Consider the following 144,179-nt stretch of genomic DNA (forward strand, 5'->3'; position numbering starts at 1 on the left):
CCCCAGGATGTGTCCTAATCAAACAAAAACATAAAATGCAGATATCACGCTCATAGAAGAAATGGTAGACATATCAGTACTCTTAGTGCCAAGTCGTCTTACACAATCTGCATTTCCTAATGTGGGACATATCTGTCCGAAATGTGGGATACTGAAAAGGCCTAAATCACCTTCATTCATGTATTAAAAACTTCTCAGATCAGTAACACTCAAGGCTAAATGTGCAACCCCGTGTTCAGTAATTTTACCACTAATGATGTTGCTGCTGTTACAAAACCTAGGCTTGGGTGTGGATATTACATGGAAAATCAAACAACATCAAATAAACAATAGACTAAAATAGTTTTGATGCATTTATTAGAAAGACATTAAGTAGCCTATATTATCTGTCATGCAGAGAAAGCAGAATTAAATGCACATCTATACATTCATGAACTTGCTGTGAATTGCAAAGTTAAAATGTTCAACCATTAAATTGTTTTCTTTTGTATTTCACTAAACAGGGAACACATGCAACTGTAACAGCCATATACACTATATTACCAAAAGTATTCGGTCACTCATCCAAATGATCAGAATCAGGTGTCCTAATCACTTGGCCTGGCCATAGGTGTATAAAATCAAGCACTTAGGCATGCAGACTGTTTTTACAAACATTTGTGAAAGAATGGGCCGCTCTCAGGAGCTCAGTGAATTCCAGCGTGGAACTGTTATAGGATGCCACCTGTGCAACAAATCCAGTCGTGAAATTTCCTCGCTCCTAAATATTCCACAGTCAACTGTCAGCTTTATCATAACAAAATGGAAGAGTTTGGGAGCAACAGCAACTCAGCCACGAAGTGATAGGCCACGTAAACTGGCGGAGAGGGGTCAGCGGATGCTGAAGCGCATAGTGCAAAGAGGTCGTCGACTTTCTTCACAGTCAATTGCTACAGAGCTCCAAACTTCATGTGACCTTCAGATTAGCCCAAGTACAGTACGCAGAGAGCTTCATGGAATGGGTTTCCATGGCCGAGCAGCTGCATCCAAGCCACACATCACCAAGTGCAATGCAAAGCGTCGGATGCAGTGGTGTAAAGCACGCCGCCACTGGACTCTAGAGCAGTGGAGACGCGTTCTCTGGAGTGATGAATCACGCTTTTCCATCTGGCAATCTGATGGACGAGTCTGGGTTTGGAGGTTGCCAGGAGAACGGTACATTTCGGACTGCATTGTGCCGAGTGTGAAATTTGGTGGAGGAGGAATTATGGTGTGGGGTTGTTTTTCAGGAGTTGGGCTTGGCCCCTTAGTTCCAGTGAAAGGAACTTTGAATGCTTCAGGATACCAAAACATTTTGGACAATTCCATGCTCCCAACCTTGTGGGAACAGTTTGGAGCGGGCCCCTTCCTCTTCCAACATGACTGTGCACCAGTGCACAAAGCAAGGTCCATAAAGACATGGATGACAGAGTCTGGTGTGGATGAACTTGACTGGCCTGCACAGAGTCCTGACCTGAACCCGATAGAACACCTTTGGGATGAATTAGAGCGGAGACTGAGAGCCAGGCCTTCTCGACCAACATCAGTGTGTGACCTCACCAATGCGCTTTTGGAAGAATGGTCAAAAATTCCTATAAACACACTCCTCAACCTTGTGGACAGCCTTCCCAGAAGAGTTGAAGCTGTAATAGCTGCAAAAGGTGGACCGACATCATATTGAACCCTATGGGTTAGGAATGGGATGGCACTTAAGTTCATATGTGAGTCAAGGCAGGTGACCTAATACTTTTGGTAATATAGTGTAGCACTGTGACTCCTGTGTAAAGTTAAACCTTAAAAAAGTCAACTCTGCTGATTACACAAAAATGCCTTATATTTAGATCATACTGTATGATCCATGAAATCATAAGTTAATGATCATACAGGACTGTAGAGACATGGACTTTTTTTTTTTTTTTAGCAAACCAAAATGTTTTGATGGAAATTTGTCATTTTATTCACCAGTTAGGAGACCTGTTCAATGTATCTCAATGGAGCTGTGAGGCAAAGCTGTCCACTAGCCTCTTAATCTACGCTACCAGTGTTGCAATGGGAGCGTAGATGCAGATACTATCCAGCATTTTTGTCATGCAGGTCTGTACAGTTACGTAGAACAAAGTTGATAAAAGTACAAATTTCTCAAAGCTTCTGTTTGCTAAAAATGATGTATACTATTGGGCATTCATGTGTTTAATTTAATAAATTTACAAAATTGTATTACATGTGTTTTGTGTGTTTGATAGCATTGATAGCACTTAACTTAGATAAATTAGGTGATGGAAATAGCTGATTCGAGTTGAGCTTTGCTGATGTATTAGGGTTTAGAATGTACTTATGTTAATGTGATTTTTTTCCCCCAGTTTTTTCTTTTTAATAAATTTGAAAAATTATCACAAATCTGGTTTTTGCTTTGTCATAATGGGGTATGGAGTGTAGACTGATGTGGAAAAAAAAAATAATTTAAAGCATTTTAGCATAAGGCTGCAACATAACAAAATGTGAAAAAAAAATTAAGGATACTTCCTGAATGTAGGTATGAAAGTTCACATCTTACCAGCCAGTATTGCTTGTTAAGGTAGGAGAAAAGGTACCAGAAACTGGATATTAAAAAAAAATCTAATCTTGGGAGCTCTGCCATGTTCAATACTTTATCTTTTCTCTCTCTGAGTTTCATTTTTTATGTTTACAGTGCCTTGCAAAAGTATTCACACCCATTATATCAGTAAACAACGATATAAATTTCTGTTATGTAATTTGACTCAGCATGGCAGTGAGCTGTCTGGTGTGCTGCTTTTACTTTCTTTAATCACTTTTCACTTTAAAGTGGACTACTCTTATATTAATCTAATCTTATATTAATGACCTACATTTTATATTATGTACAAATCAACTTAATTTCCAGAGTAAAGTTGGTCTATTGAGCCTTACTGGTTTATGTCAGCAGGCAGTGGCTTTTTGGTGCTAGCTACCTGCTTTACCTCACTGGCAGTTCTATATATAAACTCCTTGTACAGATAGGATTAAAAGGTAATACAGTAAGTCATGTTTTTATTGCAGACAAGGGTTTCATCTCGAATTATTCTATTCATGTTTCGGGGAGGCTGAGTGAGCTAGCATGTTGTTCAGTTCCGCTAAACAGGCTTTGCTAAATGCATTTCTCAATTATCTGGATACAACTTCCTAACTTTACCTGACACTGACCCTCTGAATGAGTTAGGCATGATAGGCATGAGTTTTTCACAGCCCTGTAGTTTGTGTGCTTTTATGTGAATTTTAGCACTGAAGCTTGTTGGTTGAACTACAGCATTAGGTAACTGAAGCATGTTGTCCTGACAGTTTTCAGCTCTAGAGGGAAATAGTTAACAGTTGAATTTTTTTTTTTTTGGCTTCTCTTTCCAGCTTTTTACTTTTTTGTATAGCACCACACCTCTAGTTGTGTTAATATACTTTCAGCTTTCAGTCAGCCCATTAGTTTAGCTTACTAACTGAGGTCCCTAGCACTGCAGCTCAGTTTATGTTTTGCTAAATGAGACACCTAGATTATAAGGTTCCGCATCAGGTATTTGTCTGAGATGACAGTGTTGCTGTGCAGATTTTCTGAGTCTCTTGTCTTCTTAGATTTTCTTTGTGTTTTAGCTCTGTGGCTAACCCTTGTATATATTTCTGTGTTCTTAACATTTTAAGCTTGAGTTTGTTAGTTATAAGTGGAACTCGGATTTTTGTCTCATATATATTCACTAGAAGTAAGTGGAATCATCTTAAGTGTGAATTTTTGTTAATTGTGAGAGGCAGTCGTTAAGTGAGTTGTACGTAAAATGCTGTTAGTATTACATCCTTAGATGTTTCCTGACTCTGTGTGAAGATGATTACATGGACAATTTTGAGTGTGAAAATTGCATATACAGATATTGTTTTTAGAACTTGAAGAATTAAAGTTAAGAAACAGCTTACCACACACAAATTGCAGGTGAAATTTCTGACTGGAAACTTAGTGAGAATGATCTTCTTTATAGCTCTGTTTTAAAGTGTGGTCTGACTGCAGAATCTAATGTTGTGACCCCCTGCAGATGTAGAACTGTATCTATTGCTGTAACCCCTGCTCCAGCACCAGCTGTGGGAGCTTTGAAGGATACTTCAGTGCAGGCAGCAGAGGTTGGATTAATGATAAAAATTCTAGGGGATGTGCCTTTAGAGGTACACCCCCTCCATCTGTACCTGACTTTTGTGAACGAAAGAGTTTAGCAACACTTAATGTAGGTGATGACAGAATGGATGAGCCTGGTAACAGGAGCTTAATGAGGAGGTTACTGGTTCTGACATAAACTATAGTTTGGTGTTGGTTATTGCTGATTCTATTGTTAGGGTTAGTGGTACGTAGGTTTTACGTGTTCCTGATGCTCATGCTCAGGATATAAATACACAGTTGTCTTCATTGTTAAAGAAGAAAGTGATTCATTCAGTTGGTGTTCATGTGGGCATACTGTGCTTAAGGAGACTGAAGTTTTAAATTTATAGAACCTTGGCAAAATTCTTATGGGTTCAAAGCTGATTGTCCCTGGCCCATTGCCCCACCATAGAAGGTGAGTGAAATTGTTTAGTTGAGTCTCTGCATTGAATACATGGCTGAAGATCTTAAGATCTTCACATTCATGATTGCAAATGTGCAGGTAAAGCGTATTGTCATGATTACATTTTATCACAATTCTACTGTTATTTCTGTTGTGGACCCACAAAATAATTTTCTTATTCAAACTAGGATAACAAGATGAGACAACATGTAATTAAAATCTAATTAAAAAGGTAGGGTTAACCCAGCAAATCTCTTAGAAATATCTGTCTAAATAAGCAGATACCATTAATTTATGGTTGGATTTACACAGGATCACTGAGTACAAAGACGACAGTTGTCTTCAGTCTAAGATAAACATGGCCACATGATTATATTGTTTTTATCCTGGTATATGTGGGTGCAGTGAAGGTGCTGCTTCTATTTATTATGTGGCATTTGGAATTATAGAAAAACACTACCAGTTTACTTTTGAACTCTTGATTCTTAATGTTGCTGGTTTTGCTACTTGCCGAAAACAAAATTCATTTATATCTGCTACAATACATAGGCCTCCAAACACTTTTGAGGTGTTTCACTTGGAATTGAGTGCCAAATTCTTTTGAGCACCTTTAAAACAAAATGAAAAAGACAACGAAATGTAATTTAACATGCCATTTAGTGTAAGGCAAAGGTATTGTGTTGTACAATTAACCCTTACTATATGTTTACTTCATAACATATAGTGTTCAGTAGTTCATCTTAAGTAACCACTTTATCCTGGGTCATAGTAGATCCAAGGTCTGTCCCCGGAGTGCTGGGCATGAAGCAGTGACACACCCTGAGTGGGATGCCAGTCCATCACAGGGCACCATGCACACACATTCATACGCTCACATCTAGGGCAATTTTGCATAGCAGGTCCACCTACTGGCATGTTTTTGGAAGGTCAGAGGTCTGGAAAACCAAGAGGAAACCCACACAGACACAGGGAGAACATGCGAAACTCCATGCAGATTGTAGCCCGAGCTCATGATCGAACCGGAGACCCTGGACCTGGAGGCAGCACCGCATGCTAAACACCGCATCACCATGCCGCCCGAAATACCTAGTATGTCCTATCATAGTTCAGATATGAGCAAATAAAAAAAAAAAAGTTTATGTGTGTGTATATATATATATATATATATATATATATATATATATATATACGTGGGCAGATGCTTCACTATGCTACACATCTGTACGGGAATTGAACGACCCCGCCCTCCACGAGTTTCCTGCTGCCTTGCAGGTCGGCCTTGGTTGGTCAAAGTCTATGGGAGTAAACCCAGAAAAACATCCGGTACGGGGCAGATGCTTCGCTGTGCTGCGCATCTGTACGGGAAATGAACGACCCCGCCCTCCACGAGTTTCCTGCTGTCTTGCAGGTCGGCCTTGGTTGGTCAAAGGCTATGGGAGTAAACCCAGAAGAAAATCCGGTACGGAGACCCATAGGCAGTTGGACGAGTTTTGCGATCCCTTCTGGCACCTCCTGCAGCTGCGCTGGTACCGGCTGTATTGGCTTGCCTTTCTGCCGGATTCTACCAGCAATGTCGAGAGGGGGATCCTGGCACTGGGCACTCCAGGATCTCCATACCACTTGCCCAGGCCTGCACCTGGAGAGTTCACTCCAGCTTCGCTGTCTCAGCGAAGACTCAACACGGAGAGCAGCAGTCAACAGTCGGGCAGTCAACAGTACTACCCTGCCACAACTTGCTTGCTTCATTGGGTGCATGAAGCTTAGACAAAATCGACAGGCTTGTTGTAAAATTAAACACCAGGCAAACACCAAAAGAAAAAGAAATCACCAGCCCTGAGGCTGGCAACCTGGAACGTTAGAACAATGTGCCCTGGCCTCTCTGACGACCTCCAGCAAGTTGACGATGCCAGGAAAACCGCCATCATCGATCGTGAGCTGGCCAAGCGGAATATCGACATCGCCGCCCTCCAGGAGACACGACTCGCTTCCAGTGGCAGTCTTCAGGAGAAGGACAACAAGTTCTTCTGGCAAGGCCTGGAGTCAGACAAGAGCCGACTCTACGGGGTTGGCTTCACAGTCCGCAATTCCCTCCTGTCATCAGTCGAACCTCCTTCTCAGGGAACCGAGCGCATCCTCTCACTCCGCCTCACTACCTCCTCGGGACCTATTCACATCCTTAGCGTCTACGCCCCCACACTCAGCTCTATAGCAGAGGCAAAAGATGCATTCTATGAAGAGCTCGAGGCAAGGATCAGAGAGATTCCAGCGAAGGAAAACCTGTTCCTGCTCGGAGATTTCAACGCCCGGGTAGGCGCAGACCACACCTCCTGTCCACGTTGCATCGGACACTTTGGTGTCGGCAAGATCAATGACAACGGACAGCGGCTACTTGAGCTTTGCTCCTTCCACGACCTTGCCATTACCAACACTTTCTTTTCCACTAAGCTCCACCACAGAGTGTCTTGGCGACATCCCAGGTCGAAGCACTGGCACCAACTGGATCTCATCATCACCAAGAGACCCATGCTGAACCATCTGCTCTGTACGCGCAGTTACCATAGTGCCGACTGCGACACTGATCATTCCATGGTCGGCAGCATGGTGCGTCTCCACCCCGGACGGATCCACCGCCCCAAGCAGAAGGGCCTGCCTCGCATTGACACTGCCAGAACTTCAAAGCCTGAGCTGCGTGAAAGCTTCGCTGAGCTCATCGACAAGGCCCTGGAAGACTGCCCCACAGACTGTGCCACAGCTCGCTGGGACTTCATTCGCGATGCCGTATACCAGACCGCCTCAGACACTTTTGGGAAGAGAGCCAGGAAGAATGGTTCGAGGCCGGGATTGAAGAGATGAAGCCTGTCATAGCCGACAAGGGTGCTGCGCCCAGCAAGAAAACACTGGCAGCCTACAGAGAGGCCCGCAACAACACCAAGAGGGTCGCCCGCAGATGCGCCAACGACTATTGGTTGAAGCTTTGTAGCGTCATCCAGATCTCCGCGGACTGCGGAGACATTCGTGGCATGTATGAGGGGATGAAGAAAGCCTTTGGACCAAGTGCCACCAAGATCGCACCCCTCAAGTCCACCACCGGCGAAATCATAAAGGACCGTGGCAAACAGATGGAAAGATGGGTCGAGCACTTTGGGGAGCTGTACTCCAGAGAAAATAGCGTCACCGACACAGCTATGGAGCACACCACCCCACTGCCCACCATGGATGAACTCGACTCGCCACCCACCATTGAGGAGCTCACCGAGGCCATCGACTCGCTGTCCTGTGGGAAAGCACCCGGCAGCGTCAGAATACCATCAGAGGTTGTGAAGGCTGCTAAAGAAAGCTCCCTCCTGGGACATCTCCACAAACTTCTGCTTCAGTGCTGGGAAGAGGGAACGATACCCCAAGACATGCGTGATGCAAAGATCGTCACGCTCTACAAGAACAAGGGCGACCGCAGCGATTGTAACAACTATCGTGGGATCTCTCTCCTCAGCATTGTCGGAAAAGTCTTTGCCAGGGTAGTCCTCAACCGCCTGCAGGTACTTGCTGACCGTGTGTATCCCGAGTCACAGTGTGGGTTTCGTGCCAAGCGATCAACCATCGACATGGTGTTCTCCCTCAGGCAGCTGCAAGAAAAGTGCCGTGAACAGCGACGTCCCTTGCTCCTTGCCTTCATCGACCTGACCAAGGCATTTGACTTGGTCAGTCGCTCTGGCCTCTTCGCCCTCCTTCACAAGATTGGATGTCCCCTCAAGCTCCTGAAGATGGTCGAGTCGTTCCACAACAACACATTCGGCACAGTTCAGGATGATGGATCATCATCGGACCCCTTCCCAATCAAGAGCGGTGTGAAACAAGGGTGTGTCCTGGCCCCAACACTTTTCGGGATATTCTTCTCCTTACTCCTGCGATACGCATTTAGTGAGTCCGAAGATGGCATCTTTCTCCACACACGGTGCGACGGGAACCTCTTCAACCTCGCCCGCCTTAGAGCAAAGACCAAGGTGCACAGGATCCTCATCCGGGAGATGCTCTTTGCTGATGACGCTGCTCTTGCTGCTCACACTGAAGGGCAGCTTCAGCGACTCATCACTCGCTTCTCGGAGGCATGCAGAGAGTTCGGCCTCACCATCAGTCTCAAGAAGCCTATCATCATGGGTCAGGATGTCAGTACCATTCCCAAAATCACCATTGGTGATCACACCCTGGAGGTGGAGGACAAGTTCACATACTTCGGCTCCACCATATCTAGTAACCTATCCCTGGACGCTGAGCTCAACGTGAGGATAGGCAAAGCGGCAACCACCATGGCCCGCTTGACGAAGCGTGTGTGGGACAACCCCATGTTGACACTTAACACAAAGATGAAGGTGTACCATGCGTGTGTGCTGAGCACTCTTCTGTACGGCAGTGAGGCTTGGACCCTGTGCATGCACCAGGAGCGAAGACTGAACACCTTCCACATGCGCAACCTCAGACGACTCCTCGGCATCACTTGGCAGGATGGCAGGTCTCCAACACAAGCGTCTTGGCCCAGGCAGGCATGTCAAGCATGCTTGCCATCCTTTCTCAGAGGCGCCTGTGCTGGCTCGGGCACGTATGCAGGATGAACGATGGCCGCATTCCAAAGGACATTCTCTATGGCGAGCTCATCACAGGCACACGGCCATCTGGACGACCCGCCTTGCACTACAAGGATGTCTGCAAGAGGGATCTGAAGTCGTGCAGCATCAACCCAGCAGTTCTCGAATCAGCGACCACCGACCGCTCTAGCTGGCGTGCAAATGTCAAAATCGGGGTCAAGCTGGCCGAGGAGAAGAGAGAGGCCCAGCGTGAGGAAAGAAAGAGCCGCAAACAGCAGAAAACACAGTCTGCTACTGCTTATGCCATAGTCCCAACCGCTGATTACATTTGCAGCAAGTGTGGTAGGAGTTGCAGCTCTCGTATTGGCTTATTCAGCCATAATCGGCGCTGCAGCACCACACCTAAGTAAATACTCAGGTGCAGATTCCATTGTCTCTAGAGATAGAAGGATGCCAAAAAAAAAAAAAAAAAACATAGGCCTCCTGGGTCATACACTGGCTTTCTAAAATCAGCAGAATATTTATTCAATCTCTTGGCAGTCTCAATATCCAATTAATATCCAATCAATATGTAGAATAAAAATGACCCATTTAAGGAGAGCATTCATGTCCACCCTCTGTGTTGGTGTCCACCGAGGGTCATCTCACAAGTTTAATCACAGATCTAATTCTAAATTTTGGCATCAGTATAACCAAGGTACTTACGGTTTCCTTAAATGAAACTATATCAGATCACTTTCTTATTTGTTTTGAATTTCAGTTGAGTACAAATTCTGGCACTGGATGTAGGAAATGTGTACATACAGCCCTCACAACTCATTCAAATAATTAAGGTGTTAAATAGATCTCTAAAATCTCTCTTGAAAAATGTAGACAATTCATCCCTTGGTACAGTGAGCAATTTCTGCAACCTCAAGCAAAAAAGAATGTGAGAATTCATATTTACATATGTATATTTAAAATATATCCACATCACATTTCATAAGTTTCTTTTTCTGTGGTGTATTTAATGAATTTACCCTTTTTGTCTATGTTTTTCCTTTGTATTGAAATTGCTGGAATCCTATGCTTGCAGATGTTAAGAATTCAAAATCCTAAACACAAATTCCAAAAATTCCAAAAATTCAAATCACAAAAATACAGATTTTATGTAAATTAGGTCAAAGGTGAATAATCCTGGATTCCGAGGTAAAAATAGACACATTCTGAGAGGTCAGACAATCACAGTCATTTGCCACACTCATGACATGACTGAGAAGAGAAGAGAAGAGAAGAGAAGAGGAAAGAAGAGAAAAGAAGGGAAGGGCTGTAGAGTGGAGTAAAAAAACAGATGAGAACTCCAAGTATGTTCTTCTCAAATAACTAGTTTTCTACAGTGATGTTAAGCACTCGATGCTTAGTATATGCCCAGTGTAACTACTTATTTAACATTCTAACTAGTTAGATGTGCTAGATATGCTAACGTTAGCTTGCTGTGCGTCAAGACTGATTAAAAGACAAGACTGCTAAATTGCCCACGATAAGATTGCTAATTTCACCCTAGAGCTTAGAGTTTTTACTGTGAGAGCCATAGTTACGGTCCTAGGTGTAAGATGATGATTTTTTGATCTCCATTTAACTAACATCTATAAAATGGCTTTAAGTAAAGGTGAAACATGCTAACCCTACATGGTCCTGAGAAACTAATGCATGCTTTCACAACTTATAGATTGGATTATTGAAGTGTGTTGTTGGCTGGTTGCCCTGCTGCCTCTCTAAGGAAGCTTCAGCTAGTTCAGAATGCAGCAGCCTGTGTCACTTACCAGGAATAGAAAGTCAGAGCACGTTACCCCAGTCTTATTCAAGCTACAATGACTGCCTATTCACTTCAGCAGTGACATTATATTACAATTGTTGTTGTTATTGTTGCTGTTGCTGTTATTGTATGTACAGATTTTATAATGGACCGTGATGGGATGAAATCCTGTTTTCTCTGGTAGTCAATTCTGCGCCTGTTAAACTTGAAATCATGTGGTGTGACCAAAAAATCACGTGACACTGTCTGTGATAGAGTCAATCAAAAATGTATCTTTCTATGATTTTATACTCAATACAGTGGATAAAAATGCTTACACACACCTGTTAAAATTGCAGGTTTTCAAAATGTAATGTTTTAACGTGATATACCAACCAACAAAATTCAAGTGAAAAACTAAGAGAAACATTTTAGGATTGCATGACGCATGTGCATGTGACAAAAAAGCTGACAAAGCATGTACAGGATCTCATTGTTGAAAGGGATTGTTCAGGATAGGGGTACAAAAGAATTTCCAAAACATTATCTGTACCAATGTACTGGTCACTCCCTGCATGTGACTACAATCTCTCGTGTTTTTCACATGTCTGGGCTATGGAGCAGAGTGCCTAGACAGAAGCCCTTTTTCATTTAAAATAAATAAATAAATAAATCCAAGCCTGTCTAAATTTTGCCAAAGCGTTTTGCCAGAGCATTTTTGCAAGGAGGAGTAGAATAAACTTATGAAATCAAGAAGATTGTAGACTCTATCCCTAAAAGATTATGTGCTGTATTACTAGTAAAAGGTGCTTTAATAAATTAGTTAAGGGTGTGCACACTTGTGCAACCAGGTTATTGTAAGATTTTCTTTTTTTCCCCTGAAAAGTTTCTATTTGTTTTCCACTGGAGATTTGTTGGTTTCTATATCCAAGATGGGTTATTAGTTAGTCCTTTATTTACTACCATTAGAGAGGAAAATGACCATGCAATGTTTATGCTTGGTATAGCTGTCCATCAATCATGTGCAATGTTTTTCCCTGCTCATGAGTTACTATTTAAAAAAAACATGATACATGATTTAGTCGATCAGAACAGATAGGCTGAAAAAGACAGGAAAATAAGCATTTGTCACACTTTTTAAGGTTTAAGAAGAGTAGGGGAAGGTGTTCACGGCATACGGATGTGACAGTTGGACAGTGAAGAAGACGGACAGGAAGAAAATTGATGCCTTTGATCTATGGTGCTGGCGAAGAACCCTGGACTGCCCGGAAAAAGAAATACTTGGGTATTGCAGCAGATCAAAACAAAGATGTTGGAAGCTCAAATGACACGGCTTCGACTCTCTTACTTCGGACACATCAGGCGGAAAGGACAGTCAATGGAAAAAGACATCATAATGGGCAAAGTGGAAGGTCAGCGTAGAAGAGGAAGGCCTGCTACGCAGTGGATCGACACAATCACCACAGCCATGGATGCCCTACTTTAAAGTCTTAACCGATTGGTGGAAGACTGGACGCTTTTAAGGACAACTATCCATAGTTAATCGACATCGACTCAACGGCACCTAACAGCAACTAGGGGAAGGTGTAATAATATTATTAGCCTCATAGTCAGGAACTGCTTGCTAAGAAACCTCAGCTGGATTTTGGATTTTTAGGAGATTACGCAGTAATGTGCAGTGAATAGTAAAAAACATAACATTACATTTTCGATAAAATCCTTTTATAAATTGGTTGTCTAATGTCCACATGGCTAACATTTTCTCTGTTATGCTGCTGCTGCTCATAGTATTTAAATGCATGTGAGAGCTGACTGGTGCAAGAGACAAGAACCTCGTCGTTTTTTTCAAAACATTCTAAAGTTATCTTGATACAAAATGAGGGCACCCCCAACTCTAGAGCATGTTAGAGGGGTAAGTGAGCAGGGCTATCGGAGAGTTCAAAACATCTGCATAAATCATTACAGAGTTAAAGAGTTAAGTAAAATTTTTGCTGATATTTTGAGTGATGACTTGTACTAGTGTACTTAGATATTACACTATATAGCCAAAAGTTTGTGGACACCTGACCATCACACCCATATGTGCATTCCACTTTGCTGTTATAATAACCTCCACTCTTCTGGGAAGGTTTTCCACTAGATTTTGGAACATAGCTGTGGGGATTTGCCCATTCAGCCATAATAGCATTAGTGAGGTCAGGCATTGATGTAGGGCGAGGAGGCCCGGCATGCCATCAGCGTTCTAAATTATCCCAAAGGTTCAGTCAGAGTAACCGTCAGTGGATATTATTGCAGTGTAACATAATGTAAAAAGTTTTAATACAGCATACATACAGAACACATAAGCAGTGGTGCAGGGGAGGAGCATGCAAGACACGCACTGTGAGGGGATCCCGGGTGTGGGGATTGGTGGGTGGTGGCGATATGAGTTTGACCAACTAAAATTTAATTATCATGGAGCTGGACCATGAACATATACAAAAAATACACAAAAATCACAGACATTTTTAGGCAATACAGTTTTGCCCCTGTTAATACCCAAACCCAGCTCCACTTATATCATCAAGTTTGCTGACGACACAGTGGTTATGGGCCTCATTTCCAACAACAACAAGGCCGCCTACCTTGATGAAGTGGAGAAACTAGTAGCTTGGTGCCAGGCTAACTGTCTCTCTCTGAATGTCAGTAAAACCAAGGAGCTGGTTGTGGACTGCAGGGAGAGACAGCAGTGGAACTACACCCCACTCGAGATCAGCAGGACCCTGTAGAGAGAAACAGCAGCTTCAGGTACCTTGGAGAACACATTTCTGAGGACCCAACCTAGACTTATCACATCCAAGCTCAGGTGAACAATGCCAGTCAACAGTTGTACCATCTGAGACTGCTAAGGAAATTCAGAGTTTCCCCACCGATCCTGAAAACGTTTAATACTGGGGCTTTAGAAAGTTTACTGACTCAGTGCATCTCAGCGTGGTACGGAAACTGCTCAACTCAGGATCACAAAGCCCGGAGAGAGAGTGGTGCTCTTAACTGAGCACATCTCCGGGTCTGCTCTCCTCTCTCTGCATGACATCTATACCAGGCGATGCAGGACAAGAGCTGCTAAAATCATCAAGGGCTCCACCCACCCCGGTAAATGTCTGTTCAGCCTGCTGCAGCTGGGCAAGTGCTTCTGTTGTCTAATGGCCAAAACTGGGAGGCTCAGGAAGAGCTTCTTCCCTCAGACCATCAGACTCCTCAATACAGTTCACCACTCAAATTCCTTAGGACTCCATAAAGACTCTCCAGTAACTCTGCACTCCATTGAAACTCCACACACTGCACTTTGCACCTTGTATTGTTACTACACGTAACATACTCGCATATTTTGTACACAAAGCATAATTGCATATTTTATACATCCATTTTTTGCACATTCATGTACAAATATTTCTTATTTCTTATTGTTCCTTGTTTATTCATTTTTGATTTTTTATTTAGTTATTTAAATGCACAGTCGAAAGAGGAGTAGGCCAGGTTTTCATTTTACTGCAAGTTATACACTGTATATAATTATGTATGTGACAAATAAAAATCTTGAATCTTGAAGCCATAAGGCCACACATGCTGAATGTCAGCATGATAATAATATTTATTACCTAATTCTAGATAATAACCTAAATTTATAGTACAGTGTATGTGATAATCCAGAAATCATATATTAACATTCTTAAAACCATCAATATTATTTATGGAACATAACGTCACATCAACATATACATTTGTTTCTAATAAAGAAGAATTGTGATGCTTTTACAGAACCACAATATATATATATATATATATATATATATATATATATATATATATATATATATATATATATATATATATATAGTCATTATTTTCAAAGGCCAAAGTCAACTGATTGAAGTGTTTACATTTTCCATTTTTCAGTCTGGTCTGCCCCTCTGGAGAATTGACATGGTGTTGATGAAGTACGTGTGCATAGTGATTTGAGCCTCTATTACATTGATGAGAAAATTATTTTCATAATGAAGAGGAGGCAATTGAACTCCTTTTTTCATTTCTCCAATCTGGCCAAGAATAGCGAATATGAGGATGCTTAATGGTTAAGGGGAGTAAACACTGCACCACTGGGGTGAGAGCAGAAGAATGGGCTCATCCCAGGAAGCCTACATAATTGCTTGTTTTATTAGATTCAGTTCTGAGTCCTGATAAAATGTCTTTTTTCCACCAGCAGAGTGGGTTTAAGTAAGATGGTTATTGGCGGGTTTTTTTTGTGTTTTTTGGTGGTAATACTTGCTATCATAATCCAACATTAAAATCACTAAAAATAGAAAAGGGTCAAAGTTTCTCATAGTGAAAAAGGTTTTTAAGACTACTGCCAGATCTTTTTAAATCAGCTCAATTACATTAGTAATCAATGCAGAATCTTCACTGCTAATAAATTCTTTTCTTGCGTGTTGTTTTTGTAGCTCATTTTTGTCACAGTGTAGTTTTGGGGTGGAAGTCGAGTTAGCCAGCCTTACTATGTGGATTGTGGGTCAGCATACATGTCATTCTAATTCAGTAGAGTTGATTTTTTCCTGCTGTCCCAGTCAAGTCTATGTCCCTTTGCGTTAGCCAGACTAAACAGCTGACAAACTGGCATTTTGTAAGACACAGAAGCTCAGAAATCTGTATGAGGGTACAGGTTTATTCAATATAGGATCATGCATTATTGCATGCTGTATGAAGGTATAGGCTTATACAGTATAGGATAATACATTATTGAGAGCTGTATGAGAGTGTAGGGTTATACAATATCCGATTATTATTGTACATTATTGCACGCTGTAGTTAATTAGCTGTTTAGGTTAAGCTGCCCTCATCCTCCACCAAAATATGTAGGAAAACATAGCAGAACAGCTCAGAAGGGGAAATTTTGCAAACGTAATATTTTAATAGCTGATCAACTATTCGTCCAGCGATAAGTTGAAATTAGTGTATTTATTAATTGTGCATGAGACATTACCTCAGTGGCCATTGGCAATAATATCCTAAATATAGTGAAAACACTACATTAAGAGCACAGTAAAAACATCAGCAGTTTAAGGCAGTAAATTATAAGCGCAGAGACACAAGACACTTGCCTTTAAATCAAAGAAGACTTTATTAAACTATTCTAAGACACAAAGGTCAAACAGAGAAGGGTTTTGAACAGAGAAAGAATGAAATCCTGAGTTTCTAGGACTGTATCTGTTTCTCAGACCACAACCTGAATGAATCATCAACTTATCAATTTAACCTTCATCTCATTTAGAAGGGCTTTAAACTTTGTATTAAAAGCACCAGTTCAGCAAGAATCTGGAGGTACTGTACTTGCATTTAAATTGCTCTAGATGGGGATTCATCAATGGTCTTGTTGCTTTTGATTGGTGTTTCGGAAGACCAATCAGGATGATGAATGGAGTGAAGAGCGAACTGGCTGTGTGAGTGATGAGTCTCATAGGCAGATTGCAGGAAGGGCACTTGATGAGCATGGTGGCAGTTCTTTGGCACTGTCGTGACTGGAGTCGGGAGGCCTCTCAGAAACCGGTCTTTACAGATTTGGCTGAGGCTCAGAGCAAGCGTGATCTCCTCGTAGTGTTGAGTGGCAAGAACTTCTGAAGCTCTTGGTTGACGAGAACTCCCAAGTTGTTGATGGATGCGAACTCCCAAAGGACTTGAGTCGACTCTTGAAGTTGTTAATGGACGAGGACTCCCCTGGAGTAGTTTGTTGAAAAGAGCTCACTGTTGACGAGAACTCCTTTGTGTCCGAGGGTTTTAACCCTTTCCAGCTGGGCTGACCCCAAAGTGCTTGCTCCAATCAGCAGGATCTTGAGGCAGGGTGTAAACTGCATTCTCCTCCTCTGACACTAATTAGTATACTGGGCTCTGAGTTATGTGCTTTCCACAAGGTAAAGTTAGTAAAGTTGTAACGCGGATGTAATATATTGTATTCAAATTTACTTTTTCCCAACCTTTAGGAAATAAAATAATGATCACACACACACTAAACATCTCATACTTCTTGTTATTGATACACTCATTAACACAATGATACCTGTTACCTGTTAAATGATCAAAAGCATCATAATGAACTGGTGGCTATTGGCCACCAGTATAGGATTATACATTATTGCTGTATGAGGGTACAGGCTTATACAGTATAGATCATTACTGTTTCTTCCTCTTACTGAAGGTTGCCACCTTGGTGATATGAGTTACAGCACTGTGTCAATCTGTACAACATACTGCAAAAACATTTATTACCAATAGATTAATACCAATTGTCCAATAGTTAAATCAGTCGTTCTTAAATGTTTTGCAGCAAGGGACCCTTTAATCTGTAAAACGAACTCCACAAACTCCCTCCGTACACATTTATTTAATTCAAATAATAGACTCATAATTCATATGTGTACAATAATATTCTGGCTATTTATAGCCATAGATCTTTTATTATTGAACTTTCAATTCACAATGCATTTTATGTGCATGTTGATGTTATTCATGAGGCTACATGTTTTTGATTTGTTGGGATTTGGATTAAACCCATTCAATTGAGCTGTTAAACAGGGTGACCTGGTTATTGTTTGCAGATCCCACTTTCAGAATCACTGAGGAAACGCATGACCTGACATTTATGGATTTAGACTTAATAGTAATAATGATATTTGTGGCGGAGGGGAATACACCACCGCCTTGTGGGGGAAATATTAAGCACTTAACTAAGGAAGACTGAGTGAGTACCAGGATCTTAGTCCCCCCACCCAATGCTTTAGGTCTCTGTATAACGGGTAGTTATATGTTGGTGCCTATCGTGTTACTATGTGGTGCTACAGATGAGGTGAGGTGGGCTCCAGGATTTACTTTATACACGGTGACCCCTGGAGTGTGTGTGTAGATAACCTATAAGAGCTTAGAAGATAAGAGCTTTTGACTGCAAAACCCACCCTTCCCAGACCTAACAAGACAGGTAAGACGCCCCCACTCCTTAGTATAAGTGACTCAACTTAACATACAGAGTTTCAGTTTAACTAACCAGAAATATTTATTTAGATAAAAAGTATTGGACTTAAGAGACGAATTAAATGAGTTGTAACTTATTTCTGTTATTTTGTTCCTTCACAGGAAGAGTAAAAGTATTTCAAATTCAATCAGTTCAGAATGAAATCAAATATAAACAACAATAAAGAAAATATTAACAATTTGTGGCTGTTTAAGGTTCAACAGAAACAATCAGTGTGTCTCTTTTACCGCACTGGAAAGTTTCACATTCACAGTCAGTTTGATTTAATCAGTTCACTTCAGTTCAGCTCAAAGTTTGAAAAGTTCACTTCAAAAATCCAGGAAAAATAATACTCGGTCCGTTCATGAGCCAGAATGTCCATAGACTTGCAAAAGAAAGTATATGAATCACTCTGCAGAGAAATTCACAGGTCACAGTTCCACGTTTGAGTGTTGTTTTTTTAAAAGCGCCATTCAGTCTTTATACTCGTCGAAAAGAAAAGATTACTTGCTTACCAGCGTTCAGTGGAAAATGAAGAAAATAATGTACGTCACCACATCACTACATCATGGGCAGAGAAAGGCGTCCGGATAGGCAGGGTAATGTTCCTTCACTCTATGATCCCCAACGATTGCCCCCGTGATCCTGAAGACTGCCACTCGATCCTACGAGGCCGCAATCCTGTCTAACGGGGATCAGCCCGAGAACGCGAACAATATACAGTCCCATCCAACAAATCAGCCAACTCTCCTAGCAAAAATAAGCAACGGCATCCACCACGTTTTGAGTTCGTTTGAACTAACAAAAACAAAAATCTGGATGCAAAACACACAAAAAAAAAAAACACAGGAGTATTCAACCCCAACGCTGAATAACTTAATAAACTCTAACAGCCTGTCGCCCAGCTTCACGCACGAGCACGACGGAAAACTTGTTACGCCACTATTAATAACAGGCTTGTTAAGACAAACGGAGACTTGGAAGCAAAGTCATGCGGCTCTAATGCATGTCATCAGTCTAAATGTAATTTTTTAATGTAATAAAAAGTTCGAAAATTGTCACATCCTTCATTAGCTCGCCGCTCCTCCTCTCGCTCTTTTTCTCTCCCGCCCGTGCGATCGTCACACACCTGAGAAAGAATATAGCGGCGCCCGTGTCAAATTTCAAAATAAAAGCTTTTGCGAAATAGAACTTGTAGATCCCCTACATATTAATAAGTCAGTTTGATAAACATATGATTATAAAATGGAAGGATGAGAGAGAAACAGTATAATGATCAGATCACTGCCTATACAAAAGCAGTCATTCTTTAAATAATTTGAGTTGACTATATTCTAATCTCAACTCTTTTAAGACTGAAGTTTTACTCTGAATGTGACAAATATGAATTGGTAAGTCTAATATGCTTACATTGCAATTGTTTGTTATGGAGTTTTCTCAATTGCTATTTTTAATTACATTCTTAAGTAAAACATTTTCACACCCCATCTCTATTTTATTTATTATCATTCATACTGTTGGGGCTTCACAACACTTGTACGGAACAGTGACACCTGATTCACACATTGTCCTTTTACCATACTGAAATAATATTTATCCGATAACTGTATCCAGTCGTGTATTTAGTGAAAATTACTACGTAATCACGTTATAATTCAATGTAGATTCCATGCTAGGTCCATGGCTAATGGCGGCCATAGTTGTTGTGGCGTTTGCTGTTTCTCAGCCTCACTCCCATAGTGCCTTGGGAGTTAGCTTTAGCATTTAGCTTGCAACTTATCCCAGAAAGAGAGCACTCTATTATTTTAAATTGGCAGCTTTTATTTAAAGTTGATCCTTTTTTAAGTTGTCTATTTAAAGTTGACTTCTTTTTTTAAGATGACTTTTTTAGTACCTTGCCCTTCTGGGCTACAATAGTTTACAGATTAAGCCTATTTTATATCAGAAGCAGGCCGCAACTGGTCTATGTTGCGTTTTTTTTTGTTGTTGTTGTTTGTTTGTTTTTGTTTTGGTTTTTTGTTTTTTGTTTTGTTTTTGTTTAGTAAATATAACATGCAGTTGTCTGTACTGATAGATTAAGATACACATGCATTACCCCTGTGATCACAAAGTTTATTAGTGCAATGAAATTTCACTCATACACTGGGTTAACCAAATATCCAGTCATTAACTCCTCAACAGTTCATTACTGATATTCGAATATCAAAATTAGGCAGAAGCCACATCCCTTTTCATAATTTGGAACTTTGGAACTGTCCTTTGTGATGTCAGGTTCAACCAATTCATTTTCATTAAGAGAAATATTAAACCTCCAAACTGTGTCACATAATATTCTAGCCTATGTATGTGTGTGGAAGCGCGTACAGTCGTATGAAAGGCCATAATTCATACTTGATATCTCATATGCTACCAAAATCTGTCACAAATGACAGTTTTGATAGTGTATGAGAGAACATGATGGTGAATGGAAGGGGTTTGATTGTGTATGTATGATGGTGTATGAGAGAGAGTTTGATAGTGTATGTGAGAGTTTGATAGTGTGTGTCATAGGGCCGCATAATTCCTGATGCAATAGGAATCACGATTGTTTGTCTTAGACCTGACATCGCACTTATCACGATATATAGTATGTATATTTATTACATTACTTTAGCGGACCATGGCAGCTACATTTTCTAGTGGATATTTGCAAATGACAGTTCGTCTACATTTCTAATTACAGATATTAGTATAAAATATTAATAATATTAGGGTGCCAAGAGTGCAGTGCATCCTTCTAAAGTTAAAAAGAATCCAGCAAAATTAAAGGCTGGTTGAATAATTAAGCATGGCAATGTTTCCATTCTTCTGCTGATAACAACTCATAGCCCCACTTGTGGCTGAATATCAGTCTTGATAAATACTCGCTAAATGTAGTGTGTCAGCAAGATTTGAGCAAGACTGCGCTTGTAGCTTTGCAACTATTTTATGTAATGGTTGCCCAAATACAATTGCTACAGAATCAACACTGTTCTTGAATTGAACTGCATTGAGAAACTAATCAAGATTGTGATTTTAATATGATTTTTGTGCAGCCCTAGTGCATGAGAGTTTGATAGTGTGTGTCAACGGAAAATATAATATTTTAATTTTTTATAACATCTGTGTGCTAGAGGTCCCTGGAGGACTAGTGGTTAGGCCACAGGAATTCAATTCCCAGACAGGGAACCAACCCCAGCCACTGAGGTTGCATGCAACAGTATGCTCTCAGTGCCAGTCCCAAGCCTGGATAAAATTGGGGAGGGTTGCGTCAGAAAGGGCATCCGGCATAAAAATTGTGCCAAATCAAATACACAGACTAATGATCTGCTGTGACGACCCCTAACGGGATCAGCCAAAAGAGGAACAACATCAACATTATTTCTGTGTGCTAATATCAATGTAATTGACTAATATCAATTTACTGAGAGCTATTTAGCTAATTATTTTACTTAGCATAAGCTACATAACAGTAGCTTATAATGTTCAAGTGATTCTGCCCTTGAGGTAGGAAATCCAAAGTACAGGCATTAATAATACTGTACTGCCGCCCACAGGGTGGGAAATCCCAGTGGAAGGAATATGCACAGCTGATCATGCTGTAGTAATAATGTAGGTTTTTTCATGCTGCCTTATGTCAGTCTACTATAAATAGGATAATGATGTCCGTTCCTGGGACTGTCTATACACATGTTCTGTTCGGTCTCTTACATGAGCCCTATTCAGATTAGATTAATTAAATTAATTAGATTCAGTGTTTAATAGCACCAGAAATTCAAAGCAGATGCAGAACTTGCACATGGTAAAAAGGAGGAAAAAACCCTGAAAAACCTTTCTTGATTTACTCCCAAAAATAGCCCTAAATATTAGTAACATTAGAAGAGGAGTAGGCAATATAGCAATGGATAATACTTACATTTTGTGTTGCTTTCAACAAGAAGAGCATCCTTCTTCCTTTGGGCAAATATGAAATACTGAGCAACTTTCCTGTGGTTGCAAATTGTTGTTCTCGTTGTCTATTTAGTAATCACAGTTGGATGATGTTTTCTGAGACAGAAATAATTTAAAATTTGTTAACAACACAGCATAATGAAATTCACGTTTTTATGGCATCATTGGCACTAAAACTCTCTCCATACAGGTGCATAACTTTGGATCAGATTATGTGCACAGAAAAGAATAGAATAGAATAGAATAGAATAGAATAGAATAGAATAGAATAGAGAAACAGCTTTATTGGACAAGTGTGCTTGCACACACAGGAATTTGATTCCAGCTTACAGGTGCTTCTGGTACTTACAATGAGTGCAACACACAATGGGGTACAACATATAGTAAGGAAAAATATTGAAGTAGACAAAAGTAGGAAAAAAGGAGAAAGATTGAACAATATAAAAAAAAAGACCAATATAAACAATATTAATATATAATGCCCAACAGGAATGTTCAAAAAAACAGATGTGCAAACCAGTAAGTGTCGGTTACAAAGTAACAGTAATATATTTCACAATAGCCCAACAATTGCACTTAAAAGATTAGTGTCCATATTAACTGTTCATGAGGGAGATGGCCTATGGTGGAAAAAAACTGTTCTTGTACCTAGTTTCGGTGCAGAGTGCTCTGTAGCGCCTACAAGAGGGGAGGAGATCAAAGAGGTTATAGCTTGGATGTGTGGGGCCTGTGATTTTTTTTTGTCTGGAGAATGGGAAAGGGTACATCAGTGATCCTCTCAGCACTCCTTACAGTCTGTTGAAGCCTTCTTTTTTCTGATCTGGTGGCTGAACCGTTAAAAAGTAAAGCACCATTGTTCCCCCTTCCATTAATCAAGGTCCCCTTCGAAAGAATTGGCATGGACCTCTTCAGGCTATTAAAAAGATGCATGTGAGGATACCACTTTGTGTTAGTCCTGGTGGAATATGCAGCACGATATCCAGAAACAGTGCCTCTGCACAACATCTCATCACACAGTGTTGCGGAAGCAGTCTTCCATGTTATCTCCAGAGTCGGGATCTCGAAAGAGATCCTGACTGAACAGGGCACTACATTCATGTCACAGACACTTAGTGAATTTTCCCAACTGCCTTTTCCACATCGTTTGTGTTACACCAATTTATCACCCTTCTGTTTGGGTTGTTTGGGGCCCCAGTGACGTTTCAACATCTCATGGATTGACAGCAGCATTTACAACATCTGAAGGCTGTCCTGAGAACCATGAGATAAACAGGATTCACAGCGAACCCAAAGAAGTGTGCAATTGGGTGGGTGGAAGTACAGTACCTGGGCTTCCACTTGGGCCATGGGCAGGTACATCCCCAAACTGATAAGACAGCAGCATTTGCGGCCTGCCCGAGACCCAAGACCAAAAAGGGGGTGAGGTCGCAGGATCATTAGCCAAGACCTGTTTCTCAGCAACTCTTATCTCTTTTGTCATGGTGTTTTTTGTATAATCACTTCTGTAGGCCTCTTTCTTAGCCTGACGAAAATGTCTGAGTTTTCCTGTAAACTATGGTTTGTCATTGTTACATGTTAAGCAGGTTTTGGCGGGTACAGTTAGTTCATTGAGATTGGTAGCTGCAGTTTTAAAAACAATCACTCAGTCAAACACTCAGTCAGTGCAGTCAAAGCAGGCCTATAATTTCCAACTTTGCCTCATTAGTCCAAATCTTAACAGTCTGACTACAGGCTTAGCAGATTAGTTGCTGTTTGTAGGTCAGGAGAAGGTGCACCAGACAGTGATAAGAGTGTCCCACAGTGTGGGACAGAGCGACATGCGTTCTTTAGTATGGTGTAGCAGTGATCCAGTGTGTTACTGTCTCTGGTGTGACATGTAGTGTGCTGGCTGTATTCACAGTGGATATAAAAAGTCTACACATCCCTGTTAAAATGTCAGGTTTTTGTAATGAAAAAATGAAACCAAGATAAATCATATCGGAACTTTTTCCGCCCTCAATGTGAAATTACAGCATGTAAAAATAGGAAAAATAAAAAAAAAGTTACAATAACCCATTGCATAAGTGTGCACATCTTTTTATAATTGGGGATGTGGCTGTGTTCAGAATGACCCAATCATATTCAATTTCATGTTCAAAAGTAAGTACCATACAGATGTCATCAATGAAATTAATCTGATTAACCCCAAATAAAGACTAGCTGTTTCTATAGGATTTTCTTGACCTCTTCTTGGTTTCACCTGACTGCTGAAGCCATGGTCTCCAACAAGTGCAAAAAACTAGTGGACAAGACAAAAAATATACCAGGGAGACTGGCAAGAGCCCTACAGCAACAATAAAGGATGTGCAGGAATATCTGACAATTACTGATTACTCTCTGCAAGTGACACCAATCCTTCATATTTTTCACGTCTGGACTATGGGGTAGGGTGGCTAGATGGAAGCCTTTTCTCACAAAAAACATCCAAGCCAAACTAAGTCAACCCAAATAATGTGGTGAAATGTGTTATGGTCTGATGAGACCAATTCCGAAAGGTATAATAATTCCATAATTCCAAAAGGTATGTTTGGCACAAAAAAGCACATCACCAGAAGAACACCATACACATTGTGAAACATGGTGATAGGGGCACCTTCCTTTAGGGCTGCTTTTCTTGAGCCAGAACTGGGGCTTTTATCAAGGTGGAGGGAATGAAGAATCACTAGAAATACCAGTCGATTTTAAATATTCAGGTGTCTGCTAGTAAGCTGAAGATGAAAAGGAATTTCACCTTTCAGCATGACAGTGACCCAAAGCATACATCCAAATAAAAAAGGAATGGCTTAAAAAAAGAAGATCAATGTGTTTGAATGGCCGAGCCAGAGCCCAGACCTGAATCCAACTAAAAATCTGTGGAGTGACCTGAAGCAGGCTGTGCACAGGAAATGCCCTCACAATTTGATGGATATAGAATGTTTTTGCAAGAAAGATTGGAAAAATAAGTCAAGATGTGCCACACTCAAAAACTCAAAAAGGCCAAGTGGTATAATAAAATCAAAAGGTGCTTCAACAAAGTATTAGTTAAGGCTGTGCACACTTATGCAACTAGGTTATTGTGAGTTTTTTATTTTTTTATTTTTTTCCCTAAAAAAAGTATCTTATTGTTTTTTACTTTATCTTATAGTTTGCAAATTTCACATTAAAGGTGGGAAAAGGTCTGAGATGATTTATCTTAGTTTCATTCTTTTACTTCACACAAACCTGCCATTTTAACAGGGGTGTGTCAACTTTTTATATCCACTGTAGGTGGCTCATGTCTGAGGTTAGTGCTATTAAAATCACAGGCCTGAATCAAAGACCATTCCCAGAATTTTTTACTGTTGGATATCTATACAGGAAAATGCCAGTCTCAAAGCAGCGAATTTGCCCTCACTACAAAAATAAAAACACAGTAAATTAAAAAAAAAGCACAACTTCCTACAGCATATCGCAGTATTCCTATAGCAACATCAAGTCTCATAGAAAAAAATTTACCTTGTATCAACTTCTATATGATGAATATCAATGTCCCTACAAGCAGACAACATCCTATCACAGGCACATAATGTATGTATATTAATGTACAGCATGTCTAAACCTTTACTCTGTGGTCTTTACTCTGTGGTTACCCAATCCCTGTTCGAATTGCACTATGCATACTTTAACGGTTTACACATATGCGCAAAAACATTACGTTACGAAAGAGCATCAAACCCTGTTTTTGTTTTTGTTGTAATTTTAATACACTTACTCTGTCTAAACTAATAACACAAAGAGCTCTAATAATTAATAATAATTATTCTCAGCCCTGGCTGAGAAAATGATCTGAACCCTTTTCATTAGTAGAGCTAGTAGAACCTCTTTCACCTATAAAAATCTCTAGAAAAAAAAGATTTCCTGTAGCTGCTGGTGGTCATATATATGGGAAAATGCCAGGCTCAACACAGGGAATTTGATTCAACTTCCTATTGTGCGCATGTAAATTAACCTACACGATTCTGAAACGTGGGGGCTTAGTGGTTAGCACAGTTGCCTTGCACCTCCTGGGTTGGGGGTTTGACTCCTGCCTCTGCCATGTGTGGAGGCAGGAACCCAGTTTGCATGTTCTCCCCATGATTCAGGGGTTTCCTCTAGGTGCTCTAGTTTCCTCCTCAAGTCCAAACACATGTGTTGTAGGCTTATTGGCTTTTTCAGATTGTCCATAGTGTGTGTGCAATTGTGCCCTGTTATGGTTTGGCACCCTGTCCAAGGTGTCATGTGCCTTGCGCCCCCTGGGATAGGCATTAAGCTACCCCATGACCCTGTGTAGGATAAGTGGTATGGAAGATTAGATTAGATTCAACTTTGTCATTGTGCAGCATACAAGTACAGAGCCAATGAAATGCAGTTTTTCGCATATCCCAGCTTGCTAGGAAGCTGGGGTCAGAGCTCATGGTCAGCCATGATTTAGAGCCCCTGGTTTAGAGCCCCTGGAACAGATGTGGTTAAGGGCCTTACTCAAGTGCTCAACAGCAGCAGCTTGACAGTGCTGGAGCTCGAACCCCCAACCTGCTGATCAGTAACCCAGAGCCTTAACTATTCAACCACCACTGCCCAGTGAATGGATGAATGGTTGAATGGATGGATTCTGCAATATGAACCTGTGTCATAACATAAGGCATAATATTAAAAAGTCTGTTATTATGAATAGTATAGAATATGGTCCTCCATTTTGCTTCCTTGTAAAATACATTTAAGGTGCTTACCACTAGATTTTGGAGCATGGCTGTGGAATTCCCTTCAATTCATTCACAATATTATAGACCTACTGTATTTTCAATCACAGGAGCATTAATGAGGTTAGTCAGCAAGAAGAAGAGATTGTGACCACAGAAATGTTGCTCACCATTTCAAATTTGTTCAACATTCAGGAACAAGCATGCTTGGTAAAATAGATATACAGTACAGTATAATGCCTTTAAAGGTTCATCAGATATTTTACACCTTTTTACACATCCTTCCCATCCTTCATCTGCCTGAAAATGGTAATTTGATGCCCATCCCATCACCCATCCAACCTCACAATTATTTTTAAATATTCAACCTGTAACATTAACTGTGGTTTATGGAGTACACTGTTACCCAAACACACATGTGCAGAATGCGCACACAGATTCTGATAGCAAAAGTAATCGTAAATTAAAGCTGCAAGCAGCATTTTCAGGGGCCAAGCACCCTGACTTGGTGAGCCGCACATTCACAGACAAGCTACAGTTTTTGCCTAAGCAATCACAGGAAAGCAGAGCCACAAGTGGGTGCAAGAGTGATTTGTAGTTTCACTCATGATGTGTATGTTTTGACCATGGACAGTGGTGGAATTCTCTGACTGTATGCCTGATCTCTGACAGATGATGTGTGCCAAATTTGGTGTAGCAAAAAAAACTGTTTTTGACAAAATCAAAAGAGGAAGGAAAATCTAATTAGTCGGAAATTGATGTCGTAAGGCTTTTAAATTTTGGACACACCTTTCAAAAGTTATGACCATAAACATAATTCCAAATTATGCCAAAATTTGACCCAATGGTGGCGCTAGAGTGTTGGCGGCACTTGGAGCAAATTTGGTCAGAATGTTCCTTAAACCCTCCTTAATCAGTGTGCCAAATTTCACAACTTTTTTACGAGACGGTTCTATGGGCTGCCATAGGCACCCTGGCCAGAAGAAGAAGAAGAAAAAGAAGAAGCAGAAGAACAATAATAAGAAATGGTAGAATAATCATAGGGTACCTACTCACCTTCGGTGCTTGGCCCCCTAATAAATGTTTACATAGCTGCTATTGTTTTATTATATGGCTTATTAAAAGGACATTATCCTACCTCATTCAATCAGATAGAAATTTCACTGGCCTCAATCAGTTTACTCTATTCCAGCTGCGGTGTACACATGGATCTTTTCTATTCTGATTGCACTATCAGTAGGATTATTAATGGAATATTAAGCTGCATACAAACATAAACACTGATGCTGGGTAAAAAGGCTTGACTACAGATTTTATCCCAAAGATGGCTTTGTGCAGTCCATATCTTCTACACCAATCTCTGCAAACAGACTGCAGGGAGGAACTGTCATCCTGAAACATGGCCTTGCAATACTGTTGCAATAAATTCAGAAACACTGTCCTTAATAAAGCACTTTAACATAAATTTAAAATAAATATCCACTTACTGTTGCCTATGTAGCATAGCTCACTAGCCACTTTACAAGGTAAGCCTTCACCTGTCCATAAGCATAAATAGCCAAAACATTTGCTAAATGTTTTGACCTTTGGGATCACCTTTGAAACCACCTGGATTTCTGCATTAATTGCTTATAAATGTGATTGGATCTTCATTCAAGATCAAGTCATAATACTACACTCATTCTGTCTAAATCAATAACACAAAGAGTGCTTAATTGAAGTCTTTGATTAATAATTCACAGCCCTGGCTGAAAAAAATTATCTGAACCCTTTTCATTAGTAGAACTAGTTAAACCTTTTTTAACAGTAAAAACCTCCACCAAAGGTTTCCTGTAGCTGCTGATAGGACTTGCAGTGAGGAGGAATTTTAGACCATTAGTTCCTACATCACTAGGGTAAGGGTAAGTTTCATGAACAGTCCTTTTTCAGGTCCACATCTAAAATTGGTTAAGACTGGACTCTGGACTTCTTTTTAAACCATTCTCTTGTTCATCTTCTTGTGTGTTTTGGGTCACTGGCTTGTTTCATCACCAACATTTATTAAGGTGATGAAACACTACTCTGACATCCTCCGCTTAAAATTCTTAATGCAATTTTTAATTAAACATTCCCTCAATGATTGTAAGCCCAGATGTTCACCCACATTTTAAAACCTAGACTAATAGGCTATTATTGTTTAAACAGTGTACAAGTGTTTGTTGTTATGGTAGCACCAATGGGCACAGAAGTACACTACCCATCAGCCCCAGCACGTCACATTTCTCACTAATCACTCTGACCTGTGTCTCGTTATACCATTATATACATATACGTATATATATATATATATATATAAAAGCTTCTGTTGTAATTGTTGTTTGTTGTCATGTGTGCCACAGTATCACTTTGTTTTACATACCCTTACAATGGCTGCAGCAGATTTTTTTTTCAATGTCCAAGAAGAACTCCTGGAGAAGAACTGCTTGATGTGGGAGCAACAGGGGAAGGGAGACTGGGTCAGAGCCAAACTGGAATGGCTCAAAGCCATGGGCCCCTCAGCAAATTTTTTGAGGAGGCTTCTGACCTAGCTAGAACCATCTATGGTCTATCTCTGGCCTCACAGAGGAAGTTGCTCCTCCCTCTGGCTCCATGGAGGACTTCGCTCCCCTCTCTCTGGCTTCATGGAGGATGTCGCTCCGCCCTCTGGCAAAAATAGCAAATTGTATTGAGCTCCTGAACTTGTACCATTCATCAACCTCAGCTGCTTCACTCAGATTCATAATTGGTCTCAACTAGATGATCTGTGGAGCTTTCTGGCAAGCTTTCTAACTAATGTGACTAATTAAACTGGAAACTATCTTTCAAAACATCAGTATCTTTCCCACATCTGTTTATAGTCGACAACAATAGCTACCAAGTAATATTTTATCAGATTTAGTTTAGTTTTTGAGTTTGTTACATTCCAAAAAGTTCAGAAAATTTCAGAATCTACTACAAAGTTGGGAGGCAGTGCTGTTGTGAATTGGGGTCCATTTCATTATAATGCTGTCAGGTGGCAGATATGGACACAAATGCAGGTAAACATTGGCTTTATTTATAAAGATTGCAGGATAATCCAAATTGTGAGACAAAAATGTGGTCAAGAAACAGGCAATGGTCAGGTATCAAACAAACAACTTGAACTAGGCAAGGCAAAGGCAAAAACATGAAAATAAGAACAGGCTCAGAAATTCAGATAGATTATGACACTAAAAAGGCTTGGTATCAACTGGTATGAAACACAGACAATATACTTCGCAGTGAATGGTACTTATGAGAGTCCATATATACTTGTGGTGAAAGTGAGTCCAGGTGTGCATGATCAGTAATCAGGTGAATGTGAATGTGACAGTCTCTGTGGTTGTTGGGTGTTACATTCCATGGCGACCATGCTTGTAGTCTTTGTTGTGTTCTGGGTGTTGTAGTTAGATGCCTCCCCTTGGGTTGTGGATCTGTGTGGTTTAGGTGGCGTGCATGGAACTCTTGGCATAACATGGGATTGAGCACATTCTGGGCAGGAACCCAGCTTCTTTTCTCACGTCCATGGCCCTTCTATTTAAAGGATTTCCTTTACTGTGGAAGCGGGTTCTCTCTCAATGTCAATAGGTCAGGTGGAGTGGTGGGGGGATGTGAAATGCAATAGTTTTCTGCACTCTTATATTATATGGATGTCTTTGGTGGATAGCCAAACTCGGTCACGTGGTTGGTAGTGTGGAGTTTTCCCTCTGTGATGATCTGCAAACTCCTTAGTTACCTGATCTGTGTGTTTGAGCTGTTGGTTGCTTGTTCCCATACCTGCTCAGTCCACTTGAACTGTTTGTCAACTGAGGATGAGTCGGTCGGGTTAGCATTCCATGCAAACAGTGGTGGTTGGTATCCCAGAACACACTGGAAGGGGGTTAACTCAGTTAACTGAGTACCGGAAGGAGTCCTGAGCATACTCTGCCCAGGGAAGAAATTGTGCCCAGTCCTCCTGACTGTCTGCGCAGAATTTGCTTAGGAATCATCCTGTTTCCTGGTTGGCTCTTTCTACTTGGCCATAGGGGAGTAGGGGAAGCAGGTGAAGAGACCTTGAGAAATGGTTGATGACTATGTTGATGACTGTGTTGTTCTGTGATGGCAGGAGATCAGCAATGAAGTCCATGGCTAGTTGTGACCATGGTCTCTGAGGTGTGGGAGGCAGGAGGAGTTTACCAGCGGGTAAGGTACAAGGTACTTTGGCTTGAGCACAGGCGGAGCATGAGGAGATAAATCTGTGAAAATCTTGGAGCATGTGGTGCCACCAGTACTTGCCCTGGAGTAGTTGGTGGGTCCAGTTAATGCTGGGGTGTCCTTTGGCTGGGGAGGCATGAGCCCAAGTGATGAGTTTGTCACAGAGATGAGCTGGCACTCATTTTTTCCCTGCTAGGCTGGATGTGGGGGTTCTGGATGTGGTGTGTCCTTGATCTCTGGATTGATGTCCCACATTATAGCCCCTACAAGGAGTGATTGTGGGAGAATGCACTCTTCAGTGGTATCTTTGGGAGGGGCTGGGTATAGACAAGAGAGGGAGTCTGCCTTGGTATTCTTTGATCCAGGTCAATATGAGATGGTGACTGCAAACCTGGAGAAGAACAGAGCCCAGCATGCCTGGTGTGAGTTTAATCCCTTGTCTTGATGTACTCAAGGTTTTTATGGTCCAACCAGTGTTGCCATTCCTTGAGTGCCAGTTTGACTGTGAGGAGCTCCCGGTTGCCAATGTTGCAATTACGTTTTTCTGGGGACAGCTTCTGGGAAAAGAAGGTCCCTGGATAGAGTTCAGTCTTTTCCCCAAACTGCTGTGAGAGGATGGCTCCCACCCATGTCTCAGAGGCATCTACCTCCACTATGAAAGGCTTTGAAGGATCAAACTGCTTCACAATGCTTCATAAAGCCAGTGCACTGGCTTTGACCTTGCTGAAGCCCTCCTTGAATGTGTGGTACTCATGGGGGAATTTCCACTTGAGTTTCAGGGCTTTCAATGGATGTAGAGGCGATGCAGCTTGAAGAAACTTGGAGACACTTCTCATGACAATACAGCATGTAATCTCTTTCTCCTTCCAGGAAATTTGTGGATCATGGGTCTGCATTCAGGGGAACCCAAGCATCACAGGGACCTTGGTAGTGACTGTGAAAAGGAGGGATATCCATTCCCAGTGCATGGCACTTACATAGAAGGTTATGGGTTCTGTGCAGTGCGTGATGGACCCCCACCCCAGTGGTGCTTCTTTTCAGTACATGGATGTGGAAAGGGTGATCCAGTGGCTCAAGGGGTAGCTGGAGCTTCTTGGCCAGGGTGCCATCTATAGTTTTGCTGTCTAACTTTCCAGTGGCTCCAGAGTCTATCAGAGCTGTAACATGACAGACATTCTCTGAGTGCATGATCTGAATGGACTGGTGCAGAGCCAACAACCTGTTTCTGAACGTGGACAAAACTAAAGAAATGGTTCTTGAATTCAGAAGAGCACAGAGTGACCACTCTCTGCTGGGTGCTTCAGGGTGGCTTGGTCATCCCGGCAGGCCAGCTCGGTGAGGATATCAGTGTTGAGCCCTGAATATACGCTGCCTTGGGAGCCAGTTCATTCCAGCTGCCTCACGGCTAACATGCAGAAGCTCAGAGCGAATTTAACAGCTCTTAGGCTTCCCTGCTTCAGGCTAAGGAGTTTCTCTTCAATCTCCTTGCCCTCAGGAGACTGATCATAGACTCACTGGAAGAGCTGAAGGAAGCCGTTGTATGAAGCCCTGTGCTCACCCCATTGGGACCAGCTGTTGCCCATGCAAGCGCATTTTCAGTCAGTTGATGAACTGGGCGATGTTGGGAAGCTTAGGAACTCCCTATTTGCCTGAGAAGTAGCGTGAACACTGAAGTAGGAAGCCTTTGCATCCTGCGGGATCACCAGCCTACTTCTCCGGTCATGCAATGAGTGCAGAAGCAGATAAGGTGGTTGCTGCCGAAGCTGACAGCAGAGGTGATGCGGTGATGCGGAGCTGTCCTAGTTGTGCACTAAGCATGGCTATCTGCTGTTGCTGCTCTCTGACAAGGCGGCCTTGGGCCATCAATGCCTGACGCCACTCTAAAGCACCTGCTGTATCCAAGTAATTTGTCAAGCGGCAGATTCAGATGCAAATGCAGGCAAAAATTTGAAAATCAGAAAAGGATCAGAAAACCAGATAGACTATGACAATATAAAGGCTTAGTATCAACTGGTGTAAAACATGGAGTATATACTTCTCAGTGAATGGTAGTTATGAGAGTCCTTATATACTTGTGGTGAAATTCAGTCCAGGTGTACATGATTAGTAATGAGGTGAGTGTGAACATGACAGTCTCTGTGGTTATTGGGGTTTACTTGCACCAGCGGTAAATATACGCCGTGGTAGAACAAGTGCATATGTTAAAAGCAAAACACAAAAATAAAATACCCATACAAATACACCTGGTAAGAGATCTATACACTATATGGCCAAAAGTATGTGGACACCTGATTATCACATACATACAGTATATGCTTTTTGAATATCCTATTCCAGATTTAGTTCCCACTTTGCTGTTGTAATAACATTCACTCTTCTTGGTGTGAATGTACTGTAGGACTGAGGAAACAATGAGCCTAAAGCGTGCTCATTTATATGGAGAGTAATGACTCATGGAAAAGGATGCTTTCAGGCCCTTCTCCCCTTCTCCGATTACAGCCATGCCTCCAAGAATCACTTAGGGCTGTGATTTGACAGTAATTGCATTTCAGTGTGGCACAACTTCCACTCACTGATGAAAGCGAAATGCCATGCACTGGGGAATTACATTCACTTCTGACACAATCTTAGCATTTATTTCTTAAAAAAAAAAAAAAAAAAACCATACACTGACTGTTTTCATTAAAGAGATCATGCAATAAAATCAATGCAATGAAAGATTTGCTTTTCAGTGTGGAACACTGTCACAAATGAAACACAGAGAAAAGTACATATTAAGAAAAAATAGTGTTTTGAATTTCACATTATTTCACTGGTATGACTACTTTTCACTCTCTCTCTGGATAGTTGTAATACTAAAATAAATTAGATGTAACAAAGCAAATAATGAAATAATGAAGACAAGTATGTTTATAGCAATATAAGACAAGTACGTTTACAGCGACATAGCAATTAATGTTTTGAATCTTTAGATTACTTTTATTTCAGTTAAAGTTTAAATAAAAATTCTCAGTAATTCACAGCCATTATGAGTGGCTTTTTAGTCTATGCAACAAATGTTGACATTGAAAAAAAAATCAGAATGCTTGCTGTAAATTGTTACCTATTTCTTTTCAATGTGTAACAATTTACAGCAAGCATTCTGATTTTTTTTTCAATGTCAACATTTGTTGCATAGACTAAAAAGCCACTCATAATGACACAAATGACAAAAGAATAGTAGTAGAATTACTTATAAATTCTTTAAACAAATTGAACATCCTTAAGCAGATGTAACTCCAGATATCTTGCAAGTATGCACTTACAGTCAGGTCCATAACTGTTTGGACATTGACACATTGCCTCTTGGATTAAAGCTGAAAGTCTACACATAAATCACATCTTGATTGCTTCATTTCAAATCCATTGTGGTGGCATACAGAGGCAAAATTACATAATTGTGTCACTGTCCAAATACTTATGGAACTGACTGTATATTTCCAAGTCTAAAAAAATGTGAATATGAGCATACTATTAGGAAAATATTGTAGCAAAAAAAATATGTGATAATACAGATACTTTGTTTGTTTATTAATTCATTACTTCATTAATTCATGGCTTGTTTGTTATATGCACTGGAACAAACGTCTGCATGCAGTATCACACTAATTACTTATAATTGAAGATTTTCAAATCATGCAAACCCTGTCATTTTCTAAGCAAAATCTACAGCTTATATGTGACATGAATTACGCAAGTGCATTAATTTATTGGGATGAACAGCTTCTCCTTTTTAAATTTTTCCTTTTGTCAAGGCTTTCAACTCCTAGACTAGAGATGTGCTCTGTCTCTCAGGTCTGTCAGGGTTAGTGCGAAGTACTGCCATATTCTCTTTGTGTCATGCAGTCTTATATTGGAAGTCTCTCAGCAGAGACAGGTGAGGGGGTGTATTTAAACTCCCTTGTTAAATAAGAGGAATAATACGACATACCACATATTATGACATGCCTCATGCAATCATTTTAAGATAGATTGACACTTAATTTAAATGTAAAGATGGAGACCATCTAAAGGTCTTAATGCGTAGTGAATAGGCATCTGCTCAGGCTGGTTGAAATTACGCAGACAATTTCCATTTTTTATGCTCTTCTCTTTAAAAAAATAGTCCTGCAATTTTCCCCTGAATACCAGAAATGAGTATGAAATTCTTGGCAGTTCTTTCATTGGATCAAAATGAGTAATATCTTTTCAGGGATACTGAAGAAGTGAGAAGACCTTGATGTGTTGTGAGATCTTAATTAGTTTTGAAGTATCTGAAGGACAAGTACGTGAGCAAGTTATACAAGTGTTATAGTTACTGGACCTCTATGATATCTTTCTCATTTCTGTGTACATCATACAACTTTGAAATAAGGATTATGGACCACTCGATTAGTAGTGAGGCATACAACTGTATTACAGATCTTAATATACAACAAATATGTAGATAGGATAGATTTAGCTTTTAGACCGGGCAACATGATAAAAGGTACGTCTAATCCAAACATATCTGGAATGATAGAATGAAAATTAGTTAGATGCTACCAAGTAGCATTATAATTTTCATAACACAAGTCGATGCCTATACAATTTTATTCACTGTTAGGCATTTTTGACCGAAATGTTAATTTAAGAGTTTTCAAAAAGGCCACTTCTGTTGTTGGATTAACATCCATGTGCCGTATCAGTTCTACATCAAATAAGAGATTATTCGAATATGGCATGTGTTATAAATGGCATAGCTCATTTTAAAGGGGCTTTTCTATACTTAATATCATAATAACACAACACTGATGATAAATGCAAAAATAATTTTATTAATATTAACTTTTTTGCGATCAAATGTTTTTTATTCAAATCTAACGAATACAACAGAGTACAAACGAGTGCAAACATATTTTAAGTATAACCAAAATAAGACACCCATGCATCAATGATCACTCTCATCTGTTTCCTGTTTCACCTAATATCTTACCTACCTAGTAACACCTAGTATCACTGTTTAAGTTCTGGATTCTGTGTGTCTCATTGCCAAGATTTTTTAGTTGTTGTCATGTGCCATGTTCATGTCTGTATGATCCTTGCCTTGTGTTCATATCTTATGTTTATAGTTCTTGTTTTTCCACTTTGTTTATTTCAGTTGTGCTTCCTGTAATAAAACCGCCTGCATTTGCATCTGCCTTCACTACTAGTACCTGACACAATGAGACAAGTAGTATGATTCATGTTTTGTAGATTACTTTTATTTTGATTAGAGTTTGAATAAACACAAAACACTGGAAATGTGTAATAATTTACAACAAACAAAAGCAACTACAAATACAATAGGAAATCACTATCAATAAATTTGTTGAAATCAGTGTACTAGAAATCGTAAATCACTTTGTTCCTTGATTATTGATCAGAATAATATACAGTTCACTTTCCAAAAAACATATTCTGTTAGACAGGTTATTGTCTAGACACTCTGCATATTACCTCTGCAGCCTTTACTCTCATGCTAAATCCTCTCTTTCTCCTTCAACCTGACTGGCTGCCAGAGGTCGTTGGCAGTGAGTCCAACTCCTTAACATTCCACAGTTTCCACAAATCCTGTTGCCTGAACCCCATCCTGACATGTCACAAAGTTGCAGTTCTAGCTTTAAAGCATATGTTTTGGAAGGCTTCTGTTTGATAAAGGTCTTTATGTAGCTGGAGGAGGTGGCATACTTCTCTCTAGTATGCCTGAATTCCTTAAGACTTGCTGGAAGGGCTCACTAGATCACAGCAGCATAATATATGCAAAGCTCTGGCCTTATGATGGGGGAATTAATGGGTGAAGTTGGTGTAACTGCCTTAAACAAGGGATTAGTCTGTGCTTGATGAATTTGTGCTCAATTATGTGATTATTTATATTGCTCTAGTGGCAAGGGCCAGGTGTCATTAAGAATACAAATCCCTAATAAATATTAAAATTGGAAGGATTGCATGAGGCACTAGCAGAAATAATGCTAGGGGTTGTCTCTAGACCTAGAGGATTTTAGACATTAATTCTGACATTTACAGAGTTGAAAAGGAGGAAAGTTTTGGTCCTCTTTGCTACTGAAACATGTTTTGATCATGCAGTTCTGTTGGAGAAACTGGAATAGTAACCACGGCTGAGATCAACAGCACTGCTCTAAAAACAAACTTCTATATTGTCAAGGTGCTGTACAATTCAGCACACGGTGGGGACCACACGGTGGTTTTAGCATGTGGCGAGGCGGCCCGCCGTCAAACTGCCTCACGCCCAGCGTTCCCAACAACTCTGACCAGGATAAAACGGCTACTGAAAGTGAGTGATGGTGAGACCGTAGTGAAAATATAGTGAAAGTCACTTGTCCCTGGAAAAGCTACATAATTTTTAAAATCCCTCAGGTACTGCCACACTAATGAAAATGTACTTAAGCTTGTAGATAGCTACTCCCCAATACTGGTCATTTGTACATGCAGACGACCACCTAGGACCCTGTTGTGGCAAGGGCACCACCATAAGGCGATTTCTTTCCTCCTCACTGTCCTGTGTCACAATAGTAAACATAATCCCACATATTCTCGGGTGCAGACATGACTATAAAAATCATGATATAACTTACGTTCTAGTTATCTTAATTTTTGATAAGTAATATTAATGTATTGAGTCACTGTACACGTCTAGGCTAGCTAGACACTGACATTCGGGTTAGTATAGACACCACGTTTTTTTTTTGTTTGTAAACAAAAAGTGATGCTTGTGTAACCTGGTTGCAGAAAGACTGGGTTATAATCTGACTGAAGATTCTATCAAGAATTTTATTTATGAATCAGATTGACATTAGCTAAAATGTTATCCAGTGCTATCCAGCTAAAGTAACATCAAATGACCTGGTGAAATTACTGTTGAATGTCTTCCCCAGGCTTTTCCCTGGCTTTTCTGAGTTGATGAAAATTGTTGTGCCTAACATGGAAAAACAGAATTTATCCATGACTTTGCCCTTCTTCAGCACTGAGGACCTAGATTTGGAAGGTTTGAATGACACCCTGGCCCATTTCATCAGGCATTGCAAACCCTATAAGATCCACCTGGCACCAGGCACTCAGTGGTCTTCATTAAACTATGCGTGGATTGGAGGTTGGCGGGTCCCTGACTTAGACTTTGGGCCTCTGCACTCTCGTTCACTTGCCTTAACCAAAGTAATCAGCCCCAGTCCAAACAGGATCACTGAAAAGGTGGAGCCTGTGATTATTTTCATCTCCAGTCTATACCATTCTGATGTTGTTAACCCTGTTGAGACTCTCTGTCTGAAGTTATTTTAATAACTTTAGCTGAATCATGGTGTCTCTCCAGTGTCTCCTGCACCAGCTTGTGGGGCACTGAGCTATATGCATTTGCCAGGTCTACCCACAGCACCATGACATCACTTCTGTTCTTCCTGGTTTCTCTTAGGATCTGTCTAACCATGCCCATGTGTTTCAGGCAACCTGGAAATCCTGGGATACCACCTTTCTGTACTAAATTAAAACTTTTGTTTTGCAAAAATCAGTGGCAAGTAGGTTTTTTCTCAGGTTGTTGGATGAGAGAAGAAAAAACACTGGTGACTGCTACATCAGCAGTGTTCTGAACCTACTTGTCCACTGGACAACTATGAAAAAGAAAGAACTAGCCCAGACACACAAATTGCTTATCCTGGGGTGCCTGGGCTACTGATTTATTAACCACTGCTCTGTGTATGCATCTGGGTTTTTGGATTTTTTTTCCAAATCGTGGAACAAATTGGTAGTGTTTCCAGAAGTTGACAAGTCTTTTGTCTAGTTTTCTTTTCTGCAATGAGAATTTGCAATGGATATATAGGGTATACATTGATATAAAGAATTAGATATGAAATAACTAATTTGAGTTCTATGTAGTTACAGAAATAAGCCATATACTATATATCGTTTACAATTAAGGTTGCCAAGTCAGTGCAAATTCTTGGATTTTGAATAGATTTTTCAAAAAATGTATTTATTTAAATTTTTAAAAGTAATTTATAGAATATTTTGTTTTTTGGTCTTGAGCTGGTTTTTGGTCCAATTTTATTGATCACTGAGCTGCTTTTGTAACACAGACCTGGCAACCCTGGGCACTGAAGCAGCCAAATTTTTATATAAATGCAAGCAAAAAGAGTTTACTCTAAAGACTATTGCTAATGAAATATTGCTAACACATGTTAGCCATGTTATCAGCATGCAAAGGTATGTTTAGTAATTTAAAAAGACACTGAGCTTTTGCCAGTTTTCTGCAATCCTCAGTGGTTTTGGTTCAACTAGATGGGCTGGTGTGAAACTTATGCTAAAGACCTTTGTATGGCAGGAAATTTGAAATGGTCATGACCATTCATTGGTCAGGTTTGCTAATCATAGTCTACTGAGAACACTCTGAGCTGGGAAGCTGTAGAAGGTTAAAGGTGTTAAATTTGAAGATGTTGTGCATTGATGGACACTGCAATGCTCATGATATTTCTTCATCTGTCTTGTAAAATGACAAATACTATTAAGAGCAAGTAGTGTAATATTTTGAGCAAGTAGCTCATTTTGCATGTCATATACAGTGCATTCAAAACTCTTTTGTAGGTGCAACAAAAAGAACCCTTGTTTACATTTTTAAAATATGCACTAAAAGTGTTGATGCACTTTAATGCACTTTTATGAAATGTACATACTCTTTTTCTACCCTGTTATTCAATCCCTAAGGGAAAGGAAAGCAGATAGAGAAAGCAGAAGAGAGAAGCAGGCATGTACTTATCTTTTTCCACACTGTACCTTCTTTTCCTTAGCCTTTCTAGAACAGAAGTGTGTTGCCATGCCAACACAACTTTATTATCTTTCTGCCCTTAACTATTTAGTGGGAAATATGAATGTGCTTCTATTCTGCCATCCACCATATGATTATGTTTACATTAATACAGCAGCCTGTGGACACTATCTGGGGACAAGATAGTACAGAGGTACATTTAAAATGAATTAATTAGTACTTGACATTGTGCTCAGTACTTTATTAGGCCATGCATTGTTGGTCTTTAGATATACACTATAAAAGAAATTCTGTTAGTTTTATGGTCTAAAAAAAACTGGCAGTGGTTGCCAGATCTTTACTGTAAAAATATGGTAGTAATGTTTATTGGAATAAGGTCAAATATTTATTTATCTACCTGTATATTTTACGGTAAAAGGGTTTTGTTTAATTACAGTAATATATAAAAAATTAAGGCACTACCCCAAATTGAAGGCCAAATTTTTGCCTAGTGTTTGCTTTTATTGTATTACTGCTAAATATGCAGAAATGCTGTACATTAAGCACAATTTTTCTGTGTATTTCCTTGCAGATCTCACTGAGAAAGAAATGCATACAAGAGAAATAAGAATGGAGGTTTTAGTTTCTATAGTTCATATTCATATTATAACAAATCATATCATATTCATATTATAACAAATATAATACAAATAATTCAGAATTGTTGATGCTCTTCTTGTGCTTATACCAAGAAGAGCGTTTCATATAAGACATATGAATGACAAGACCACACCTGTACACCTGTACACCTGCAAATTCATGCAGTTATCTAATCAGCCAATCATGTGGCAGAAGTGCCAAAAAAAGAGCTTCAGATAATGTTCACCTCAAAAAAAAAAAAAGTGTTATCTCTGGCACTTTGATCATGGATCATTGTTGGTACCAGAAGGGCTGGTTTGAGTATTTCATAAACTGCTGATCTCCTGGGATTTTCACACACAATAGTCTCTAGAATTCACACAGTATGGTGCAAAAACCAAAAAAAAACACTGAGTAAGCATCAGTTCTTTGGGTTGAAATGCCTTGCTGGTAAAAGACATCAGAGGAAAATGGCGAGATTGGTTCGAGCTGCAAGGAAGAATATAATAACTCAAATAATCACGATTTAAAACTGTGGTGAGCAGAAAAGCAAATTCAAATTTAAATTCAGATTTTATTTGTCACATGTATAACCATACACAGTACGACTTGCAGTGAAATGCTTTTTTACAACTGTTCCAACATAGAACAGAAAATATGGAAAAAAAATATATATATATACTGTATAAAGAAAAATATTAAATATAAGAAAAATATATACATAAAAAATATATGAAGGGATTAAAAACAAAGTGTATAAGAATATGTATATAGATATATGGATGGTGGCAGCAGCAGTCTGACAGTACCAATGTAAAGTGCAGATATGTGCAGTTTTGTGCAGTATGTGCCGTTAGTGCAATGTAATGTGCATAATGTGCAAAGTGAATGATTCTTTGGTGTTGTACTGGTTGAGGGCCCGAATGGTCTGCGTGAAGAAGCTCCTCCTCATCCTCTCTGTATTGGCCTTTAGGGAGCGGAAGTGCTTCCCTGATCGCAACAAAGAGAAGAGTCCATTGTTGGGATGATTGACATCCTTTACTATTTTCCTGGCCTTGTTCCAGCACCACTTGCTGTAGATACAGTGTAGGTCAGGGAGCTCTGTACAGATGGTATGCTCAGCTGATCGCACCACCCTCTGTAGAGCCCTCCTGTCCCGCTGGGTGCTGTTCCCAAACCAGGCTGTGATGCTTCCCATCAGGATGCTCTCGATGGTGCAGGTGTAAATGTTCCTTAGCACCTTAGAGGGCAGTTTAAAGTCTTTTAAGCATCTAAGGTGGTATAGATGCTGCCGGGCCTTCTTCGCCAGGGTGTTAACATGGCAAGACCATGACAGGTCCTGCGTGATGTGAACACCAAAATACCAGAAACTATCCACTCTCTCCACTGGGGTCCCGTTGATTGTGAGGGGTTGGTAGCTCCTCTCCTGCTTTGTGCTGAAGTCCACAATCTTGCTTTGGTCTTGCTGACGTTCAGGAGGTGATTGTTCTCCTGGCACCAATGCTCCAGGCTTGTTATCTCCTCCAAATAGGCCTTCTCGTTGTTGTCAGAGATCAGGCCCACCACAACACTGTCATCAGCAAACTTAACAATGGTGGTAGAGCTGGAAGTGTACAATGAGTACAGCAGGGGGCTCAGAACACAGAAACATTTGCTCACCACATTTGCTTGTGGTCTGTCTGTGAGAAAGTTGGAGATCCACTGACACAGAGACGGGCTCAGTCCCAGGTCCTCCAACTTGGTGGTGAGTTTGGAGGGAATTATAGTGTTAAATGCCGAGCTGTAGTCAACAAAGAGCATTTTCACATAATTACCCTTCCCGGTGTCCAGATGGCTCAGGGCTGTGTGGAGGAGGTATTGTATGGTATCCTCTGTAGAGCGATTGGGACGGTGGGTCCAGTGTATCAGGTAATGAAGAAGTGATGAAGTCTCTGACCAATCTTTTAAAGCACTTCATCACAACTGAGGTCAGGGCTACTGGGCAATAGTCATTGAGACAGGCAGGCTGGGGTTTCTTTGGGACAGGAACAATAATGGACTGCTTCAAGCATGTGGGGATTGTCGACTGGTCCAGGGAGAGGTTGAATATCTCCGTGAACACTGGTGCTAGCTGGTCAGCGCAAGCTTTAAGGACCCGACCTGAGATGCTGTCTGGTGCTGCTGCTTTCCTGGTGTTCACTCTCCTGAAGGCCGTCCGCACATCGTGCTCCGAGATGGTGAAAGTGTTTTCAGCTCTGACACTCTCCGCATTCAGGGTGGCATTGGCACTGTTAGCTCCATTAGCGCCATTAGTTGCAGCCTCGAAAAGAACATAGACAGTGTTCAGCTTGTCTGCCAGAGAAGCATCAGCATTCACCATGGAGGGTGGTGTTTTGTAGTCCGTTATTGTTCTCAATCCTTGCCATAGGCTCCTAGAATCACTCTCAGCATCTCAGAGAGCTGTACAATCATCTCAGAATCCACAAAACTTTGAACCTTGAGCAGAAGACTACACTGGGTTCAAGAACAGGAATTTGAGGCTATCATGGGCACAGGCTCACAGAAACTGGACAGTTGAAGATTAGAAAAAAATCAGCTAGTCTTTTTCTGTTAACTTTGGGTTAAACTTAGCTTTTCCATACCACAAAAGTGATTCTCTTTTCAGCTGGGTGGCTCACCGTAGCAACTTACTCTACAAGGCTAACCTGTTCTGGGGCAAGTTAAGTTGAAAGATTGTGAGGCAGGCTTTTTTTTGCAGAAAATTCATTGTTACTTCATGAATTTATGTTACTGGTAAAAAGCCAAACATTAAACAGTGAATACAATCTTTATTTGACCAATTATTTTTTTTAGTTTCTTTTTTTAAAAGGATAAGAGAGGTTATATTAAGATTATTTGAGAAGCACATGTCAACATGACAATTCTATACCATTTTTCAATAATTAAACTGTTCAATTTACAGATTGATTTACTTAATTTGCAGGTTGTTATACTCCATGTCTCTTTCTAGGGTTTTTTCTACAGCTCTCTTATATTAAAAAATACCCACACCTTGGAGATATTAAAACGCTCAATAACTTAGAATTGTTTAATACTAATTTGTCTCAGAGGTCACCCTGGTATGCCTACAGGTTGAGGTCCTAAGGCGGGAGGAAGTCTGTTACTTTATACCCTTGGATTAAGCAGGAAAAAATATTGCTAGTAGAGAAATCAGAGCATACAAGACTTTGTGTAGACCACTGTGGCAATTTAATGTAAAAGTAGTGACTCTTAGAGCTCTTAGAGCACACAGAGATTGTATCATAATTATTAATTTCTTAATTTACTTAATTTTCAGGAGGTTATACTCCATGTCTCTTTCTAGGATTCTTTTGTACAGCACTCTTACATTAACAAATACCCACACCTTGAAGATGTTAAAATGCTCAATAATTTTGATTTTTTTTAATACTCTAGATTATACCCTGGCTGAAGTAAGCCCTTTAATGGAGGTGCATACCTCTTAAATAGCTGTTCTGATCCAAGAGGCTCCTGTCATTGGTAGAAGTTGAGTACAAGTGGACCAAAAATAACATTTTATTTAAATACATGTGTATGCACCAGCACTGGCACAGTACACATGAGATGTCAATTGTGTGGGCATATGTATAATTGTATTATACATTTGAATTCTTTAAAGTAATTCATTATAATAGTTTGTTCTTCGATTGTAAAATATACCACCTTAATCTGCTTCATCTCCAGCTTTTCCAACAAACATTTGAACCAGTGTGAGATCCGCCCTTCCTTAAAGTGAATGTCCACAGGGCTTGATGAAGAAAGTGTGGCTTAACTTAACTAGTTATTATTCCACATTGTGATATCAGTTAAGCCAGTATGTGAATGTTTGGTTAAGTGAAGCCGGCTATCATACTGAAACCCCAAGTTTTTTGAGCTGGCTTCAGTGTGTCCAGTGTAGTCCCTTGAAACACAAGATCAGCTAATTAAACAGGAATCAGGTGTGACTCCTGCTTAGCTGTAATAAAACTTGTACCCACATTGGCCCATTGCAGATATGATTGCACACACACACACACACACACACACACATATCCGAATGGCTGGAAACCATCAGAATGGGGAAAAGGTGATCTCAGTGACTTTGACCATGGCATGGTTATTGGTGACAGACAGACTGGTTTGAATATTTCAGAAATAGTATAAAAAATCCAGTGAGGTGTTTCCACCCACAGAATTGTCTCTCAATGGATGTTTTTTTTTTTTTTTTTGCACAATTCTGTGTAAACTCTAGACACTGTTTCATGTGAAAATCCAGGGTGATCATCAGTTTGTGAAACCATCCTGTCTGCCACAAACAGTGCCATACCACAGTCACTGAGATCTCATTTTCCCCAATTCTAATTTAAACATTAACTGAAGCTCTTCATCTATATCTGTATGGTTTTATTGTACTGCACTGCTGTCACACGGCCATCTTTGTGTCGTAGCACACAACAAATTTTGGTTATACAGCTGTTTATGGAGACCTCAATATCTAGAGTCAGGATGGTCTTAGCTCCTTGGAACAAAAAACTGATCTCTAGAGCACATTACAAAGTACATGAACATACATAAACATTTTGCACACTCTCGTTCCTCAGACTTAGAACTTTAGCATTCTAGCATTCTGCTGTAAAAATTTTGAGTTTGAGATTCCACTGGGTACAGAGCTAGGGCTAGTAGAAATCTGAGGAAAAGAACAGAAAATGAACAGATGTAATATAAGCATAACAAATAATAAAAATGTATAAAGCATGTACATGTTTTACTAGAAGCTGTGAGATTTCCTCAGTTTCACTGAAATGCTGTGGGAGCATCTGATGACAGTCAACAGGTGACAGTCGGCAGGTGTCGGTTTTCTGAGAACAATGTTCATGAGAACCCGCGGTTTGTCCTCAGTAGACATCTTGAATGATGTTCTTGGTCCAGGTGGGTGGAAGAATTTTACAAAAACAGTTTTCCCACTTTTCCATTCTGATGTCCTCTTCCAAGCCTAACCGCCACTGCCCCTCATAGACACAATCAATATAGTCATTATTTCTTTATTATTTCATCACTTCATGTTCTTCAAACTCTTGTGATACAGATGTAAAGAAGCACCTGATAGTACTCTCTGATACCACCTAAAAATGGTGAAAGTTTCTTGTACCTGGAATTCCCTGACACTCATCAGTCCTTGAGTTTCAGTTCATAAATTTCATTTATATTCCAAGGGATATAGGTGATGAGATCACATCCTACCCTTGAACACAGTAACAAACTAATGTAACATCACATCCTACCCTTGAACACAGTAACTCCTTTTCTTTTGATCTGTAGTCAATTACTGCTTTTATCACAGGAGAAACAACACCATAGCTCTCTTTACGACACTGTTAATTTGTAAAACATCCAACTGATCACAGTAATTCCATATTTGGATAGAATCTATTCAAGCATACCAACTGTACACCTGTACCAACATGACAGATCAGTGTTCTTCAAATCTGGCCATCAAGGTCCACTATCCTGCAGAGTTAAGCTCCATCCCTAATCAAACACACCTGAACAAGCTAACCAAGGTCTTCAGGATTAGTAGAATATTACAGGCAGGTTAGTTTGGAGGTTGGAGCTAAACTTTGCAGATTTGAAGAACCATGTGATAGGTCATGCTTCACTGTTGCTGATATCAAATGTAACAACATTTTAGGCCTCACTGACAAGCATAAGCTATTGTATGTCAATCATAAACATAATTACTGTAACATAGTTTTCATTTTTATTATTTGTTATACTTAAATTATCTGTTCATTTCTCAAAATGCATGAATAAAGTAGGCTTTTCTCCAGATTTCCACTAGCCCTAGCTCTGTAACCTGTAACTCAAAATGTTTACAGCAGAATGCTACTATAGAAGACCTATTTCTGTGAAAATTTCAGGTTTGGTTCCCCACCATAGATATTCAACCTAAAAATGAATGAGGGTAATTTTTTTTTAAAAATTGCACTTTCTTGCCCCCATTAAAAAAAATTTATAAATAAGACAAGTCTCAAACCTGAAATGTTCTGCATGCACACTATACTTACCTAGGTACTCCCTAAAAATTTAAGACTGAGACTTGAACCATTCCCATTATAAATTGACCCTAATAGTGGAACTGTGAGCAATCTTGAGCATTACATTAGGACTTAAGTTCTAAGTCTAAGGAGCAAGAATGTGTAAAATGTTTATCAGAATCAGAAAGAAATCAGAATCAGAAAGAGCCTTTATTGCCAAGTATGCTCACACACACAAGGAATTTGACTTGGTATGAAGCTTCCAGAACACACATACCAATAAGACAGCAAGGCATATAATAATGTTTTATATATATATATATATATATATATATATATATATATATATATATATATATATATACACTGTACAGTAGGCACAATAGGCTTAAATGGAATAGATATATGTATAGATGTGATATAATACAGCTATGTGCAAGGTGAAGGCAATGGCAGAAGCATTAAGGACATGAGGACAGGTAATATAGTTAAAGAATGAATTTACATGTTGCACAAAAAAAATTGTATCCACAGAGAGCTATTACACTAAGAAGGACCTAGAAGTCATTTAACTGTTCATGAGGGAAATGGCTTGTGGGGAAAAAGCTGTTCTTGTGCCTGGTTGTTCTAATCATCAGTGCTCTGAGGCGCCGACCAGAGGGCAACAGTTCAAAGAGATTGTGGCCTGGGTGCGAGGTGTCTGAAAGGATTTTACCTGCACATTTCCTCACTCTGGATGAGTATATACGTACATATACCTTGAAAACCACCTGCCTAATATTAATAATAATAAACAGCTCTGACTCATTGAAGCATGGACTCAACAAGACCTCTGAAGGAATGCTGTGGTATCTGGCGCCAAGACGTTAGTAGCAGATTCTTTAAGTCCTGTAAGTAGCGAGGTGGGGCCTCTATGGATCCGACTTATTTGTCCAGCACATCCCACAGATAGTCGATTGGATTGAGATCTGAGGAATTTGGAGGCCAAGTCAACAGCTTGAACTTTTTGTCATGTTCCTCAAACCATTCCTGAGCAATTTTTGCAGTGTGGCAGGTCGCATTATCCTGCTGGAAGAGGCCACCGCCATTAGGGAATAGCATTGCTATGAAGGGGTGTACTTGGTCTGCAACAATGTGTAGGTAGGTGGTGACAAAGTGACATCCACATGAATGCCAGGACCCAAGGTTTCAACATTTCCCAGAGCATCACATTGCCTCCACCAGCTTGCCTTCTTCCCATAGTGCATCCTGGTGCCATCTCTTCCCCAGTTAAGTGACGCACATGCACCTGGCCAGCCACATGATGTAAAAAATAATGTGATTCGTCACACCAAGTCACCTTCTTCCATTGCTCCATGGTCCAGTTCTGATGCTCACATGCCCATTGTAGGTGCTTTCGGCTGTGGACAGGGGTCAGCATGGGCACTCTGACCGGTTTCCGTCTACACAGCCCCATAAGCGGCAAGCTGTGATGCACCTTTCTATCATAGCGAGCATTATATGTATAATAGGTCTTCTGTGGGATCAAACCAGATAGGCTAGCCTTCACTCCCCACGAGCATCAGTGAGCCTTGGGCACCAATGACCCTGCAGCCGGTTCACCAGATGTCCATCCTTGAACCAGTGTTGGGAAAACCCCACAAGATCTGTTTTGGAGATGCTCTGACTCATTCTTCTAGCCATCACAATTTGGCCCTTTGCAAAGTCACTCAGATCATTACACTTGCCCATTTTTCCTGCTTGCAACAAATCAGCTTCAAGAACTGACTGTTTTTTGAACTGACTAATATATCCCACCCCTTGACAGATGCCACTAATGCCATAGTCAATGTTATTCACGTGACCTGTCAGTGGTTTTAATGTTATGGCTAATCAGTGTATAGTGCAGTACTATGCAAAAACCTTAGGCCCCCTATTTCTTTTAATACAATTTTGTCTCAGACATTTATTGTCTTCTGCATTACTGTATCAATCAAAAGAGCAATTTTTAGATTTACAAATGTTATGTTTTCCAAAAACAAACATAATTTTACAGAAAAAAAAAATTGTATGTCACCAAAGAAAGTATTACATATTACATAATAGACCACTTTACATACAAAAAAAAAAAAAAAACATAATGAAGGCTGTCAGGTATTACCTGCAAGTGTGACAGTCAAAGTCTCCAGAAAAACTGTGGCATATTCTCCAAGATGCTTAAAAAAACTTACCAGCCAATGTTTCTATAAACCTGACAATACAGGTGCTTTTTTTGTTTTGTTTCGTTTTTTAAAGGAAATGTTTATAACATCAAATATTGATTTTGTTTAGTTTAATGCTTTTACTGCTCTTTATAGTACATTTTTAATGTAGAAATATTAATTTTCTTATTTTTCAAGGCAATGTGTTTTTTGAATGCTTTACAGTGTTCCTTTACATGTGCCTAAGGCTTTTGCACAGTACTGCAATAATTCCTGTCTTCAGAAAACCCTATTGAATTATTAAATTTTTAAATTTTTATTTTTTAAAACATTTATTGGCACTGACTTTCCTTTCCAAATTTTCATCATCTCTGTCACTGTGCATGAAGAAATATCTTGCATGGTTTTGCAAGGGGTAATATAATACAGTGTAGCCTGGTATTCACCATTTCTATTTTTTTCCATCATGACATTCAAACATGATGCAACATGTGCATGTGTCTAAGGAAAGAGGGAGGAAGTGCAGGCAGGTGGCTGTGGCCACAGATGTCAGGTTATGAGAAAACCATACTGTAGTAGCTGAAAGCTTAACATGTGACCCCTTGTCAGTAATAAATGGTCTGCTTTTCCTGGCCTAGGCCACACAAATAGTCAGTTAGGAGGCTAGTTTTTATTACTAAAGCTTTTTTAGCCAGCATGAACATCTTATCAGTCAGAAGGCAGCAATCTGGCTCTTATTCATGCTGAGAACTCCTCTCAAAGAGCACAATTACATTCAAAACTCATAAATTAACTACTACCAAATAACCAACCTTTTAATTGTGGTCCAATGTTTCTACTGGATTAAGTGCAGTTAAATAAGCTTTACAATTTAATAATATTGCTTATAGTGTATCGTAGATGTATGAGACCATCCTGGCATCTGTCAGGTGGCAGAGGCTGCTGCAGTTGCAAAAGTGCTTTATCATAAATATAGGACAGGCAGACAGTTCCATAACATTAGGCAAAAATCATGGTCAAAAAACAGGCAACAGTTCAGGCGATCAGCAAAAAGGATAACTAGAACAAAACCAGAATCAAAAACCAGATAGACAAAGTGAGATCAAAAACCAGATGACTATACATGGAAACAAAAAGCTTAGTGCATCAAGTGAATAGACAACACTGAGCAACACTTCACAAAGACCGAGAGTCCAGAGTCTGTTTATACAGGGTGTCTGGGTGACACCAGGTGTGCATGATCAGGTGACTTTCCAGTTTGGTTGAGCTTCTGCCTGTGATAGCCTCATGTCAGTTATTGTCATCCATATCCAAATTCATCTGTTGACTTTCTTTGGCTTCCAGTTTTCCTATCATATTATACTCTGCTTTGCATTATCCATTACCACTTCTCTAGTAACTTGTAGCTAATCTCTTTGTACAGTGCTCCCTACCACCATCATCAAAACATCAATTGAGAGAATATCTTTTGGAAGAATGGTGTTCATCCCTCCAGTACAGATCCAGAGACTTGTAGAATCTATGCCATGGTTCATAGAAGCAGCTCTGGTGGCTTGTGGTGGCACAATATTTCACTGTTGTTTTTTTCCCTTTAATTTGTCACACAGCTGTATATATGCAGCATACAGTAAATTAGGAGTAGAAAAGGACTCTCTCTTCTTCTCTCTCCTGTCTCTTTTCTTTTGCATCTATCTCTATCTCTCATTACTCATTAAATAAGCTGTTCTCTCTTTTTGTCTTACTCTGATTATTTACTCTCTCTCTCTCTGTCTCCCTTTCCTTTTCTTGCTTTTCTACTCTGAAAAAAGATGAAGAGAGGGAAGGTGAAATGAAGTGTGCAGTTGAAACTCAAACATTCAAATGAGGCTCAGTGGTGCGTACAATGTCAGAGCAATTAGAAATCTCTATTTAGAGGTTACATTTTTCCTTGCCTCCCTTCATGTGCTCGCTTAGAGTGGCAACACACTCAGACATCAGGCAATCTTGGGTGTAACTGATATTAGTAGGCTCATTAAACACAATGAATGGAAACAAACAAATTACATTTGTGATGCAGAATACAAATTAGTGGAAGGTAAGAAGGAGAGTGAGATGTTGGGGCAAAAATATTAACTTGGTCATAGGTGAATCTACTCTTCAGGATTAATGGAGAGCAGCTGGCTAATTAAAGTTAAGTCTTATTTGGTGATTTCATCAACAAAGTCTTACAATAATTCAGGGATATAGTACTAAAAAAACAATCCAGCATATTTGTAACACTTGTACAAACTCTACTTGTTATTCGTACTTATCGTAAAATCCCATAGAGCATGTGTATCACATGAATTTGTTTCAATCATTGTGCTTCCACAAAGCTTCTGCTTTTTTTCTCCAGCATAAGTGATTTGTATATCTGTGCTGTCATGAACATAAACATTTAGTGTGCTTACAGAGGCGTGTAGGTCACATGATGTAGCTCTTGGGTTTTCTTTAGATCTCTGAGGATTAAAACGGTCTGACATTGGACTGAATTTGCTGGGACACCCACTCCTGGGAAGACTGGCAACTGTCTTGAAGGATCTCCATTTGTAAACCAGCCTTCTCACTGTAGAATGGTGGAGTTCAAATTGTTTGGAGATGGCCATATAACCCTTCCCCAATTTATGACCAGCAACAGTTGCTTCTCTGGGATCAAGACCTTTCTTTTTTCTTTCTTTCTTTCTTTCTTTCTTCTTTTTTTCTTGGCATGATGTATACACACACCTGATTGCTCCAGAACACCAAATGTCAAAAGTTAGTCACACTTCTTGATGATGAACTAATCTTGTGCATTTCATTAGTGGCTGCTAATTACTCTCTTAATGATTGTGGAAGTAGGAAGGGTCTACTTATTTTTTCCCACCTAGTTTCTGAAGGTTGGTTTACTTTTTGGGGAAAATGTCTACAAACTGAGATTATTTGTTTGTTTATAGAAGTTGTAACACTTGTTATTTAGATTTATGCTAAATAAAACCCTATAATTGAAGAAAGGTGTACTTTCTTTGTGTAGTATGCATGCATGTTTATGGCCCTATTAAGGCTGCTGTAATTTTCTGCATAAACGTGCAGTTTTACAGAAAAAATTCACATTTACCTTACATGTAGCACCTTCTATATGAAGAATATCAGAGTCCTTTCTCAACCACATGATGTATATACATGTAGGCTATATCCAAAGTTTCACTTTGTGCTCAATTTGCAGGACGTGTGCTGTGGACAAAAATAATTAAACCACGCTCATGTCTCCACTAGGCTTTTTGAATAACATTGATATGTAATAAATAATTTACCTAATTTATATTTTATTTTTATTTAGGGATATTCATGACATATGCTTAATGAAATAATCAAATTGTCTGTAGTCATGTGATATTGCAGTTTTGATTGCCTTGCTAATTCCTGTATGATTTAAGCATTTGTCAATTGAGATAAACTGAACATAGATAAAAGTGGTCTGCCTGCCCACTTACACCCTAGAAACCATCCGGAATAACACAGCAACCAGCTAGCATCACCCTGGCAACCACCTGGAATACCACAGCAACCAGCTAACAACATCCTAGAAACCACCTGGCATACCATAGCAACCATCTAGCAACATCCTAGAAACCACCTGGGATTCTCTAACAACTGTCTAGCAACACCCTAGCAACCGTCTGGGATTCCCTAGCAACAGCTTAGGAACACCCAAGCAACCTCCTGCAATACCATAACAAACACCTAGCATCACCCTAGCAAGCACGTGGAATACCATAGCAACCACGTAGTAACACCCTAGCAATATTTTAGCAAGAGCAGTATCTTGCTTAACCCACACAATCACTGTGCATCAACAACAGAATGGTTTAAAAAAAGGGAAAATTAAGGTTTTATAATGACCAAGTCAGAGTCCAGTCTTAATCTATTTTAGATGCTAACCTGAAAAGGACTGCTCACCCTAGTGCTGTAGGAACTAATGGTCTAAAATTCCTCACTGTGCAAGTCCATTCAGCAGCTACAGGAACCCTTTGGTGGAGGCTTTTACTGCTAAAAGAGTTTTAACTAGTTCTATTAATGAAAAGGGTTCAGATCATTTTCTCAGCTAGGGCTGTGAATTATTAATCAAAGACTTCAAGTAAGAGCTCTTTGTGTTATTAGTTTAGACAGAATGAAAGTATTAATATGACTTGACTTGAATGAAGATCTGACAATTTTGAAGATTTCATGAGTAATTAATGCAGAAATCCTGGCGATTCCAAAGGTCAAAACATTTATGTAGGCTCTTCCCTGTTTCAGTATAACAACACCTCCCTGCATAAAATAAAGCTAATTTGCAGAGTTTTGTGTAGAAGAACTTGACTGGACTGCACAAAGCCACCTTTGGGAAGTCTGCTAGTCAGGCCATTTTATCCAACATCAGTGGCTATGTTTACATGCAGCTTAATATTCCATTAATAATCCAACTGATATTTGAGATATACTGATATACTGAGGATAGAAAACATCCATGTGAGACCAGTGAAATTTCTATCTGTTTAATGAGGTGGGTTAATATCCTTTTAATAAGATGTTTTTTAAAAAAATAGCACCCATGTAAACATTTAGGGTGTGGCAGGAACAATAAGGTGAGCCAGTTTGGTCTGGATAGAAATGCTGATCCCTTTCTCTCCCTTTCACACAGAGACTGCAGACAGCAATGAAGACCATGCTCCCAACCAGCACAGAGCCTAGCACCTTCACACCCATGGCCAAAGCCTCACACCAACACTGCTCACCCCTGATCGCCACGCCCAGATCTATGATGACCACAATGCCGCACCATTTCCCCAGCACTCTGCACCTACCTCACCTCCACTTCACTAAAGACTTAAAAAAATATAAAAAAGCACTTGTTTTCCACTACCCCTGCTTCCCATGTGTCTGTGTTCAGCCTGTTGCAGCCTCAAACATTCAGTGAGGATGCAGAACATACACATGATAAAAAAAAAAGATGTAAAACATTTAATGAACCTTTATTTCTTTTATTATTCCCAAACAATGGACTCTAATATTGCTAAGATTAGACTATAAGTAAATGCATTATACTGGCATGAAGGCATTATATCTGTTTTAGCTTGCATACTTGTTTCTGAATAATCGGTAAATATGACCAATCTTTCTATGGTCATAATCACTTATTCTTGTTCAATAACCTCACTAATACTCCTGTGATTGAAAATTTTGCAAGCTTAATATTGTAACAATTAATCAAATATTCTTCCAGCAATAAATTAAGATTAGTGTATTTGTTAATTCTGCATAAGATATTACCTCTGTGGCCACCTGTAATAATATCCTAAATATAGTGAAAACATTATATTAAGAGCATAGTAACAAGATCGGCAGTTTAAGGCAGTAAATTAGAGCACAGAGACACAAGACACTTGCCTTTAAAATCAGACAAGACTTTATTAAACTAAACTAAAACACATGCACACACACATACACACACAAAGGTTAAACAGAGAAGGGTTTTGAGCAGAGAATGATTGAAATCCTGAGTTTCTAGGACTGTATGCTGTTTCTCAGACCATGACCTGAATGAACCATCAACTTATCAATTAACCTTCTTTCCTATTAGAAGGGCTTTAATTTTTGTATTAAAAGCACCAGTTCAGCAAGAATCTGGAGGTACTTGTGTTTACATTGTCTCTTCGGACGGGGATTCCCTCGTTGCGTCGTTGTCTGAGGGCTTTCCTGGCGATTTGGATTCGCCAGCAGTCTGACTTTTGAGTAGCATCTCGGGAGACCAATCAGGACGGTGTATGGAGTGAGGAGCGTAGATTCTCATAGGCGGGGTGCAAAGGAGCAGGTGGTTCATGGTGCAAACGGCTGGAGTTGGAGGATCCACAGGAACCATAGTTGATGTCAGAGTCTCAGTGCGTCGGAGTCTCATCTCCTTGTGATGTTGAGGGGCAAAAACTTCTGGAGCTCTTGGTGAGTCTTAATGGATGACTCAACTCCACTTGACTCTTCTTGACTTGACTCCGATGATTCGATGACTCCCCCCTGGGCTTGAGTCGACTCCCAGTCTACTTGGGTCGACTCCCTGAAGTTGTTAATGGACGAGGACTCCCAGTTTCCTTTGTGTCTGAGGGCTTTAACCCTTTCTTATATCTTATAGATTTTTATTAGATCAAACCTTTAGTCCCAACTATCAATACGTGCATTTAACAACATTCTACTCAAATATCCTAACTCTCAGAAAATCATTTAACAAACAGACAAGTACCAAACAAGACAATAACCAACCATAATAATCATATTCGTAATCAATCAAAATCATGCGTGTTAAATAATCAAATGACTAATGGTGACCTTATGGCTATAAGCATGGTAAGTGTACAATGAAACATGGAAGAATATAGGCAGTTGCAGTTGTCAGTTCCACTGTCTCTGTAGATTATTATATGGAGGGTTCTGTCTGTGGAATGTGAGTATGGTGATGAACTTTGTGTTCTTGGGGGGGAAAGAACAAAGGTCTCATTACAGCTCTCAGCCTGTGTTAACCCTTTCTTGAGGCCTCCCTGGGTGCACCCCCCCCCCCTTCCTTTACGTTACCAGATTTATGGCTAAGGGTCCTTGGGTTTTATCCTGTGGACCAGCCCTCTGGTCTTGGTCAACGGCCTAAATCAATAGGTTCGGCAGGGTTCCTCTTGGCTGAGAGGGTCAGGGATGTTCTTATGTTTTATGGTTCCTGCAGCAAAATAAGTGGAGTTCTTGTGTAAAGTTTGGTCCAGGTTTCTGTGGTTTTGTTGCTGCCTGTTCACTTAGAATCCTACAAAGGATTTAGTCTTGTAAGTTATAACCACAAAACTCAAGTTTTGTAACATGTGACGTTTTATGCATGGGTAAACCGTTCACACATGCATATCGCAAATCAAATAGGGGGTACAGATTGGGTAACCACAGAGAAAACATTTATTATTTTTACTTCAAATTTATATCCTATTAATTGGATATACTGTACATCATGTGCTTGGGACAGGATACTGATATTCATTGTATAGAATTTGCTACAAGTAAGTTGAATGTGAAAATTTTTTTTCAATGAGAATTTATTTTTCTATGATAAGAATTATATAACAGAAACACTAGACAATTTTTAAAAAATGTATTTATTAAATGTGCATATGTACTGGTTATCTCCCTCTGTATATTATTATTGTGGATATTGTTTTTTCAAAACCAAAGTTATCAAATAAACTCTGAAGCTAAATAAATGGCAGCACACTTCCCTGTTTGTACAATATCCTGCATAGCACCCCAGCAATAGTAATTAAGAGCTACCTGATGTATGAATATGTCCATAATAAGCCACCTGAAGAATTGTGTAGATTTATACGTACGTGATAGGAGGTTGTGCTGTTTTTTTTTTTTGTTTTTTTTTTTTAGCTACAGCGATTTTGTCAGGGCAAATTTGCTCCTGGAATTTTATCTGTGTGTATTTGTACAAATTCTGGGAATGGTCTTTTAGTAAAATCTGTACAAATTAGGGTTGTGACCAGGCTGGATTTCATACAGTGTTAATGTTTTGCACATTAATATAAATAAAAGCCATATTACTCGTTTTGGAGTTTGAGCTCATGTGTCATCTTTTGCAATTTGTCAAGGCATTTTGACACTTCAACACTATGAATAGAGGTGGCGATTTGACAACAACATAAGACATCTCACATTATTTTACTTACATTATTTTAGATATCTATTGACCATGACCTTTACTTTCTGTTTTATTTATAAGTAATTATTTAGGTGTTGCCAGAGAATTTTGATAATGTTACGACCCGTAGTATCCTGCGGTATGCCTTGGTTGTGTGTGTCTCCTGTGTGTGTCAATCTGTGCAGGTATGTCAATCCGGAATCCAGTCTGGCCCACCTTGCCCTGCTGCTCCACTCCTGGATTTTGTGGTTGCTGTCTACGATGATGTCATCCAGAGGCGACAGTATTTAAAGCTCCACTCGGCTCAGCTCAGGAGCTCGGCTTAATCCATTGCTCGTTTTGTGTGTTGCCCTTCCTCTTTTGTATGACCTGTGTTTTGCTTGACTGTTGGTTGATTCTGGACTTGGATTGCTCTTTGGTACTTCTGCTGTCTGTAATTAGCTGCTAACTGCTGTATATTTGTAAATATTATTCTCTGCTAGTTTTCACTGGTAGTAGGGGTGCGGCTGCCATTTATTTTGGGAGTGGGTATTATCTATGTTTTTGCTTAGGGAGTTAGGGAAGTAATGCTGTATTTTGTTTTGGTGTTTCTTTGTAGGTCAGGTAGTTCCCTATAACGGTGTCTTTTGTTTATTATTTTGGCCTTGGTCCACCCTGACGCTTCACCCGCTTATTGCATGTACAGCACTTGTACCTATCTAGTATAGTACATCACGTTTTGTATATATCTGGTGTGTCCCGTGTGTGTGTTCCCGACGACACCTCATACTGCTCTCCAGCTAACACTACCCCATGCCACTAATGTCGTATGACCCAACCCTAGACTGGGTCGTAACAATAATTTTGAGAATTGTTTCTTTTCCTTGATGTAATATGATCATCCAAATTATTAATATTAATTTTGTGTATCTGACTCTGAGCAACAGGGTGCCATAACATCGCTCCATCTTTTTTGTAAGTACGTCACCAATTACATGGGATTAGATTTGCAGAATTAATGAGTAAATTAGTCAGTGGTGTGCACTTTCAATTTTTTCTCATGCTATATACAAAATCATTTGAAATGTATATCCGTTAGTACCATCATTTGACACAAAATGAAATTAGAAAAGATTAACATGAGATAATTTGTGTTTCTGTTAAAGTAGCAGAATTCTTTCAAAGCATGGGTGCATACACAGTGACATTCCACACTAATGAATACCTCCTAGTGGAAGGAGAAGAGCACAGTAGGTTGTTTATTACTTTTTGCTGACATTTTTGCAAATGCCACACATCCGGATTGTTTCAGAAATGACTAATTCATGATATGTTAATTTCAGCTTCCATAATATTGTACAAATAACCATTAAATATCATGTGCCTCATAATTAGGGTGTGTTTTTTGACACTAGGACTTTTTTGGGAGGAGGAGCGGGTAACAATTTTACCGTTATTTATTATCAGGTTCATAATCAGTTTGTTTATGAAAATACTGGTAGGGATTCATATCCGAGTATACTAGAATTGTCTATTATGATTGTGGTCAAGACAGCCAGTTCATGGTATGAAATCATGCTTAAAAAAGCATAATACTGTGAAAGAAATCTGATCATTCATTTCATTCATTCATCTTCAGTAACTTGTTTATCCTTTTCAAGGTCACAGTGGATCTGGAGTCTGTCCCAGTAACACTAGACTCAAGGCAGGAATACACCCTGGAACCACGCATACATACTTTCACACACTCCTTCACACCTTGCTGCAAATTAGAGCCACCAATCCACGTAGCGGTATGTGTTTTTGGGAGGTGGAAGGAAGTCCATGCAGACACAGAGATAAAATGTGAAACTCCACACAGACAGTAACCCAAGGTCAGGATCAAACAACGGAACTGGGTGCTGTGAGGAGGCAACACTACCTCCTGCACTGCCATGCTGCCTTAATCTGATGGAATTAAAAAATGGAATGTGTAAAATAGCTAGAGTAAATAAAACAACTGGTGTTGACTAACCACTGGTTCACCTGACCCACATTCAGAGCATGGCTCGTTCATCATATACAAAGAAATATAAAGAACATAATCTCCACCCTGTATATAGCTATTGCTAAGTGTCAATGCTAATAACTACAGTATTCTGTCTCTAAAGTAGACCTACTTCTTTCATGTCAGTGATCAGTCACAGCAATGAGTGAAACAAGCTTCAGATATGGCATCAAAGCATGGTGGGAAGAAAAACATAATGCTCCTTCATGTTGTAATGGCAGGAACAGAAGTGGGCAGATGACTCCACTAATCAGTTCTATGGAAGAAGGGCAAGTGCCTTTACTGCCTTGGGATGCAGAGTACAAGAGCTGGCAGCAGGCATGGGCCAAATGTTAGCAACAGTGAAACAGTGCAATGAAGTGCAGACCATCCTGGTTATAGGAGCCTAGTAGCCTATAGCCACCTCACAAACAGAGACAGACCCTGAGGTACTTACGGTAGCTGTGTCTGACTTTCTAAGCTTGAGGCCCACTTTGGCAGACAGTGCTGATAACCCGCCACCAGAATATCTGATGACCTATCTGATTATCTGATGATTGTAATGCAGGAGTCGGATGTGCTGTAGGGTGATATTAAAGCTGCATATTGAAACTGAAGCTGGATCTTCCACACAACACAGCTGATTGAATACGTAACCCAACTTGAGGTAAAATCACTAAATTGAGTGACTGGGCTATTCCACAATATATTGAAAGCATTAAAGAGTTCTTATATGCAGAATGGCTTTGAAGTAGTGTCCTGAGAAAAGAGCACATTTACTGACTATGATGGCAGATTAATGCCTGCACAGATTAATGCCTGAGTATTAATCTGCATAACATGTAGCCAAATATAAAGGATATGTTATTGACAAGATTTTTGTGAGCTTTGGGGAACACCGTACAGGGGTTCTGATGTCTAAAGACAGGCTACCCCTTTGGACTGTGGATAATTATGAAGTAGCAGCAGAGAGCTCACTGTCTATCTTTACCAGACTTCACCAGACACCAAACTGAATGGTACTTAATTTCCCATACATTGATCAGCCATAACATTAAAACCACCTGCCTAATATTGTGCAGGTCCCCCTTGTGCTGCCAAAATGTGATTCATCAGACCAGGCCACCTTCTTCCGTTGTTCCATGGTCCAGTTCCGATGCTCCCATGCACATGGTAGGCACATTTGGTGGTGGACAAGGGTCAGCATGGGCGCTCTAACCGGTCTGCGGTTACGCAGCCCCATAGCTGTGATGCACTGTGTGTTCTGACACCTTTCTATCATAGCCAGCATTAACTTTTTAAGCAATTTGTGCTCTTCTGTGGGCTCAAACCAGACAGGCTAGTCTACACTCCCCGCATGCATCATCCTGAACTTCCCTTTGGGGATTAATAAAGTTGATCTTATCTTATCAGTGAGCCTTGGGCACCCATAACCCTGTTGCCGGTTCACCAGATGTCCTTCCTTGGACCACTTTTGGTAAGTAGCAACCACTGCATACTGGGAAAACCCCACAATACCTGCTGTTTTGGAGATGTTCAGACCCAGTTGTCTAGCCATCACAATTTGGCCCTTGTCAAAGTCGCTCAGATCCTTACACTTGCCCATTTTTCCTGCTTGCAACACATCAGCTTCAAGAACTGACTGTTCACTTGCTGCTTAATACATCCCACACCTTGACAGGTGCCACTGTAATGAGATAATCAGTGTTATTCACATCACCTGCCAATGGTTTTAATGTTATGGCTGATTGGTATATGTTCTGTGGTTAATCTGAGCTATTCTTATCCTCAAAAGATTACAATATCAGAAGATTTTCATCCTCAATAGCCTAAACAGTAAACACTTTGAGTGATTCTCAGTCTCAATAAAGTATGGTATTTGCACTATTTATGAGTGTTGTTTGGTGAGGTCCTCGCCATCAGGATGTTATAAACCCCTTGATACTTGATACACGATACATGTGTATAGTTCTGTGCATTACTGATGCCCAATGTCACAGGTCCTACAGAGTACAACACACTTGTCCTGATAAAATATTAGTTTTCCGTACCAATCCTAGCTGACACCCTGTTCAGTCCAACAATAAAGCCTGGCTAAATGAAGCAATCACCTCCACTGGACATATGATTTAGTGCACAGTAAGAATCACGTGTATTGCCATCCACCATATAGTTAAAGTAGTCAAGTCTTGCCAATTAACTGCTCCCCAATTTTTCATGCTGAAATGGATGGGCTAGGCACCAAAGAGTTCTTTAGCTAAACTGATTGGCACCTCCTCCATCTGTCATCTGATTGTAGGTAGTAGCAGCAGCTGTTGACCACTACTCTCACTGGGTGTGCCTTATTCAGTTCAATTTGTGTGTGTGTGTGTGTCCTATGTGTGTCAAACAAAAAAAAAGATTTCATTACCTACAGATTTACGTTTAACTACAGATAGCAATAACTACAGGTGCACTTTTAACTACAGATAACAATAACTACAGATTAACGTTTTAAAATGTATTTGCAAATGTAATTTCACTAAGATGATCAAAGTTTAGAATATTTATCAAGTGTGTAATTAATTTGATCCATTTTCAATTGTTACAAATGTGTTAACTCCACCAAGATTCTTTAGCAGTGTTTAGTGTTTATTGCACATTGCAGATAAAACTGGAGTAGTCTTTAGATTTTGTCTCATTGCAAGAGACACCCTCAGTTAGATTATTATTAAGGAAGTCTTGTAAATAATTGATACACAGAATATCAATTTTGTCTACAAAATAATTAATTTTATTTTTCCTTATTAAAAATGTGAAGAAAAGACATACAATTAAAGCTATTAAAACATAAATTGAAAATGTCTACAGGTAAAGACATACTGTATGTTATATAACACAACACCTGACCATCACACCCATGTGTTGGCATTTCCCAAATGTTTGCTACAAAGTTGGAAGCACACAATTGTCTACAATGTCTTTAGCATTAAGATTTCCCTTCACTGAAATTAAGTGACCCAAACCTGTTACAGCATGACAATACCCCAGAGCACAAAGTGAGATCCATAACAACATGTTCTGCCAAGGCTGGTGTGGAAGAGCTTGAGTGGCCTGCACAGAGCCCTGACCTCAACCCCACTGAACACCTTTAGGATGAACTGGTGTGCAACTGCATGCCAGGCCTTCTCATCTGACATCAGTGACTAACCTCACTACCGCTCTTGATGTAAAGCGTAAAGCCTTTCCAGTGTCATGGTTGTGCCGAATATGGCACAGGACTATGATTCCCATCACAACACTCACATTACATGACTGTTTGCACCCGACTCACATGGCCGCAGCGGACTACACTCCCCAGAACACACACTTACTGCCACGCTCACAATTGCCAAGCTTTTGATTGAACACACCTGTGTCCAATCAACCACACACACACTCACCGACCCTTTTAAAGAGACGTTCATTCACAACATGAATGTGAAGTATATGCTCTGTATTGTCTTTGTTCACCTGATGTTACCAAGCCTTATTTCTCTGTTTGCTTATCTGTTTTTGTTTCTGGTCTAGTTTATTTCTTCACGTCTCTGCCTAGCCTGATTTGGTCTGTCTGCCAATTGACTGCTCATTGCCTGTTTATTGGCATTGAACTTGCCTTTCATTTTGGATTTGTTTCCTGTGTTTCATTAAAAACACTGTTTTACCTGCAACTGCATCTGTCTTTGCCTCCATTACATGACAAATATAAGTTCATAACTTATGTAAATTCATAAATAATGCATGCATGTTTTTTTCTACAGATGTTACTGTACTTAATAATTTTAAGCATATTAAGAAAATATATTATTTGGAGGGTAAATCATGGTCACACCATGTGATCATTTTTTAAAACCATGGCAATTTAATGTTGAGAATGTGCACAATTCACCCCATAATTGCCTGTGTTTCTATAAATGTATGTGCAATACAATCCAAAAATTGCCAAATATATTTCCAAAAATATTCATGATTTTTACACTATAAAATATGCCCTTTCAAAATCCTTATCTGTGTAATGTTGATGAAGATGTGCTAAATTCACATAATTGCTTATGTTTATATAAATGTGTGTTTACCACATTCCAAACTTTTCACAACTGCCAAAAATATGTTTGCTTTTTACACTTTAACATTTACCTTTTCAAAACCTTTATTTGTCAATTACCCATATAAATAGTACTCTTTTGATAAAAGTTGTTAGCAAACCTGTATATCATGATACATAAATTGTCCTCAAGTATAATACGATTTTTGTCATATCACCCACGAGAGAGCGAGAGAGAGAGAGAGAGATTTATAATTGTATTATATGGTAGTTTCTGTGACACAAGAATGAAATGAAAATTATATATATATATATATATATATATATATATATATATATATATATATATATATATATGTATATATATTTTGCCTTAATGAAGATATACAGCATGATTGGTAAAAAGCCCCAGGGAATTTCTATAGTGGAAAGCAAAGGCAATCTGCATGTATAAAAGACATGATCACAGTCCAAGGATATGGCAACCTTGGCAGAGTGTCTATTTGCCTGAAAGAAGAGAGACTTATGAAAGTCAAACATCTACTTACAAGCTGAAGGTGTGTGCCAGCTGACATGAAAAATCTGGTTCTTGGCCTGAGGGCAGAGTGGAGTGTTGAGGGTGAAAGCAGCAGGTATTTGGAATATTTCCTAAGTCCCACAGTGCTCAGCATGAGAAGCTATAGCTATATGACTCAGACATTCCTTGTGCCCTCTGGACAGTGGTCGCAGTGGAAAGACATACACTCTCAGAGGCACAAATGTATTTAGAAAAACTCCTAAAAAGTCTAAAGACCAAATCAAAAGTCTAAAGTCATAAATCAAGAAATGTATTCTTTACCCTTGACCTGGGCAGGCTTTATATGACAACATAATACTTCACAGCCAAAATAATGGTTCCGGTAATTGGTAACAAAGCATTACATTATTGTGTGTCAAAGTGGGAACCTTTATCCTGTCAAAGATGGCCCCACAAAATGTTTTCAAGATTCAATTCATCCGTTTACTTTACTTTTGCACTGGAAATAAAGTCAAAAGAGAAATGCAATAAAACTCCATACTGTCATTATTCCATTGCAAAGTATACAGTATATCCAGGTGGCACAGTGGTGCAGTGCACAGCATTGTGACTTCACAGCTCCAGCGTCCCTGTCTCAATCCTGAACTCAGGTTACTGTCTGCATGTCTGTCTACTGTCTGAGTTTCACATGTTCTCGCTGTGTTTGCATAGGTTTTCTACTACTGTCCAAACCAGGCTCTCTGATTTCCTCCCACTGTTCAAAAACATGCAGGTAGGCAGACTGACCAAGTTACATTACCGCTAGGTGTGAATGAGTGAGTAACTGTGTGTGTGCATGGTGTCCTGCATTGGACTGGCATCTCATCCAGTATCAGTTCTCCCACTTTGTGCCAAGTGTTACCGGAATAGACTCCAGCTCCACCATGACCCTGACCAAGATAAAGCAGTTACTGAAGTGAATATGGCTACTAGGAAGGCAGATGTTCATACTATGTGGTCTGTTACTAAATAATATGTAAACAATAGAAAATTCCCAAGGTTAGGGTTTCAAAAATATATTTCTTTTTCTTTTTCACCCTTTCTAACTGCCAGGGCCTGTATTTCAACACCTGGACACCTTCTTGTGCATGTGTGTACATATGTTGAGACTTTTACCACATAACCTTGTGGTGACCATCTGACATTATACAATACCATTGTTAACAGCCAGTGTTCCCTTTATTCTTGTTGCCTCACACACGTGATCTTTTTTCGAGCTGTATAACAGCTTGTGGCTGTATAAGTCACTTGTAGCTGACCTACTTTGATGGGATAACTATCAGTGAATTAAGATTGGAACCAAGTTCTTTAATTCCCTACTTTCTCCTGTGCTAAGGCACTTTGGCGTTAATTAGCTGGTTTTCGCTAAGCAATTCATCTAGCTCATGGTATATGATACCAGAAGTAGCATACCATGATACTTTTTTCTTTGCTGCATATCTGAGAGAGTTATCTAAGAATAGTGCTCTTAGTGGCAAATTGGGGAATTTCCAATTCTCACTATTCACAAGCTCAGCTCTTAAAGGAAAGTAGAGCATGATAATGCAAGATTCAGTCTTTCTGGAAGCCAGAGACAGGCATTAGTTCTCTGTTGATCATTTCAGAAATGCAATTGCTGGAACAGATATTTCATGCACACATTGTGCAATGATACCAATGCCAACACAGGTCTCTAGTATGGCAGATCTGGACCCAAGATTGGGGTCAGATATGACCAAATCTAGAATATGACACAAGTCTACAATCCACAAATGGTCATACACAATTACAGATAACAAACAAAATAAAAAGGCAAAAAAAAGAGCTGGTCATACACAATTACAGATAACAAACAAAATAAAAAGGCAAAAAAAGAGCTGGGAGTCTCTTTCAAGGTGGTTGGATGACCTAGTGTCAGATGTGGCTCAGCCGAAATCGTTCTGGGCTGCATCCATTGACATTTGCATCACTTCCTTGGTGGTTTCACCAGATGAGGCAGTATGCACAGATGCATGCTGCCAAAGCACTTTTCAGTAAGTGAAAAGCATGCTCTTTAGGGTTGAGATCAGGCGACTGACTTGGTCATTGAAAAATATTTCATTTCTATTTCAAATCCATTTTGGTGGTGTATAAAGGCAAAATCACAAAAACTCTGTCATTGTCCAAATACATCCGGACCTGACTGTATGCCCAGGAGAATGGCATCTGCATCCAGGAGGTGTGTGCTGCAGCTACATGTTACCAGATTTGTCATTTTGCTGTAAGATCAACATCACCCACCAATCTCCAAAGGCCAGTGAGTGCCATGATCTTATCCAATTACTCTTCCAGTCAGGGTAAATTGGTTCCTCGTGACATGCTGGTAAAGGTTATCTATGTGTTGAAACACCACCCCTGGCAGTTAGGAGGGGTGAAATGGTGCACCAGATAACTGCCTAGGTTCCCTTAATAACTCGGAACCAATGACAAAATGGTAGGAACTGGGAAGTTTTCCAGGGAATGTTGGGCATTAACATTAGTATTTTATAATGTCATAACATGACCACATGACTTTGTGGTGAATGACATCTTGACATCTTTGCAGACAGGCACAAGAAGCTATCCAGGTGTTGAAACACTGCCCCTTGCAGTTATCTGGTGTTCAAAGAACCACGGTTACACATGTAATCTACCATTTTAGAGGTTGAAGCCTTTTGTATTATGGTCTTTTGAGTGTAGATATTGTATATTTGGAATTACAGACAATGTGTATACCCAGAAATGTACTTGTGATCCATCCGTTTTTCTGAGCCAAAGAAAATTGCAAATCTGGAAGCAAAAAATGCTTCCTCGATCCTTGAGTAGTCATTAATGTTTAAACACATTATGCATTAGGTGAGGAATACAATTAACAAAGTAAACACCTGTCCCTCCATGCAAGAAATTGAAAAAATCCCACAGCTTTCTTCCTTCAAGCTGACAACTGGGAGATGAGTGCACAAAGTTTGAGATTTGCAAGGCCATAATTCTCACCTCTATTTATGTGAATTTCAGCATGTCAGTTCAAAATGGCTTCTTTGAGGTTGAGGCAGTGTTATCCCTAAAACATTTATTGACTCACTTTCCTTCTTATAACAAATCTAATAAAATAAAAAAGAACTCAGAGACAAATGGTAGTTGCACCAATGCATTTCAAACCACAGGCTTCATTTTATTGGCTTGATTGAAAAAATTATAAAACTTTGTCTCTTTGTTGGGCATTAAGGATGATAAGAAATGATTAATCCTTCATGATTTATTGTTAGCCTGTGTTTGTTTTGCCATCTACCAAAGAAAGGGATATTTTTAACTGCATGAGTACTGCCTTTACATACTGTGCAATTCTATAGTAGGTTTGCACTTTATAACTGTTCTATTTCATGTTTTAACTCATGCTGCCTTTTTCAATTATATAAAAATAGTAGCGATATTCTGCATGTGTGACTAGAACCATCTTTGATCTCCTATTTGGAAGAGATATACAGGAAACAAGCATAATATTTGCCTATTATTGGAAATAAATGCTAAAAGTTTTTTCTTCTCTGTTACCTGGTGAAACAAGTGCCATACAGAATGATATTTTAATCATCGCCATTGGTCAAGTGCAGATGTGATCATCTTCAACTAATGTTTGACTGGGATGACCTTGGCATTAGATGAGAGAGTTCACAGGGAGGAAATCATTGTCTTAGATGAAAGTCTTGAGAAAACAGGGATTTTCACATAAACAAAAAAAAATGTAGGAAGGTTATATAAGTTATATCTTAAAAGAAAATGAGGTCAGGATGAATTTAAGACCTACTGCTTAGTGTCTTAATAATGGATTTTAGGTACAATTTCCTGACTCCCATTTACACAAAGATGCAGCAAATTGCAATGTTTCCTAACCATGAACATGGATGGGCAATGTAGAATTGGGTTTACTGTCAGATATCTTGCTCATTTGTTTGGAATTAGGGGTGTGGTGATCTATTGGAATGACAGTATACCATAGTAAAGAAATCTGTTGAGCTATATTATTATAGAAGCAATAATTGCTTCTATAAGCACTTCCTGGTGTGTTGCATTCTTTAAAACATGCTACAGAATAGCCTCCCTTTTTAATATCATAACAGCCCTAACAATACACCATGAAGCATGATTTGTTTTGATTTAGGATGGCAATACCTTGTATATCATGTGTGTTAGTTAAAATTAGGCCTAATTTAATATGTTGGGGGTTGTCATGTATATTGTACATTATTTAAGCAATAACACAAAAGGATGTGATTATACTTTTTTGAGAGAAATAGTGCAAAGCCTGAATGCCCTTTACCAAATTTGAGTTCTCTGAACCAGCCAAAGGCAAATGTGACAGCATTCAAAAATATAAACAATGACAGCATGCAAGCTCTCAAAACATGTCAAACTGATGTCAGACTTATTTTTGTCATGCAGAACCAAGATGGACACTAGGGATGCAGTTGAATATGAATATATTATTCAGATTGAACAGGTAATGTTTCTAAACTGATACAAAAATACGGATATGAGACACACTATTCAGGGTTTGTTTGTTTGTTTGTTTGTTTGTTTGTTTGATTGATTGATTTATGTTTTGGGTTTTTTTTCCTGGTTGAGACTTAAGGTGGTTGAGACTAGAGGTATACATTGAGACTGGGATCTCACAGGATGCAACAAAAAAGTTTTGCGCAAGCAGGAGGTTTTTAGTGTCATACAGGCTTGAACAAGCAGTTAAATATGAAGCTCACAGAACAAAGAAAGACCATTAGAAAGACCATGTTCATTAAAGTTAACTATATGTCAGTATGTAATTTCCGGGGGGATGAGGAAATATACTAAATGAAATTTGCTTCATGATCTGTACAATTATTTAATCATTTAACTGTAAATCTGTTATTTAATCATTTAACTCTACCATCACGTTCTCACCCTACCGTCAAACAATCTTGCAATATGCGTAATATTGCCAAAAAATATACCTTTATGTCCGTGCCACTCCAAAAGATTAAAATAATATGGTAGTAATATGGGTCATAAACATTTTGTACTATAACAGCACATCTGCACTTCATTTTCTCCTCCTACAGTAAACCTCCAGTACTTCAGCTGTCACTTCGATATCCCTGAGCTTATAGCTTATAGGTATAGCTAGCTGGCTTTCAAACAGAAATGGGAACGTGCATGATGTTAATCCTGTTTCTCACCATGGTAGCTGGTAACCAGTAGAATCATATATATCAGAGTATAATCAGAATGTTGACCTTTCATGAACATTACTATAGAGCACTTACTCTTGTTGTTGTTGTTGTTCCTCTTTCGGCTGCTTGCCGGATGCCTTTCCTGATGCAACCCTCCCCAATTTTTATCCAGGCTTGGGCCCGGCACTGAAAGCGCACTGTTGAACGTAACCCTAATGGCTGGGGTTGGTTCTCTGGCCGGGAATCGAACCTGGGCCACAGCGGTGAGAGCACTGTGGCCTAACCACTAGTCCTCCAGGGACCCTATAGAACAATTACTGTAATTGTGCAATAATATGTTTATAAAAGGTATATAATGTATAATCAAATGCACTTTGTTTGTGTTTTGTTAAACATAAGCATTTGGAACTTGAAAATATTTTTCAAGTTTACCCAAATATTTTTTTTTTAATAAAGGGGAAAAAAAAACCTTCTGGTATAGGACACACCCACTCTAGGTTTAAGGTACAGATAAGAATTTTAGGAGCACTGCTAATAGACACTATCTGTGACATACATTTAGAGACCACACTTTGGAGCTTTTGACTTTTGTTTTCCTAGTTTTCCTTTCTTCCTCCCACATTAACCTGAATTTCTGCCAGATGTGTACCTGGGTGAACGATCGGTACATTCCAATAGTGCAAGATGTTATCCACATACGTGTGGACTGTATTTTACATTATCTGTCACTATATATGGTATTGTATTTCTTATTTCCCACCCACATTCCTAATGTTTCCATTCCTGAGCAGATTATACTCTTATCCAGACCCATGTGCTTTGTATGGAAAGAAAACCACAAAAATTCCATTTAAAAAAATCAACCCTCCCTTTCGAGCCTTCTGCTAAATTACCAGTGGAATGACATTTGCCTCTGCAGATCTCTGAATGCAGTCCAGTGCTCTGTCTGACTGAGACTTCCTAGAGGACTGGAACTGCAATCATGGAGAATGACTCTCATTCCAGCAGTCAACAGGCGTTCCGCACAGATGTGAGTCGTATAATTATTCCTAATCCATCTGATTTCACTACTTTAACAGTGTGATAATTAATGTAGTTGTATTAACAATACAATGCAATAACAAACTGTGGGAAAATACAACTTTGCATGTACTAATGATTCTATATTTGAGTTACTCAGAGTCTAAAGGAGTTCACATATTTTCTTTGATCCGGTTCAAAACAACAAAAAGTAATGCAACACTTACAGCATATTAACTGAGACAATTACTATCAAATATTTCCTACACATGGGTTTGTATATCTGACTAGTCACCAAAAGTCAGCCTTAAATAATGTTTAAACTAATTTTAATTATATGCCAGATTAAATAAACTTTAGTATCAATTTGTTTTCCTTCAATGATTAAAACTTTTCTACATTATTTATTAAGTTATCTAATTAAGTATTTTTTGAGAATTCTGTGTGACATTTTATTTTCTTATAGTTTCTTAATATTAAAAAAAAAATTAAATGAAAGTTAACAGTGTTAATAGTGTTAATTTTATATAGTATGCTTAAAAGTCAAAAAGCTCTCTCTCTCTGTCTCTCTCTCTGTCTCTCTCTCTCTCTCTCTCTCTCTCTCTCTCTTTTCCTATAAAGTTTTTGATCTCTTTTTCACTCTTCAGGTTTCTCTCTCTCTCTCTTGCTGGTTTAATAGTCTATTGTTGTGTAGAAAGTTCTGTATGTTTTGGGGCTATTTGAATTTTGATTTTTTTTTTTTCATATTTTAGTCAGCTTTAGTCCTTTGGTCCTTTGCTCAGGTTTCCATGCAGAGAAAAATTCATCTTCAGAGGAATGTTGGCACCTCTGATTATTTGCCCTTCTGTTTCCTTGACTTTCCACTAGGAGTAATTAATACCTTGGGATTTCTACTAGGAAGTCTAATTTAAGGGAATGGGAATATAGGCAAAATGTTATTATAATATATGTGTAAACATTTAGTCTTAAATTTTTAGGCTTTTAATATGAACATTTAGCCAAACCTTCTTATAATTAATGGCCACTTTAATGGTGTATAAGCTTTAGAAAAATAAAATATTACAGACAATAAATTATGGGTGGAAAGGATCTCCTACTCTGTCATCTCTGTCTCTGCCTATGAGATAAAGTATTGTATTTTTACTTACTTAAGAATGTGTTCTCTAACACATTCTTTCAGAATATCAGAGATCCTCCTGTGAGTGAGAAATATGTCTAACTGAAACTTGTTTTGTAATTATGCCAAGGCACCTGCAAATATTCAGCTTTTACCCTTTCTTTCATGGAACTTAATTAGGACAAAAGCACAATTTTAGTAATTCGTGGCCTTGGGCTTAAGGAATTAAGTTCAGTGGGTGAACTTTTTATTTTGGATGATTTTAATAAATGTGACCTTTTCTGCCATTATGGTCAAATTCAAATTATACATTTGCTTATAATTTTGTATTCAACTGTGCTCCATTGTACTATACCCTACATCCAGTACATAATTATGTTCCTGCACTGCCATTTAAGCATCTAAATTTTATTTTACTTCATTATTGTTACTTTTTAGGGCTCAACATGTTATTGTACCTTTTGACTGGTTTTATAGGCTCTAACTCTGGTATATGATTTTGTTTGATTGTTTGTTTGTTTTTTAGGTTGAGCTAGGAAAAAAGAAAAATGCTGGATACTTTAGTTACCACTGTGTTGCCCTAATTCTGGGCTTGGTTTTTCTCATGCTGACCCTTTGCATCTTTAGCCTGCGATACATTTGGAGCACAACCCCTGGAAAGGTAAGGTAGTCTATTATACCAATTTATAGGCAATTAACAGATCATGCATCGGAATGATCTATCCTAGATTCTGTCATGATAAGTGCTTTGTCATAATTAGCAGGTAAAAACACAACACAGAATGTTCATTCGGTTTGTTATTACATAGAGTTCAACACTGAAACTGGAAGTGTGAGATATCCCACTCTACAGGCTGAAGAGCCAGCAGATTGGGTCTATGTAACTCATGATGACTCTTAGTGTTTGTGTGTGTGTGGTGTACTTAATGACATTGGCTGTCAGGTTTCTGGAGACTTAATTCAAAGAGGTTTCAGTCTTACATTAATGGGATCTGCTGGGTGGAGGCCCATCTCCTGTCTCAAGTACAGAGCTGTGTGATGGCACTTTAAAACCCTATAATAGACCAGACTGTCATCCTTGAAATGTTAGCAGGGGAATTAAGGGACAAACAGCAAGGGAGTCATGCAGACAGTGGGCCTCAGTTATCAAACAGGATAGGAACAAATTTATTCAAAAATCAGGAGCATTTACACAAGAAATTTGGTTTTCATAAAAATCCAGTTAGCTTGGGGGAAAAGGTTGCTCCTGAGTTTGCTTCAAATCATATAATTGGCTGCAATTATCTTACACTGTCAATTTTAAAAAGTTCAGTTAATTTCCAGCCCAAATTTGTTGACACCTTTTGTGTCATATTAATGACTTGAATGAAAGCAATATAAAACAAGTCCAATTTAAAAAAATAATAATAATAACACTAGCCATTCAAAATGAAAAAAAAAAAAAGAAACGGAAACTTACCCTGTTTCTATGGTAACTGAATCAGTACAACAGCTGAGCTGAAAGATTTAGAAAAATATGGATATCATTGCATGTTTTTGAGGTCACTTTATAGTTTCATATTCTTGTTTGAAATAAGGATTTGTTTATTTCAGTCATCTACTTTTGTATGTTTTAAGCATATTTCTTCCAGTATCCCCTCAGTCATAACTTCTATGAGGTTTAGCCCTACATGGTTGTAGCTGCACCAGGATTGGATATATTTTAAAAGCTTTAATTAAAAGTGCCATTAGTTCATTCTCATTTACTGAGTCCTAAAATTAATAAAAGCTACACAGCTGTACTGTCATGTTAATAGGTCAAGGTCTACTACTATGCCTAAAACAGCTTCCATAAATGAAAGAATGAATGAATGAATGAATGAAATACCCAGAGGATTCACATAACTGGCTATATACTGTATGTGTACCTGATACCATTCATTTCAGTAAACACAAAGGATGGCAAAAGCAAACCTCTTGAACAATCATCACTGAAATGTATTTTTCCCCATCCATTTACTTTTTTTCTTGGATCTTGGATAAATTTCCTTTAGTTGGCTCACTACTGCACCTGGTAACGATTGTGTTTCGTATAAATTAGGTGCATATGTGTATAAACTGAGATGTGCTATATGCATATGACATGTAAATAATGGACAAGTGAGCGTGAGCTTCCATCCACAAAGTTGAAGCTTATTCAGCACTCAAATCCCTGCTTCTTTTGAAGTTGTACATCTGATCATAAATCAGATATAGATATTTATATTCAGTTTGATCAAAATAGAAAATGATGTCTCTGTGAAAGACAATTTTCAGATTTCCCCACTCCTGAGTATTATACTTCCTTGCCAACTAATTAGTAGCCGATACTTCTATAAAGCTGAAAAGTGTCTGTACAGCAGTAGGTCATGGAAGACTGGTCTCATGTAGGCATCTTCGCATATACAGCCATAGAGAGGTTGTTTTTGTTGTGTTTTATTTTCCTATGACATTATTTGCTGTTATTTTATTACAAGTATTGGGGGAAGATAAATAGTTAATAGAAGCCCCACCTCTACACTAAACACTTGTGTGTGTGTGTGTGTGTGTGTATTTACATGTAATAATTATTGCTTTGGCCTCTGACTTCCACTGGGATTAGTCTATCTCCATATCACCAAAAATACTTTAACTTTATAATGCCATTGGCTGTCTTCTGATGCCTTACAATAAAAGGAAAATATTGTTACTAATGTATAATAACACGGAGGCAATAAGTCTATTTTCAGTGCCATGTATAGTTGATTGCACATTTCTAAAATAGAGCCATTTCTCCAGTTGTTTTTATTTTTTGTGAAACAAGATTTTTCTGCAGTCTTTAGGGAGAATAATTATCGCAATGGAGTGACTGGCCTGTCTGAGCAGCTGCTTTAGGTACTCCCTCTGGGAAACACACTGACTTCAGTTTGAAATCTTCCTTGATTTACCATGTCAGGCTCATTTATCCATTTAGTGGGGGCCTGTTTCCACTCCTCCACACAGGCAGGAAGATGGGACTTACTGCTCTGCCAGACTGGAGTAATGCTTTCTAACCCCCACCTGTGGAGAAGCAATGGAGAAGAAAAGAGAGTGGGAGAACAGGGCATGTGAGCCTTACAGTATATGGCTGTTGCTGGTGTTTGATTGCCACACACCTAGCACCTATAAAACCACCAGCAATCACATCTGAATTTTAGCGATTTCTTCAATTAAGATTTAAGCTTTGAATTTTGAATATTTTTTCTATCCAAGAACACTTTTTTCATTTATTTTGGACAGTGAGCAATACATCCAATGTAACAATGCAAGTTTTCAGCTGGTGCAATAGCATCTATTCTCAAATATCGACAAAGGCAAACGGGAACATTAATGACCTTTAAAAAGAAAAACAAGTTCATTTTGATTGGCAGCAGAAATTGCTCAAAAGCAGACTGAAAGGAATATCCACTGTCAATTTCCTCCCTTTTTACCCATGCACCTGCACAGCAGCCCTCACCCTATACATTGCAATTTAAAGTCTGTTTGAGTTTCACATCTTGTTATATTCTTACATCATACCAATTTTGTGCCAATTTTGTTCAAACCCAGTCTTAGACTCCCATTCTAGGTAGATTTTGGGGTTCAAACTGTATCGCCTACTCAGTAAATGATTTTCATTTTTTATCTTGAATAAATTAATCATTGTGAAAGAGGACAAAATGAGACATGGTTGTCATATGTCATTTTATATATATATATATATCTGAAAGTCATATGCAGTATTAGGGGTGTAACACAATGCCATTATCTGTATCTGTATCTGTTTAGTGCTCAAAATGTTCATATATGTTTTCATATTCTGATTTAAACTGAAAATGGGAAGTTTTTGTTTTTTGTTTTTTTAATGTGTAAACATAATAACTGTGCCCTGCAAAACACTTAAAAAAACAGGGCTGCTAGAACTTACAAGTAATTTTCATTCACAAATTATAATAGCACATTTGCAGGACATAACTTTATTCCACTGCTGAATCAGATGGCCTGTGGTACTTTCTATCTTCTATCTAATGTGACTGAGTAAGCAAGCCAAAAGTTTCAAAGCACTTATGTCTTTCCCAAATCAAGAATCTGTTATTTGCAATTGACAACAATAGCCAAATAATAATAATTTATTATGTTTACTTCAGTTTTGGGGTTACATTACAGAAATTTTGCTGCACCACAAAACTGTTAATGTGTTTCGAATGAAAAGATTGAGAAAAAGAAGAAACATGTATCTACTTTTTTAAGTGTTTGTGTTGTAGTGGGGATGGGAATTTTGATGAAACCCACCAACACTCTGCAAGCTTCTGCAAGCTTCTGCAAGCTGTTCTACATTTAAGTAATAATGTCGTGCATGTGCAACTTTTTGTTTGTTTTATTCACACCTGTTGTGAAGCATGATGGTAGCAGCAGAATGAATTCAGAAGTCTACAGAAACATTCTGTCTGCCACTTTACAGAGAAATGCATTCATTTCTTCATCATGCAGCAAGACAATGACCCAAAACACACTGCCAACACAACAACGGACTTCATCGGGGGAAAAAATTGAAGGTTTTAGACCAATCAATCACGAGACTGTAACCCAACTGAGCATGCATTTCACCTCCCGAAGAGGAGACTGAATAGAGAAACCCCCCAAAACAAACCACAACTGAAAGAAGCTGTGGTACAAACCTGGAAAGGTATCACAAAAGAAGAACGCAACAGCTTGGTAAAGTCATTGAGTCACTGGCTTGCAGTTACTGCTAGCAAGGGATATGCAACCAAGTATTAAGTGTTATTTACATTAAAACTATCTGTTCCAATACTTTTGCTCACCTAAAATTTGGGTGGTCTGCCACCAAAGGTGCCATGTTTATTTATATATAGGGATAGTTACCCTTTTGTAATGATCATGTTATTTCCCATTTTGAGTGGAGGTTTCTTTTGTTTGGACGGAAGAATGGTAGAAATGTGGTTTTACATTAGGTCAGTAAGGCAGTCGAGCTGAAACCGAAAAGTGCATCTCCCATTACTGTCATGTTAATGAACTTGCTTTTTTTTTTTAAGTTGTTAGGTTGCTCTTTTTTAAAGTTGTTAAGTAACCCCGTGAGCATGGTCGCAGTTTCCACGTATAATGATCACATATATACTGCAAACCAGAACACCACTGCACACCACAGTTAACTTGTGCCTCAAAAGCCTAAAGAAAAGATGAAAATTATGTTTCCTCTACCAAAAAAGTTTGGGCTAGTTTCAAGTCTTTTTGAAGGATTTTTGAGTTGAGCTGAGAATTTTGCTGAAACCATGTCCACCCCAGCCCCCCAGCAATCCCCTCCTAATTTTTAAGGTAGCTGTGCTTCAAAAATTTAAATGAAGTAGATTTTGTCTCCTTAAACTAAAAACCTAACATAAACATAAACATAACATAAACTAAAAACCTAACCTGAATACATATATATTCTTCCTTGAATGAAATTAAAAACCCTTTCACCATTTTAAAAATAGACTCTCACAAATAAGATTTCTTTCCTCTCTACTGAGCTATGAGCTAAAGGGTGTTTTCACTCAAATACAAAGTATATTGAATGTGCAAATGACCTTTGCTAGACCTAGATATTTTGAATACTGAGGTTAAATGTGAAATCACTTTCATCATGGAGTAGAGTTCATCTTTCTACTAATAACACAGTCAGTGTCTGCAAGTAGAGTAAACATGGGGTGTTTATTCGTTCTCATTTAGCCTAGGTCTATAATTTTGCACTCTGCTGCAGACAGCAAAATCATGTCAGTTTAGCTCTTAAGAATGTCCTTTAAAAACATTCACTGTCACTAATTGCTATAAACACAGATGTATTCCTCAAATGAGGATTTGAAAACAGCTTTCAAATGCCTGACTGCAAGTATTAACTTATTTTCAGAACATGATTTGAAATAAGTAATTAATAATTGGAAAAGCCATTTCAGGATTACACTGGTGATCTGCTAAAGCAGTAAAATCCAATGAGAATGCAAGAAAATGTATGCATGTATCTGTTGATATTCCACACATTTCCATTCACATCTACAGTCAGAAACCAACTTCATGTAGTCAGGTGCAGGACAAATATTTTGTAGCTTAAAAATGATCTTAATTAATAGAATTGCAAATAGGGATTGAAAAAACACGAGTAATTGTATTTTCCTACATATTTAAACTTTACTTAAGTATTTTTTAATTGAATACTTGAATTCTTCCTTAATTACATTTCCAGGAAAAAAATATCTTACATTTTTATTTAGATCTTCAAAGTACTCATTACAAATTTTGAAAGTCTCTTTGCCTCTCTTTGCCAGCCAATAAGTGTACACTGCATATAGGTCAGATAAGAATCATGTTAATTCAGATTCTTCAGTCTTAAAGTAAATTAAATGATAAATTAAATTAAATGATACTTAATATTTGGTTGCATATATCTTGCTTGCAACAACTGCATCAAGCTGGAAACCCAGTTTGACATCACCAAACTGTTGCATTCTTCTTTTTTGTGTCATGCCAACGCCAGAAATGGCATCCAACTACACTTCCCAGTCCACAGTACAGCCTAGAGTAATGGCAGCTGAGTACTACAACACCCAAACTCTCTCACATTCACACTCACCCGATTACTAATCACACACACCTGGACTCAATCACATCCAAAGCACACTCACAGTTTAAAAGGACATTTGCAAAGTATATGCTCTGTGTCTGTTTATCTGCCACGTTATTGGATTACATCCTTGTTTTGTTTGCTATGTTTATTAAAAGTATTGAGTACCTGCACTTGCATCCTTGCCTGAATCCTAACAGAATACTTCACCTTCAGGTGGACGTAGCAGGCAACAAGTAGTTGCACCAGGCACTAGTGGCTCAGGGACACTTCATCAGATAGCAACAGCTGCAAACTCGCGCAGCTCCAAACCTCCACACACGCGATGCCTACTCCAGTCTGCAATGTTTCCCCACCTGTTTCACCATTCTTTGCTCATCCAGAGAAGTTCGCAGGTTATCAAGCCAGCTTTAGGGGATTTATGTTGCAGTGCTTGCTTTACTTTGCGGGTCAAGAGGGGATTCCAGATAGCACCAGGGTCACTCAGTTCATCAGCCTGCTGACAGGTAAAGCTCTAGATTGGGCAAATGCCATCTTGAACCGTGGGGGGGGGGGGGGGGGGGGGTAATACACATCACTTCCTACGAGTGTTTCTTCCAGCGATTCCAGCAGGTGTTTGACCATCTGCCTGAGGGAAAGGAGCTCATCATCTTCAAGCAAGGTACCCAGAGCGCTGCCGAGTATGCCCTCCACTTCCGTACGCTAGCAGCAGGCAGTGGCTGGAACGAACCAGCTCTCAAGGTTATTTATCGCCAAGGGCTGAACAAGGATCTGCTCACAGAACTGGCCTGCTGTGATTATCAGTTAACCCTTGATGCCCATGTCCATACTGGCTCAACACCCTGATAAAAAAAATGCAGGGATGGAGATGAGTGGAAGGCAGTATTTAGCACCACCTCTGGCCACATCAAATATTGCGTCATGCCATATGGGCTATCTTCGGCACCCGCAGTCTTCACGACGTGCTGCAACAAATGCTGGGAAAGTGTGTCATCGCTTACATCGACAACATCCTGATATACACCCCCGATGAGCCCGCCCATGTCCAGCACATCAACAGGGTGCTAGCCCAACTACTCAAGCACCAGCTCTACATAAAGGGAGAGAAATGCAAATTTCATGTGCACAGGGTAGCCTTTGTGAGCTACGTAACAGGGCCAGAGAGGGTGTTCGTGGACCACCCCCTGTGGCCTGTGCCTACCATTGTCAAAGAGCTACAGTGATTCCTGGGATTTGCCAATTTCTACCAGCGGTTCATACAGGGCTTCAGCAGCATTGCAGCCCCACTGACTGCCCTGTTGAAGAATGGGGCTAAGAAGCTGCAATGGAACCCCATGGCCAATCAAGCCTTTGAACAACTAAAAAATGCCTCCACCACAGCACCCACCCTGAAATACCTTGACCCCACAAAACCACTTATGGTTGAGGTTGACGCGTCAGAAACAGGGGTGGGGGCCATACTCTCACAAAGAACAGAAGACAAACCCAAGCTCCATCCTGTGGCCTTCTCAAAGAAGCTATCACCGGCCGAGATGAATTACAACATCTGAAACCCAGAACTCTTTGCTGTCAAACTTGCTCTGGAGGAGGGGCATCACTGGGTCGAGTGAGGCCTCCACCCATTCACTATATATGCGAACCACAAGAACCTGGAGTATATCAAATCTGCCAAATGACTTAACTCACATCATGCATGCTGGGCAATGTTTTTCTCCAGGTTTAACTTCACTCTGTCCTACTGCCCTGGATCAAAGAACACTAAAGCTGACTCCCTGTCTCGCTTGTACCACGTACCCCCACGTGAGGTGACAGAATAATACATCCTACCTAACACACAAGGTAGACACACTCAAATGGGACATAGACCATTAAATTAGCGAGCTCCAGGGAGTGAGAGTCCCCACCGAGTGCCCTGTGGGAAGAAAATTTGTGCCTTTATCACTATGGGACAAGCTTATCACATAGGTTTATCACAGATAATGTGTTCTAAATGAATACAAATACTATTGTTTCTTTTATTTGTTTTTTAAGAAACCTTGCCAGAAAAGCTCACAGGGTATCTGGTTGAGCCCATAGGTGTGTATCAGGGCTGGGATCGTGCAGTCAACAATGGGATGTTGTTACTTTCATGCATGTGTTAGTGAGTGGTCAGATATGAAGTTTGCAGGATAAAGACCACATTCATTAATATGAACATGCTGTGCTGTGCAATGCATTTACTGCATCCTTAATAACTTCCTGGTCAGGGTCACAGTGCTTTAAATTAGTTTGTTTATATTTTGGGTAATAGAACTAAATTTGTTAGAAAATGCAGTGTATGTCCAAAAGTATGTGGACGCCTAAGCATAGTTTATAAAGACATGGTTTATCAAGGATGGTATTGAAGTACACACATAGCCCTGACATCAAGCCCATTGATCACTTTTGAGATGAACTGGAACGCTGACTGCATTCCATCCTTTTTGCCCAACATCAGACCCTGACTTCACTAATGCTCTTGTGGCAGAGTAAGCACAAATACCCACAGCCATGTTTCAAAATTTAGTGGAAAGACTTCCTTGAAGAGTGGAGGTTATTATAACAGCAAAGGGGGGCTAAATCTATAATGGGATGTTCAACAAGCACATATGGGTGTGATGGTCAGGTGCCCACAAGCTTTTCGCAATGTAGTGTATTGCAGACAAGTACAAACAAAAAATAATAATAACTGTGCCATCGAGATTAAAAAAACAGTCCGGCCCACATCACTAGTTGAGAACAATAATGAACTTGAATGATGTAGCTGAGGTCAAGGAACTGAGAGAATTTATAGACTATGATGATAGTGCTGGCATTTCTACCTCTGTTTTTTCTTCCCAGGGTTTTCCAGTGTGTCCAGGTGCATAGTGGTAGGGTTCATGTTTAATTTAAAAAAATAATAATAATTTATGTTTAGACCATGCCCACCTCGTGTTTAAATCCAAATACAGATACAGATATGGATATTTGGAGCACTAAACAGATACTGACACAGCTAGTGGCATTGTGTTTCAACCCCATTGCACAGGCATACATGAATGCATGTCTAGAGGTACCTTCTTCCCCATTAAATGGCATTAGATGCATGCAATGGCCACCTCCTGGTGTGAAGCAGCAACATAAAGTTCACCATCTACTTTCACCAGGTTTTATTCTGTGTTTAATTCAAGTGATCCTCCCCCTCAGTATAATGCAACAAATTCTCAGTAAAGAGCAGTATCAGCACAGGAAGACAAAGGAAGACACTGAGTAATTCTCAGTTTCGATTAACTATTGTATTTGCAATAGGTTAATTATGCACTGTCTGGCAAAGTGTGCCATCAGGATGCATTACAAACTCTCATGTTGACTTTGATACACAGCCTTCACTAGGTCCAAAGTAAACTATCCTTGTTGTACATGTAACTATAGAATCACAGTTAAATGTAGCATTCCATTTTATATCCTTTTTTTAGATTTTGGTCTTAACCACATTTTGTCCAAGCTGAGATGCTTTTCTGCTCACCACAGTTGGAAAGAGTGATACAATTACACTATATCCTTCCAGGCAGCCGAACCAATCTGGCCATTTTCCTCTGACCCCTCTTGTCACCAAGGTGTTTCCACCAACAGAACTGTCACTCACTGAATGTTTTTCGTTTTTTGCACTGTACTCTTTAAACTCTAGAGACTGTTGTGTGTGAAAATCCCAGGAGATCAGCAGTTTCTGGCTAAAGTCAACAAGATCACACTTTTCCCCCATTCTGTTGTTTTATGTGAACATCAACTGAAGCGCTTGACCTGTATCTGTATGATTTTATGCACTATGCTGCTTCCACATGTTGGATGATTGGATAACTGCATAATTGAGCAAGTATATATATATATATGTATATATATATATATATATATATATATATATATATATATATATATATACATATATATAAAACACGTTCATAACTGTCTATATAAATCTACAGATTTTTTTAGACTTATATATTTATATTTGTTATATGAATATTAAGATTTGCAGCAAACTCTTGGTTAGCTGTAGTTTGCTGAATGCTTTCCTTTTATTGGCTTACTGTCACCTACATAAATTAGATATGTTTCACGTAAATTAGATTTATAATAGGCAAAATTCTGGTGTTTTGAATACACAGGACAAATGATGAAGCGAAAAAGTGATTAGCAAGCGAGAGCTTGTTTCCATGCAGCTGAAGCTGATTCATCATTTGCACTCAGATCACTGCTTGTTTGATACTGTGCAACACTTTAATGCAGCAGATGCAAATTTGTTCACACACCATTCTGTGCAAGTTTCTGAGTGTCTTAAAGAGGGCCATCCACATACGCAAACCTAAGAATATAAAGGAAATGTTCTGCATGGGTGAGTAGTCTAAGATCTCGCTACAAGCCTTGTAAGACATTACACAATGAGGCTTGGTGTTATTTTCTCCAGGGAGATTAGTTCCATCCATTCCATTCACTGTACCACTTATCCTACACAGGGTCGCAACGTAACCTGGAGCCTATCCCTGGGGACTCGGGGCACAAGGCAGGGGACACCCTGGATGGGGTGCCAACCCATCGCACAATTCCATTCAGTTAAACTCGATTGTATTTATTTGGTGAACTTGAATTTTTTTTTTAACAATGGACAAAGCAGCTTTACAGATATCTAGATATAGATTTAGATTTATAGTCATGGGAAAAAGAAAGTGCTTCAATCCTTCAATTCTATGTTTTTATTTATCAAGGCTTATATAATAATTTTGTGGTCCTCACCAACTTCTATAAACAAACAAATAACCTCATATGACAACATGAAAACACAACAGATTTCAGTATGTAGTCAATTTTTTCCCAAACAGAAAACCAATATTCAGAAACCAGGTGGGAAAAAATAAGTACACCCTTCCTACTTCTACAATCATTAACAGAGTAATTAGCAGCCAGGTGTTACTAATGAAATGCACAAGATTAGTTCATCATCAAGAAGTGTGACTACCTCTATAAAAGCAAAACTTTTGGTAGTTTGGTGTTCTGGTGGTGTGTGTCTACATCATGCCAAGAAGGAAGGACATCAGCCATGACTTCAGAGAAGAAATTGTTGCTGCTCCTCCTCAGTCTGGGAAGGGTTATAAGGCCATCTCCAAACTATTTGAAATCTACCATTCTACAGTGAAAAGGATGGTTTACAAATATAGATCCTTCAAGACAGTTGCAAATCTTCCCAGGAGTGGGTGTCCCAGCAAATTCAGTCCAAAGTCAGACGGTTTAATGCTCAGAGATACTGTATAAAGAAAAACGCAAGAGCTACATCAGCTGACCTGCTGGTCACACATTAAATGTTTACGTTCATGACAGCAGAAAAAGAGTGAACAACTCTGACTTTCATGGAAGAGTGTCTACGAAACAGGCCTTTCTCTCCAAAAAGAATATGGAGCACGACTTTGGTTTGCAAAATTGCATCTGTGATTATTTCAGCTTGTTTTGCAGCCAGAGGACCTGGGAAACTTGCAGTCACTCAGACTCCTCTTCATACCAAACTATTCTTGAGACAAATCTGGCTGGGACAAAATTGGGCTGTGCAACAGGACAATGACCCCAAGCACCCAGCAAATCACCATCTGAATGGCTAAAGAAGAAAAACAATTTTTCCCCACCTGGTGTCTGAATGTTGGTTTTTGGGGGTAAAAATGATTACATATTGAAATCGAGGTTATTTGTTTGTTTATAGTCGGTGACAACCACACAATTGTCATTTAGGCCTTGATAAATAAAAACATAGAATTGAAGGAAGCTGTACTTTCTTTTTCCCAATTCTGTAGGTACCTAAAGAGCAAGTGATGATGGTGGCAAGAAAGAAATTCCTTGAGATGTCATGAGGAAGAAACCTTGAGAGCAACAAGACTCAAAAGGAACATCATCAAACATCAAAGTATTTTTGATTTCATTAGAGATTTTAGTTTTAAATCTGTAGTATCCAAGTGTAGTCATCCACTGAATAATGAATGAGACTTGGGTATAAACTGGTACAATCTTTAGGCTATCTAGGTATCCGTGTAGTACCGTCCACAGCAATCTCACTGCAATTCATAAGCTAGCCATGTGGGGCCAACCTCAGTAACAGCAAGTGATTCTCAGGTGAAGGATGCTCCAAGCCTCAACAAGCATTAGGATAAAGCATCAGGATGGATCAGGCAGGCCAAGGAGTCAGGGCCACCACCATCTTATCAAGTAGCAGGAGTAACTTCTAGGGCAAGAGAGAGGGACAGAGAGTTAGAACAGATTATGCTTCTGTCCTACAGTGGTTTAAAAGGATGTACATTGTGCACAAAGTGCAAGCAGGGACTCTGGCAAGACAAGCTATAACAGCACAACTAAAAGGGACAGCCAGAAAGTAAAAGAGGCATGAGGGTGCCCTAGGACAAAAACTCCACTCCACCGTCAACAAACTTGCTCCTGTAGTCTTCAGTATTCTAGTTGCTAAAAAAACCTTTATAGCATTACAGATTATTAGTAGTATTTATAGCTTTACATGCTATTAGTAGTATTAGTAGTATTTTATAATCAATGTGAAATGTTACTGGTAGCCAGTGCAGTGTGAATGGGGTGATATGTTGAAATCTTCTGGTTCAAGTAAGGGCTCTGCCTTATATAGTATATACAATTTTGCTTATTTTTACAAAGTTGTCAATAATTCAGGAGTCACTGTGGGTCATTTATAGTTCAAAGTGGTGTATTTTTATGTAAATTAAAAAGAATAATAATTAGCTATAGCAAAAATTGCTTAGCTACAACTTGTTGAGTCTTACAAAACCCCTGATCTAAAATGGTTGCCCCTAAACTCACTCTATTTTCCAGACTTTCAGTCTGCAGTTTAAGATGGAACTGGATTATTAATGTTTTTACCAGCAAAAGACTATTTTTGTCCTCATTAGTAGCTAATGCCATTCATCTAACCAAATTATCATATGCATCTAGAAGGCTGAAAGCAGTGACCTTCTGCTCTCACAAGCTGTTTCTAAATGCCACTTAGTCACTTGAGGTACTGAGCATACTTGGGAGATTTATGCACGATGTGGCTGAGAACCAATGAGCAATAGTTCTCTTCCTGCAGTAGAGGTGACCTCTCTTGTGGGTATCTTGCTCACTGCTCATTTTTTAAATGGATATTTAGTTCAGTATTTGCTGTTAAATTTTTTGTTTTACTTTCATCTGGACTCTGTAGAGTGTCCCAGAGTACTACCCAGAGGAAACATCTTAGTTGAACACTATGTGTGTCTCCCACTGCCATTTCCATGCGAGAAGATTGATCTGTATTTGCACTCAAACCTATTCAGAAAAACAATCAGTGACAGAATCCACTGCGTCGTGTTTACATCGGTTTCAGTCACTCATACTTCACTGACGTAGCGGAGAATGATAGCAGGTAAAAAGTGAGATTGCAAGCCTTTGAGATAAGAAGTGGTTGGAAAAAAAATTCTCACCACTTCCATTTGTTTATGACATCATTCTTTTTTTCCAGCCCAGACAGCACATTATTAATCCCAACACAACCCATATGCCTAGCAATACTAAGCAGACCCAATTCCCCTCCTGAATATAGCTCTATTCCCCACATAGTACATCAGATCAGTGTGATTTATCACTACAGTGAGTTTGATGAACTTGTTTGATGTGTGAGCAGTCATGTATGTGCTGGGTACAAAAAAATTACCAGTTCATTTAAGAAAATGAAAGCAGACACTGGTCAGCCACAACATAGTGGCCAAACATGGCAAGGCATGGGTGACATTCGGAAATGGGAGAGAAAGTAGACCATTACATTCCCCTGACTTTTAGAAATTTATATCGAGGAAAGTGCATGCTTGGAACTGAGAGTAAATTCTCATTTGAAAAGCATAAATATAGAGCAAAAGAATGGCACATTGAAAACTGTTTTCCCTTGTAAATTCCTCTGTAATTCCCAGCAATTATATAAGTACAGAGAAAATAATCTATAGATGATTACATTAAAGAATACTCAAGAAAAAAATACCTTTTTTTCTAGGTAAGTTTATCTGAGAGAAGTATAATGAGAATGCTCATAAATCATGTTTAGTGATCACAGTTTACAGTTCATCAACCATCTGATGAAGAACATCAAATAGGCTGGTATGATAGGTCTGTGAAAATGTATACTTACTAACTAAATTTATTTCTTTTCATTGTTTTTGCCTTTTAGTGAAAAGATAATTTAGCTCAGCTTATAAACATATATGTTTTTCGTACAAAAAAGCTTTTGATCTTCCTTTGAAGATGTGTTACATATTTATCCTTAATTAAATATACAGCCAAATAAGATATCATTTTTACACTATTTACTTTCTAAATTCACTTTAGAAATCAAAATTATGGTGATATTTTGATTTCTATAATAGGTATGTTTGATGTTTTGCCTCTCATTTTTAATAAGTGAAAACATTGTCTGGATTTGTCATTCAGACACGATTTTTGAAGGCCTCAGTCCATCAAGTTGAATGTAAGAATGTAAGAAGAAATGTAAGAAAACAACCCTGAAAATATTTCAAAAACCAAACTGTAGGCTGACAATTAATTATGAAAAAGATCAAATTCCTAAAGGAGTACAACTCACTTAGCTGACGATACTGTCTATTAAATAGTGACCATCACCTTCCATTTTTCGAAGCCAGCTTCTGTCCGGAAACAGCTGCTTGTCTTCATTGCGTTCATCACCAGATGCTCCACTAAATGAGTCTGGCAGCCCTGAAAGCATTTGCTCCCCATTTATCTTAAATGTAATGTACATGCAGTCTGACAGGTCTTGTCATCAGTGTCCCCATCCATAACTCATTTTATCTCTATCTACCCAGCAATAGCTTGCTTTTTAAGACTTGTGAAATGCACCCCTAAACAGTTGGTGCATATAAAAAGAAATCAAAACAGTGCTGTAAATTAAACGCCTAGCAATGTAAAGCTAGAGGGAAAGCAGACCAAAAAATTGTTTGGGGCCCCCAGCCAAATTCAGTCCACTGGCATTGAATGTTGCCTAAACTGAGAATGTTGTCCACATATGAACTTCATTCACATAGGCTTTGGTAAACCATTGGCATATGGCCTATTAGCTATGCTTATGAACATAAGCAATTTTCACATTTTCTGTTTTGATGTGTAGTAAACATTTAGTAATATATACAAGGAATGATTTGGAATGTAATTAGGAATATCAGGATCTGGAAATCATTGGTTCTCTTGGGGTAGAGTATATTGAAAAACATGTGACAGGCAGCAGGAATAAAGGACATGATAACATGTACACAGTGGCTCACTTGGTGGACTCTGACATGGATTGAACACATGTGAATGCCATCTGCTTTCTCCAACTGATCTGAAGAAGTGATTTCCCAAGAGCTTCTAAATTTCACAACAGTAACATTTCTCAGAGACTAAATGCTCTTTTACTTTTATTGCTTTTAGAAGAGGCTACTGTCTTCTCTTCTGCTGTCACAGCCAGTTCACTACAATGCCTCTCTCTCCAAGTATTCTAACCCTGTTGATTACAAGCAGCTGTTCCTATTCATCTATGCCAAGAAATACACCGCTCTTACTTATTCTCATAGCAACATCTTGCCAACTTCCTGCATGAGTTCTGAGATTTTACTATAATGAAATTGGACCTTGGATTATTAATGCACTCTTGCCTTTGGATTACTCCTTTGTCTTTGTTGTTTTGAATCTAATTGTGTGTGCACCTTTGGCCTGGATATTAGACTTGAACTTATTTTAATTGTCCTTGCATGGAACTTATAAATTACTGCACATAGGTACAGACCACCCTGCAGAGTCAGGCTTGTCTTTCTTTCTGTAAGCACCTGAGAAATGAAGGCCAGGCATTTTAGAGCATCTGAAATTTTCATTATAAAAGTAGAAGCACAGGACAAGCTGTAAAGTTCAAGAGCAGCCACTGTTAGTTTGACTCTTTGAAAATGTATATCACTCAGTGTTGGGTCCTTAGACTATGCCAAAGTGAAGCCTTGGAGATAATTTTTTTTGCTCATTTGTCTACACATCTGAGCAGAAGTTAAGTCATGATCTGCAGGAGTGCAGGGAGCCAATGGTAAGGAACAGTAGGAGACCCTACAGTCTTAGGCTATGAGAAATGGCATGCTGCTTTTGAATCCATAATTTCTAGCATGAAAGAAAAGAATACTTAAAATACAAAAACTATAATCTACAAACTAAATATTACATGACAGTATAGCCTCTTAAAAGATTATGTTTTTCCCTTGTCGAAATTCATGAGAGGATAAGCAATTTAATCGATTGCCATTTACTTCTTTACTAAATACATTCAAACTAAACACATCTGCATTCATTAATACATCCACTAATAGACATAAATTGAATTACAGCATGTTACTAGAAGTTGTTAATGAGCTGAACTCAGTTCTCAGGATGTACCTTACCCTCTTATTTTTCATTATTCTTCTGTAGAAAATGAATCAACATGTACTGACCAATCAGATTCACTTCAGTATTAACAGCAATGTGGTATAAACATGGGTTAAAGCAGCATTAATTAATACAAGCATAAACTGCTTTGTTAAATTACTTCTGTTTTTATTAATTCTGGAGTTTATGGTTTGTTAATGTTAACTAATTCTGTAAGTTACTTAAGGGACTCGTAATGCAAAATGTTCCAGCATTATGTTATATCCAACCACAGTGTAACCGAAATCTAAGTATGCAGTAAGAGAAGAAGTCAGTTACTCCCCCTTTTCACATAATCCTCCACTGCAGTGCGATATAGTTACTGTGCTGAGATATAGTGCCTTGCTCACCTCAAATCCATCCAAGACCTGACAGGCTGACCCTTGTCTCTCTCAGGTTCTCTCTCTGTCTGAGGGACAAATGTTCAAGCATTGTGCTGCTTCTGAATGACAGCTGTTGTGTTGAGCTCTGACATCCTTGCATATCTCAAGGCCCTGAAGGAGAAGCAGGACATCATGCTGTCGTGAGCATAATATTATCTTTCCTTCACTCATCTGGCATAGTGTCTCTATGACCTTTACCGACTGTCACCAGGGAACCCACTGGGTTGGATGTAAAACACCTGGGGCTTTATTGGTGTACTTGTCTGTCATTAATTCACTTCATTCTAGAGTATTCGCTGAAAGCATCTGCATGCTGTGCACACAGCACACCTCGGAGATCAGACATTCTGAAGATGAAAAGAAGTAAACAAGAGACTGTCTGAATGTATCCATATGTTTCCTAGGACCATTAAATTCCTACATTGGTATGCTCACCTCATTCCCAGCCACTAGTCCCCATTTTCACAACAGGGATATTTTTTATACCCTTTTGACACTTTTCCAGAATGCTGTCCCAGATTTGTTTTGAAAGCTCCTTGTTCTTCATGATGCTGTTTGTTTAAATATTTCCTCTAACAAATTCTGGGGCCTTCCAGGAACAGGTGTATTTATAGGGGGTATAAAAAGTCTATACAACCCTGTTAAAATTGCAGGTTCTTGTGATGTAAAAAATGAAACCTAGATAAATCATGTCAGATCCTTTTTTCACCGTTAACCAACAAAATCCAAGCGAACAATAAATAGAAAAAATTAAAGGGGGGAGGATACTTACAGTAACCTGGTTGCACAAGAGTGCTCACCCTTTTATAATAGGACATGCGACTATGCTCAGAGTTAACCAGTTACATTCAAACTCGTGTTCAAAAGTTATCCTCATACGCTTGTCATCAGTGAAGTGATTCTGATTAACCCCAAATAAAGATCAGCTGTTTCTGTAGGGTTTTCTTGACAGTCTTCTCGGTTTCATCCAACTTCTGAAGCCGTGGTCTGGTTCTCTTTAGCTGGGACTGGAGCTCTAATCAACATAGAGGGAATCATGCATAGCTCCAAACACCAATCTATTTTGGCACAAAACCTGCAGGCCTCTTTTATACAGCTGAAGATGAAGAAGAATGTGATGGTCCAACATGATAACGACCCAAATCACAAATCCAAGTCAAAAAAGGAATGGCTTCAGAAGAAGATCAACATTTCATAAGGCCCGGACTGAGCCTGGATCTAAATCAAAAATCTGTGAAATGACCTGAATAGAGATCTTCAGAGATCCCCGCGAGATCCCCTAAAAATTTCATAGATCTGGAGCATTTTTGCAAAGATGTGTTGAATTAAAATGCCAAATCAAGATGTCCCAAGTTGGTAATTGTGTTTTAATGAAGTATAACTTAAGGGGTGTGCACACGTATGTAACCGCAAGTTTTCCCCTTAAAATCTGTTGTTCATTGGAATTTTGTTGGTTGCTAGGTCACATTTGTCATGTCTATACCGGAATCTGCGTCGCACTCCGTTCCCCAGAGTGCACCACGGCCTACAAACATGGCCACCACAGACTATGAATCCCAACAGACACACTCCTTGTCTTGTTCAAACTTGCCCTACGTTTGCTCACGTTTGCATGTCCTTTTTTTTTTTTTTTTTTTTTTTTTTTTTTTTTAAATAACAGCAGTTTTGCAACTGCAGCCATCTCTGCCGCCTGAAAGTATACTTCACCATCAGCATTTAAAAAAAAGGACAGGCAAACAAATCGAGATCATGAGACAAAAATTGTGGTCATCATAGGCAACAGGTTAGGCGATTAGCAAACAGGATAACCAGGGCAAGAATTTAAAAAAAACAGAGAGACAAAACCAGATAAACCTATACTGTAAACGAACACATCAGGTGAATACACGACACTGCACAACTCTTTGCAATGAATGTCCAGAGTCTGTACATATAGTGTGTGTGCATAATCAGTAAAAGGGTGAATGTGAACGTGAGAATGGAGTGTGTCTGTTGGGATTCGTAGTCTGTGGTGGCCATCTTTTAGGCCGTGGTTCACTCTGGGCAATGGAGTTCAAGACAGATTCCAGTGTAGACATGACAACATTAAAGGTGGGAAAAGATCTAGCATGATTTATCTTGGTTTCAGTTTTTACAACTTTTTACAGCAACCCTGCAATTTTAACAGAGATGTGTAGACTTCTTGATTCATTGAATATTTCAAAAGAATAATTTCAACAGTCAAATTATTATTATTATTAACATTTAATTAATAGTTATTATTATTAACATTTAATTAATATTTTTTAGCCATTTGAAGCCAGTTTCAAAGTCCATTTTTGGATTGCAGCAGTGCCAACTTGCTGTCATATTAATCAAATTCCCCTTCATGCAGAGTGCTCCAAGTGGTTATTTAAAATAAAAATAAGCTTATTTTTGCACAGAATGGTTGTGGTTTATTGTATTGCTTGAGTCACTTAAAATTATAATGTAGTTCTATGCATATAGTATATCTTGATTTATTGAATATTAAAAAAAATAATACTTTTAAAACTAATTGTAGCAAATATTGTAAGTAGAGTAGCATAAGTAACAATAAAATGGATAATCACCATGTTTTGTATCATAATGTTTTTATTTATGACATAAGAATTTATTTATTGTTCAGGATAGAAAATTAGTTCACCAATTTTAATAAATAAAGCTTTAATTAAATCTAAATTCTGTTAAATATCATTCCTTTGATTTCTAAAAGTAAATAAGAAATAACTATAAATAGAGTTCACATAGCAGCTGAGGTTGCAAAACGGTTCAGTTTTCTACCTGATTATGCCCTTAAATGGCTTTATTAACAACAGAAGACACTTCCATAGTTATAAATGTATTGCATATTGATTGTACTGTAGACATGAAAGTGTAAGTGAACTAATATATGTGGGCAATGATACTTCTGAATGTTTATAGAGTTTATAATGTTATTAGGTGCAACTAAGTTGTGTTGCTTTTATAGGTAAACTACAAAAGAATTTTCTCTAAATGGGCAGTAAATGGGCTTCTGAGATTAAATAAATTCTTGCATATGGAATGGAGTATAGACTACTAAAAACAAGCCACCAGAGCTGGACCCATTCTCCAAGCAATCCCAAAATGTGGATTCAAATAATCATTGATGACATCATTACAGGAAAACCACCGCCTGTAAGTGCTCTACCTTTGCGGCACATGCTTTGAAGCTTCAGTACTCAACGTCATCACTAGTGTGTATCTAAGTAAGTGTATCTGTGCTCTCTTGGTGTGATGTACACAGCACTGCACGTCCACAGAATGGCTCCAACTCACAGCACACAGAGCTGATAATAACAAACTGGAAGGCTTGGGGTAGTTAGCTAGCTAAAAATCAGAGTGAACAAAAACAGCTCTTCAAATGACCAGTGGACATGGCCAGGCTCAGATGATCAAAATTAGCCAAACCTGTAATCACTGCAAGCTGTAAGCTAGCTAATTAATGTAAACCTACAAGATAAAAGAAATATAAATATAAATTCCTCAGTATGGGTAAGATCAATATTAGAGTTGCATCATTGTATGTATGTAATCCTGGAGATGTTGCCACTTCTAATCTTTATTTTAGATTGGATCCTGTCACTCTCCTTCTTTGTTTGCAAACTCTCCAGAGTTTGGCTTGACAACCAGAGACACCACAGAGGGTAGCTGTGGTTGGCATTTAAGAGTATATTCAATGTTCATCTACCTTGTATAATGTCTCTGGATATGGCATAATGACATACGACTGTGTATAGCTCATGATTCTGAAAACTCACACCAAATACTAGCTGACAACTCTAACTTTGAAAATTATTTTTAGGCTTCCCATGGCAACTTGCAGAACAAAATCACTATGTTTTTGTTCATTTTTTTCTCTAATGTCTCATTAAAGCGGCTTATTAATTCATTTTTTTCTCTAATGTCTCAATAAAGCAGCTTATTCATTACATCCTACAGCTATAGAACCAACAAATTCAATCCAAAGCTTAAATATTTTTGAACATTAACAGATATGACAAACATTTTCTTATTAGATGACCATCTATAGATTTTGTGTATACTTAAATGAAAAAGTGTGGGCTATTCAAATCCAACAGGCAAACAGCATCAGCACCCTTGGCCTAATGAACCTCTGATATTTGAACAGTAAACATGGTGGCACACAAAACAATACATTACTCAAGGTATCCTCATGATGGATATACACATGAGCACTAATGAATAAATCTCTCTTAGCTATTTGCCTTGAACCACTACTCTCTGTTTTTTTCTCTCCAATCTTCCTCATCTCTCAAAGGCAAGCACACTGAAAGCTAATTAAATTTCTTTGTCCTCATTTCTTTACAATATCAAACTCTTTTAACACACAGTCAGGCTGCTATTGAAAAGCCATGATGAAAGAATAATGTGGGGTCAGATAGAGCGCGCAACAACTGTACCAATGCAGTAGAAGGAAAATGTGATAGAGAGACTGAGGAGGCAAATAAAAGAAAAAGAGGATTTAGAAAGCAGGCTTTTGATCCATTGTAAGGCATACACAAGCCCTCAAGCCTAATGTATTAATAATGCTCCTCATAGGACATTTTGCAGATGCAGGTAATAATAAGATTTTTTAGAAATGTTTTCCTCTAAAACAGGACACAAAAATGGCCTAGACATCTGGAGATCTGTGTCCAGTTTCAGGTTGCAAAACCTGGTGAAGTTATTTATTTATTTATTTATTTATTTATTTGTTTATTTATTTTGAGTCTGTTGAAATAGGATGAAAATTGAAATCAAACTTTACAAACTACAAAAGAAGGCACTCACTTTCTCTTATGGTTTTGGTACTCTAAATGTTATGGACAGCCAAAGACATGTCCAAGTGATTGTCCATCTTTACAGTGTATCAGCTACAACATATTTAAACTGACTGCTTTTTTTAGTTTTGTTTGTGTAAATTTGTCTAAGTAGCCCTGAACACCCCAATATTATCCAGGGGTCTCATTTATCAACTGTGCGTAAGTATAAACTGTGTTTACAGTTCTGTGTGTAGAATGTGATTTATCAGGTTATTCTTTCGTGTGAATATGTGCTTACATTTAGAACTACTCCTGACCATGTGTATGCAGAAAAGTGTAATCAATGAGCAGAGCAAAAGGCGCATCTAAAGATTGATTGGAATGGTACAGACAATGACTGATCTTGGTTTGCTCGAAGATTTAGTACACACAGATTTGTTCACAGAACACGTTTCTCAGGAATGCAGGAATCTCTTTGTTGAGAGAGATGAATGGATCATCAGTTCATTTTATTTGCCCAGTGCTAGCAATGTGTACCACTTCTGGAAAGGTCAACAAAACATATGCATTCATGTCACTCACAATGCAACATGTTACATTTCTAAATATTACAGCAGAAAAGACCAAAAATGAGGGAATTTCGTGCCATCAAAAATTTTTACAAGTAAGTTGGGTAGTAGTTTGCACAAATGTAGCTATAAAATCGTTCAGTTTTGAGGAATTGAAGTGTAGTTGAGCTTCTTGAATATTGTGTCCAAGTGGCCATGTGGAAGACACAATTCAAAATTTTGTAGAACAACACATTGGGACTTTGACTTCAGCAATGTGGTATTGGAGATGGCTGACTTATCTCATTTCTTGTTTATTTCTTAGAAAAAACATTCATCAAAGTTCCAAATAAAACATTTTTGTTTTGTTTTTTGTTCGCGCAACAGTGTCAATGAAGTTGTACGCAATAAGCAGTACTGAAAACAGGCTATTGGGTTTTGTAAAGGAAGTTAACCATATATGGCAATTATGGGGTTCATATATGGCAGAGGTGATTCAGTATTTACTGAATCTACTCAGCTGTATATGAAGAAGCAACAATTTTGTTCAGTCATATATATATGGTTAGATTTTTTTCATGATTTACTTTTTTCCAGTTTAAAAAAAACATAGATAATACCTTAAATAATATTCATCGGTCTCACTGGGCTACTGCAGTGCGGGACACTGATTTTGTCAGTTGGACAAATCATGTTTAAGCAGTTTCAGTTGCACATTTATGTTCTTAATAATGGTAGATATACTGTGTAATGCTGTGGGAAATAGTGTTATTCTATACAATGCAGTGATCCAGTTGCCTTTCTTTTCCTTAATGTATAATGAGTGTACTGGTTCCGAAAACTGAGCAGTGGGTTTTCGCAGATCTACAATTATGAGTACAAGGCTCTGCTGGATGGTGTGGAGACCGAGAGCATGATGGAGATCAATCCTGCCAAACAGTTGGAAATCCTCAGAGTGAGCAATGGCAGTGAGGAGGTCCTGGAGGTCCATGATTTTCAAAATGTAAGTGTGGTTGGCGTAATATGTAAAAGTAATATGTTGCTTGTCCAAAAAAAACAACAACAACAATAACAACACGAAAATACGTGGAAGGATCTAATTAGCCTCTGTGGTTAAAGAGGAGATTTTATTCTTTCAGAACCATACATTCAAAAAATATGGTTGTAAAAACAGAAAGCAGCCCAGGCTTTCTGTAACCAGAGGAATCAGAAAGGTTTTGACAAGAAAAGCAGACATAAGCTATGAAAAGCAGCACTGCAATAAGCTATTATATAGGGACCAAACACGGAGGTCTATACAAGATAATAAAACTCCAGAAAAATATTATTGAGATTACTTCTGTGCGAAGCATCCAGACTGTTTAACAGTTCTAGGGCAGCAGAAATCATAAGCTAAACCAAACAACACTTTTTTCAAACAAACCACTACTTTCTTCTATTTTTTCATGCTAAGACTATAAAAAAAAATGTTACATAGTCAGGATGTAGCTGATGGACCCTTTATCTTTACACGTTCATGGGTATGTATAAAAAGGCAATATTGCAGTAGATAAAGTGTGTTACCCTTTGGACCGTGTTGGATTATTTTCCTTTAACACCTGTAATAATGTTAAAATCCACAAAATCACAGGAAGTTATTCTTTTAAATGAACAGTAGTATGCACCTCTGAAAGGTGTAAAAATGTTTATTAATTAAAAAACTACCATTAGACTGTCCTTAGGCAAAAAAATGCATTAAGCACGCATAAGAATAATTGACACTAAGAAAAATCATATTGAAAATGTTCAACATTAAATATTTTACAAATATACATATATTTGCTGAACAAATCTGAAATATAATTCAGGCTGACTGAGCATCCCTTCACTATAATTACTGTGTTCTGGAATGTTTTCTACGTCAATACACTTATAAGTGTTACTTATAATCAGGCTTTCTCAGGCTAGGATGTCATCTGTTTTTGGAAATGATGTGTGTTCTCTCACACCTGATCTGGCAGTGCCACATGAAAGCATGCAAGTGAAATGCAAGCGACTGAAACATCACACCTTAACTTACGGAAAACATATTGTTCCAAATGGAAAGCTGTTTCCTCGTGTCTATATTTAATCACACTAATGAAAAACTTTATCACTGTTCCTTAGGTCAGATGCTTTGCATGTTGTTATCATTGTAAGGAAGTGTCTTTTCTTGATTTTCTGCATGTCCAGACACAGCAATTTGCTCATAGCTTCAGAAAACTAGCCCTTCATCTGTAAAGTAGCATGCAACACTTTTTGGTTATTTGTTAGCACTTTTCTTTCAGTGATGATCTTTATATTCCAGGTATAGTTTCTCATCATGATGTATCAGAAGTACTGGTATATGAGGAGGAAATTCTCCTACTGCAGTATTATTAACATAGTCAACACATCCACACAAGATGCATCCCATGTAATTATACCTGGAAAAAACTGTTCCTGTTCCTAGCCTTGCTAATGCTTATAGGGATATGAAATTTGCATGATTTTCACTTCAATGCATGGTTTCAAAAAATGTTTTCAAAAATGGCTTCAAAAAAATTAATTATTAAAACTTTTATTTACTATATTGTACTATTTTCTAAACAGATAAAAGACATTACAATGCGATAATCTTATATTATGTCACAGTGCCTGAAAGATATAGATCATTGCTTTCCTCTTTTCAGATGAGGAAAAAATGAATGAATTTTATATGACAGGCCATGAGGGGCACTCTGGAAAAAGCTCCTCACTGAGCTGATGCTTGTTTATCTGCAGTAATACTGCCCTGACATGCTTCTGTTGGATAGAAAATTGTTTCTGTAGGTTTGTTATTTACTCTTGTAGGTTTGGGGAACACAAACTCATGTAAAATTCATAGCAATTTTAGCAAGCTAAGGTAAGATTTAAAAAAAAAAAAAAAAAAAAAAGAATGGATGGATGGATGAATTAGAATCAGAACAATATGAAACAGGCAAGTAGATATATAACTTGGATATTATACTATACTATAACTTGCATGCATAAACCAACAAAAGTACAGATATGCTACAAATATATAAAAGCTTATACAGAGAAGATATACTCCAAAAAGGGCAGTGGTGAACAATCTGAAACAGAAAAGAAATACAAGAAATACAAAAAGAATCATTTCATTCAATTCCATTTGAATGAAATGGTATGAAAATACGAAGACGAACCACATGCCTAACACTAATGACTGATCTATTTCCACAATTGTGTTCAAATTTGTATGAATTTGCTATCAAGACACCATAATGGCTTTTCACATTTTTTTGCACAGATTATCCAATTTTAAATGCCTAATATTATATAATTTTATATAATAAAACCATGTCCATATTTCTTAATTTTACTATATCTTGTGAAGGGACTGACAGGTATCCGTTTTGCCAAACATCAAAGATGCTACATCAGGACTCAGACCAGGGAGCTGCCCAAACTGGCTGATGTAGACCTGAAGAAGGCAGAGTTTGAGGTATGTTGAAGCCTGCCAGCTCTGGGTGCATTGGATCTGCTGATGTGCTCCTGGCAAAAAGCATAAATTTTTGCAGTAAGAATAATAATAAGCACCCTGATGGTCTAGTGGCTAAGGATTCTGTGCTCTCACGGCAGCAGCCCAGGTTCTATTCCCAGGCAGGAAACCAACCCAGCCCCTGGGAGTGTACTCTCAGTACTGGTCCCAAGCCTGAATAAAATGGGAGGGTTGCATCAGGACAGGCATCCAGCGTAATACCTGTGCCAAATCAACATGTGGACCAATGATCCACTGTGGCGACCCTTAAGGGGAGCAGCCGAAAGAACAACAACAAGAATAATAATAATATGCAGAAACAGATCCAATAAATGCTAAAATAAATTTAGTCCATATCATCCCCACCCTCTTTTTCTCATCTTTCTTCAAACACACCTCCACTCTTCACCCTTCATCTTGCCTCCAGCATTTTTCAAAAAAGTATAAACTTGGGTCTCCAGTGCACATGAAACCATCAGAAAGTCCACAATCCCATAACCCCTTTGTGGCACACATCAAATGGTGTTTGCCGTCAATCCTGAGCTAATATTAATTTTTAATCATCTCCTCTGAAGGCTCAGTCCAAATAGCCTTAAGGAAAGAGTGAGGTCCTTCAGAAAGGTAAGCCATTAAAATGGTATTTGAAGATGTTTGCTCCGTAAATTTCACTTGACTCAGGGTTGAAGTGATTCATTTCTTTCTTGGGACCTAATGGCTGTCTGTGATGCTCAAACTCTATCAGTCAGACAGCCAATTTATTGGTAGCACTGAAAATAACAGGCAATGTGCTCTGTATTGGAGTCTCTTTCAGATATGGTTTTAGTCTCAGCCATCTCAAGGTTCACATTTACCATTGAGGAATGAAACTCCCTGCACCTTCCTATACTGTAGTGAAGATAAGCAGATCCATTGTCATGTCAAGCCCCAAAATATCCTCTTTGACTCTATGAGCAGAAGGTATTATAGAGAAAAACAGCATGCAATTTCTCTGGCTCATATTTTTAATGGCTAATCCATGTTTACAGATGCTAATTATGAAGCAAGCACCATATGTCGCTGCCATTTTCTTCTTTTCACACATTGTGAAACCTAATTAGACTTCAGTTCAGTCTTATTGAGAGAGTGAGAGACAGGGAGAAAGAGAGAGAGATCATGCGGAATTACAGAAAGCTGTACTGACTATCAGCACACATCCTTCTAAAACTAAACTAGGATCTCTTAATTTAATTTAGGACACAGATTAATATTTTGTTGGAATATGCTTAAGGTGTGAACTTTCTAATGGAATGGTAATCAATGATGACATTAGTTATCATTCCTACCCTGTCTTAATCTTCCAGGACTAAAATAAACTTGGCAAAAACATGGAGGAATCAACTGCCAACGTGCTACCAGGGAGAAAAAGAAAGGGAGACGGAGTGAGTGAGTGAGTGGGAGAGAGAAAGCTACCTGGAGATAGTGTCAGAGAGAGAGAGGTGGTGAAATAGTAAAGTAGGTATGGATTAACACTAGTATTATTAGCTGCTAGTGCAGTCTGTAGGGCAGGCAGCTGCATTCCCCAACCACACTGCAGCTCGGCAAAACAATACAGGCTAAGAAGAATCTGCACACTGTTGATAAGAAAATAAAGCAGCCTCCACATACATCCAGGTGAAAAATATGACTAGTTTTCTGCCAGTATTTTTAGAAATTCCAAATTTTATTCAAGGAAATGATGAAAGAGGTAATCCCAGAGCTTCCCTCCAGTCACTCACAGCCTAAATGCAACTGATGAAATCACAGTCCTGTTTATGGCACAGCCAGTGCAGCAGTGTCTCAGTTTTCTCCCTATCTATTTGCTATTAATTCCATAAGACAATATACTATAATAAATTATAAAACTTTATTCTGAGCATTGACAGTGAGAGTATATTTATCATGAAGTCTGGTTAGACAAGGGTGAGCATGTTTATTACTACTCTTCCCATTAGTGGATATTCAAAATGTAAATGTAAATGAGGCAAATGTAAAATGCACCTAAATCCCAAGAGACAATCACCCCTTGAGTTTATTGGTGTAATTTCTCAAATATAAAATAAAAGTCATGTTGCAGGACCAGCAGTCTAACCTCTATTTACTTATGAGGGTGGTGTGCTTTGCTTGAGCAGTTAAGAGACCCAATTAAGGGGGTGGCTGGAGAGGGTTGGGGGTTGGGGGTTGTGAGTGCCACTGTGCTACTTTTAATTTCAGCTTTAAAACAGCAGCCTCTGCAGCTCTGCACAAGCTGTCCTCCGAGTCATCATTAGTGTAGTGTGATGCTGGGGAGTGTGATGCTAGGAAGTGAGGAGTTAGAGCAGGGGTGATAAGAGTCAAAAAATGATAGAGTGGATGGTGTTTTTAATAAAGAACAACGTCTGTGGCTTCTAAATTGCCACATTGATATGGAGTGTCAATTCACAACAAACAAGATTGGGCACCAAAAAGGACTTCTAATAGAGCCTAAGCAGTGGGATGAAAAAGGACGGAGGGAAGGGAAATGTGACCTAATATAAATGGTACCTCAAACTTTAGCCCCAAGACTCTACATAAAGCTTAACCAATATGCAATCAAGCATTATATTGAAAAGAAATCACCTTGTAAAAACATTTGTCATGTGAGCCTTTCCTCTGTTCTCTTGGCTAATTAAGGAAATGGGGGGTTATTTTTTTTAGATTTGTATTTACTTTTACAGTGGTAAAAGAAAGTAAATATTTTATGGAATTACATTACACAAAGTGCTTCATATATCATCATTAGATAGAATTGACATGCCTTCCTTCATTAGGTACATCATTAAGTGATAATAGTGTTCTTTATGTCTCAACTACAATATCAACAAATTAAATATGTTAATACTGCTCAGTCTGCATAGTGTTAAACTGCATAATGTTTCCCCTGCCAACAAAAGAACATCATTAATATCAATTTAGAAACTTCTTTTACCTTTTCCAACACAACTAGATTGCAAGTACTACCTGGAAAAAGGAGTACTAAAATGTTTCATATTTAAAAAATGGAATAGTGCTGGAAAAAACTGCTATAGTCTTACAGAAGTTAAATGGTATATTACAGGCATTGCTGGTAATTAGTCTATTTAATGTAGGATAAATGAATGAAGCACAGTCCACAGGTGTATCCAGGTTGGGCCTATAGAGAGAGGCTGAGAATAAGTGTAATTTATGACCTGTCTGCAGGTTGGTGAGTCTGGAGAGGTGACTATGCAGGTGGTGGACTCTTATGTGTGGATCCCTGCGAAGCAGCCTATCAGTAACAGAGCATTTTTGCAAAACTCCAAGATCTGGGAAATCTGCCAAGAGCTGCCCATCCACTGGATGCACCTATCTCCGGTTGGAGGTACTTATAGTGGACCAGTAGTGGGCTAGTAGTGTACCAGTCAAGCTCTGTATCCTTTACACCAAACCACTAGAATACCTTGTTATAAGACCTTGTTATAAAGTAAACTTGAAAAGTGAACAGACGTTTGAGGCAGATGCTGTTATCTGGCTTTTTTCCATGTTGTCTCTTTCCACCGTATGATTTTCAGTCATCTGGTACAAACAAAAGCTAGTCATGACTAACAAGATGGATTTCAGACTTCTCATCATCATTATTTAACATTTTTAATTCACAGGGAAGCAGTAAACTCACCTTTTTAGTAGAGAATCAGTACTATCACTATTAAGTCTACCCTAGGAAGATTACTGTTAAACTGTAGCCTACACTAATTTTAGATGCACAGCCCTTTGCCTGTCTCTCTGTGTTCCAGATGCTACGTTCAGTGATGAAGAGGATGTAAAAATGCAGGACACCCTAGAGACACAGGCTCATGCAGTACGTCAAGCTAGGGACATCATGGATGAATTGCCAGTAAACGACTATGTAAGTATGAGCTTTGAGGCACTGTGTGAAGAGACATGCTCAGACCACTGAACTGGATATTCATGATTTCTTTCTTCATATAAATTGGTCATTAACTGGACTTCCCTATTTCAAATTTAAAACAGTCTGTGTAGACCACAGGGCATCAGATTTGCTCTATATATCTGATTTAAACTAGGCCAGTTCACTCCCATAGTGTCTAGCACTTAATGGAAAGGGATATTTAGCCTTCAAAGGCAGCACGGTTCCCTAAAGCCTTTGCATGAGCCTTTCTTGCCTTGCTTTTTTTTCTAATGCAGCAAGAAATGTACAAAGATTGCCTCCCAAGATCATTCATTAATGAACAGATATATTTATTAACCATCCTTTAATTATCTAGGCAAGATGAATCATGCAGCAAAAAAGTTAATTTTTCTCCCTCATAGGCAAAGTAGACATTCAATCATTAAATAACTCTGACTTTTTTAGTCATGATATATACATAAATGCTTTGAAACAGCCCCCTAACTACTGTCTAGCTTCTGTTCTTAGACTAGGGAGAAGATGGAGTTCAGCAAGAAAGAACCTTTAAAACAGGCACATTTATCTATAGAGGACCAGGAATGCCTCACCTGGTTGCCTCATCCAATTGCCTCAGTGTTTGGCTTAATTGAAGTAAGCTCAGAGATGAAACCTCTTTCCCTTTTGAAATACCTCTACTTCTATCAGCTGGGTAATACATACCAGTCCAGGCACTTCCAAGACTAGGCACAGGCAGGTTTGTGGTTGTGTTTGTGGACGGGATGATAACAAAGGCCTTTGTGCACACTGGGTAGGATATGGCTCTATGTTAATGGTGGCTATATTAAGGTCAGTACCAGTGGGAAATCTTTCATTCTGGCCTTCTTTCTAGTACCAGTAGCCTTTAGGTACTGCAGGCAGGATCATTTTCAAGCAGTGGTCCTATAAACATCACACACACATTTTATAAATAATCATCAAAGTTTCTGTGACAGATGGCCCAAGACATATGAGGCTGACCTTTCCCCACTTCTGTCATGCTGATGTGTTTCATGTCAGTGCAGCCCTGGAAACTTTCACATAAGAAACTATCATCCAACAGCTTGGAGGAAATTGCATTATGGTCCTTGACCTAAATTCCCAGAATAAGTCACTGATGATTGAGTGTGAGCCCGATCAGCCCTCAAACTTTTGAGTATATGATAGTGCTCGGTGCAGTGGCAGGTGGAACGCACTGTGACATGACTTTTTTTTTTTCTTGTTTGTAGATTATTGATCAAACACTACTGCCCTAAACCTTTGTCATAGTATTAGAATGATTAGTCTGATAGGTATTCACTTTATGCACTGCTTTATCAAGGGGCAGTTGGCAAAAGCACTACATACCATAGTGTTCTATTTATGGAATCTTCTAAAACGCTTATGTGTGACAGAACTAATTGTTTCATGCATGAAAGCATGCATTATTCAGTAAGCAGGAGCAACAGAGTAGCATGTGTTTAACATTATGATTAGTCCTCACATAGAGAATGGTGCTTAAGGCATGTTTAAGAGTTGCTTATTTTAACTGTGAAATAACGTTAAGATGTGCAAATTCAATAAGTGACAGCAAGTTGTGCCCTGACAGAATAAAACAAATAAGCATTCTGTTCATGTTAAATGCCATTTATTTATATGGTTGTCTGGATCATATAAAATATAAAAGAATTTTGTACTTCTTTGTACTTCTACTTGTGGCAGAACATCTTTGTTAATAACATTTATTCTATATTACTTTTGCTTAATTGTGACAGGTTTTTCCATTGCATTTCACTTCTGATCAGTGCTAGCTCTAAAAACATGAAGTTTCAAACATGAGGTGATTGATTTACGCTTTAAAAAATTTGTATGACCTTTATTCATTTAGCCTTAAAGAACAGCACTATTCATTGTGCGTTAGATCATATTTCATTATATTTCACAGTAATATGTACTCCTCTTATTTCTTGAAAACTTCCAGCTTTCATGCAGCTGGGGGCTTTCTGTGTGTACCCAATAAAATAATCACTGCTGCACTGACAGCGTTTGTGCTCATCCTATAATGAATTATAGCTCTACACTGAGAACCCAGACCTGACAAACATTATGAATCAGTAATTGCTACATGCATTTGTAAGAGTAATAAATCAAACTGAATAGGTATCGCCATGCTTTCTCATACTTTTCTCTATGATCAGAATAATGCAATTTTCAGACTATTCATCATTGTTTAGTGTGTCTTGGCTGTGATACTAATCACAGTGACTCCAGTGTATAGAAAGATGAAGAGATTGCCTGGAGAACATATGATAAGGGTAGCCATAGTTATATTAATGTGCTGGGATTAAAACAATGCTTAGATCAGAGTGACAAATTGCATCATTTGCATTGTATAGCAGAAGAGACATCTGTGCATCCCTCATAGATCAGTGGCTTTGGCTCTACAGCAGTGTTTTTAATCAGACAAATAGCATTATGTTGTCTCAGAAGGGTCTTTGGCTGCTGGAGATTAAAATGCAGTCAGATGAAACAGAGTTGTTGAGTCAAGGGCACTATCTGCTCACACAGTGCTATAGAGTTAAGTGGCACTTCTCTGACTCCATCTTAGTGTAGCTGCTGATCAAAGGCATGGCACTCAACCCTAGCATGCACTCACTAATACAGTGGAGTAGACCAAGGGGCATTAATTCTACCCAATTTACCTTTTGCCCAGCTTTCATTTAGCCTTTCTACAAGTTATCATCCTACCCAGGAGAGCAAAGAATTGGGTCCTTCTTAGGAGATCATCTATTAGCTAATTAGTTTAGTAATGTGCTATCTGCCTTAAGTTAAGGTCAAGGAAATGCACTATGGTATGTGCAGGGTTGAGCCATAAAGGAATACAAGTAACACAGTTAAGTATTCAGAATGCAAGATCTGTAATCAGTGATGTTTTGAAAAAGTGTTTGCATTGTGTAATAGAGAGCGTCAGTAAGTGGCAATTGGTCAACACACAACCATGACCAACTGGCACTCTGGTTTGTGGAAACTCTGTTCTGTTAATTAATGCAGGACGTAAGGATACATTTTGCAATTACAAAAGACAACACCTTAATATATTGTTAATATTTCACAAACAGTAAGTTACCTGATAGTCCTATTTTGGCCAGTAGTATTTTCAGCACCTGTTTAACCATATCCCAACACTATCACAGAAAAGCAGAAAACAAGCATGTGTCAAGTCATTCACACACACACACACACACACACACACACACACACACACCTACTGCACTATGTTGGCACTGCTGCTGTTTGAGTTCAAAGCTTTAAAAAGAATCAAAGCATTATATGCAAATACAGGCTCTGCAGCCATCACCAACAGCAAACCCAGTTAGGATACCTTCTTATTTCAAAGATATTCCTTTCAACAAAAACTGTAAATTTTAATATGTTATAACAAGTCAGGCATGTTATAACAAGTCATGCATGTTGGTACTTTTGCTGGTTCAAACAATCAAAGTGAAGTAATTTGTCTGATTTACTTCAAATTAAGTACATTATCTGATTTAAATTAGGATAGATCAGTTGAGAACAGGCAAAGTACTGATGGTGCAGCAAAAAAAAACTTTGTTCAAACAACTTGAGTCGTTTGGTCTTAAAAAGGTAACAAAATTAACTTGTTATGCACTACATGTAAACAATACATTACTAAATATATTTATGAAAGTGAACTCAGTATTCAGCCAATACTTCTTCAGAGTGTATGTAAGCGAGGTTTATATGCTCAGATAAGCTGCTTGCCACTTATATTGGCACGCCTAAAATCAGATGAGAATAGGGGGCTAGGGATGAAATAAATCATGTAAGCATTTGAATGGCTGGCAGTTTCACAATCCCGCTGTTATAGGTTGAGCAGAGACACTGCAGTATCATAATCCCACCTGTCATAATGGAAAGGTCAAAAGGATCATGCACTATATCCAGCATTCCTTTAAATGCTCTTCTGATCAGACCCACATCTTTTAATATCCTTCTATGTACTCACCCCTATGGGCTCAGCATTTATTTGTTTTTCTATACTGGCTTCACCCTGACAACAGCTCATGGGGTCTGTTTCAGGAAAAGGTCTGGAACTTTGGCATTGTACATTTGATATTTAGGCTAAATGTAAGAAATTTTGGATTTGGAGAGGTCACATTAATAAAAGAGTGTCTGGAAGAATGCATGTCTACTTTTCAGTATGTAAAAATATCTTTATATATATCGGATTTAAAATTAGTGATAGAATTTTTTTTTTATTCAACAAATTTATATTTATTACTGTAATCATCAAGAACAGAGGTAATCTCCTAATATCCTGCCTCTGTTATTTATCAATCATCTGTCGTCCCTTATGTCTAATGTGTGTCCTCTCATTCCTGTCCTATCTCTCCTGCTCTTATCACTCCCTCTATCTCTGAGCAGCTACAGCCACATTATAGGTTTGAAAAAAGAAAAGTTAGAAGTTCCGCATTGAGCAAGGATAATCTATCATCAGAAATGTTGCAGACAGTCAAAGTCAAAACCAGGAAATTGGGAAAATGAGAATACAGAAAACAAGGCTTGGATTTAGCAAAACAAAACCATGACGACAAACTCAAAGAGATACACAGAGGGTTTAAATACTCAAACTAATTTCAGGGTAACACGAAACATGTGGACACAATCAGGGAAACAAACCAACGTCAACAAGAGGGTGGAAACAGGACTAAAACAGAAACCAAAACAAGCACAAGGTACTCGCTGCTATCAGAAATGTGACATGAAGAGGAGAAATAGTCACTAAATAGCTTCAGTTTTTGAAAATTATAACAGTGTCATCTTGATGTTCCTATAAAAACGATGTTGCTTAATTTAGATGGTTTATTATAACATATTTATTTTCATGCCTAATGAATAGTAATAAAGAGCTGCATTATAAAATATTAGTTTTCTAGGGTTTATTTTTTAAGCCGGACCATCTATCTGTCATGTAACTAAACTAATGTTTTCCTAGCCCTTTTGCAGTAGATTTACTAATGCAGTCAAACTATCCCTGCCTTCCAGTGATAAGCGAAGAAGTTACACAGGTTTATACAGCAGTATTTTGTAATCATTTAACTAATCAAAAAAGGGCTCATTAGACAAATATTGAAAAGGCCCCCTAACAAATGCTGTTAAGCCCGAAACATGCCACAGTCTCAGCCATCTATGCAGTACTCATTTGGACTATTGCACTGTTTAGTGAAAGGAAAAGATATGATGATTTTAAATAATAATAATAATAATAATAATAAACAGGAATTATCTGGATGGGGAATGCTGAGACCAGACTTGCCTATTCAGCTGTAACTTAATTAGAACCCGTATACGGGCCTTCAGAGCATCGATTAATCAGTAATACACGTCATGAGAGTAATTTACAAAAATTTTGCTTTGGTAGTTAGTGGTAATAGTTCGCATTTAAATTTTACAGTAGTGAAATGGATCATTGAGAAATGAGGATTGTGAACAGGCAAATTTAAAAATATTTTAAAAATATTAAAAAGAAATTTGGTCCAATCGTTGAAACATCATGAATTTGGTGTGTACATACAGTACATTGCAAAAGTCTTAGGCACCCTAAGTTTTTAAATACACATTTTGTCTTAGATGTTTATTTTATGACTTCTGCATTACTGCATTACTGTAACAAAATGAAATGTTACAAAATGTTTGTATGTCAGTAAATAAAGTAACATATAACACCACTTTCATCTTTAAAAAATTAATAATAAAGTCTGACAGGTTTTAACTGCAAAAACGGAAGCAATCATGACAGTCAAAGTTTCCAGAAGAAGCAGATTCTCCAGGATGCTTAGCTAAATTTACCAGCTAATTTATAAAACTGCACAAAGTGTACATGAGACAACTGATGTCTTTTTTAAATGCAAAGGGTTGTCACACCAAATATTGACTTTGTTTCTTTTATTACTGTTTACTGCTCTTTATAGTATTTTTATGGAGTAATGTTTAATTTCATTCTTTTGGAAGGCATCTTTGCCTTAGAGCATTTATTACATGTGCCTAAGACATACTGTAGTACTGCAAGACAGTACTGTATATTTATATAAAAACATACAATTATGTGAATTTAACACTTTTTTTATCAACTTTAATCTGCCATGGTCTTAAAAATGATCATGTGATGTGACCATGATTCTCCCTCTAAATAATGTATTAGCTTAATAAACTTATTTTCTCAACTCAAAAAAGTACAGTAACATCTTTAGAAAAACATGGATGCATTATTTATGAATTTCTGTAAAGCGTGGACTTATATTTCCGTCTTATATTTGCACTGCCTTACACTTTACAGGCTTGATTTTTAACTTTTCACATTAGTATTCACTTGAGCATACTTAATATTTCAGCCACAGAGCTTAGATATTATTTTATTTTAATGTGGTTAGTGCCATTATTGGTTATGCTAACTGATGAATGGTCACAACAAATAATGAATGGAACACATGGTTAAGAAAAGATCAATACACAATAAATAATGATATAAGAAATTGATATATAATGTAAACACTGTCAAAGTTTATTTCACCCTAATCCATACAGTCCGTATAACTAACCTGCAAATACAGCCTTTTCAATATTCATGGTTGTTACTCACATAACACTTAGACTAGTTTTTAATGTAGTGCAAAATGAATACCAATACCAATCAAAACAGAGGGCATTGAACTTACATCAGTCTTAAAGGCACAGTTTAAAAAAAACAACATACTGTTGAATTCTAAGGGATAGAGAGAAACTTGAAACTGGTTATTTCAAAACGAACTACGATTAATTTTGGTACATAAAACCACACATTATAGCATTGTATGTGGACTTTAGAATTTGGGCTCTTTAAACATGCACACAAATTTCACCTAAGCCTAAGAGTTTCCTAATATTTTCAAGGTCACTCAAACTGAACAGGCACAGAATTGACCAGCAAAGAAAAGCAGGACATCATCACCAAAGTCCATTATAAAATTTGTAATTAAACTATAGATGTACAGATTAAAAAATAATTTGCACTGGTTTCTTGGGGTCATACCACATGACAGCCATATACGGCAACTACAGAGCAGGTGAAAGTAAAAGGTAAAGGTTTTCCATATTTCCAAAGTCTTGCGAAGATGTTTCCAAGGATTCTAGAACAATTTCAAACAAGTCTTCAGCATGGTACTAATAGCTGGATGGTCAAACCACATAATCAATACATTAAAATAATCAATACATTAAAAAGACAGGAAAAATTAAAGTAGGTACATATACATGGGAGGTACTAGATGTCACTGTAAAAATTGCTGTAAATATAAAATTTAATGGCAACCGAAATACTGTAAAATTTACAGTAAACAACTGTAAAGTATATTTACACTAAAGTACTGTCATATCATAATGTTGTATAAAATAACATAACCCAGTACACTTGCTTATCTGGCTGATACAGGATACAACTGAGCTGAAGGTTAAGGGTCTTGCCCAACCATGACAGCTTGGCAGTGCTGGGACTTGAACACACAAACATCTGATCTGTGACACAAAGCCTTAACCACTGAGCCACCACAACAACACTGCCACTTGCATTGATTCAACTACTTCCACCACTGAATTAACTCCATTAGAAGATTATATTGAATCAGTGCAAGTTGTATGAGCTAGTTGTGATGGCTAAGTGGTTAAGGTTTTGTGTCACAGATAAGAAGATCATGTGTTCAAATCCCAGCACCACCAAACTGTCTTGTTTGGGTCCTTGAGCAAGACCCATCGGTTCAGTTGTATACTGTGTCAAGCAAATGTACTGGGTTATGTGTTAATTTCTAATATGTATGATATTACAGAACTTTACTGTAAATATGTTTTACACTTGTTAACTTATAGTTCTTTATTGGCAACGCAGGTTGCCAGTAAATTAAAGTCAAATATACAGTAAAGATTTTTTGTCTGTTTGTTTGTTTTTATACAATGTATGCATTATGTCTTATTATGCATTTTATTTTTTTCTAAAGGCCAAAAATATAGCTGGACAGACTATATATATATATATATATATATATATATATATATATATATATATATATATATATAAATGGTGCTGTTTAGTTGTTTAGCATGAAGACAGACTGCATTGATTGTACTGTATACTGTATTCTATTATTGCATTAAAAGCCGCTGTCAGCTAGCAGACTAAAATAGTTGCACTCGCTGGCAACTCGACCATAGGGGCAGGTGGGACAGAGTCCATCCATAGCCCCCTGCCCTGAGAACCAAAGTAAGTAAGTAAGTAAGTAAATAAATAAATAAATAAATATCTTCCATTTTAGGTTTTTTGTCTTGAGAGTTGAAAACATCTTACAATTTAGAATTTTTTTTGTATGTCCACTGTAGTAGACAGCACAACTTTAATTTGCAAAAACAGTCAGCCTTGACAATACAGAATATATAGGTTTAAGCTAAACAGTTACATTAATTTTAACATTCTTTCATTCTGCAGTTGTTTTACTTTTTATTTTCAATTAAATTAAATTAAGGACATGAATATTCATCTCCAACTATGTTAAAAATGTTACTGGGCATTCTACATGATTATCCTGCAGTTCAACAAATGTTAACGTTACATATAACTTCATAAAGTCCTCTTTCACAATTCCATACATTTTAAATTCTGTTGAAATACTTATGATATCTTTTGGGTGACGAGTGATTTAAAAAAAAATGACATTTGACATACTTGACAGATATGCACCAAAGTTGCATGCTCACTGCTCCGTTTAGCTTGGTAGGGTTATTATTGCACCTAGTGATCCAACTGCAGTGGTGGCTTCTCATTACATCTGCAGAACAGAATTTTTTTCTAGGTAAAATCAATGGTTTGTGTGTTTGTTCTTGGACTCCCTTGCTTATCACCTCACCTCTTACTCTTTACAGAGTGAAATTGGTCTTCAGCTGGACAGCAGCCTGGATGAACAGGGCTACTGCTGCCAATACTGCCGACGCGGGTACCGCTTCTGTCGTCGCTATCATGAGCCACTGCTCGGCTACTGGCCTTACCCTTACTTTTATCAAGGAGGCAGGGTCATCTGTCAAATCGTCATGCCATGTAACTGGTGGATTGCACGGATGCTGGGCAGAGTGTGAGAGAGCAAGAACCTACTAAATATGGTGGTGTGCTGCCTAGGGGAAACTCCACCTTGTGTCTGTATCTTATGTTCTGATCTGATCTTCAAATGTTGCGTAAAAAAATGTTCAAATATTTAAATTCAAAACTTTGCATTAAATCTTTTTTTTTTTTTTTTTTTACTGTTCTCAATGCATGATTTTGATCACTTTTACTGTTATCATTCATGCAACAGACATTCAAAGAATATGTTTTTTTAGCCATAAAAAGTGTGTGGAGAGGAATTAAAAGCTAATGGCTCTTTATTGAGAAATCAATTATGAATGTCAATAGAGTGCTCTATAAATTTGTATCGTCTGCATGGCTTCCACTATGTCTTAAGCCCCTGTTTGGTTTATGCTCTAATCAATAGTAGATTAAAGGCATTGTATAATCTTGTATAGACAATATTGATTTACATATAATTGCAGTACACAGAACTTTATTAAACTAAATCAAGGCACAACTTGCACAGACTGTGGGCCTTTGTTTTTATTGCTCTTTTTCTATCTCCAGTACAAATTTAAATCTCCCTATGACGTCCCACTTGTCAATTTACATATTAATCAAATACCAAGAGCAAAAAGTACAATTACTCCACACTAAACTGTTCTATTGCATGTATTTTTACAGTGAATGCTACAGTCTCTTCAGAACGTATTGGAACAGCAAGGCTAATTCTTTTGTTTTTGCTATGCATTGAAGACATTTGGGTTTGAATATCAAACGATGAATACGGATTTCAGCTTTCATTTCCTGATATTTATATCTACAGGTTGATGTGTTAAACAACTAGAACATGGCAACTTTTGTTTGAACCCACTCATTTTTCAAGTGATCAAAAATATTGGAACATGTGACTGACTTGTTTCTTGTTGCCCAGGTGTGCCCTGTTAGATTGATTGTTTAAACAATTAATAGCTCTGAATGTCTACTCTTGGTTTGAGCCCTGGGTTTCACCTGTGAAGAATGCATTTGTTGTTAAAAAGGATAAACCAACATGAAGACCAGAGAGCTGTCTATGGGAGAAAAAAGCTGAGAAAAGAGCAAAGATCAATCAGAGCCATGCAACCAAGTATTAAGTGTTATTTACTTTAAAACTTCCTGTTCCAATACTTTTACTCACCTAAAAATTGGGTGGACTGCCACCAAAGGTGCCATGTTCTAAGTTGTTTAGCACATCTTGTATTCAGAAAACCACAGTTACAAATGTAACTAGCATACAGTGTGGGAGCATTTAATCAGTGCAGTCCAGATAAAAAGTTAAGCCTATGGGGCAGACTTAGAAGTGAGAATGTTAATGGCAGTGATATGTTGGGGCACTCCACATGGAAGTGTTGCAAAATAGTTGCTTTAAAGGGCCTGTCTAAATGCTCATTAATCAAGAGAACTGCCAATGGACACTGAGCTCTGAGACTGTTTGAGGTGTTATTACACTGAATGGAAAAATGGCACAGAAATTTAAGTTCCCCTGTAAAAGTAGGTCAAGTTATTATTAATGCATATCATATTAATGAGATCAAGTCAACATATCATACATTTTATGCTCATAAATTGTAACTAGGACTGCTAATTGTAACACACAATCAATTAATAAAAATAAATCAATTAATAATCAATTATAATCAATATTTTTTCAAATAATCATTTAGTTAGTTAGTGATAATCATTTAGTTAGTTTAGATTGTTCTAAAAATATACTAAATATCAAAAATATTTATTTAAAAAATATTACCAGTATTTCAATCAACTAATGCTACTACAGAACCCTTAACTCTTAATTCTTAAGGCATAATTAAATAACAGATCACTAATTAGAATACATTACAGTATTACTGATATTTATTAGACAAGCTGGCACAGCATGAGAATATTATCAACTGCTTGTGTCAACCACTTTTTAACCACATTAATTACCACATTAATTGTCAAACTAAAAATAAAGACCAGTATTCACTGAGTGTTTCGCTAACTGAAAGACTCAGATGCTAAATGCATTTTGCTTGCTGTGTTTGTGTCAGACATTAAGGACTTGTAACTTCAATGTTTTCAATGGCTAGAATCAGGGAATCAACTCTTTTTGGTATCGACTCCCAGCACCTTCAGTGTAAACCGAAAACAGGATGGCAACTTGATGATTTCACACACAACATACTGTATATCTAAAAAAAAAGAATATATATATATATATATATATATATATATATATATATATATATATATATAAAATTGATTCCAATAGATTCCCTACTAATAATGCACATTCTGATCCACATAAATGCATTTTAACACTAAACATTAATAATGAATAAAATATGCAGAAGCCAAATCAAAGAAACAGAGTGTAAATTAATTTGGCTTTGTGGCATGAGTTTTTAATTAAAAAATCTTGAATAATCATTTATTTTAGACCATGTTCAGTAAATTTCAACCCATCGAGTTATTTGCAATCTATGCAATAATGAGCTAGTTACACTTTGTAATTTGTAGCAAAGAGACCTTTTATAACTGTTTAATTTCTGTCAATAATGTTACAGGCAAGTCTGCTTTCCTTTTTGCTAGTTAACAGAGATCTTAAGACAGTTCTTAAATGGAAAGTGCTCAAATTTACACCATGAAACAGACTTTACACGCTGACAGTTAAGTGTCAATTGGTGTAACTGGCTGCAGGTTTAAATGCAAGGGTGAGTTTATTATCCACATACTGATATCCAGATACAAATTGCTCCATATTGCAAAATGTAATTAGCCGACATGCTATAAAGTGCATGTGGCTTCTTCAGGATCTATTTCTGCTAGCAGAGCAAAAATAAACAGAACATTATTATTTCTTCTTTATAGGATTGTTGTATAAAAACATCACACATGGTTCGTGCCTACGGCTGAATCATAGCCATGCTGATATTCAGTATAATCGCACTCTTGCTTGTGCAATATTGCTTAATTATCTAACAAAAACCTGATTAAACATAATATTGTTAAAACACACACAAACAACGACTATATGAGATGTACTCCTGAGGCTGAAAATCAAAACTGCAGAAAGTCAGGACTCACCTTGATTTTTAATTCAAAAGGCTCGTTTGTCAGAGTCAATGACATTTGCAAGAACAGGATCTTGTTGCAAGACATTTCCCCACTGCAATATTCATAGTTCAATATTTTCCCATATTAGCAACCTGAAGGATGAGTTGCAGAAGACTGACCATCAGAGTGCATCATACTCCTTGATGTACTGAAAGTATGGTCCAAACTCTAGTTTATGCTCAGAGGCACAAAGGCACTCGCTGTTATGTTATTTTTAAATGGACCGTTATGACAGCATTATCAATTAGGACACATCAGATGTCTTAATCTATCCACACGTGAGTCAGTGCAGTTGTATATATTTCACCATCAAAACAAAATGTTTTCATTTTGCTAATTTAATAGCTTTACTGTTTACTAAATTTTGATGGCAAAACTAACAAACAAGGAATACTTACAACTTAAGACATCACCGCCCAATCATAGTTAGTTGAATTAAGTCCTTAGGACATAAACTGAAATATGAAAACTGTTTTAATCACATTATCTTGATACCAATGCATGTGTTGAATGTATGTGTCATAACAATAACACATACATTCAACTGTACTGTTATCGAATTTCATAGAATGTAACCAAAACTAAATAATACCCAAGAATACCTATGCACAGGATGTCATGAATATAATTTTGTAATCTGGATTAATCCAGATATAATTTTGTTTCAAAGATTTAAAGATTACTTTATTATAAAATACCTGTACACCTGCACATTGATACAGTTATCAGTTATCAGCCAATCATGTGGCAGCAGCGCAATGCAAAAAAAATCATGCAAATACACGTCAAGAGCTTCGGGGAATGTTCACATCAAACATCAGAATGAAGAAAAAGTGTGATCTCTGACTTTGATTGTGGCATGGATGCTGGTATCAGATGGGATGGTTTGAGTATTTCAGAAACTGCTGATCTTCTGGGATTTTCACACACAACAGTCTCTAGAGTTTACACAGAATAGTGCGAAAAACAAACAGTCACTATAGACTGATCATTCTTCCATAATCTCTCTCATTAGTAAGGTGTTTCAGCCTGCAGACCTTCCATTCACAGGATGTTTTTTGTTTATCGCACCTTTCTGTGCAAACACTAGAGACTGTTGTGTGTGGCAATCAGCAGTTTCTGAAATAAAGCTAATAAAGATTATTACTCCATAGTGAAATGTACAGTCTTCTACAGTATACAGCAGTCTAATGTAGACTCTCAGACAATTTCCATATTTACCTGTTTACCAGGATAATGCAATGTGTGAGTTCTAACATCGGGCCTCATTTATCAGTCATTTCTGTGTAAATGTAAATGTAGTCCATAAATAAATTCCTGCCCAAAATATTTCCATAATAGTGATTTCCTTCGCATACACATACATATTTTGATAAATTCCAATCACACAGAAATGATTCAGTTTGTTCAAAACACAAGTTATTTACATTTAATGATGCCCACAAAACTCCACAAAATGCAAAGCTCACAAATGGCTGAAAATGACAACTGAACAGCACAAGAGAGCCTTCTAAGTGCAGAAAGTCTAAAAGCTCCTTTAATTCTCTCAATATACTGTATAGTCTTTACACAGTGGCAGAGGTGAATCCTTCATGACTGGTGCTGTGTGAAAGAGCACTTTGGGTGCTATAAGTGGCACATCAGCATCAGGCAGCAACCCACCAATCAGGCTGAACACAAATCAGCACATACAAATTACAAGCAAATAGAAACGGTAGTGGATGTTTTGAACGAATGGGTATTTCAGTCTGCGTACGTGTGCGCGCGCGTTTGTGTGTGTGCGTGCTGGAATGTGAGTGCGTGCTGGAATGTGAGTGTGCGCGAACAAAGGGCGCGCTCACGCTTGGCTCCAGAACAATGGCAGTGTCCCACCGCCCGCGCGTCCACGCACAGAGGAGGAGTGAATCACATACTGGGAATTTTGAAAAGGAAGGTCTCCACGTGGGCATTGGGTACGGACCTTTAACTAACTGTGATGGATTTATATGGATTTATGTGATTGTGGAATAAGAGCGAGGCGATGCGTTCACACTGTTCTTCAGCAGAATCTCTACAGAATCAAACTAATGCGGTTCAGTGACGAACACTATCGGCTCGGAATGTGATAAACTGAGTTTAATGCGGAGATCAAACAGAAAACTAGCAGCATTCGTTAAGATCGCGTGCAAAAGAGCGACAAAGGATGCGACACTTTGTATAGGCCTAACGGGTTATACTGTAGGTCATAAGAAACAGCCTACAATCAGGTCAAAGTCAGGCTGCAGAATAATACATCATTTTACTAGAAACAGTAGTTAATTAAGCCCAGGTGCTCAGTCTCGCTCGGAGTTGATGTTGCTTGCACTGGGCTGCAGAAATCCACATCATGACGCTCCGACGTGATCCGCGGTCCGAGGAGTGATGCGTCTCAGGGGGGGAAAAAATGTCGAGATCTTGACTTGAAGTGCACAGAAGGATCCGGCCGCTTCGTGCGTTCCTCTCAACCGTTATGGCGGTTGATAAATAAATGAATAAGAAAGGAAAGATGACTGCGTTTCGGTTGAGTGGAATCTAGTCTTGCTTCATATGGGCCCTAAGTGCACACAAAGACTACAGGCTTTTCCAGCAAATTGCTTATGTAGAGGGTGTGTCTTTTTGTCCATTCACAAGGTGCTGGATGGACAGAGAGAGAGAGAGAGAGAGAGAGAGAGAGAAAGAGACTGTCTCTTGGGGGCTTTTATCCCAAGGGATCTCAGGTGGCGTTACCGTTCCCCTTCTTCCCACAGCATGCAGGACGTGGTGTTGCCGCAGCTGTGAGTCCAGCAGCATAGCCAGTTAGCCACTCGGAGCCATAACTGTGTATAGTGCAGAACAGTTCATTTGGTGCTTAATCACATGGAGCATGTATAGGAGTGTATATTCAAAAGACGAATACCCAGCAGAATGAAGTCACAGGTCTTCTAGTCTTCAGATGAATCACTGAGAGAGGAAAAAGAGCAGATAGAAAGAGTGGATAGTGGAGAAAAGTCTGAGAATCATATTTTATTGTTAGCAGTCAGGCTAACGTAGTAGGCTAGCTATGAGCGGCGTCTTTACATGCTAGTAGTGCTTAGCCACAGACCTGAAGTTTGGCTAGATGGCGAGAAGATAGAATGGAGGTATCGAGTTGGCACAGCAGTCCCGGAGGCTCCCTCGATGGAGATATGGGGAAACAGAGAAGCCCGACTCCAGTCCTTTTTAGTGTGTTAGCAGAATCTAGCTCAGTGGTAGACAGCACAGTATGATTGGGAAAACCACTCAACCATGCTAGCGGTATGTTTTGACAGGCCTGTTGCAGTACAGTTTGTACTGTATCTAGCAAGCTAATAAGGGAACCAAATTCAAATTAATAACCACATAACTCCAAAAAAGTATAAAATACTGTGAAGCTTTGAAGAAATGAGAGGAGATTATATATCATTCAAACTATGATATGATAACTAACTATCGTGATATGATAACTGAGAAAAGAAATGGGTCTACTGCAAGTTTCTGAGGACAGGTTACCTGCAGTCCAGCTCTAACCATACTCACAAACTATTATACAGACAGTGCCACAGTACAAACGAGGATAGTGATCAATATCAAACAACTGGTTTCATTAAATTTTCATTAAATTTGTGTGTGAATTGAAATAAATAGACTATTTATACTTATAAACAAAATAATCCATAATTGCAGTATTGCAGTAGGTAAAGCCAATTATATGATTTGAAGCCATACATCGAGGTTCATATTAGTGGCTCTACATAGTTAAAAGTAAATGTACACAATGTGTGTAATTTGTGTGTGTGTGTGTGTGTGTGTGTAAATATTTAAGGTTTTGGAGACTGGTAACACATGCTACACGATTTCCAGTCCAGTGGGCCTAAGGCAGTGATTAGCCTATTATCCTGTTGCACATCTAAATTGCAAAATAAAAGACTTATTGCAAACTTGCATTTAAGTAGGTTAAAAGCAAGGACAGAGGAATTACCACATGAAATGTTTTCATTCACATCCCTAGAATAAAAGACAAAAGAAAAAGAGGAAATGAATAAAATGTACTGTATCATTATTATTATTATTATTATTATTATTATTATTATTATTATTACTAATACTAATAACTTTAACTTTATTTATAAAGCACTTTTCATACATGTGGTAGCTCAAAGTGCTTTATAGTCAAGTGAAATGAATAATGGAATGGAATGCACAGATGAAAATAAAAGAAGTGAAAATAGTATAATACTGAATAAAATGAACTATGTATAAAAATATAAAAAAAAAACAAAAATAAATTGATAAAGAATAATTAAAAATATGGTAATTTGTAAGGTAATTTGGTAAATGAATTTTAAAATAATGAACAAAAAAAAAAAAAAAAAAAAGAAACCATGAATACCAAACACAGGATGTACTTTCAACTGAATGCCAAGTTAAAAAGTGATTTTCTACTGCTTGAGTGTACCGAGTCTGACTGCTTAATGCAAAGTGGTATAAAGTTCCACAGTTTTGAAGTGTAGTAACAAAAGGTCTGTATTTTACTGAGGGAATTCAAGAAGGCTGACATTAGCAGATCTCAGCTCACATGTTGGAGCATAGATAGAAAGGCGTTCAGTGAGGTACACAGGTGCTGAGCTATTTAGAGCTTTAAAAACAAGTAAATGATTTTTTTTTTAAACTGCAAGATGTTTCCAGACATGTATGTAGAACTATCTGAGACACAGCTGTCAAGAAAGCATTGACATTCAGGTGGGATTGTGATTGAGAGTTAATGTCATGTTTTCTAATTATATTTCCTAAAGGCAGCATACGGTATGCAGCATGAAAAGCAGTGGTCTTAAAATGCCTCGTAGAACTCCACAGCTAAGTGATTTTTTTAATGAGTGATAAACTAGAAGCTCTCTACCCATCAAATAAGATCTTTACTAAGGTCTTTACTAGTCTAAAACTATCCCTGAGAGACTCACCCAGTTTTCAAGATGATGGATCAGGATCTTGTAACCCACTGTGTCAAATGCTGCACTGAGATCAAGCAAAACCAGAATAGATATTTCATGTGCATCCTGACTAAGCCTAAGGCCATTCACCACACGGAGCAGTGCTGTCTCTTTACTGTGGGAACTGATTACTATGGAAACCTGACTGGAATTTTTCAAGTAGGTTGTTAGGTACCAGGTATTCATTTAATTGTATAAATACAACCTTCAATTTACAAATATTACTTTAAAAGGTTATATTTGAGATGAATCTAAAATGAATGACCATGGTTGAATCCATGCAACCCTTTTTTAACAGGGGCTTGATAACAAGGCAGTCTCAATAGCATGTGGGATACCTCCAGGTGACGGGGAGGAGTTCAAAAATTGATGTCAAGACAGGGGCGAGCTCAAGTCCCATTTTATCTACAGTATTTTTAAGTGCTCTATGGTCAATAAGGGACAAAGACGTCATAGTTGCTGTGGTGGTTGATCAAGTGGCTTTCTGAGCTATGCTTTGGCTGATCAAAAATATTTTCAAATTTGGGTGGGTGGGTGTGAGGCGGCTTAGCCCCGCTATCCCACTGATACCAGTCGCCCCTGCTTATCTATCATTTAACCACATGAAGAATAACTGGATAACAAAGCCTCAGACTGGTAAGATCTAAAAATTGTAGGCATGGCAGCAGACCCATATTCTGGTTGTAACTCATGCACATTGTATTATGGTTACACCTGCACTCTATATTTTGCAGTGTGAAGGATCCATATGGGAGAAATCCCAATGCCTATGTCTAATACTTCCCTAGTAAATAATGTCGAGACTATCGTAAATAGGATGGCAAAATACTTTTGTTGACATACTTTTGTTTTAGTATGTGTGTCCTGTTTAACATAGCCAAGGCGAATAGCTACTGTTTAATTTAGTAAACATGCTGCTCAGTATGCCGTTGTGGACGTAAGAGAAATAAACCTGTTCATTTGGATAGACATCAAACGCTTCCTTAATCCCTAAATGTGCAGTAAATGGGGCATAACGGCATTTACCCCCCTCGCTAGTGCACTCTGTATCCGACAGGAAGCCATTTGGGATTGTTCCGTGGCGCTGAAGGCTACACTGGCCATGCCGTTAACACAGCCACACCCAGCTGTGAGGCTGAGATGATGGAATCGTCTGTCTACTGTATTAGTGCCTCAAACGTGCATATTAATCTGCCTAGAGTTTAAGGAGTTGTTTGTTTACCATGCTTGCTTGATTATTTAGAGCAGTATACATGTGCTTGTACATGTATGCAGTGCGACGTGTGTGTAAACACTACATTCATACCTACATACTACCCTCCCCTACTGAACAGTATGTTCTCCTGTGCTGCTGCACTCATGGTGCCGTACTGAGATGAAGCACTACTGCCATCATCTGGCACAGCTTGCAAACAACCACGCTGATTGTCTCAGGCTGGTACCGCAAGCGTGTATAGAAAATAATCAATGTCCCGGTAGCATAAGACATTTTGTGGGTTTAGCGCTTCATGCCTTTAAGCATCTAATAAGCTGGCACTGAGTTCTCTTATATTAAAGCTGTATGACTCCAGTCTATAGTCTATATCTGCTGCAGTCTGTGCTCCAGTCCTCCTGTAACCCCGTTACACACACCTACACACACACACACACACACTCTAAATTCGAGATTTTTCTCTCTCTCTCTCTCTCTCTCTCTCTCTCTCTCTCTCTCGCGCTCTCTCGCTCTCCCTCCCTCCTACATTAGAATGTGCCCTGAGCTAATACTCCTGCAGCAGATGTCAAGGCTGGCTTTATTTCTCTGACAAGATACAGCTACAACATGATCCTCTGAGTGTACTCAAATCCTTAAAGTATTCTTAACTGTTCCTCAGGTACCACCTATTTCAGAGTGAATCAAAGAAAAGAAAATAGGTGTATTCAATGACCTCTGCTTTTTCTGGAAGGTCAAGCTTTACATGTTGCAGTTCTTCCTGATGTTATCCTGCTGATCTATTATGGATTAATTAATTGAAATTTGTAACTTTAAATTGAAGTGTCAGTGGCACTTGCAAGTGGAAATTCAAACTTGTATTGTTTTTGTATTTATAAAATGCAAGCAACGCCCCTTGTTGCTATTTTTATCCATCTGTGCTCATGGTTTTACATGCCTCTAGGGCTCTTGTGTGTGATGGCTGTTACTGTTTTATTTTGTCTGCATATTTATTTGTTTTGCCAGTGGAATTGCGAGTGCTTTGTATTCTGCAGATGTGTGTGAATAGGATACTTGAGGGCAGGGAGCTACAACATGGACCAGCTGCCAGATGGCTCCATTATCACACACACACCTGGAATTTGCCTCAGACGGCTTGCCATTCGACTAACACAATGATGTTTCTATCACAAACTGTGCCACCTTCAGAGCTGCGAGTATAAAAATAGGAAACGGTTCGATTAAGATTTCAGGTCATTTGTGAGCACCATGGTTTAATTTAATTTAATTTAATAGCACATGTTCTTAAATTTAAAAAACACTGATGCCCTTTTCCTATCGCCTGCATCAGCTCATTAGTAATTGCTCATGTGGGTTTCAATCACCTACAGCAGAGATGAAGACTGTACATAGACTATACACAAGCTCACACTACTGAACATACACATTTAGTTCTTTACTGATTATAGCTGCCTGTGAAAGGTCTTCTGCTTTCTTCTCAAAGAAAAAACTCACCAGAGCATGCATGAAATCTAAAAAACATACAGAAATTTCAAACAATTGCTCTTGTTAGCTTCCTTTTGCTCAGTAATGTTGTTAACAGATTGTAGTCTTATCTGAAGCCATGTCAACACTCTTTAGTTTCCTATTTGAACAGATGAGATGATTTGGAGCACATATGGCTGGAAAATGAACAGCCTCCAACAAATCCAACTCTCAGCAAGATGTTTGTAAACACTCAGAGTAGGTCTGACCTCACAGGAAGGTTTTGTGTTAATTCACATTACTAGATAAAACATGTAAGGACACACACAGAGGAACAACCTGTTTCTAGTGCACGCAACAATGAGCATATCCCCCCCTGCAGGGTCTGCAGTAGTCTGTGCGGCTGATACTGACAGCTAAGGATTTAATTGCCATAGCTCAAGTGAATAGAAGTTCAAAAGTTTTTGTTGAAGCAAAAAAGAATTTTTATTGTATCTCATTTTTATTGTAAAAAAAATCTAGACTACATTGAAAATATAGAAAACAGGACAGCCCCAAAAGCAGGTGAAATTAAGAAACAGGCAGGGATTTACCCCAGAGAGCTGGCATACATTTACCCCAAAGCCAATTCTTAGGCAGTTGTTTCTATAGTGCACAGTGTATTAGGTAAGATAATTTCATCATCACATTACTGTCAATGATTTTCATATCAGCATCACATAATTTGTAGGCTTGATTGTCAGAGCATTGTTTTTTTTTCCCGAGGCCTTTGCAGATATTGCACTTCAGATCACTCCTGACTGCAACTCCACTAATTTAGCACAAATTGAGTCCAGGATCAATATAGCTACAACATGCACACTATCTACTAGGGGAGATGCAGCTATTACCTGTCTCAGAGATTATTAATGGTAAATTATGCCATACATCTAAAACTACATTAGATGTGAGAATACTACAAATAAATACATTTAATTCATATAACTAGGCACAGACTTAACTCTAAAACACAGTAAAAAAGTAAAAAAAAAAAAAAAAAAAGCAACAAAACAATTTTCAAGAAGGAAGAGAATGGGTGAGCCCATTTACACCTGGTCGTTTCATGCATTGTGTCTGGATTGTGTCCTGATAGGATTTTAATCCCATGTATTTAACCTCGTAGCCAAATGCATCTCTGGTTAGCTTGACTGAAGCCTGATAGTTGTATTTCCTGTTAATATGCAAATCAGCTCATTACATTTTGTACACCAACTACCATTGTTGTCTCTGTTTTTAGTGGTTTTATGAATAAGACAGTTGCAGCATGTGCATCACCTGTTCGGTTGGATTTTGTCTGTCTAATATGGCTAGGAGAGACAGACACATTTACGGTATATATATATATATATCAGATATATAGACTATCAGGATATTATATATATATAATCCTGATAGTCAAGACTTTTGCAATGACGAGGTGTAAACAGGGCCATTTTGTGTTGTCTCATTATGATGGAGTAAGAGTATGTCAGCTTAAGAGTAGAAACTGAAACAAATAAGATCTGTAAAAATAAAGGCTTTAAAAATATCACAGTAGATAACAAGGCAGAGATCAATCTCATAAAGCTCTATATATGTAAAAATGTTACCCTTATATTGAAATACACAAAATATATAAGGGGTGCCAAGTACATGGAATGCTTTGAACTGAAATATACAACTTACAATAAATCTAACATGTAGATTGAAATAACTTTATATATATACTGCATGTTCCCAATATTTATTACAATAAAAAATTAAACCTTTTATACAGAATTTAGAAATTCACAAAATAAATAAATGTGTGGCCATAAACCAAATCTCAATTGTATATCATATATATTTATATACTGTATATCCTGTCTTACATGGCATTTGATTTCTATAAACATTGATTAAGGAATAATGGAGAAATACTCTGCTTCTGAAGCAGATGATTAATGAATTTGTCATTGTACTGTCTCTGTATTCAGTAAATATATAAAGGAATGTCTTATTAAACTTTCTCTTATGACAGGGAATGCCCATTTCCATAGTAAGACAACAAATCCTTAAGGAATGTTTGTAATATGATTTGAAAATAACCTGGTCTCAGCCATGTGGTTTTGTAGGCAGAGACTGTTAGTCCAGAACAACATTTTTCCATTGGCATATTTTTGCACCTAATCTAAGATATAAAAAATAATTTGAACCGTTTGTGCCAGTTACGGAAAGCACTCTTTCACTCTGGTCATCAATAAATCACAGGCAAGCACTTCACCGCTCTTAAGTGAAAATATTCTTGAACCTACTATCTGTTGGGTTCTTTTCGTTCCATAGCAGCTGTCTGTCAACACTTCTCTGTGCTGTTTGGCTCTGTTTTAGGGGGAGTATATTAAAAACTGCAGGTAAGTCCAAGGAGATGAAACATAATAAGAAACTGGCACATGGCAGAACAATCCCTGGTCCAGTGAACGGCTGGTCTCTGATTACAGGATGGCGTAATGGATTGCAGGTGATGCCACAGAGCCAGCCAGTAGAGCTTTATATAACTATCCCTTAATATTCAAATTTAGGCACAGTATCACAATATTGTGAGTAAACAACAGTCCTCAGGTGACTTTCACTGAATTATTTAAGCACAGTCTGTGGTCTCCTGACCTTGGTAAATTTTTAGGTCTCAGAGAGCTCTGTTTTCACCTGGATGAACTGGGAAGTGGGTATTTGCACAGCAACAGGCACTTGTGGACATTCTAGCAACTCTTTGGCTCCGGCAATTTCACTCTTCACCTCCAGCTCTTCCACTGGGGTTAGACCTTCACTGGGGCTGCTTGCCAGCTCTGCCCCTGCCTCTGAGTGTCCGTTAGCAAGCTGGCACATGCCCTGACTAGCAACACCAACAATCACAGTCCTATGGCCAAGCTCAGATGAATCTCCATCAGTCTCCTCCTTGCAGAACGGATTGCCATTGACCAGCGACTGCAAGAACTGTGGCTCCAGGATCTCCTCTTTTACCTGCAGATTCTGAAGCTCACCAGGCTTCAGCACGGTGGCAATGACAGTACCAGGCTGCTGCGCTACCACAGGCTGCCCGTTGGCATTGAGTGTAACCACACGGGTCAGACCATTCAGAGAGTCACTGTTGGCCAGTACAGAGGTTAGGGGCACCGTTTGCAATGTGACTGGTGCTCCTCCTTGCGATCCGGATGTAAGGACCATGGGAACAGTGGCAGGCATGTTAATGGTTCTGTAAAGACAGAGAAAGATAAAGTCAGAGGGAACATTATAGGCATTAAAGTCATTGAGTCACTGAGACATTAGAGACACAGAGATCATCATCTGAAATTTAGAGTAGTGCCAAAAAATTTATTTTTCCAAAAGCAGATTTACGGAAATCTGGATGTAAATCCAGATCCCTATTGAGCAAACCAAGTGCAATAATGGCAAAAAGATAACATGAGGAAGAAACCTTGACTTAAAAGGGATTCCATCCTCTTCTGGGTGACCCCGGGTAGTGGCATTATTACAGTTTTAGTCATATACAGAAAAGCCAAAGAGTACTACACATGGTGATACGATGTACAGTGTTCAATATGATCGTATTATGAATAGGAGTCTTGAGATGTGCAGGAAGTGACAGTTTATCCAGGTATGACTATCAATTTGAGCAGGAATGCCACCATGTCTTCTCACTACATAACGTATTACACCACTTACTATTTAACCCATTCTATTCACCATTTAGCAGTTTTAGGTTTCAGTTTTAAGAGCATAGCACTTGCCACATGCAGATATTAACAGTATTAGGCATATTTACAAAAGGTTTGTAAAAAGATAGAATTTTTCTCTCTCCAGTTAAGTCTCTCAGTTTAGCAATATTTTGCCTTTTTTTTAATTCCACTACACAAATTAAGAGAACCCCAGCTATTTCATGCGCATCTGCTTTACTCACCTCAGCGTGTGTGCAGAAGCAGGAACAGCAGCTCCCTGGTTTGGCTGCAGCACATGTACAGTCTGCAGCAGCTGCTCACTTTGTTTGCATTTGGCATTATGGTAGAGCACACTCGCTCCTGGCTCCTTCTTCACTGCTTTGGTTTGCGTGTGGCCGGACCCTTTGCCCTGGGCGCGCGATGCTCCGCGGCTCATGACACGACTGTGGCAGTTGGAGCGCTGGCCGCCAAAACCAGGGCTGGAGTCTCCACACTGCCCATCATCTTCATCAATGACCACCAGGTCCGTGGGCATCTCCTTAAACTGGTACACAAGCCTCTGACCTTCAACTTTTGCCAGAATGCCCCTCTGGTAGTAATACCTAATAAGATGAAACAACAAAGGAAAGAAAAAGGTCAGGAGACAGGACATTTTTTCACATTTGCTTTTAACGGGTTTGCTCCAGCAGTTACCTGAGAGCCCTTCCCATGGTCTCATAGTTCATATCAGGCTTGTTCTTGTGCTTTCCCCACAGCTTGGACACAGCCTTTGAGTCCACTAGCTTAAAGATACCCTTCTCTCTCTGCGTCCACTTGATATATTTGGGACAGGTGTTTTTGTCTTGCAGCAAAGCCAGCAAAAACTCCCACAGGTAAATTGTGTTACCTATGTCAAGAGAAAGAGGACAAGAATAAAAGGACAATTCGAACTTCTCTACATTTCCATATTTCACTTCATACTCCTCAGGTTATATTTAACAAATGGAATCAGAGGTGCAATTATAGCATTTCTGCTCATAACCTTAATAAATCAACTGTACTCCAGCCCTGCAGTAGACCTGGAATTAATTTGAAGGGCCAGGCAGGAGATTAATCTTGTCTGTCATGTGCTTTGGCCAGAAGTGGCTGAAAATTGCAACCCAGAGGAGTAGTGTAGGCTGCAGGGTAAGAAGCCGCAAGGGGCTCTGTCAGGATGACATCATCATGCCCTCTGGCCCACTATGACTTTCATTTCACTCACAAACACAGCACATTACAAACACCTCAACAGTTAAGCAGCCATAATTCAATCCCTCAAGAATGGAGAGGTGACAACAACAGAGACACGGAGCACAATGACGCAAAGCAGACTAACTTTAGCATATGCATGTCTGCTCTTTGGCGGCAGGACCTACCTTTTCCTTCTTTACTCTTTTTCTTTAGAGGGAGAGACGGATTGGTGATAGGGGAACAAGGGCGCACCACCCTAGGTTTGCGCACTGCAAAAAATGAAATAAAAATGATGAATCACTCCCTTTATTAATCTTAATTCTTAATCTCGTTCTTATTCTCACAATTCATACTGTTTATCATAACAGAAAAACTTTCATGAACCTGCCTCAAATACACCTAATACTTCATCAGTGATTTACTACACGAGATAAATGTAGCTAAATTTATCACCTGTTAACCAAATGAAGTGGTTGACTTTGTTTTGAAATGGCATATTTACCTTCTTAATTGTGTGTTCAATTGTGAAAATACAAATGATAGGGTGGATTTACAACACCACCTACTGGAAAGTATGTGTTACTGTAGTACCTTTATTTTTCCTAGGTGGTTTAGATGGACTCTTCTGAGGAATCTCATCCATAGATGATGTTTCTTCATCCAGAGAGACGTCCATGCAGTCAGCAGAAAGTTGCTCCGGCCGCAAAGATATGTAGGGCAGGTCTGGTTCCAGCAGAGCTCCATACGTGTGAACTACACATTACCAAGTAAGATGTAATAGACAAGACAGTGTGTGAGCAAAAATCTAAATTAGGTATCCAAGAATACAAACCAAGCTCTGATATGTAATTGTTATATAATTGAGGAAGAATTAACATTATTAGCTTACTTACAAAAACATAAACAAACAGAATTTATGATGCTGAATCCTTACATATTCACAAACTAAACAGCATTCTTTAGAAAACTAGGCTGTAGAAATATGTTACATGAATAGAATATTATTCATGAGAATACAATGTGCTGTGTTTTCAAGAAGCTCTAACAAATCCCTCGGGAAAAAAATTAGTAGACATGCCTAGACCAACAGAAAACATGTCATGTCATACTCATGCGTTTCTCGTCCAGGATGTTGTTGGGAGACTCCATATTCAGCAAAGCCTCAGCTGCCTCTATGGTCTCTACATTATCTTCTCCTCCAGAGACTGGAGTCTCTACTATAACAAAAGAAACAGAAGTTTACATTAGAGCTACATCGGAATTTTATTGTATAGGATGATCCTAACCATCAGAACTAAGGCCACAACTATAAACCAAAATAAATAATTCAAATTTTACCATTATTTTTGATAAACGAAAGACTAAAAGCAAATCTTTTTGTGTGTTTTTCAAATGGAATTATTTAATTGCTCCTTCAGTAGTGTTTGTTTTCTTTGAAAATATCACAGAGATAGTGATATAAAAAGATATTGGGATATGTTGTTAATTCTACCTCAAAAGTAATCATAACCAAGATATCACAACTGATAGTATTTGTTATGACTATCATACGACTTATTGTAAAACTCATGGCAGGCTCACCAGACAGCCCTACATCTCCCACCATAATGTTCTCCTCCACTACATCCTGCATGGTGTCCACCATGATGCCATTAGTGACCTCATCAGCCTCCAGCCCTGAGTACACCTGCATGAGGTCCGCAGCAGGCACCTGCTCCACGATCACCGCTGGAAACACAGATGGGTCATCCAGCTGCCAAACACACACCCAGAGCAATGCCGTCAGCATATTAATCTACAGTTACCAAATAAACAGTGCAAATATACTCATATTAAAACATATACACATATATAGTATATGTAGAAGCATACACTATATTTTACATATATATATATATATATATATATATATATATATATATATATATATATATATATATATATATATATATATATATATATGTGTGTGTGTGTGTGTGTGTGTGTGTGTATATATATATATATATATATATATATATATATATATATATATATGTGTGTGTGTGTGTGTGTGTGTATATATATATATATATATATATATATATGTAAAATATAGTGTATGCTTCTACATATACTATATATGTGTATATGTTTTAATATGAGTATATTTAAATATAAGTATATAAGCGAAAAACAATCAGAAACATTTTAGAGAAAAGTATGAAAAATAAAAAACTTACAATAACCTGGCTGCATAAGTGTGCATACCCCTAAACATACGTTGTTGAACCACATTTGATTATAATACACTACTCGGTCTATCATTTACGGTGAGTGTAAATGCATGCATACATTTGCCTTATACCACCAGGAGATGGTAGCAGAGTGCAACAGACCACACAAACAACAGGCCTGTGCTGCACAGGTGAAACAAACAAACAAACAAACAAATAAGCAGCTTTAAAATTGATGTAGAATATAGGGCTGCATAGAACTGTATGCAGATATATCTGGCTAGACTTGATTACCATAAACAACTAATGAGACGCACGTGTGTACAACAGCATTGCCAAGAGTAATACTGAAATGCACATGTAACTTTCCATGCTCTTGGCACAGTTTTTTTTTCCACACAAGTAACTATTGTCTCACAAGTAGCTATTGCTGTGTCATATGGCATCTTCACAGTAATCTGAGGTGTTTTACTGGTACACCACATTCACCAATAAAGGTACAAAAAAACAAGCCCTGACATCAACAAGCTGACAAAGAATTTTGCCAGAGGAGTATTCAGTGACATGCCAGAGAGTTTGGGGTACATCCCAATTTAGTGAGCACACTATATGTCAAACCTCTACGTGCTTTCAGCCTTCTTCTCTTCCTACATCCAGCTAAGGACAAAAATCCTTTCTATACGAGCAGTGTCTGAGATTTTTTCCTCTGCCCTCCTCTGCATTTAGGATTATCCATATTAGGTATAGAAATTCCACTGACATTTTTACTCCAAAAACCAAGTGAGATGTGCATGTTCTTTGGACATTTTTACTGTGAAACCCAACCCCAGTGCATGTTCTTGGTGATCTTTACCAAATCTCAACATGTAGCCTCAAACATGGCTTCTTCCTCTTTGCTGTAATCAAGTGAATTTCTAAAAGGGAAATAGCCGATAAGGATCACATATTTGCATATCTGAGTTCCCTGTTCCTGTTGTCAGAACAAAACCAGCAACGTGAACCATGCTTCCCTCTTGTAAACATTTCTCTGCTTTACCTGTCATCTCCAGCAACCATTAACCACCATGTCTGCCTGACTAGCTGATGCAACACTACATCCCATATTCCCAACATTTCGGTTCTAATATCAAGCTAACCCCAAGTGAAGGTTAGCTTTAGCCATGATGAGGCTAGACCAAAGGCCCTGGGCTAGGCCAATTATTTAACATAAATCTATGTTTAGCTTATTCAACATACAATGAACAAGTTATAGCTAGTTAAATTGAACTGACCATGTGTGTAGGTGAAGTGCATACTGTACGTATTAAGACAGGCTCACAGTAGCTTCACTCAGACATCCAGACTTGATATAATTTCACGGTCATTACAGTCTGTCTTGACATACAGTGGTAATTACTGACTTTGCAAAACTTGGTCCAGTTTGGCTGATTATTAGGGCCCAGACAAGCACCTGTACACCTCTTCTATCATAGCTCTGACGAAAAATCAACATGCACAAACACATCTAAATATATGCTAACACACACATACTGGAATTTAAATCATATTAAATTATATTTTAATAACACTTAAGTTTGAAGATTTATGGCCCACCAGTGGGACACATACTATGCCAGTAAGTGTGTAATAGTGCAGTAATGCAGGAATAGGGAGGAGTGTCGTTCTTTAGAACAATAGTAGATACACGCCCAGTGACTCCACTACCAACAGGTCAGGCTGGTCAGGCCTGAAATCCGTGTGCCATAGGACTGAATTCAGTGAACAGAGGACTGTTGCACTTGAGCCATTTATCTCACACACACACACACACACACACACACACACAATAACGCACACATACAAATGCAAACGCAAACAAAAATACACTGCATTCAGAGCAGGTTCCAGCTGCAGGCAGGACAAGCGTATACACAAACACACACTCACTGTGTAACCATTTCATTTAAGAAAGGTTAACAGATGTATTGGGTTAATTAAGATAAAAATGTGCTTAAAAGTTAAATTTGAAAATTGGTTGAGTACAGAATAAGCACAAGAAACTACTTAAAGACCTCAAAAGTCTACATTTTACAATTATTACAAACCATGTCCTCTGAATAACAAACTATTCTTGAGTAATCTCCACCTCACCCATCTCTCACACACACACACACACATACACACACACACACACAAGACTAAGGGCTCCAACTCACACTTTCCATCTGAGCCCTGACAAAAACCCACAGTCACTCCTCCTCCCTCCACTCAGTTTTTCCCCTCCCCACACCCTCCTGTCATGTCAGCAGATCAGACCTCAAAGTCCTCGACCTCTGTCCAAACCCTAACCCCCAAAAAGCCCTTAGCGATTCTCTGTTCTGAACAATCCACACACGCAGGAAATAATAATAATACAAAATTATAACTTTATATTATATATAAATACACACACATTCACAGTCCACTTTGATTTGATCGGGAACACCTGTACATCTGCTCATTTATGCAGTTATCCAATCAACCAATCATGTGGCAGCAGCAAAATGCATAAAATCATGCAGATACAGGTCAAGAGCTTCAGGTAATATTCACATCAAACATCAGACTAAAGAAAAAATGTGACCTCTGTGACTTTAATCGTGGCATGGTTGTTGGTGCCAAATGGGCTGGTCTGAGTATTTCAGAAACTGCTGAACTTCTGGGATTTTCACACACAACAGTCTCTAGAATTGAGAATGGTGCGAAAAACAAAAAACAGTGAGTGGGCACCATTTCTGTGAGTGGAAATGCCTATTGGATAAGAGAGGTCAGAGGAAAATGGCCAGATTGGTTCGACCTGCCAGGAAGGATATAGTAAATCATAAAATCACTCTTTACAATTGTGGTGAGCAGAAAAGCATCTCAGCATGCACAAAACATCAAACCTTGAAGTGGATGAGCAGAAGACCACATCAGGTTCCGCTCCTGTCAGCCAAGAAAAGGAATCTGAGCCTATCATGGGCACAGACTCACCCAACTGGACAGTTGAAGATTAGAAAAAAAAAATCACCTGGTCTTTATCCAGTCTTCAACTGTCCAGTTTGGGTGAGCTGGTGCCCATGATAGAGGAACCCAGTGTAGTCTTCTGATGTTGTAGCCCATCCACCTCAAAGTTTGATGTGTTGTATGTTCTGAGAAGCTTTTCTGCTCACCACAGTTGTAAAAAGTGCTTATTTGAGTTACTATAGACTTCCTGTCAGCTCAAACCAGTCTGATCATTCTCCTCTGATCTCTCTCATCAAGAAGGCCTGCAGACCGCGCACAGCATATTTTTTGTTTTTTTGCACCATTCTGTGTAAACTCTAGAAACTGCCATGTGTTAAACTACCAGGAGATCAAAATACTCTGAAACACTCAAAGCAGCGCATCTGGCACCAACATACATGCCACAGTTAAAGTCACCGAGATCACACTTTTTCCCCATTCTGATGTTTGGTGTGAACATTAACTGAAGCTGAATCTTGACCTGTATAAATGAGAAGGTGTACAGGTGTTCCTATTAAAATCGACAGTCAGTGTTTACATACAGTGTGTGTATATATATATATATATATACATACACACATACATACACACATATATTATAAAGAACAAAAGCATAGTGCACTGTGTATATGTATATGTCATGTCTTCTAACATGTTAGATTATTCATACAGTCTCTTAATAAAATATGTGGTTGTGTGTGACGCTGGGTACCTGATTGATTTCATCCATGCCATTGCTGGCAAACTCGAAGACGAGCTCGTTGGGCTGGACTGCAGTGGTCATGGTGCAACGGTGGACAGAGGGAGGACTCAGACCGATGGGCACTCTCCTGCCTCTCCAGAGACTCCCCACATACACACACACACCACTCTGCACCACACCCCTCAACACAGGAAGAGCTTCAAGGCGGGCACACAGCTGAAGAATTTTTATCCGCTTTCACCAAACAAGGGTGCTAAAAACAATATAAAGTTCCCTTTTTGGTCTTGTCCACACTCTTTCTCTCTCCCTCAATTTTGTGGCTCAATCCAGGGCATCTACACCTTCAAGGAGAAAAATAGGGAGAGAAGGACAGAAGAAATCACATTAGGGCCATGTTATTGAAGTTAAAATGGGCTGTAGCACTGTGTCATCTCAAAGAGAAAAAGGCTTTGGCAGACAATCCTAAGAATGAGGTATTAGCAGTAGGACAAAGATTGGTGGAATTGCTAACGTTCAGCTTTCTGTCCTTGGAGAGAATTCCCTTTTTCACAGAAGATTTAGATACCTCATTCAGGCTAGACAGAGCCCACAGCTCAAATATGTCAAAAAATGTGCCCTTGCTTTCCAGTAATGCATCCATCATGGTCCACCTTCACAAATCCTATAACTCCTGTTTACCATATCCTTAGACTTGTTGATTTGAAGGTCAGAGGAGAATGGCCAGACTGGTTCGAGCTGACAGGAAGGCTCAAATCAGCACTTTTATAGCCATGGTGAATAAAAAGCATTGCAGAATGCACAACACACCAAACCATTTTCAGGTTGTCAAATGAATAACACTTAAGTTTTTTGTTAATTCATTGTGCTCTCCTGTAAGAGAAATGTGTCCACAACTTAAAGGACAAGCACTAATCTGCTACAGTTACAGCTCAAGTAAGTGTTGTATCCATATACAATTCAGCCCTAAAGATAAGCAATGTCTCAGATTAAGGTTCTGGCTCCTCCAAGCTCCTCTGTGCAAAAAAAAAAAAAATACATCTGTGCAATTTACTCATTCATTCATTCATTAAGGGATGCCAGTCCATCGCAGACCACCATGCACACACACACACACACACACACACACACACACATTCATTCACACCTAGGGGCAATCCAGTGCCATATTTATGTATTTAACATTGGCCTCAAATGGCATTTCATGTTTTTTTTTTTTTTTCAGCCCATTTACCCAATGCATGAATTTCAGGGGTTGCTTGTAACTGAGATATCTCTGTGTTCAGCAAATTCTGCCCTGTGCACACAACTCCCATTCTGTCCGAGTAGCAGTCAATGGCCTCGGTATACTTTCATGCGAAATGAAGTTCATGAGGATTGTGAAAAGGCACCCACAGAATTTGCCCCGCTGCCATGTGTGTGACATGGAAGAAGAAGCCTTAATTTGTCACATATACATTACAGCACAGTGAAATCCTTTCTTCACATATCCCAACTTGTTAGAAAGTTGGGGTCAGAGTGCAGGGTCAGCCACGATACAGTACCCCTGGAGCAGATATGGTTAAGGGCCTTGCTCAAGGGCCCAACATTGGCAGCTTGGCAGTGCTGGGGCATGAATCCCCAACCTTCTGATCAGCAACCCAGAGTCTTAACCATTGAGCCACCACTGCCCCTGTAAAATGGTGAGTGTGAGCAAACTGTAGGGGACCCACCATTTTACCCATCCTTTGAGACTGATCTGAGTGTGAATATGCAGCCCTCCATTCTTAAGGAGTTGCACAGACATGAACTTCACAGGACACACTTTGTTCTAAAGTACACTTAACACTCAAATCATTCCGATATTCATTCCACCAAGGGTAAACTTTCAGGGTAGTAGACAGATCAGTAGAGGGCCAGTATGTTATAAATGATTAAACCAGTGGAAGGAGGAAGAGAGAAGTGAGGAGGCAGGTAGGCGAGTATGGTGGAGGGGAAATGGGATCTCTGTGGGGATTTAAATAAACCCATTTTTTTTTTAGCTTGACCATTACAGGGACAGTTGAAGCATTGCTTGACCATTACAGGGACAGTTGAAGCATTGCTTGACCATTACAGGGACAGTTGAAGCAGAGGGTGACCTGCTTCTGATAATGGATTCACAAGCACTGGGAAACAAAGATAAAGACTGGGTATGAATGAAGGGTTTTGGAGATTGGTGAAACATTATTATTGTCTTTTTCTGAGAATTACCACGAAACCTCATCCTTATTGTGTGACTCTGGACATCACCTGCCCCAAAAAGGAGGACGAGACCAGGTAGAATAAAACAGAAAGACACTAGCCTCATCACATTGAGTCCTCCAAAGGTGGACAACGGCTAATGGAACTATGTGTTCTGTGCATGTTCAGGATTGTGCTGAACATTTTCCAAACCGAATTATTTGCTCATAACTTGTTACACACAAGAACATGTGTTCTGGAAAGCTTAAGTTCTGACCATTGTTATAATATGTTTCACATCTGAATAAGATGTGGTTTCCAATGAAACGGAGAGCAAAATGCTCACAAATTGTGACTTAAAGATTAAATATCTATTGTGGTCTAATGACAGCTGTCTGTGAGTTCATGAGCCAGTCATATGATTTGCAAATGCTGGTGCACATACAGTTTTAAAATGCTGTGCTGATATTAACTGCAAAAATGAAACACACACTGGCTGCTCAGTGACGCACTGTAACTGAGATGGGGTAACATTACTGACTAGAGTAGAAACACTTGAAAGATCTGCCTTTAATAAAAATCTGATCGTTCTTTTGCATGTTGGATTCCAGAATAATAAAGTCACTACACACAGCATAAAACCCCATTATGATGGTAAGACAAAACTCGTTTACTGACACCTGCATGTGCTCTGTGAAACATTCTGGACACTGTCACAAAGTGAATATTAACAAAGTGAGCAGTTTGGAACTTTGGTACTATTATTCAGAGGTTGTTCAAAATAGAATTTATGAATACAGTGTTATAGAATATTTAAAGAGATATTATTGGTGATTTCTATTTATACGGTAATCTTGTAGAATTTTAATATTCAATACCTAACACCCACAAAACACACTTCTGTACCCACGTTGTATCTGTCTCTCTGCAGCCTTGAAAAGCATTGACACTCATGCAGTCTTCTCAGCCAGAGGTCAGAAACTGGAACCAGTTTAGCCCTGCATCATTTAACACAGGCCGCCTGCATCATTTAACACAGTTCCACATCACGCTTTCACTTCTTCTTTCTTTTTCTTCCAGTAATCAGAAGTGAAAAACCAAGGACAGCAGTCATCAGCTACAATTAGATATCTAAATCCAAACTTGACAATTCTGTTAGAAGAGCTCACTCCAGGGTCAGCAGTGTTCTTATGTGTTTCTGAACATCACTTGGACCATCTGAGGTTCATCTGCTGTCAAATGAGAGCATGTTATCAGACTTATTAAAATGTTTCATAGACAGAGAGCCTGGTGTGTTTCTTATTTGTATAAAGTCATGAGGGCTTGTGTGTATCATTGTGTGTCTACAATGATGGCGATGATGATGATGATGTGGCAGCATGCACAAATGTACATGTAATACTACTTCTTGCTATCTTAACAATGAATCGGCTCACCAGAGGGAGCAAACACTGAGTGGCCTTTGACACCAGGACAGTAGCCTATAAATGGCTGTAGAGAGCATGACAACAGCAGCCTTGTTTCAGTCCATGAGCTGCAATGCAGCACGTCATTCAGGCCTGTTGAGAGGGAGGGACAGCACGTCTGTTACTCAATACACAGAACTCCAGTGAGCAAACATTCTCCAGGGTGGGGCTCACATGGATAGACTCAGAAGCTACAGAATGACTAAGTTACACACATAAGCAGAGACAGTTCAGCTGTTTGATGCATTTGAAATCATAATTTTAAGAATTTTTCTCCACCAAAAGTGTAATTATTTTATGCATCCCTTGGATGCCTCTGTATAGGTTAGCTGTACTGAATCCATAATTAAACAGGGCAAGTTTGTATACAAATTTGTCCTCCCCCAAAGAAAGTTCAGCCCCAAACCCATTTAGTTTTCTCTGCTGAGCTTGCTGTTGACCATGAAAGGAGGCAATTTAAAACAATCAAATGACTAAACCATGAGTCACCCTGCCAGTTGAATTCTTATTTGGAAAAAGCCCATTCATGCATCAAGATATAGAGGCAAACATCATACTATTTGGATGAGGCAGAAAAAAAACATGATACAGTATGTGCGGTGAACATCAGCTGATGCACAAAAAAGGCGTAAGTGGAGGATTTGGCAAGATTGCTATATACGGGGAATGACATCATGGCCACAGTGATGTCACATGTTTTGGAGAAAAACAGGTCTTGTATAGCTCTCAGAATAGCATGGGACTGAATGAGCACTTTAAGAGAGAGAGAAATCAAGAGGTAATGATTAAGAGAGATAAGAAAGAGGTCTACAGAGGGCACTGAGGTCTTTACAGTCTGGCAAGGACTCAGGAGCTGTTTTACTGGCATTGCAAATGTTACTCCCTTCGCAAGAAGATGTCTGGATAGAGAATGTTTCCAAAGAGACACAGGAGTGTAAATCAAACTCCCCACACTCTCCCTGTTCACTCCAGAATCCAAATATCATCATTAAAAACAGCACCTTTATACCACTCTCCCAACATCTAATAAGAGACAGAACCTACAGAAGTCTTAATAAGTCAACAAATAATATTGAGATTCATTGCCTCAAAGTCAGGTATTCTGACATAGAGAGAGAAGGAGAAAATGAGACAGAGAGAGAAAGATACAAAGCAAGTAAAGATATAGAGAGAAAGTTGCTAGTAGAATATTAGTGATACCAGAACAAAGTCCCTTTCACAAGGTCATCAGCTCCTGTCAGATGAACATAGCTGTTTTTGCGAAGTTCCTGTGAGGATGTGACTCAGGGATCTGCTGCCAGTGTGAGCTACTGCAACAACATGATAGTGAACATGGGCCAAAGGAGGAGTCAAGTGAACTTGTCTTTTTTTTCTGACAGCAAAGGCAGCTGCTTAATCACTACTAATGATTTGGTTTATAAATATTAAGTTGCTTTTAAACTACTGATTACTTGCCAGTTCCACTGTGTCAGATTCAATTACAGATCCAGGCAAAAAACTGATTTCTTTCTTTAAAAAAAAATACCACACCATGCCCTAGACAAGAAAGGAACTTAATTATACAACATGGAGAAAGGTCATAGACCAACATCATGGGTGTTTGCTAATTCAATAGAATGAGACAGCAGTTATTAAGTTGCCTTGGCATGAGGTGGAGTGATGAAAGCACACGGACAAAAAAAAACTATATATATATATATATATATATATATATATATATATATATATATATATATATATATATATATATATACACACACACACATAGAGTCAGGTCCTTAAGTATTTGGACAGTGACACAATTTTTATAATTTTGCCTCTGTACTCCACCACGATGGATTTGAAATGAAGCAATCCAGATGTGATTGAAGTGCAAACCTTCAGCTTTGATTCAATGTTTAAGAGAAATATTGTATTAACTGTTTAGGAATTTCAGCCATTTTTAAATAGTCCCTCCATTTTCACAGGCTCAGAAGTAATTGGACAAACTAACAATCATAAATATTAGGATTATTTTTAATACTTGGATGCAAATCCTTTGCAGTCAAGTCTGCTGCCTGAAGTCTGGAACCCCTGGACGTCACCAAATGCTGAGTTTCCTCCCTTGAGATGCTTTACCAGCCCTTTACTGTAGCTGCCTTCAGTTGCTGTTTGTTTGTGGGTCTTTCTGCCTTCAGTTTTGTTTTCAGTAAGTGAAAAGTATGCTCAATTGGGTTGAGGTCATCAGATATTTAAGAACATTTAATTTCTTTGCCTTAAGAAGCTCTTGCATTGCTTTCATGATTCGTTTTGTACTGTACGGTGAAGCGCTGTCCTATCAGTTTTGCAGTATTTGACTGAATCTGAGTAGAAAGTATAGCTATATACACTTCAAAATTCATCCTGCTACTTCTATCAGCAGTCACATCATCAATAAACACCAGTGACCCAGTTCCATTAGCAGCCATACATGCCCATGCCATAACACTTCCTCCACCAAGTTTGACACATGATGTGGTATACTTTGGATCATGAGCCCTTCCTTTCCTTCTCCATACTCTTCTCTTCCCATCATTCTGGTACAAGTTAATCTTGCATCAGAACTGGTCAGGCTTTTTTTAGAGGTTTTTTTAGAGTCTAATCTGGCTTTTCTGCTCTTGAGAGTTACCAGTGGTTTGCATCTTGAGGTAAACCACCTGTATTTACATTCATGAAGGTGTCTCTTAATTGTAGACTTTTACAATGATATGTCTACCTCCTTCAGAGTTTTCTTGAATTGGCTAGATGGGGCTTTTCTTCACTAAAGAAAGAATTCTGCCATTATCAACTTTAGTTGTCTCCTGTGGTCATCCAGGCCTTTTGGTGTTGCTGAGCTCACCAGTGCATTCCTTCTTTTTAAGAATGTACCAAATTGTTGATGTGGTACCATATTGCTGATTTGGCCACTCCTAGAGTTTCTGCTATCTCTCTGATAAGTCTGTTTTGTTTTTTCAGCCTAATGATGGGCTCCACTTGTATCGACACCTCTTTACCAAATGCAAGTTCAATGCTTGGAATCAACTCCAGACCTTTTATCTCCTTAATCTGTCATAAAATAACGAGGAAACAGGCCACACCGGGCCATGAAACTGCTTATCAGTCAGTTGTCCAATTACTTTTGAACCTGTAAAAATGTCTGTAATTCCTAAATGGTGAATGCAATATATATAATTAAAAAGCCTAGGGGCATCCTCTAATGAGCACCAGCTGTAGTTTGAAAGAGCTGTGGAAAGACAGAAAAACAAAAGGCCCAGAAACAGTGTCATTCACAATACAATGCAGAGAGACAATTTTTCAAAAACAACTTGTAAACTGGGGATATTCTTAACTGAATGTGATACTTTAAACTCCCATTCATTTCTGCTGCACCTCAAAGCACCTGGTTTGGACCTGAGCTCCACACCCAAGTGAGACAGGGGATGAGACTTATTACTGCTGTTTAGATTACTGTGTTAGATTTGCCGAAAGCACATGTGAGAATAGGCGAGTACTAAGAGATCTGAGACACACCTACAGACAGAGAATAAGATGTTTAAAAAGGCCAATGTAGATTCTAATTAATCTGAATTCACATCTCCTCCTGCTTGAAAAAAAAGGTGTAGACTGGTAATGCTTACTTATCCGCTTATACAAGTATAGATTTAATACATATTAACTTTTCAGTTGAATCATATGCCACAAATGGTACTTAACCAGTGTAAGCAATTAGATATCTGCCCTTTCTTATAGTCTTTGAGGTACTATTTTAAACTTGAGTGGTCAGCATAAAATCAAGCGTCTGATGCAGACACATTTAGTTGTAAGAGGATGAGAGCAAAAAAGAGAGAGAGTTAAAATAGATGCTGATAAATTTGAAAGGAAAGAGGACAGCCACAAACTGACCTGTGAATCTTGCAGTGACAGGAAATGCATCACTGAGCAATGGGTTTCTTGCTACTTCCTGACTGTTAGACCACAGACAGCAGAGCACTTCTCTCTCAGTACAAGAAAGTTCTCCTGCACTTCTCTCTCACTGCTGCCTTTCTGGGGGCTACAGTCACAGTCAATGCTAAATGCTTGCATGTTGTTGGTGCCAATAACTACGTTTAGGACTGCCTGCTCATGACAAATAACAGCATGTGCGGTGATAAGCAATATGCATGAAAGAGAATATGTACAGAATATGGAGGCAGACTTGCCTGGTGCTCTTATTTGTCCATGCAGCTTTAGGTTTTGAGTTTTGGAGTGAATCACTAACTAACCTCAAAATCTTTCATCCTTTATGAGAAAAATCAGAAAACCATAGTTCTCAGAAGTGCCTTGTAAGTAGGAAGAAAAAAAAACTTCACTTACACATAAAACAAAAATATTTTTCAGTTCTGTAAGCTGATATCAACATGTGTAAACTGACACTGATAGCAATCATTGAAAAAGTATAAAAATTTATTTAATTATTTATTAAAGAATGATGCTGAGCATTTATTGTGCACCTGCTACACATAACAGCAGCCTAATTTACGATCTTATAATGTAAAAGATCCAGTCTAGTATTCGTGTACTGTTAACATGGTCAGTAATTAAGTAAATCAGTGAAGAAAAGTTGAGAGCCTTTGGGTCTGAATACATGCGTCTCACAGGCTGTGTGCTGAGAAACATATGAAAAGGAACAGAGCATGGTGCACCACTACTCACTTCCTCTCTCTCACATCTCACTGAGTGCTTAGATCTTTTGTTCCATAACATTCAGCTACTTCCTCTAAATGGATGCAATGTCCTCATGCACTTTTACAAAATATGAATAATTTGAATGGATTTAACGTTTTTCCACAGTTTTGAAATGTTAATATATAAGATGATGTCTTACCAGCAGAGACTCAACCGTCAACTCATGAAACCATGAACTCGATAAATGAGGGCTGTGTTCTAAAGAAATAGGCTTAGCAACATTCACAGTGATCTATTTCTACTATGTGGCAACAGGCCACATGCCACAGATAGGAAGAACTACCCAAGTTGTGAAAACAAGACAGGAAATTGTTGCAGAAGGCTGTAAAGATGTGTTCTCCAAATTGGTGAAACACAAGATAGATTCGGGACATGGAGGACTACAAAACATATATTATACTAGTACTACCACTACACAAATAAAAGAACTACTTATAATAATTATGCATTGATACAGAGTATTTAAAAAAAAACGTGGGGTTTTTCTTGCAATTGGTTCTATTGCAATGTTTTCTTTATTTTCAGTATTTCATTTAATTAGTCTGAGCTAATTAAATTAAACAAAGAAGACAATGCCAAAGTGATCTCAGAAATAACTCAGCTATCATAGTGTGAAGAATATGTTTTGGCTTCAGTGAAAAAAAACTATTCATTGCATGACCAGAACTGGAGATACAAACTATTGGCCAAAAGCTATGCAAATTATGAACTTTTCACATACTTTAAGCCATAGATGTTAATTTTCTGACATTCCCTGAAAAAGTTCATCTAATAGATTCCATACCATGGTATTGTATGGTATTGTACAGTATTGAATAAAACTGCAGACAATTACTATTTAATTTCTAATCAATTACCCTTGTTTCATATTCACTAAACCACTCTTGTTGATAGGTTAAATGTATAAACAGTAAACTATTTTCACAGAAATACCTAGAATAAACTCGTACATTGCAAAGCCATGTACAGACTCCTCTCCTCAGGTTTTAATAGCCATGTTCTGTGTCTGCAGGCAGCAAATGTGCTTATTGTAAAAGAGCGCCACCCCCGCCATCTTGACTCGCCCATGTGTTTACTGTCATACCAATACCAACATGTTACAGCATATGTCTACTGAAGGAGGGGAGAGGAGGCACTGTGAATATACCAGCAAAACATGCCTGCCGCACACCCACATATTCTAGCTACAAGGAAAACAAAAGTACACTATGGCATTGCTGCTACATAAAACAGACTGAGGTTAAACAACACAGCTGGTTTTCTACAGCAAATAACAATGTATTCTGGACGGTTGATTCTCACTTATACCAAAATGCTCTGCCATCAGAACCTGAGGAAAAAATGAGGTAAAAAAAAAAAAAAAAAACATAAGATCTAACCCTCTATGGAATACTCAAAACTGTTTTGAGGAATCACATCTATAGGCTGAAGTTGCAGGGAAGTTGAATGCATTCCGAACAGGTCTAGACACAAGCTGCTTGATGTCTGCACACACATCAGCCCAACAAGCTGCACTGTTAAAGCAGAACGACTCATATCATTTTCATATTCTCATGTTCATATAATGTTTTTAGGTTGCAAATTTTACATATTTATTGTCATTCATGCATCACTGTGACATTAAAAATCTAATCCCAGGTTAATGTAAGGATGTTCTCATAAGATGATCACTTAATAATTAATTTCCAGTTTCCCTTTTTTTTTTACACTTATATTTTACCCCAAATGTATTTTATCAGCCATGTAGAGCTGCAAACTGAAATTTTTTTGTTTCCTAATATTTTGTTCAATAACCTTTCAAAGATTCGAGAAAAAAAAAAAGAATAAGAAAAAGTTAATCCTTGAGTTAATCCATTTTGATGGCCTAATAAAAGAAAATCTGCAGTAGAACACAAATCATGTGAAAGCTTAAAACCTAAAACATACTTAATCAATGAATGATTACAGCAGACTTGTTACAGCAGACTGTATATTTTCTTTCAAGTTTCTGCTCTCATCAATCTTTGAGGAATAAAGTCTTTCTACCAGCCTCAGAGCAAGTCAGAGCCAGGTTGCCCATGCCAAACAATAAACTAGACAGAGAAAAAGGTTTGCTTAAATGACCAAATATACAGATAACAAAAGAAAAATGACATTACAGATGATTATTAAATTAAATTTAAAGTTTTAATTCACAATTTACACTGACTTATTTTAAAAATATATTTGTTTCCTCAACCTCTACCTAGTGACTACTAGTCATGTTAGTGGTGGTTTTATGGCATTAATAAATAAATGATGAATGACAGAACATGGGTCATACCAGTGCACATGCTAAACTCAGTGATCTGGTTAAACAACATCAGGTTTCCTACTGCTCCTCAGACTGAGCGAGCACATGCTCATTTATTGCATTAGGTTTTAGCCTCTGAGCGACGCTAGCTAGCAACAGAGACTACAGGAAACTTATTCAGATTGCACCACTGAGATTGGCATTAAGACTGTTATTGTCACCTTAAATTAAAGGTCTAAGAGCTTAAAACAAGCAACTCGTATTTTAATTTATGAGGACTGCTGTAATCATATTAGCTGTTTTGCCTCTTACAGTATGGCTAAACTTTGTTTTCCAGTGGCTAACAAATCAACTCTCCTTGCTGAGCTTTCTCAGGTACACACACTGTGAAAGCTAAACAGGTGCTCACTCATGTAGGCCATGCTGTTGTACCTGGATAATTCACGTTTGGGTGGACTACGCTGAACGTTACTGTGTCCCCAAGCGTTAGATATTTTCTTGTACTTTGCCCGACCATCCTGATTTTGTTCCATGTTTTGAGGTGGCTGTAGCTACTTCGCTATAGTGCAATATAAAAACTTGAGTGCTGCAAGGAAAAAGATTTTACAGGTGTCTAGCGAGCTAAATCTACTGACGATAAGTGTTGATAACTTGAATAGTTTTAATTTTCGAATTCATTTATTTACTTGTCTGCAAATATAGTATTGTCAGTCAAATATATGTTTAGTGTCTGAACTGTGCTTACTAAGTTTTGCACTGAAGCTGAGGGTAATGTAGCTAACATGCAGGGAAAGCTTCAGACAGCCAGTTTAGCATGCTCAAGTCACACTTGCATATGTGGTTTTTGACACTGTGTGACATTATTCTGTCTATAAAAGCAGTGGGCACAGCCATCTTGAAGTTAGAACCACTTTCAGCAAATAATTTGGTATCAGTCTACACAAGCGTCTGGCAAACTTACACTGGTTGTATTTGCATTAGCGATTAGATGTCACACATTTGCTGGCCAAAGTTGGTGGAATTGTGTGTTGAAAGCAATTTGATATATATGGACTTACTATTATTTTATAAAACTTCATCAACAAATTCTTGCCAAACAAGGAGTCAATCCCAATACTGCAAGTGATACCTTGATTCCTACCTCCTTCAGTGTGTGACCTGAAAAATCAGCCATCAGTTAGGACATACCGAATCAAAAAATGCATTTGGAGGAATCAAGGTGTGAGGAGATAGGAGGCTTCTAGATCAAGGATACTCAGATCCTTCATACAAAAGTTGTTTTTATTGTAGCATTCGTTATAAGTACATGGTATAAATGCCATAAAAAATACATCTCTTCCGAAAAACTAATTTTATCCAATGATACAACAATAATAATAGAATCAATAATTTCATCAATAAATTAATTCACTTAAGTCACTTTAAAGCTATGCTTCCATGAGCAAGGATGCCTCATTTGGTAAATATGTTTGTCTTCGATTCATCCTGTCCTCATTTCCTTTCCTTGTACATTTTTCTCCCTGCCTTACAGGGAGGAGCTATGACGTGAGGAAGAGAAGCAGGCAGGTGCAAGTCCAGAAATGAAAAAAATTCTAATCTAAAAATCCTAAACTAAAAGTACTTAAGACACCAAATAAGTGCTGGCTGATCAACTACAGTACATTTGGGTCAAGAAAAAAATTTATTTAATTTCTGGATAACCCGTTCCTGTTAATACTGCCTTATAGCAGGTTAACAAGTCTCTTATCTAATCCGTCACTGCATAATAAATTCCATAATAACCCCAAGCTAATTAATTTGCTGCTTTAATCAAACCTGGTACTATTCTAAACAGAAAACTTTATAAACTGCAATGGGGCAGAAATAATTGGACCAATATGGCAGGAATGCATTGCACTGACTTCCCGAATGTAAAGAAAAACTTGCTTTGAGTTCCTCAGTATTGTATCCATGGACTGAGTGATCTATGATTTCATTTCAGTTTCAAAAATCAGTGTTGATTACATTTTTTACTAAACTAAAGTGTAATGATCATACCAAATTAGACTATTCATATTTATATTACAAGACCTTTCTTGTTGGGCTTACAACAACCACAGCAGTATCAAAAAGAAGTCATTTCACAAACCCACAACCCTGATGTAACCATGCAGTCAACAAAAGCAGTCATGATAT

The 144,179-nt window shown here is 38.5% G+C and overlaps 2 protein-coding genes across 6 annotated transcripts in view; one reads left to right on the forward strand and one right to left on the reverse strand.

The window, feature by feature from the left end:
• Window positions 1-68,946: 68,946 nt before the first annotated feature.
• On the forward strand, window positions 68,947-110,215 carry tnmd (tenomodulin). Its single transcript, XM_026917577.3, has 7 exons — window positions 68,947-69,119; window positions 70,753-70,887; window positions 93,956-94,096; window positions 96,488-96,595; window positions 99,845-100,004; window positions 100,417-100,529; window positions 109,515-110,215. The coding sequence occupies exons 1-7, from the start codon at window positions 69,072-69,074 to the stop codon at window positions 109,722-109,724; spliced, it is 915 nt and encodes a 304-aa protein (XP_026773378.1). The 5' UTR covers window positions 68,947-69,071; the 3' UTR covers window positions 109,725-110,215.
• A 10,775-nt stretch (window positions 110,216-120,990) lies between these two features.
• The window catches only part of elf1 (E74-like ETS transcription factor 1), a 40,288-nt gene continuing 17,099 nt past the window's right edge, over window positions 120,991-144,179 (reverse strand). For 4 of the 5 annotated variants that reach the window (XM_026917810.3, XM_053235487.1, XM_026917809.3 and 1 more), the window contains exons 2-9: window positions 131,355-131,686; window positions 127,008-127,179; window positions 126,536-126,643; window positions 126,018-126,179; window positions 125,612-125,695; window positions 124,911-125,103; window positions 124,460-124,819; window positions 120,991-123,754 (exon numbers count right to left, since the gene is read on the reverse strand). In XM_026917810.3, coding sequence (XP_026773611.1) covers window positions 123,181-123,754; window positions 124,460-124,819; window positions 124,911-125,103; window positions 125,612-125,695; window positions 126,018-126,179; window positions 126,536-126,643; window positions 127,008-127,179; window positions 131,355-131,426 — 1,725 coding nt within the window. In that variant the 5' untranslated portion in view covers window positions 131,427-131,686 and the 3' untranslated portion in view covers window positions 120,991-123,180. Of the gene's footprint in view, window positions 123,755-124,459; window positions 124,820-124,910; window positions 125,104-125,611; window positions 125,696-126,017; window positions 126,180-126,535; window positions 126,644-127,007; window positions 127,180-131,354; window positions 131,687-139,871 lie in introns of all 5 variants that reach the window. The other variant, XM_026917811.3, reaches the window with a different exon arrangement.

This window comes from Pangasianodon hypophthalmus, chromosome 7 (genome assembly GCF_027358585.1).
Source record: "Pangasianodon hypophthalmus isolate fPanHyp1 chromosome 7, fPanHyp1.pri, whole genome shotgun sequence".
NCBI classification, from domain to species: domain Eukaryota; kingdom Metazoa; phylum Chordata; class Actinopteri; order Siluriformes; family Pangasiidae; genus Pangasianodon; species Pangasianodon hypophthalmus.

Excerpts from the sequence above, each read along its gene's own strand:
- tnmd (XM_026917577.3), top strand. The coding sequence starts at position 69,072 with ATGGAGAATGACTCTCATTCCAGCAGTCAACAGGCGTTCCGCACAGAT. Across the intron at positions 94,097-96,487 it reads AGGTCCATGATTTTCAAAAT|GGACTGACAGGTATCCGTTT; the intron begins GTAAGTGTGGTT and ends TATCTTGTGAAG. Across the intron at positions 96,596-99,844 it reads TGAAGAAGGCAGAGTTTGAG|GTTGGTGAGTCTGGAGAGGT; the intron begins GTATGTTGAAGC and ends ACCTGTCTGCAG.